The sequence below is a fragment of the Delphinus delphis genome, chromosome 1 (genome assembly GCF_949987515.2).
Source record: "Delphinus delphis chromosome 1, mDelDel1.2, whole genome shotgun sequence".
Lineage (NCBI taxonomy): Eukaryota > Metazoa > Chordata > Mammalia > Artiodactyla > Delphinidae > Delphinus > Delphinus delphis.
The window spans coordinates 73,632,553-73,776,731 of record NC_082683.1 but is presented as its reverse complement, the minus strand read 5'-3'; the positions used below and the strand labels follow the sequence as shown (position 1 = coordinate 73,776,731).

Sequence of the window (144,179 nt, the reverse complement as noted above, 5' to 3'; positions counted from 1 at the left end):
CTGGAAATATGGCTTTATTTCCAGTTCTGCAGAGCAGGCAGCACCCTGGGAAGGCATGTGGAGTGCATCAGTCCAGACTGTTCATTCTGCACGTGCTCCTCAATCCAGCCTGGCACGACAGCTCTTCTTCAGCAGACTTGCCAGGATGTGCTTGCCTTCTTTACATCATTTCTGCAATTCCTTCTGCCTTGAATCTTGCCTTTCCCCCTCTCTCACTCCTCTGCCCCGGTGAGTTTACGCTTATCTCTCAACCCCTGGCGGAGCCAATCCATCCTACCTGCTGTGGGATCTGTGCAGCGCTTGGAATAATCCAGTTACTGTCCTTAAGTGAAATATATTATTGGCTCACAGATCCCTCTTCTCCACTAAAAGGTGAGCTTCTCAAGGACCGAATGAAAAGCAACTGTTGCATCTGTGCCCTCTTCTGCCTCCTACTTCTATCCCAGTCTGGCAGAGGCACTGAGGAAATGTTTGTTGAACTAGTGAACATTGACAATGGCTCCAAACTAAGCTACCTCCTCCCTCAGACTGCAGGGTTCAGAGTAGATTCCAGAACATGTATATGTACGGCTGAGTCTTTTTGCTGTGCACCTGAAACTATCACAGCATTGTTAATCAGCTATACTCCAATAGAAAATAAAACGTTAAAAAAAAAAAAAAAGTGGACTCCAGAGTAGAACCAGCTGTGTGTGAATCTCGGCTCTGCTGGGTCCCAGCTGGGGCATCCCGGGAATACTATGTGACATCTCTGTGCGTTAGCTTCCTTCTCTGTGACATGAGTTCAATAACACCCACAGGGTTGTTGGGAGGATTAAACGACGGCACCTGTGAAGCATGTGGTACAGCACCCAGCACACACATGGAACTCAAACATCAGCTAGTATCATTTTGTGGGTGTCGCTCTCTTGCGTGCTCTTCACTTTCCCTTCTTTTCTCCTCTCTCTGTACTTTGCTTATCAGTAACATTTCGACACAACGAACATTTTCCGAGCCCCGGCACCGTGCCAGGACAAACACAGCCTTGGGGAGCTTGCTGGCTTTCAGGGAGGCAGACACAAACCATGAGCCCCAGCAAAGCATGGCACTTGAATGATGGGAGTTTTTCACCAGTTTCCATGGAAGTGCAGGGGAGAGAGGCAGTCACTGCTGTGGATAGGGGGTCGGGGTGGGGGGAGGACAAATGATTTACAGAGGGGGGTGGTGATTCTTGCAATGGCTTTCAAAAGAGGCGTGGGAGGAAGAGGAGACTTCTGGGCAGAGAGAATAGCGTGTGTAAAGGCAGGGAGATGTCCAACACACAGTGTGGCTTAGAGGACTACCAGTAAAACTAGACCAATGGTTCCCACACTTGAGCTTCCATCGGAATCCCCAGGAAGCCTGGATAATGTGCAGATTGCTGGGCTCCTCTCCCAGAGTTTCTGCTTCACTAAATCTGGGGTTGGGCCTGAGGTCTGGCATGTCTAACAAGTTCCCAGGCGGTATTCGCGTTGCTGGTCCAGGACCACACTCTGAGAGCACTGGGGGGCCAGAGCATGATGGGGGAGAGGGGAGCAGGGAATAGTGAAAAGGAGAGCTAGGCTTCACAAGCTAGCTCAGGCGTTTAGATTCTATAAACAATGACAACAATACTTAAAGAGAAGAGTACACAATCAGATCTATGTAGCCCGAGTGGATGTTAAGGGCCTACGACTTCAGAAGGGAAGACTCGTGCGGAATAGAATCCAGGTGAGCTGTGGGTAGTCTGAGTAGCTTGGCACAGAGCCCAGTCCCCAGCCGCTCAGCCCGAGCCTCTCTCCCTGGGCTGCTCCTTTCCCCTGAACACAGAGGAAGAGGTGCTTCTCTCATCTCCAGGGTTAGGGCTTCTGCTCCTGCCTTCCATGCCATCACCGTCTCCTCTGGACTCATCCTCTTCCAGATATCTTCAGCCCTTTTTTCTGCACACCTCTTCCTGATGGGCATAGTTTAAGCCAAACCTTCAACCATATAGCACTCCAGGAATCACACTACCCAGCTCCTTTTGGCTGCTACTATTAATACATTTTTTTTAAGCCAAAAACATCTCAATGAATGGTCATCACCTGCCCCATTTCCTCACAGCCGGTACCTACCCTCTGAGTCTCATTCTGCACCAGCCTAAGCAGTGAGATAGCAACTTGTTTTTCTGGTTTGCTTTACTTGCATCAGCCTTGCTTCTACCAAAAATTCTTAAGAGAACCCTACATCAAGAGCTCCAGTAAACATAGTTAATAAATGTTGAAAATGCCAAAACAGAATTGAATTTTTAAGTCTCCAAGACTTTATTAACCTTTCTACTTCAGGACAGCTTATAGGAAATCCATGTGACAGAATATATTATTATTTTCCTGTTAGGAACAACATAATCCAATTTGTCTAAACTGATGGAGTCAAAAAAAATTTGAGACGTATGTAAAGTATAATTCCATAGAGACATATGTCTTAAGATTTCCTGGTCTGTCTAGAGCTATGTTCCTTAGAAACAGGATTTATCCACCTTTGTATTAATTACTGTAAGAAGTGTCTATGAATTCTCCATCACTTGTTTCTACATTTTAAATTTTTTAAAGGCTTGAGATAGGGGAATTCCCTGGACGTCCAGTGGTTAGGACTCTGCACTTCCACTGCAGGGGGCACGGGTTCCATACCAGCGCATGGTCAAAAAAAAAAGAAAGAAAGAAAGAAAAAATAATAAATGTTTGAGATAAAAATGGGGCCTGTTGGGTATTGGGAGCATAAGCAAAGCCTATTCTTAAAGGTTCTTTATTCAAATGTTGTAAACAAACATGGAACAGCCATTGAACCCAGTTCAAGCCCTTGGATGTACAACAGGGATTGTTTTACTTCCTGAACAGGAAGTTTTCTGAGTGTTGCTTAGAGCCAGAGATCTCACACTTCTGTGTGAACTTTTCCCTCTCTTCTGGACCATTTATATATCTGCTGCAAATCCTTGATGTCAAATAGTCTTTTCACAGGTACCTTCCAACAGTGAGGGAATTGAAATATCTCCAAAATCAATTTCTAACTCAGGCAGAATGCCTTTTATAATGTCAATAGTCAGAAGAGCTAGGAAATTCTAGAAACAAACAGAGGCCCATTGCCTATCAATAAGTTTGCTCCTTTTTAAAAGTTTTTTCTCCACTTTATTCCTGCTGCGACTTTGCAAAAATACATAGCTTTCTCAGCTTCCCTGAGAGCGAAACTAACTTATTTTTCTAATCAGTGGGAACACCACCAATTCTTCCATGATTATCAGAATCTTCTGAGGTTAAGGGCTTCTCTATTTTTAAGGCAAACAACTTCTTCTTTTAAACATAGTTCCAGGTCCATTTACTTGATTTGATTAGGGGCACAGAGCAGAAAGCCTGTGATCTTAGCTCCCACGCTCCCCTTCCCCTGGACCCCCCGGAGACTAACCCCCAGTGTGCAGGTAGAGCCCAGCCTGTGCCGCATTCCTGAAGGAGCCCAAGATGCCCATTGAGATGGAGCTGGGGGAGGGGCAGGAAAAGGAGAGGAGGAGGCCTCTCTGTGCCCCCAACTCCAGCGATCATCCCCAAGACAAAAGAGAAAATTGGCTGTATTATTTTTACACTTGAGGCAATTCAGTGAAATCCAGGCCTTTACCTTACCGGTTTCATTGCTTTCTCAAGTGCAAAATCTTTAGTGGTCATTTAAAAGCCACCGGAATATTTTCTCCTTAACACTGGTTCCTGCCAACTTGAAACTGGCTTTCTCAGTTCTCTCTTTCTCATCTGGGAGGAACTCCGTCAGACTTCTGCCTACAGATGATAAAACCCTTCCCCATGTCCGCACCAGATCTGTCCTCCGAGTCCAGGTCGGGAGGCTGGCTGAAAGCAAGGGTGACCACGGGGACACGGGGATGATCCCAAAGAGCAATTAGGCTGCTGCCCAGGGCCTGGTGCTTCCTGAAGCTCATAGTTTTTCAGAACTGCAGTGGTAGGGAATTGGGGAGGCAACTATGGTAAGTGAAGATCTAAAATGACCTGAATGTCCTCAGGTATAACATGGAAATGTTCTCCAGCTCTCTGAGAGCTGTCCCAAGGTTAGCACATTAGGGCCTGGTACCAGACAGATACTGGATAAATACTTACAGGATGAATGAATAGACACACTGCTAGAATGAACTAAACACAAATACTAGGGATGTTCTTATATTTTCTTTCAAATGTTTTGATTTGAAGAATGTCTTAGCCATTTCCCCCATCTTGTTTCCAGATTCAATCTCCCCAAGTTCATGAACATGATGGTTACTAGCCCAAAGACCCCTTCATACCATTAAAGCTTCATACGCCTTCATACCATCAAATCTGACTGCTATGATGGCATCCCATCTCTCTGCCCCTGTTAACTTTGAGCACACCAGTGGGAGGGTTGGAAATATTTATGCCCCTGAAAATACGTCGAACACTATAATATTCTCAAGGCTCTCTACCTGCTGCTTGTGACCACCAAGAAAACAGTCTATGAACTGCAGAGGTGGGTGTGAGTGCTTCCCTGTACTTGCCGACCTTCCTCCCAGCTGTGAGATGGAGATCATCAGATGACAGGACCTTAGCCCTTGCCAACAGAAGGTTGTGAAGACCAGTGGGACTGGAACATGAATGGCTGCTCAGTCTACACTCCGGGGGTCCCAGGACGAGAGCTTCCCAGCACCTTCCCTGGACCAGCACCCCAGGGGGCATGGCACTCAGTGCCCACTCTCCTTAATCAGTGTTGTACTCATTTGATCAGTGGTTTTCAAACTCTGTCCTACACAATCTGAGATGTTCTGCCCAGGAACCATGGTGAGGGATGGTGTGTGAGCAAAAATTCAAGCATTCTCTCTTCTAAATTGAACAGCCCCACTTTTTGTTTTTTAATTGATTTTGTATGTTAGGTTTCTGCTCTTTTATGGGAAGGTAATGCTCCGTTCTTCAAACAACGATAGCTCACGAGGCCAAAGATTAGGGTTCTAATGGTTCTAACATGGGACTCTGCTCCCTATGGGCACTTAACACATGCTCATTCAATTGAAGAGGCACTGCCTTCTCTGAACTTCATTTCCAAATTGAAACATTTGGGACTGAGTTTCCATTCCTGTGACTCACTGTAGGAAAACTGAAAAGAACCTGAAGTCACCCATGTCTTTCTGCTGTTGTTTACCCAAATCAACACCTGTTGTTTACCAAACACCTAGCTTATAGTAAGCACTCAATGCATGCTGTTGAATGGATAAATGACTAAATGAATGATGTGTGGTCCTGCACAAGTTACTTGCCCTCAAATGTAAAATGAGCCTAAATCCACCTTTTTTGCAGTGTATGGTGAAGATATCATGAAAGAAGATGGGTAAATTGTTTATCACATAGTAGGATCAACGAATATTCACTTTATTCTCTTCCCCTTCATGTAAACAGTAGACCTTATTCTCTCTCTTTTTTTTTTTTTTTGTGGTACACAGATCTCTCACTGTTGTGGTCTCTCCCGTTGCGGAGCACAGGCTCCGGACGCGCAGGCCCAGCGGCCATGGCTCACGGGCCCAGCCGCTCCGTGGCATGCGGGATCCTCCCGGACCGGGGCACGAACCCGTGTCCCCTGCATCGGCAGGCGGACTCTCAACCACTGCGCCACTAGGGAAGCCCCGACCTTATTCTCTTTGACCCTCTTTTCCTGCAAGGAAATCACTTAATCTGATGGAAATAATTGATGGACCAATCACATATGATTTCCATAAACAGGGTAGGAGGTCTAGCCTTCATATTTCTGATCATACAGAACTTGGCCAGATGCCAATGTAACTAATAAATATACTGAAATACTGTACAAGTTTGGGATACATGAGAGCTTTGAGTGATTACTTTGATGATGGAAAGTTATCATGTGATACCACAGCAATAAAGCAATTTAATTACTTTTCTTCATTTAAAAAAATAGATGGTGGAAACCTTACAACATTTAGATGAGAATAACCACCATGGAATCCATAAAGATGTTGTACATAATTACCTAGAATTGGTACTTCTCACTCACAGATCTACCTGGGAGACCTTAGATAATATTTAGAAGCAATTTGGGGATAAGATTCAATATAGGTAAAACTAGATTAGGGTTATATCACTTGATCAGGGATTCTTGTAATGGACCATGATGAGATAAATTAACAGAATTCTACAGATGTGGAGGCATTGACAGCCGAGTGCACAGCTACTAGCAGGAATTTGGGACTCATTCAAAGCTTTGAAAGTTAAACTACATGGTGGTGAACTTAACAACATGGAAACAAGTTTGCTCTTCTCCATGACCTATGATCTTGTCAAGGCTGATGATCAACTGCTACACGTGGCCACAGTGGATAAATCCTAATTAGGCACCTTTTCAAAAAAGTATAGACTAACAGGGAAACTAATAGTTCCTTTAGCTTTGAAATGGTTTTTAAATGAGAGTTCAAAGCCAAGTGATCAAAATATGTTTTCTAGCTAACTCTTTAAAATCGTGCTCTATTCCAAAGGATACTACATCTTCATGAGGATAAGTTATGCTGTGCTTTGAATTTTGGAGGTATTGAGGTTGCAACGTTGGGAGAAGATTATTGTTTGAAAAATTTTATGAAGAACTAGGGAGAAGGGACAGTTATAGAGCTGTTCAGACCAACTGCAGCCAGTGGACCCTTGCTGGTTTTTTTTTTTTTTTTTTTGCTGTACGCGGGCCTCTCACTGTTGTGGCCTCTCCCGTTGCGGAGCACAGGCTCTGGACGTGCAGGCTCAGCGGCCATGGCTCACGGGCCTAGCCGCTCCGCGGCATGTGGGATCTTCCCAGACCGGGGTACGAACCCGTGTACCCTGCATCGGCAGGCGGACTCTCAACCACTGCGCCACCAGGGAAGCCCCCTTTGCTGGTTTTGAGTGATTAACTCTGAAATGCTCTGAAACCATCAGCTTCAAAATCTACCCCAGATTTTTTGTGAGGGATGGATGTTGTGCTTGATGAAATAAAATTCATATTTTAAAACAAGACAAGAGAAATCTAAACAGAAAATTTTTTCTCAGCCCATTTGGGCCTCCTTTCTTCCCTACAAGTGTGCACTGTTCATCTGCATTATTCATTAACCAGACTACCCCAATGGCAGAAATACCTGTTCCGCAACAAAGATCAATTTTCTCCTTTCTCCAGCCATGTAACTCCTTAGAAGATAACATTCCTTTCTCAATCCTGTAAGGGGTCACGATGACCCACCACTCACCTTGTGCATGCAGACTCTTTGGTGAACTTTATGTACAATGCCAACATCTCACTTCCCTTAAAGATAGTGATTGGTGCAGAACAGATGGGTCAGATGACCTGGGGAGACATGGGGCCACATCTTTTGGATGGTCTTAGCTTAAATACTTACTTATGACCTTATTGATGTCACTAGCTATATTACTTGTATTCTGCCTATTTTGCAAGATTATTGCTCCTTGCATTATCAGCTGTGTGACTGAACCACCGATAAAAAAAGTAATGACTAGAGGACTTGAAACAATTGACCAGATATAGAGTTCTATAAGAGCAATGATTTTAACAGTGTACCTCTAGTTATGGGAAGAAGCAACAAGAGGGAAACATTTCCTGGACCAAAACAGGCTAGGAAAACAGGCTGTCCAGGGGCTTTTAGTTACTGTTAATAGAGCCAAGTCCAGTAACAGTACATTGAATGACCTATCAATGAAATCCTCGCCTGACCTGGGAATAAGCATTCTTAGCACCGTGGGACAAACCTGTCATAAAATGTTTCCCAAACCTTGATTGAAATTAAGACCGAAAAGGAAGAAACTGTAACATAAAGACTATTGCCCACCATCCAGTTCTACAAGAATCAAGTCATTAGCCACTGCAGTCACTGACCTACAGTACACCCTGAAAGAGTTCAGAGCAAAGATCAGGATGAGGTAATTTGTGTTCTGGGAAAAACGGAAGAACTGGGCCTCACATAGATATATTCAGGAGAAAATTTTACGAACCCAGTTTCTTGCATCTTCCCATACTTAGAAAAGCACTAAAACCTTTAAAGAAGATATCTGTTCCTTGCGAATAGCAGTAACCTTCTACCAAGACGTGTGCTTGATCGTACATACCCCTTCTCTGAAATCACATATATACTGGCCTCCCCCTTTATGTCTTTGGAACAGTCCTCAGAGCTTTCTGAAAGATTGTCTCCTTGGTTATAATCCTCAGGTTGATGTGAATAAAATTTTCCATTTGTGTTTTAGGTTGACTGTTGATTAATTTTTCATTGATCTGTTAAATCTCCCAAACTCTATCTTTTATTACTGAAAAAATTTGTGGTATTTGCTGCCTGTGGCACAGCTTATGCTCCCGTGATTTCTTAAAAGCTCACCAACAGTGGTTCGTCATCCTTTACATAAGATCACTAACAATAGCTTAGCGCATATTGAGTTCTTAATATAAGCCGAGTACTGTTCTAAAAGCTTAATACACTATTAACATATTTAACCCTGTGAACTAGGTACTATTATTGTCCCCATTTTATAGATGAGTCACGTAGTGTATGAAGCACATAGTATATAAAACTTGCCCAAAGGCACACAGGTATCAATAATAAGTAAAGCAAATATTTGAACCCAGGCAATCTGGTGCTGGATCCTATAAGGTGAGCCTTTACACTACACTGTGTCTGTTCAGAAACCTGGGGCAATTGTTTGGCCCTTGACCTCTGTCATATCACCTCCTCCACTGTACCTGCTTGTCCAGCTTTCTTTCCCTCCACCTGAAGTTAGGTGTGAAGCCTTCCTGATGGATGTACCAGTGAATTTCCTTAGAAACATGTCCATTCAGTTGTCTTCTAAGACCCACCTTCTTGTCATTCGTGCTTTACCAAATGAGCCATCTGCAATTCAACCGAGTTCTTCTGGTTCTGACTGTACATTGCTAACTACCATGCAACAATAAAATAGTATCAGTTCATAGCCATCATTGTTAAGTATTCGTCAGAAAAGCTAGTGTTTCAATCAAATTATCTGTGTTATCTAGCTAAGAGTGACCATGAGTGAGCCACTCAAGGCCCTTCTTTCAACCACCCCACTCTCTCTTTGGTGGGAACTTGTGACTACCCCACTCATTTGGAAAGACTCCATTTCACACACTGGCTCTTGTAGGATACGGATCCTCTATGTTCAAGTATTGTAAGGTGACTTCATCCTGTCCTAACACTGTTCTTTGGGTGATTGGTATCATTGAGATAGCAATCATAGATTTTTAAAAGTGGTTGAGAGTCTTTGGAAATCCAGATGTAGAGTCCAGAACTTGCTTCATCTCCAGGGTCTTTACTCTGAGTTTCCAGAAACTGGAAGCTCACAGAATGATCTCTGTCCTACCAAATCTGTACAGTGCTCACCCAGTGTAGCCAAGGCACAGTCCCTGATGTCTAACTAATTTTGGAGTCTATCTTTAGCTGTCCATGCCAAGAAGATCAGAGAAAGCAGGGTTTAGCCTAACATACTCATTCAAAGACTCTCTTGTTTATAAATGCAAATTTCTACAGACATCAGACAAAAGCAGGGCATTTGAAGGCTTTAAGATGACTTGTATTGCATCTATCCATATTTCTGCAATTTGTTCTATGGCTGCTCTAAACGTTTCCTAATGTTCCAAGTTATATTTTTTCCTTATATGTGCATTGAAGGGGAAGGGTGGATGTGTGTGTGTACATACACACACACACACACACACACACACACACACACACACACACACACAAACACACACACACACACACACACTCACTCACTCACTTATAATTGCCACCTGGAGGTTTGGGGTTGGTCCTGGAGTAGGGCATCACTTGGTATTTGCTTCATGCCTCGTTGTGTCCCAAATACCTTTTTTATTCTTTCCTTCTCCAAAATCTAATGAAGCTCCTTCAGTGACCTAGAGACACCTGCTGGTAGATGCTGATACTATACAAATACTACTCAAGACAGATGACCCAAGACAAGTCATTCAAAATTAAGCCACAGAAGAGCTCTAGAAATGGGGGACTGAGAGGTGGGGTGCTGTACATAGGCTGTAGCTGTGGAGATAAAATAAAAACCCCTGACTTGAGAAAGATTTGAATTGCTAACCCATCTGTCAGTTCACACCCTAAACACTGACTTGGTTTCCTTCCCTTAGAATTAACTAACAACTAGTGTCATCAGCACAGGCAAAGCCATATTTAATGGAGTGCAGATTAGGGCTAGCCGGAAGCTTATGACATTTATTTTGGATAAACTCTGATCCACGTATTACTTATGGGTATTTGGGGGGCCTTTTTAGAGAATTCTAATGGGGGATAATAATAGCATTACCACAAAAGGTAGTTTTCCTTTTTTGTTTTTTTTTAATGACTAAATCAACAGTGCCTGGCACATCATAAGTGCTATTATGATTTTTATTGTCTGATGATGGGCTTGCTTTGCAGGTTTCCATGACTTTGCAGCTGTGGCCCTGAGTAAATGCTATGAGGATGATGTGGTCCTAGTTCTGAAGGTCAGGGGCAATGCTGGGCAGCTTACCAGCATCAAACTTATTCTGAAGTTCCTATTCAGGATTTCTTTCTTTCCTTCCTAATTCCTTCCTTCCTTCTTTCCTCCTTCCCTCCGTCCCTTCCTCCTCTTTCTTTCTTCTTTCTCTCTCTCTCTTTCTTTCTTTCTCTTCTTCTTCTTCCTTTCTTCTTTCTTTCTTTCTACTTCCTTTCTCTTTCCACATCTGCCTTTACTGTGAGCAGCAGGTGGGACACTTCCAGCAACAGTTAAAAAAAAATAATTTACAAAAACCAAGATTCAATGAATCTACCTGGTTGGATCCCTTAGGAGCTCACATGTAGATGCCAACCCAGAGTAACAGGAAGAGAACTCCAAAGTCAATGAATAGCAAGGCCACCAAGGAGATGAGAAGCCTTTTGTACATATCATGAGCGTGCCTGGTGGAGGTGGCTTCATAAACAAAGTACCAGCGAGTGAAGAAGCAGCCAATAGCTAGCAGCCCCATGGTCAAATAGGGGAAGACAGCAAGGTTCCCTGGGATGGTGTATCTGTTCGTGGCCTTGAGCTCCATTTTTCTGGACACAGAGTAATCCACCAGTTTTCCCCATCTGGGTTTGCACCTGCTGCTTTGGACCTTCCTGTTGGGGTTCAGGCAGAGGCTGTGATGGCATCAGGAAGACGGCCCAGAATGATCCTGTTAAAAAAAAACAGTGAGCTCTGAATGGGAAAGATGGTAGACAAGACAAAAGTTGTCTTTCAGCATACAGATGGCCAACAGGCACGTGAAAAGATACTGAACATCACTAATCATCAGAGAAATGCAAATCAAAATGATGATATCACCTCACACATGTCAGAATGGCCATCATCAAAAAGACCACAAATAACAAATGTTGGCAAGGAGGTAAAGAAAAGGGAACACTTGTACATTGTTGGAGGGAATGTAAATTGGTACAGCCACTATGGAAAACAGTATGGAGGTTCCTCAAACAACTAAATATAGACCTACCATATGATCCAGCAATTCCACTCTTGGGTATATATCTGGAGAAAACAAAAACACTAATTCCAAAAGGTATAGACACCCCAATGTTCACAGCAGCACTATTTACAATAGCCAAGATAGGGAAGCAACCCAAGTGTCCATCAACAGATGAATGGATAAAGAAGACATGGTACACACACACACACACACACACACACACACACACAATGGAATACTACTCTGCCATATAAAAGAATGAAATTTTGCCATTTGTAACAACATGGATGGACCTGGAAGGTATTATGCTAAATGAAATAAGTCAGACAGACTTATAACTAGTAACTCACTAGTGGTTACTAGTGAGAAGAGGCAAGGGGGAGGGGCAAGATAGGGGTAGAGGGTTAAGAGGTACAGCTAATATGTATAAAATAAATAAACTACAAGGATAATGTATAGCACAGGAAATACAGCCAATATTTTATAATAATTATAAATGAAGTATAATCTATAAAAATGCTGAATTACTATGTTGTATACCTAAAACTAATATAATGTTTTAAATCAACTATACCGCCAAAAAATGTTGTCTTTCAGTGAGTTGTTTTTAAAATCTATAAATGTATTTCTGGGAACTTTGAGTGGAGGATTTGCACAGCAATTTTTAAAAGTCTGAATAAATATATGAACACATAAATAACCTGGTGTATGAACTCGCTGCAGACCCAGGGAAAAGCATGGAAGCCACAGAAAAGCAGAAAAAAGTGATCTCCCTTCTCGGTAGAAGCTTCTGCTTGCTCCAGACCCAGCCATTCTTCATGCTTGACGATATGATTTCTACGTTTCAGGGTTTCCCCTGCAGCAAAGCTTACACCCCCTCGTCATATTCTAGGTCTCAGCAATGCGTGAACAGAGATATTCACGAGAAACACAGCATTTCTTTGCTACTGAATGTTGCCACTTTTAGACAGTGTTTTTTTTCCTCAGTTAAACTTAAAACACTGCTCTTGATCAGCAAAAGCTTCTTCCTCTCAGGGCTGCTTCCATCTGCCTTGGATGTGCATTTTAATGTTACTTCATGGTGAGGAGAATTGGGGGCATTTTCCTCCTTGCCCTAAATGATTTCCTAAGAGTGTTAAGATCATTGTGCTTTATGCATAGACTCTACATCTAATCTGGATGTAAAAATTGCTATTATCTATGCATCATGACAACAAGAGGGGTTTTATAATTTGAGAGGGCTAGATTAGCTTAAGCTACTGAGATAGAAGATGTTATGTATATTTGAGATACAATGTAGGGATCTCGTTGTTCAGTTTAAATTGGGTCAAAATGCCAGTGAAATGTAAATGATGTTCATATGATATTTTAACATGCCATCTTTTTTCTCTTTTGAAGATGACGTTGGCACACCATTGTAATCATGTCTGTCAACAAAATGACCTTGAACTCCATTAAAAAATGCAAATAACTTTGCGCATAGAATTTGATGCCAAGATAAACATGCAAACAAAGAATTTCAGGTTATTATTTCCTGTACCTCAGGATCAGTGATGCACTGATAAATGGTTCTCAAAAAATACATAAAACAAAACACGAAAACAATGCTGATTGATTTGCGATCTTCCATAATATAAATATTTCTGTTGTGGCCAATTTTGAGCTACCAACAGTTACTAGCTTACAAAATTCCTGAATACTTAACAGTTAGATCTGGTGAGCTGGCATGAGCTGCTTCCGGGGCACCACTGTATCTATTTCTCTTTCATGCTCTCTTACCTCTGGGCCTTTGCACCTGCTGTTCTTTTTGCCTGGAATGCTCCAGTGACCTCCTCACTTTGCAAGTTGGCTCTTCACTTAGCATCATTGAAATCCTTAAATGAATTAAAATTAAATGATGTCTGGCATACAGTGAACACTATTTAAGAGATGTTTATTAATATTCTTTTCCTTTACTGACAACCTAAGACTGAATTAGGTGTTCTTCTGTGTGCCCAGCCTGCTGTGCTTCTCCTGTGGTGTCTCCCTGACTCTGTTGTACTGGCTCCCTTTCCAGCCCTTGTTGGATCAACCTCCATAATAGATGGACTGGCTTTGTTTACTGTTACATCCCTGCCTAGCAGAGTGCCTGGAAAGTAGAAGACACTCAATATATATTTGTTAAATAATAACCTGATAGATCATTGAATCTGTTATGTACTACCAACTTGAATGAGGAATTAAGAAGGTCCATGTGGATATCAAGAAATGGTTATAAGAAACAGGTAGAGGGGAAGATTTGGTGATAGCTAAAGAAACTATATTTTCTGAGGATGTCTAGACTCTTATTTGTGCTGACAGAAAGGATGTTCTTTGTTTGGACTAACCAAAGTGGAGAACGTTTCAGTTAGGGTCTTCCGATGTTTCCATAGACAATCCCATTATCATGTGGGTGTGGGGACTTCTACACTGTGCCAACTGGTGACTTTCTCCAGCATTACAAGAACCCTTGTAATCTCAGGGGCTCTCTCCCTGTTTTTATTTTATTTTATTTATTATTATTATTTTTAACATCTTTATTGGAGTGTAATTGCTTTACAAGGGTGTGTTAGTTTCTGCTGTGTAACAAAGTGAATCAGCTATACATATACATATATCCCCATATACCCTCCCTCTTGTGCCTCCCTCCCACACTCCCTATCCCACCCCTCTAGGTGGTCACAAAGCACCAAGCTGATCTCCCTGTGCTATGCAGCTGCTTCCCACTAGCTATCTATTTTACATTTGGTAGTGTATGTATGTCAATGCTACTCTCTCACTTCGTCCCAGCTTATACTTCCCCCTCTCCCCATGTCCTCAAGTCCACTGTTTACGTCTGAGTCTTTATTCCTGTCCTGCCCCTAGGTTCATCAGAACTTTTTTTTTAAGATTCCATATATATGTGTTAGCATATGGTATTTGTTTTTCTCTTTCTGATTTACTTCACTCTGTATGACAGACTCTAGGTCCATCCACCTCACTACAAATAACTTAATTTCATTTCTTTTTATGGCTGAGTAATATTCCATTGTATATATGTGCCACATCTTTATCCATTCATCTGTCGATGGACACTTGGGTTGCTTCCATGTTCTGGCTATTGTAAATAGAGCTGCAATGAACATGACTCTTTTTGAATTATGGTTTTCTTAGGGTATATGCCCAGTAGTGGGATTGCTGGGTAGTATGGTAGTTCTATTTTTACTTTTTTAAGGAACCTGCATACTGTTCTCCATAGTGGCTGTATCAATTTACATTCCCACCAACAGTGCAAGAGGGTTCCCTTTTCTCCACACCCTCTCCAGCATTTATTGTTTGTAGATTTTTTGGTGATGGCCATTCTGACCGGTGTGAGGTGATACCTCATTGTAGTTCTGATATGCATTTCTCTAATGATTAGTAATGTTGAGCATCCTTTCATGTGTTTGTTGGCAATCTGTATATCTTCTTTGGAGAAATGTCTATTTAGGTCTTCCAAAGAGCTAACACCTATCCTTCTCAAACTCTTCTCCCTATTTTTTCAAGATCCTTATCTTACACTGGTAGGAGAGGGATGGTGCCGGTTGAGGGAGGTTATCTCTAAAACAGCTCTAGTGAAACCTTGCAAGCTGTTCAGCCAAGGCTCCAGATGACTTCATTATCCCATTTTTAAGATTTTACCATTCTTAAGTATGATTTGTTTACTGCTACAAAGTGACATAGAATCAAGTCGTAGAACATAGAATTAACAAAAATATCTGGTACTATGTGAGTGAATGAGATTCTCCCCCTCCTCCCTGAATACACAGTTGTACAGTATATGCTGTCTTCAGAAATTGGATTTATAGAAAACTTCTATTGTTCCTGACAGCATTCAAAATTATATTCTGTATGATTCTTTCTAATCAGTAGAATTAACTTCCAGAGAAAGGAAGCTTGATCGTATATTGTACTCATTGATATTGCTACTGTTTTTAAAAAGTCACACTTGTTATCTCTCAAGATGCTTATAACATTGTCATCTCCAAAATATCTTCAATGCAGCAATGTGTGTCTGCTGTAGTGATGCCCCCCAAAGGTTCTGATTCTGTCAAAGAGGTTATTTTTTATTTTGCTCTTAGAAAGTCATTCACATGGATATTTTGTTTCAAAATATTTCATTTTTTGCATGAAATATGCATCATTATATAAAACCTTAGTATTTCATTTCTTAAATCTCTACTTTTCTACAACATTTTTGGAAATTAATTCTCTCACTGTTCTTGTGAAACTTGGTAAGAGATTGAGAATGTTTTCATATTTAATTGCTAAAGTGCAAACATTCTGAAGAACATGTTTAATCCTAGTTGGTTGGCCTCTTTCTGCCTTCCAGAATCCTTCTGAGATAGAATCAGACAACCATGGGATGTTAGAACAAAAGAGACACTGGAAACTCTAAACTTAGTCCCTTATTTTAGGGATGAGATGACTTGGTTCCACTGGCATGGTTTATTTCCAGGGAATAGAAATCCATCAAACTATTCACATGGGCAAGAAAAAATTAGGAAAGGAAACCAGCTTTTAAAATGGACTGCAAACAAATGCAAACAAAAAAAACCCCACAAAAAATAAAAAAGATACAATGGACCTCAAAAATAGAGTAAATTTTTTTTTTGTTAGTCTCCTCTGCATCACCCCACCCTCCATCAGCAGAAACATAAGAAAGTTCAGAGAGTGATTATTTGCTAAAGCCTGTGTTGGGTGTGCAGTTCTTACAGATTACAAAATTGAAAAGACTGAATCTGACATAAAAGCTGGATATCAGGCCACTTTAAAACTTATGCAGTTGTCCACTTGCAAGGGTGGGACAACTGCACACAAGAATGATGATGATGAGTCCCAAAGTAGAGATGTTTAAGAGACCACCTCATAATAAAGGCAAGTTCCCTGAAAATAGCACTTAAATTTCCAGGAGTGGTCTTGAAACAGAGGAGACCTATGTGGAGGCCTTCCTGGTGCAGGTAAGTAGTACAGAGACAAAGATAGCACAGTCAGGCAGGGAAATAACCGTAGCTTAAACAAGTCATCCCCCAAGCACTCCCAGTTCTGTCTCAGGTAAAGGTAAAGTCTAATACACATTCCTCAGTTGTTTTGCAGAAACCATATCCTAACCAGATGAAGAATCGTGACCCTGAGCACGTACACCCCCCCAGATGACCTGGAGCCTGAAGATTGATAATGTTAACCCCTGTGGTCTCACCTGGTTACCTCACCACCCAATAATCAGAAAATTGTGCATGAGCTGATTACGTTCCCCACAAATGTCACTCCCCTCACTTTGTCTTTAAAAACCTATTCCTAAAAGTCATCAGGGAGTTTGGGTCTTTTGGGCATTAGCTACCTGTATTCTTCACTTGGTGCCCTGTAATAAACACTGTATTTTCCTTCACCACAACCTGATGTCAGTAGATTGGCTTTGCTGTGTGTTGGGTGAGCAGACCAATCTGGTTCAGTAACAGTCTCTCTGGCTGCCTGGGGATGCTATTTATGTAATCCTGGGCAATTATGTAATTGCTGTCAATGATGTAACCGGGGCAAATGAGCTCATCACTCTATGTTCTGTCCCTACCAACTTCAAAGAAATTCCATGAAGATGAATCAGACAAAATGCATGAGGACAGGAGTTTTAACCTGGGGTTCTTTGGAATTCACAAGTGAATTTCATGTAAGATTTGTGTGTATATGTGAACAGTGCATTTTTCTGGTTAGAAACTTTTATCAAATTCTTAAAGAAATCTGTAAACCTGAAGTGGTTACGAAGTATTTACAGTCACTTGATCCTTACTACTTGCGAATTCTGTATTTGTGAATTCACATACACACTAAAATGTGTTTGTTACACCAAAATCAGCACACCCAGTGCTTTCACAGTCATTCACAAACATGTGTGAAAAATTTGAGTTGCCTGATGTGCACATTCCCAGCTGAGGTCAAACAAGGTGATGCTCTCCTATCCTGTATCATTTCTCACACTGTATCCTTTCCATGGTCTATTTAGTACCACTTTTTTTGCACTTTTGTGCTGTATGTTGTTGATTTTGCTATTCAAAATGGACCAAATCATAGTGCTGAAGTGTCATCTAATGTTCCTGAACATAAGAAGGCTGTGAACTGCCTTACAGAGAAAATATGTGTGTAGATAAACTTCATTCTGGCCTGAGGTATAATGATATTGGCTATTATTTTAATGTTAACAAATCAACTGTATATTAAAAAAGGAGTCTAAACAGAAACACACATAAAACAAGGTTATATATTGATTTATTGAAGAAAATGTTGTGACCAGAGGCTTGCAGGAACTTAACCCTATATTTCCTCTAAGAGCAATGATTTACTATTTGCTAATTCAGTGTTTGTGGTGACTTTATAAAACAACTACCACAAATAAGGAGAAGCAACTGCACTTAGAAGAAGGGTGGGGAGAGAACATGGAATAATGCTTAAGAGCAGCACTTTGAGGTACATATAAACAATGATATTACTCAGCCATAAAAAAAGAATGAAATAATGTCATTTGCAGTGACATGGATGCAACTAGAGATTATCATACTTAGTGAAGTAAGTCAGAAAGAGAAAGACAAATACCATATGATATCACCTATATGTGGAATCTAAAATATGACACAAATGAACTTATCTATGAAACAGACACCCAGACATCAGAACAGACTTGTGGTTGCCAAGGGGAAGAAGGGGTTGGGGGATGGATGTATTGGGAGTTTGGGATTAGCAGATGCAAGCTATTATATAGAGAATGGATAAAACAACAAGGTGCTACTGTATAGCACAGGGAACTGTATTCAGTATCCTGTGATAAACCATAATGGAGAAATATATGAAAAATAATACATATGTGTGTGTATACGTAACTGAGCCACTTTGCTGTACAGCAGAAATTAACACAACATTGTAAATCAACTATACTTGAATAAAATAAATTTAAAAAAAAAGAGTAGCACTTTGAAATTGGAGATAATTAGCTTAGAGTTACTGAGAGTAGAGCAACTAACACCTGTTACCACCACCAGGGAGGAGGGCCCTGCATGCAAGATAGCAAAGAGATGACAGTGCCTCCCACCAGGAGCAGCTGTCCCAAGATGTCAACCCACTGCACCGTTTGCAGGTGTTGGGGTCACCACGAAAGACATGACTCACACAGACACTGGATGGAGCAATGCTTTGCTTCAATAGTGTCAGTTCCCCAAGGCCAGTGGGTCTTGCTGTGTAGCTGATGCTGGAATATGGTCTGCCAGCACCCCTCTGTGTTGCCAGTGAAGGACCCTGTTTCCTCCTCACCAAGACCAAACAGATAGAGCAATGTGTTTAGCCAGGTCCCGTGTGATGCATACACTTGAAGCAGAACAAAGAAGTACACTTTAAACTCAGAACAGGAACATTATATTCCCAAACAAGGTGATACACCCAACATAGGCTGTGAGGGCTCCTCATCTCCATGTAAGGAAATGTTCTAGGCCCAAGGCACACTTTGGCAGCTGTGCAAGCACCAACAAACTGCATAACTACCCTTCCCAACACTATCTATCTCTTGCTAGCTGTATCGGTTGAATTATTAAACCTTGCTGAGTTCAGTTTCCTCATCTGTAAAATAGGAGATAATAATAATGACAATAAGAATACCTACTTTGTAGGGTTTATAGATTAAATATGATAAAGAACATAAAGAAAAAAACCTTCCAGCTTTGTGCCTTGAATGTAAGAGCTCAGTAAATATTGTCAAAAAGTCAAGGATCCGATCTTCAACCTGTCCATGATGCCATGTTCCCCAGGTGGGAGGGAAGTAGAGACAGTCATTTATCCATTCCACAACTATGGAATGGATAGATGAGGAGGTGACAGATGAGCAGAGACCTGAAACAAGTGATGGAAAAAGCCACAAGAAGCTTGCATAAGAGTGTTCCAAGAAGAGGGAATAGCAATGCAGGGACCCTGAAGCAAGAACAAGGTTGAGGTAAAGACTAGAAAGAAGGCCACTGAATTAGCAAGCGAAGACTGAAGCTCAGTGACAGGCAGAAGGCAGAGACCTAGGGCCTCTAGAAGTAGATATTCAAATGGGGGCTACTATAGTGGACACACAAAAAGATGATAGTTATTTGGACTAAGGTATTGGTGGAGGAGGTGAGAAATGATTGGGAGGAGAGTTTATAGATGATGGGTTAGATATGGTATGAGAGAGAGAGAGAGAGAGAGAGAGAGAGAGAGAGAGAGAGAGAGACAGGGAGAGACAGAGAGGTCTTTGGCCTGAGTAATTTGGTGATTGGATAAGGGATTACTTACTAAGATGGGGAACACTGGAACAGGACCAGGTATGGGATGTAAATCAGGGGCTCTATTTCAACAGGGTGAGCTTGAGATACCTCTTGAACCCCCAGATGGAAATATGGAGTAGGCCATTAAATGTGCAAATTAAATGTGCTCAGGTGAGTTATGAGGGTGAAGATATAAAGTTAGGAATCATAAGCATATAGATTGTATTCAATGTCATGGGACTGGATAAAATCACTCAGAAAGCAAGTGTGGATTGAGAGGAAAAGAAGTCAAAGATTGAGCCCTGGGATACTGCAGCATCTAGAGGTCAGGAAGATGAGGGGGTCCAGCAAAGACGGTCCAAAACAAGTAGCCACTTCTGCATTTGACTGCAGTCCCAGGCATCCTATGAGCAGATGCTGAGCCCTAGGATGGGCTTTTCTTTAAAAAAAATTAATTAATTAATTAATTTACGGCTGTGTTGGGTCTTTGTTTCTGTGCGAGGGCTTTCTCTAGTTGTGGCAAGCGGGGGCCACTCTTCATCGCTGTGCGTGGGCCTCTCACTATCGCGGCCTCTCTTGTTGCAGAGCACAGGCTCCAGACGCGCAGGCTCAGTAGTTGTGGCTCACGGGCCTAGTTGCTCCGCGACATGTGGGATCTTCCCAGACCAGGGCTCAAACCCGTGCCCCCTGCATTGGCAGGCAGATTCTCAACCACTGCGCCACCAGGGAAGCCCTAGGATGGGCTTCTTCTGACCCCCAAGTCCCACAGCCCTGTTCCAGGCCTCAGCCCAATGCAGCCATTTCAATAACCAGAAAATAATTAGATTAATTAGATTAATATAGAATAAGCTTAGGACAATTGTAATATTCAATATATATTTACTAAATAGTATATACAAATGAATCAATAAATGAATATTGATGAATTTTATTTTTATTCCTCTTTAAGTTCTTACGTACAAATCATTATTTGTGTTTGATTTTTCCACCCAGAGGGACAATTGCATTTGCTTCATTTTAAGATCTATCAGAGGAAATTTTTTCTAGGCCAGAAATCTTTCCTATTAGCTCTGATGGCATCAATCTTCCAGAGTTTTATCAACTAATAATATTTTGTTCTTTAAAAAAAGGATATGCAAATTTTAAATCTTACAATTTCATTCAACAAGATTTTAGAGGTACCATATGTTAATAATATTAATTTATTCATTTAATTATGAAACCAAAACTTATGTAATATTTGTATGTACAAAAACACACTATTAGTTGTGTGTAGAATATAATACTCCACTAATGAAAATTACTATTACTATGTGTCAAGTAGTAAACAAAGTGTTTTACATGCACTTCCTTTCTTTCATGGGATTCTCATAGCGCCCTAGGAGAATAATGCTACTGTTGTCTGTTTCATAGAGGAGAAAAAAAAATTCAGAGAGTTAATTAAGAATCTCATGGTCAAATGATTAGAACTGGGCAGAACTGAGATTTGAACTCAGCTGTCTATTATTACAGAACTTGAGCTCTTACTTTGCTCTGCGGCCTGTTTATTAATCAACATCATCATCATCATAAATTTCAGTTTTACTTACAGCATAAAACTAAAACCAAGCTTGGCCGACATAAGCATGCATCTCCAAACATGACAATGACTGAAATTCAACTGAGGCTGGAGGAAAATCCCATCCAAGTCTCTATCGAAAATGTTAACATTTTCTGTGACATATTCTGGAAAGAGCAAGACAAAAACTGGGACATGGACCTCCAAACAAAGAGCAAACACAGCACAGGGGCAGCATAGGCAGTGCCCCAGTGAGGACCAGGGTTCAGCTTTCCCACAAGAAGACCCTCAGTAGCAAAGTCACAGCCGTGGCAGCCTCAGCATCTCCTCGGCTGCAGCAAGACGAAAAACACTCTTGGAATTAAACAGAAAGAAAGCAAAGCCCAACGAACAAATTATTTTGGGCAAAATAAGCAGTAGGTGGAAGTAAGAGCAGCAACAGCAGCGATGCACTCAAGGGGGCAAATACAGCCTCAGCAGCACTAAGCACAGAGCCAATTAAGCAAAACCATCCTTGGCAGCAGTGAGAGTGAGGGGGAAAAAGGGAATTCTTTGGCATCTTCGCAAAGGAAAGGGATTACAGTCGGTAGTAATCATGCCACCAGGTTTAAGGACTGGGCTTCCAAAATCTATTTGGAATATACTAGATAGATACTATGATCTGATTCTGTAATTATTCACTGGACATGTTTTAATGAGATAATATACAAATATATTATAAATATAGTATATATAATCTATTTATATTAAAGTGTTTTGTAAACAGGAACATGCAATTAAAAATAATTATTTATATTGTTGCTATTAATGATTATATCATTAATATCAACATGATCACAAATAATGTTATTAATAATTAAAAGTGTCATTTTAAAAAATCCATACTAAAGAGCCTTTTGGTCATTTGGCTATTATTCACTTTCTAGGTAATTTAAATGGGACCTGTTTCCGACCCTATAATTTTGTTAATAATCACCATTTGGTAAGGTAAACCTTATGAAGATGACCAATGGAACTTTATCAAATAAATCTGGGCTAAATTAGGCTAACCATTCTGTATATGATTCCATTGCTTTTTTCCCCCATTCCAATGCTTTTCAAATTGAGTCTGCCTGCTTTCAGAATTCTTCAAATGATCATTTTAATTGCTTCCCTTTACATCCTATTTTAGTTTTCGTTAGATGGCATTTAATGAAGCTTCACTTATCAACTGGAGACTATTTTAAAATTTTACTTGATTTGTGATGTCTTGGGCTCTGCTTCCCCACTTAAAATTACAGCAGTGTAGAGTTCTATTTTATGCAAAGATATCATACTTACTAGTTTATTTGCCTTAGTTTAAAGATTCTACCAGAAACCTACCAATTTAAATTCATATTGTCCCGCAAATATAAGACAGGTCTTATTCCTCCAGTAAATTCTAATTCTGAAAGGAACACATCTTTCATTGATGAAGAAAGCAAGCTCTGGCTAGGATCACCTAGGCAATAGAGATGGGATTTAAGGAAAGTAAACTAATGCCATTGCTGTCTAGTTCTTGTTCATGCCAGAACAACTTATGGTAATCTTTTGCACTGGAAAGGAACATGAGGGAGAAAAAAACCAAGCTATAAGCCAGGATTGGATAAATTACATTTAAAAAATTTTTAACATCTTTATTGGAGTATAATTGCTTTCCAATTTTGTGTTACTTTCTGCTTTATAACAAAGTGAATCAGTTACACATATACATATATCTCCACATCTCTTCCCTCCTGCAGCTCCCTCCCTCCCACCCTCCATATCCCACCCCTCTAGGTGGTCACAAAGCACCAAGCTGATCTCCCTGTGCTATGCGGCTGCTTCCCACTAGCTATCTATTTTACATTTGGTAGTGTATATGTGTCCATGCCACTCTCATTTTGTCCCAGCTTACCCTTTCCCCTCCCCGTGTCCTCAAGTCCATTCTCTAGTAGGTCTGCATCTTTATTCCCGTGTTGCCCCTAGGTTCTTCATGACCATTTTTTTTTTTTTTTTTAGATTCCATATATATGTGTTAGCATACAGTGTTTGTTTTTCTCTTTCTGACTTACTTCACTCTGACAGACTCTAGGTCCATCCACCTCACTACAAATAACTCAAAATCATTTCTTTTTATGGCTGAATAATACTTCATTGTATATATATGCCACATCTTCTTTATCCATTCCTCTGTTGATGGACACTTGGGTTGCTTCCATTTCCTGGCTATTGTAAATACAGCTGCAATGAACATTGTGGTACATGACTCTTTTTGAATTATGGTTTTCTCAGGGTATATGCCCAGTAGTGGGATTGCTGGGTCATATGGTAGTTCTATTTTTACTTTTTTAAGGAAACTCCATACTGTTCTCCAAAGTGGCTGTACCAATTTACATTCCCACCAACACCCTCTCCAGCATTTATTGTTTGTAGATTTTTTGATGATGGCCATTCTGACTGGTATGAGATGATATCTCATTGTAGTTTTGATTTGCATTTCTCTAATGATTAATGATGTTGAGTATTCTTTCATGTGTTTGTTGGCAATCTCTATATCTTCTTTGGAGAAATGTCTATTTAGGTCTTCTGCCCATTTTTGGATTGGGTTGTTTGTTTTTCTGATATTGAGCTGCATGAGCTGCTTGTAAATTTTGGAGATTAGCCCTTTGTCAGTTGCTTCATTTGCAAATATTTTCTCCCATTCTGAGGGTTGTCTTTTCATCTTTTTTATGATTTCCTTTGCTGTGCAAAAGCTTTTAAGTTTCATTAGGTCCCATTTGTTCATTTTTGGTTTTATTTCTTTAGGAGAAATAAAATGCTTTGATGTATGTCAGAGAGTGTTCTGCCTATGTTTTCCTCTAAGAGTTTTACAGTGTCTGGCCTTACATTTAGGTCTTTAATCCATTTTGAGTTTATTTTTTTGTATGGTGTTAAGGAGTGTTCTAATTTCATTGTTTTACATGTAGCTGTCCAGTTTTCCCAGCACCACTTATTGAAGAGGCTGTCTTTTCTCCATTGTATATTCTTGCTCCCTTTATCAAAGATAAGTTTACCATATGTGTGTGGGTTTACCTCTGGGCTTTCTATCCTGTTCCATTGATCTATATTTCTGTTTCTGTGCCAGTACCATATTGTCTTGATTACTGTAGCTTTGTAGTATAGTCTGAAGTCAGGGACTGTGATTCCTCCAGCTCTGTTTTTCTTCAAGATTGCTTTGGCTATTTGGGGTCTTTTGTGTTTCCATACAAATTGTGAAATTTTTTGTTCTAGTTCTGTGAAAAATGCCAGTGGTAGTTTAATAGGGATTGCACTAAATCCATAGATTGCTTTGGGTAAAATAGTCATTTTCACAATGCTGATTCTTCCAATCCAAGACCATGGTATATCTCTCCATCTATTTGTATCATCTTTAATTTCTTTTATCAGTGTCTTATAATTTTCTGCAAACAGGTCTTTTATCTCCTTAGGTAGGTTTATTCCTAGGCATTTTATTCTTTTTGTTGCAATGGTAAATGGGAATATTCTTAATTTCACTTTTGGATTTTTCATCATTAGTGTATAGGAATGCAAGAGATTTCTGGGCATTAATTTTGTATCCTGAAACTTTACCAAATTCATTGATTAGCTCTAGTAGTTTTCTGGTAGCTTCTTTAGCATTCTCTATGTATAGTATCATGTCATCTGCAAACAATGACAGCTTTACTTCTTCTTTTCTGATTTGGATTCCTTTTATTTCTTTTTTTTTTCTCTGATTGCTGTAGCTAAAACTTCCAAAACTATGTTGAAAAATAGTGGTGAGACTGGGCAACTTTGTCTTGTTCCTGGTCTTAGTGGAAAATGTTTCAGTTTTTCACCATTGAGGATGATGTTGGCTGTGGGTTTGTCATATATGGCCTTTATTATGTTGAGGTAAGTTCCATCTATGCCTAGTTTCTGGAGTGTTTTTATCATAAATCGGTGTTGAATTTTAGCAAAAGGTTTCTCTGCATCTATTGAGATGATCATATGGTTTCTCTCATTCAATTTGTTAATATGGTGTATCAGATTGATTGATTTCCGTATACTGAGGAATCCTTGCAATCCTAGGATAAACTGCAGTTGATCATGGTGTATGATCCTTTTAATGTGTTGTTGGATTCTGTATGCTAGTATTTTGTTCAGGATTTTTGCATCTATTTTCATCAGTGATATTGGCCTGTAGTTTTCTTTCTTTGTAACAGCTTTGTCTGGTTTTGGTAACAGGGTGATGGTGGCCTCATAGAATGAGTTTGGGAGTGTTCCTCCCTGTGCTATACAATGGAAGAATTTGAAAAGGATAGGTGTTAGCTCTTCTCTAAATGTTTAATTCGCCTGTGAAGCCATCTGGTCCTGGGCTTTGGTTTATTGGAAGATTTTAAATCACAGTTTCAATTTCATTACTTGTGATTGGTCTGTTCATATTTTCGATTTCTTCCTGGCTCAGTCTTGGAAGGTTGTGAATTTGTAAGAATTAGTCCATTTCTTCCAGGTTGTCCATTTTATTGGCATAGATTTGCTTGTAGTAATCTCTCATGATTCTTTGTATTTCTGCAGTGTCAGTTGTTACTTCTCCTTTTTCATTTCTAATTCTATTGATTTGAGTCTTCCCCCTTTTTTTCTTGATGAGTCTGGCTAATCAATTTTGTTTATCTTCTCAAAGAACAAGCTTTTAGTTTTATTGATCTTTGCTAGCGTTTCCTTCATTTCTTTTTCATTTATTTCTGATCTGATCTTTATGATTTCTTTCCTTCTGCTAACTTTGGGGGTTTTTTGTTCTTTCTCTAATTACTTTAGGTGTAAGGTTAGGTTGTTTATTTGAGATGTTTCTTGTTTCTTAAGGTAGGATTGTATTGCGATAAATTTCCCTCTTAGAACTGCTTTTGATTCATCCCACAGGTTTTGGGTTGTCATGTTTTCATTGTCATTTGTTTCTAGGTATTTTTTGATTTCCTCTTTGATTTCTTCAGTATTCTCTTAGTTATTAAGTAGTGTATTGTTTAGCCTCCATGTGTTTGTAGTTTTTACAGATTTTTTCCTGTATTTGATATCTAGTCTCATAGCATTGTGGTCAGAAAAGATATTTGATACAATTTCAGTTGTCTTAAATTTACCAAGGCTTCATTTGTGACACAAGATATGATCTATCCTGGGGAATATTCCATGAGTACTTGAGAAGAAAGTGTATTCTGTTGTTTTTGGATGGAATGTCCTATAAATATCAATTAAGTCCATCTTGTTTAATATATCATTTAAAGCTTGTGTTTCATTATTTATTTTCATTTTGGATGATCTGTCCATTGGTGAAAGTGGGGTGTTAAAGTCTCCTACTATGATTGTGTTACTGTTGATTTCCCCTTTTATGGCTGTTAGTATTTGCCTTATGTATTGAGGTGCTCCTGTGTTGGGTGCATAAATACTTACAATTGTTACATCTTCTTGTTGGATTGAGCCCTTGATCATTATGTAGTGTCCTTCTTTTTCTCTTGTAATAGTCTTTGTTTTAAAGTCTATTTTGTCTGATATGAGAATTGCTACTCCAGCTTCCTTTTGATTTCCATTTTCATGCAACGTCTTTTCCCATCCCCTCACTTTCAGTCTGTATGTGTCCCTAGGTCTGAAGTGCGTCTCTTATATACAGCATATATACGGGTCTTGTTTTTGTATCCATTCAGCTAGTCTATGTCTTTTGGTTGGAGCATTTAATCCATTTACATTTAAGGTAATTTTTGATATGTTTGTTCCTAATACCATTTTCTTAATTGTTTTCAGTTTGTTATTGTAGGTCTTTTCCTTCTCTTGTGTTTCCTGCTGACAGAAGTTCCTTTAGCATTTGTTGTAAAGGTGGTTTGGTGGTGCTGAATTCTCAGCTTTTGCTTGTCTGTAAAGGTTTTAATTTCTCCATCAAATCTGAATGAGATCCTTGCTGAGTAGAGTAATCTTGGTTGTAGGTTTTTCCCTTTCATCACTTTAAATATGTCCTGCCACTCCCTTCCGGCTTGCAGAGTTTCTGCTGAAAGATCAGCTGTTAACCTTATGGGGATTCCCTTGTATGTTATGTGTTGTTTTTCCCTTGCTGCTTTTAATATTTTTTCTTTGTATTTAATTTTTGATAGTTTAATATATGTCTTGGTGTGTTTCTCCTTGGATTTATCCTGTATGGCACTCTCTGTGCTTCCTGGACTTGATTAACTATTTCCTTTCCCATATTAGGGAAGTTTTCAACTATAATCTCTTCAAATATTTTCTCAGTTCCTTTCTCTTTCTCTTCTTCTTCTGGGACCCCTATAATTCGAATTTTGGTGCATTTAATGTTGTCCCAGAGGTCTCCGAGACTGTCCTAAATTCTTTTCATTCTTTTTTCTTTATTCTGCTCTCCAGTAGTTATTTCCACTATTTTCTCTTCCAGGTCACTTATCCATTCTTCTGCCTCAGTTATTCTGCTATTTATCCCTTCTAGAGAATTTTTAATTTCATTTATTGTGTTGTTCATCATTGTTTGTTTGCTCTTTAGTCCTAGGTCCTTGTTAAACGTTTCTTGTATTTTCTCCATTCTATTTCCAAGATTTTGGATCATGCTTACTATCATTATTCTGAATTCTTTTTCAGGTAGACTGCCTATTTCCTCTTCATTTGTTAGGTCTGGTGGGTTTTTACCTTTCTCCTTCATCTGCTGTGTGTTTCTCTGTCTTCTCATTTTGCTTAACTTACTGTGTTTGGGGGTCTCCTTTTCGCAGGCTGCAGGTTCATAGTTCCTGTTGTTTTTGGTGTCAGACCCCAGTGGCTAAGGTTGGTTCTGTGGGTTGTGTAGGCTTCCTGGTGGAGGGGACTAGTGCTTGTGTTCTGGTGGATGAGGCTGGATCTTGTCTTTCTGGTGGGCAGGTCCACGTCTGTTGGTGTGTTTTGGGGTGTCTGTGACCTTATTATAATTTTAGGCAACCTGTCTGCTAAAGGGTGGGGTTGTGTTCCTGTGTTGCTAGTTGTTTGGCATAGGGTGTCCAGCACTGTAGCGTGCTGGTTGCTGAGTGGAGCTGGGTCTTGGCGTTGAGATAGAGATCTCTGGGAGATTTTCGCTGCTTGATATTATGTGGAGCTGGGAGGTCTCTGGTGGACCAATGTGTTGAACTTGGCTCTCCCACCTCAGAGGCACATGCCTGACCCCTGGCTGGAGTACCAAGAGCCTGTCATCCACACGGCTCAGAATAAAAGGGAGAAAGAAAGAAAGAAAGAAAAAGATAAAATAAAATGAAATAAAGTTATTAAAATAAAAAATAATTATTAAAAAAATTAAATTTTTTTTTAAAAGAAAGAAGAGATCAACCACACAAAAAAACAAATCCACCAATGTTAACAAGTGCTAAAAACTATACTAAAAACAAACAAACAAACAAACAAACAAAAACGGACAGACAAAACCCTAAGGCAAATGGTAAAAGCAAAGCTATACAGGCAAAATCACACACGGAAGCATACACATACACACTCACAGAAAGAGAAAAAGGGAAAAATGTATATATATCATTGCTCCCAAAGTCCACCTCTTCAATTTGGGATGACTCGTTGTCTCTCATGTATTCCACAGATGCAGGGTACATCAAGTTGATTGTGAAGGTTTAGTCCACTGCTCCTGAGGCTGCTGGGAGAAATTTCCCTTTCTCTTCTTTGTTTGCACAGCTCCTGGGGTTTAGCTTTGGATTTGGCCCCGCCTCTGCATGTAGGTCACCTGAGGGCATCTGTTCTTCGCGCAGACAGGGTGGGGTTAAAGGAGCAGCTGATTTGGGGGCTCTGGCTCACTCAGGCCAGGGGGAGGGAGGGGCATGGATGCAGGGCGAGCCTGAGGCGGCAGAGGCCGGCGTGACGTTGCAGCAGCCTGAGGCGTGCCGTGCGTTCTCCCGGGGAAGTTGTCCCTGGATCCTGGGACCCTGGCAGTGCCGGGCTGCACAGGCTCCCGGGAGGGGAGGTGTGGAGAGTGACCTGTGCTTACACACAGGCTTCTTGGTGGCTGCAGCAGCAGCCTTAGCATCTCATGCCCGTCTCTGGGGTCCACGCTCATAGCCGTGGCTCACGCCTGTCTCTGGAGCTCCTTTAAGCGGCACTCTTAATCCCCTCTCCTCGCGCACCAGGAAACAAAGAGACAAGGAAAAGTCTCTTGCCTCTTCGGCAGCTCCAGACTTTCTCCCGGACTCCCTCCTGGGTAGCTGTGGCGCACTAGCCCCCTTCAGGCTTGTTCATGCCGCCCGTCCTCTCCCTAGGATCCGACCTCCGAAGCCCGAGCCTCAGCTCCCAGCCCCCACCCACCCCGGCGGGGGAGAAGACAAGCCTCTCGGGCTGGTGAGTGCTGGTCGGCACCAATCCTCTGTGCGGGAATCTCTCCGCTTTGCCCTCTGCATCCCTGTTGCTGCGCTCTCCTCCGTGGCTTCAAAACTCCCCCCCCCCTCCGCCACCCACAGTCTCCACCTGTGAAGGGGCTTCCTAGTGTGTGGAAACCTTTCCTCCTTCACAGCTCCCTCTCACTGGTGCAGGTCCCGTCCCTATTCTTTTGTCTCTGTTTTTACTTTTTTCTTTTGCCCTACCCAGGTACGTGGGGAGTTTCTTGCCTTTTGGGAGGTCTGAGGTCTTCTGTTAGCGTTCAGTAGCTGTTCTGTAGGAGCTGTTCCACATGTAGATGTGTTTCTGATGTATTTGTGGGGAGGAAGGTGATCTCCATGTCTTACTCTTCTGCCTTCTTGAAGTCTTCCCCTGGGTAAATTACTTTATTCCCAAATTTCAAGTACTAAAAATAACTTTAGCAAAATCAGTATGATATAACATTATAAAATATTTTTATCACCTAGTAAAGGCCAACCATAAATTATAAGGTGTTTTCTTAAGTTGGATCTTACATCAGGTAAAAGCCCAATTATTTTCAAGGAGTGTGTCTTCATTCAAAATAAGGGAAAACACACTCAAAACTTTAAAAGCAACCACCTCCCCCACATGTACACATAAACTGCATCAGAGACATATTTGCAGATCATTAGAGGCACTTCTGTAAATTCTATGAAAAGATTTTGTGTCCTATTTTCTTCTTGAAATTTATTCTGGTTGCTTCAGTATTCAAAAATTAAAGCTCTGGAAAGCAAGGAGAGTGGCAAAAGCAGTAGTTGCAACAGGAGCTAAAGCATCAGTAGCCACAGGGATGCCTCAAGCTCTGACAGGAGCAGCAGTGGCCATGCCATCAACATCCCTCTCCTGCAGTCAGACACAGGAGCCCACCACAGTAGCAGCCACGCCTCAGCAACAGTGAAAGTTAATTCTTCAGGGGCAGCAAAGTAGTGGGGAGCTCAAGCTGTAGCTTTGTCCAACAAAGGTAGGGAGGTAGCATTTGAGTAAAAGACGACTGAACAAAATCAAGAGTTAAAAAGGTGGTTTGTCAAATTTACATTCCCACCAACATAAGGGTACAAACTTGTAACAAGTAGTAAATAAGTTATAGAGATCTAATGGAGAGGATAATGAATATAGACAACAATATTGTACTGTTAGGATGTAATATAAATACTGCTTCAATGGCAATCATATTATAATATATATGTATCAAGATAACATGATCACACATTAAATTTATAAAATGTAACATGTCAAATGTACTTTAAAAGTAAAAGGTGGTTTGTCAATGTTAACAGGATGCCCAGTTGCCCTACAGACTTCAAAAGCACTGAAAGCATTTTTTACTATCTAATATTTCTTAACATAATAAAGACATAATAGGGAATATTACAATCCAAATTTTCTACTTGAACTATTTTTCTTCTTCATTATAGAGCCTAATGTACTGGTTGAGCCTATGAAAAATGGTCTCACACTAACAGTCCATGATTATGTCATTGAGCTTTTTCATTGTGGAAAAACATGCCAAGTCTATTACTGTTACCATTATGATTAAATCTTATCATTATTGCAATTGCTTATTAAAAATACAGAATCATATTCTTTCCTGTTGTCCTTTATTAAAAACAAAGATCCAACTTTCTTTTTGGATTACTGGAAAAAATCCATGGTTTGTGGAAACTCTGATTCTGAAAAGAAAATCACATTCCAAAAGGCCAATAGCTAAGGATGCAGGGAGTTCTGCTCAGTCATGAATGTTAGCAAGTAGTTCTGTAATTCAGGTACAAAGGGAAATGTACCTCTTTCCTCACCCTTGAGTTGCCAATATTCCCCAAATCTACTTTTATACTAAGAGCAAATTAACTTTCTTGAGTAGCATTAGTTTAGCTAATATAACAGGGTCCTTTACTAGTTTATCACTATGAACTCATGCAACTTGTCTCACATGCTGATAGGATGTTTCCAGCATAATTCAGTTGAAAAAGGGGCACCACCAGTTTACAGAAAACACACACTGAGAGAGAGAGTGAACATCCTTGTGGTGAGATGGGTGCAGTAGGCTGCCTCAAGTCTTGTGATCTTTAAAAATCTCCCTGGAGACTTGGGGTCAGTATCAGCAAGGACGTCCTGCTTCTTCTCGGGCAGAGGCAGAGGGGGCAGGCAAGTGGCTACTGCCCCAGACCTGGCCTTGGCCTTGCTGATGCCTCAGCTTGGCTTCCTCAGTTACCCCAGCTTCAAAGGGATTGACCCCTGCAAACCAAATCCAGGGATGACTGAGGCATAATCTAAAATGCCACTTTCTTTCTCTTTGTCCACCTTCCACTAACCAGTGAAGATAAGTGAAGCCTCTAGGGCTACATAACTGGTAAAGATGGCCAGCACTGACACCAATGGCATCATAGTGATGATCAGGTTCAATATGCTAAGGACCAGAATTGTAGTCAGAAGGACACATTAGCTCCCTACAAAACGAAGCATTGTTTATCTGGCCCTGACTTATGGGAATACATGTTTCCACTGAAGAAACATGTGGAGCATGTTGAAGCATGACAGATTTCGGGGCCACCATTATACTATTTCATGCACAGTACTGAAATGCAATTGTTCTTAGCAAAATTGTCACCACCATTACCATCGCCACCATGGTCACCATCACCATTAACGTCACCATGATTATAGTCTATACGACCTTTAAAACAGATTTCTTTTTTTTATTATTAGTCATCAATTTTATACACATCACTGTATACATGTCAATCCCAATCTCTCAAATCATCATACCCCCACCCCCCACCACTTGGTATCCATACATATGTTCTCTACATCTGTGTCTCAATTTCTGCTCTGCAAAGCAGTTCATCTGTACCATTTTTCTAGGTTGCATATACATGCGTTAATATATTTGTTTTTCTCTTTCTGACTTACTTCACTCTGTGTGACAGTCTCTAGATCCATCCACGTCTCAACAAAAGACCCAAGTTCGTTCCCTTTTATGGCTGAGTAACATTCCATTGTATAAATGTACCACACCTTCTTTATCCATTCTTCTGTCGATGGGCATTTAGGTGCTTCCACATCTTGGCTACTGTAAACAGTGCTGCAATGAACATTGGGGTGCATGTGTCTTTTTGAATTATGGTTTTCTCTGGGTATATGCCCAGTAGTGAGATTGCTGGATCATATGGTAATTCTATTTTTAGTTTTTTAAGGAACTTCCATACTGTTCTCTATAGTGGCTGTATCAATTTACATTCCCACAAACAGTGCAAGAGGGTTCCCCTATCTCCACACCCTCTCCAGCATCTGTTGTTTGTAGATTTTCTTTTTCTTTGTTTTTTTTTCACATCTTTATTGGAGTATAATTGCTTTACAATGGTGTGTTAGTTTCTGCTTTATAGCAAAGTGAATCAGTTATACATATACATACGTTCCCATATCTCTTCCCTCTTGCGTCTCCCTCCCTCCCACCCTCCCTATCCCACGCCTCCAGGCGATCACAAAGCACCGAGCTGATCTCCCTGTGCTATGCGGCTGCTTCCCACTAGCTATCTACCTTACCTTTGGTAGTGTATATATGTCCATGCCTCTCTCATGCTTTGTCACAGCTTACCCTTCCCCCTCCCCATATCCTCAAGCCCATTCTCTAGAAGGTCTGTGTCTTTATTCCTGTCTTACCCCTAGGTTCTTCATGACTTTTTTTTTCTTAAATTCCATATATATGTGTTAGCATATGGTATTTGTCTTTCTCTTTCTGACTTACTTCACTCTGTATGACAGATTCTTACAAATAGCTCAATTTCGTTTCTTTTTATGGCTGAGTAATATTCCATTGTATATATGTGCCACATCTTTATCCATTCATCCGATGATGGACACTTAGGTTGTTTCCATCTCTGGGCTATTGTAAATAGAGCTGCAATGAACATTTTGGTACATGACTCTTTTTGAATTACAGTTTTCTCAGGGTATATGCCCAGTAGTGGGATTGCTGGGTCATATGGTAATTCTATTTGTAGTTTTTTAAGGAACCTCCATACTGTTCTCCACAGTGGCTGTATCAATTTACATTCCCACCAACAGTGCAAGAGGGTTCCCTTTTCTCCACACCCTCTCCAGCATTTATTGTTTGTAGATTTTTTGATGATGGCCATTCTGACTGGTATGAGATGATATCTCATTGTAGTTTTGATTTGCATTTCTCTAATGATTCATGATGTTGAGCATTCTTTCATGTGTTTGTTGGCAGTCTGTATATCTTCTTTGGAAAAATGTCTATTTAGGTCTTCTGCCCATTTTTGGATTGGGTTACTTGTTTTTTTGTTATTGAGCTGCATGAGCTGCTTATAAATTTTGGAGATTAATCCTTTGTCAGTTGCTTCATTTGCAAATATTTTCTCCCATTCTGAGGGTTGTCTTTTCAACTTTTTTATGGTTTCCTTTGCTGTGCAAAAGATTTTAAGTTTCATTAGGTCCCATTTGTTTATTTTTATTTTTATTTTCATTTCTCTAGGAGGTGGGTCAAAAAGGATCTTGCTGTGATGTATGTCATAGAGTGTTCTGCCTATGTTTTCCTCTAAAAGTTTTATAGTGTCCGGCCTTACATTTAGGTCTTTAATCCATTTTGAGCTTATTTTTGTGTATGGTGTTAGGAAGTGATATAATCTCATACTTTTACATGTACGTGTCCAGTTTTCCCAGCACCACTTATTGAAGAGGCTGTCCTTTCTCCACTGTACATTCCTGCCTCCTTTATCAAAGATAAGGGGACCATATGTGTGTGGGTTTACCTCTGGGCTTTCTATCCCATTCCATTGAGCTATATTTCTGTTTTTGTGCCAGTACCATACTGTCTTGATTACTGTAGATTTGTAGTATAGTCTGAAGTCAGGGAGCCTGATTCCTCCAGCTCCGTTTTTCTTCCTCAAGATTGCTTTGGCTATTTGGGGTCTTTTGTGTTTCCATACAAATTGTGAAATTTTTTGTTCTAGTTCTGTGAAAAATGCCAGTGGTATTTTGATAGGGATTGCATTGAATCTGTAGATTGCTTTGGGTAGTAGAGTCATTTTCACAATATTGATTCTTCCAATCCAAGAACATGGTATATCTTTCCATCTATTTATATCATCTTTAATTTCTTTCATCAGTGTCTTATAATTTTCTGCATACAGGTCTTTTGTCTCCTTAGGTAGGTTTATTCCTAGATATTTTATTCTTTTTGTTGCAATGGTAAATGGGAGTGTTTCCTTAATTTCTCTTTCAGATTTTTCATCATTAGTGTATAGGAATGCAAGAGATTCCTGTGCATTAATTTTGTATCCTGCAACTTTATCAGATTCGTTGATTAGCTCTAGTAGTTTTGTGTAGGGACAGGTGGTATATGGAACTCTGTATTTTCTGCTCAATTTTTCTGCAAACATAAAAGTAGTCTAAAAATGTTACGTTCATTAAGTATTTTGTATTTTGCTTTTACATTTTAATATAAAATGTTGACTATTTTAGAATAAAAATAACTTTTTAGAAGCATAAAATAATTTAAATTTTTGTTTAACATTGACTTTAATCTACTTTTTAAATATATATATTAAAATTTCATGTGTTCTGAATACAACTTACTACACTTATTTTGAATCTTTAAGATCATTACTCTCAACAGACCAGAAATTATGTGAAAATCTTGATTATAACAGCATGATTTTGCTGAAATAGAGACAAGATAAACAAATTTAATGGAATAATAAAAAACACAAAAAATCCAAACAAATAATTAATATCTTTGTAATAATAAGTGTAATCATCTTAATAGTTCATTGATATTCAGTTATAAAAACTATGGCCTCGGACTTCCCTGGTTGCCAATGTAGGGGACCTGGTCTGGGAAGATCTCGCTGCGGAGCAGCTGGGCCTGTGTGCCGCAACTGCTGAGCCTGTGCGCCTAGAGCCCGTGCTCCGCAACAAGAGAAGCCACTGCAATGAGAACCCGGAGCACCGCAACAAAGAGTAGACCCCTCTCGCTGCAACGGGAGAAAGCCACACTCAGCAACAAAGACCCAACGCAGCCAAAATAAATAAATAAATAAGTAAATTAAAAAAAACTCAAAACTATAGCCTTACACACACAGATAAATTTATCTATTTAGTCACTATGAAGTATATTTTTCAAGATAGAGAAGAGTCTGTTGGCTTGGCTATAACTGAAATGTTTAGACTTGGAGGAGGGTGAGGTCTGGGATCCCTGGTCTAGGGTCCTGGTTAGGAGTGTTCAGGCCTGGTTTCTGGGGTCTGGGTTTTCCAGAAGGAAGGTGGCCCAGGGACTAGGCTAGGAGTTGGTATGCCACTCTGGGGTCTTGAAAATGCCACCAACAACTTTACCCCTGCTAAGGGACTTCTCACTGCATTTCTAAGCTGCTTTTCCAGAGCTTCTCCCCTGAGGATCTTCTTCTGCTCACGTGGGAGGTGGGAGCCCAGTGGAACCAAAGCGGGTTCCAGTAACCCAGCTTCTAAAGCCCTGGTGTCGCAGACGCTTGTGCTAGGGAGCGTTTGGTGGTTTATAAATGACTTACGAGTGCTTTCAAAATCTCGTGTGTGCTGTGCAACAGCCCTGTGAAGTATTCAGAACAGGTATTAAGTCCGTTTAGAGACCTTCCATCACCTTTGGCCAAGAGGGCTTAATGGACTTGCCCAAGGTCACATGGCTGACTTGTGATAGAGCTGCAACTACAAGGGCCATCCTTTGATACTTAGTTTTATACTTTGGGCCATTCGGAAAAAGTAGGTTAGGGTCAGATTGCTGAAAATGGCAGATTTAGGACTGTTCGGAAGTAAAACCGGCCACTAGTTCTCCATCCCCCGACCCTCTTCCTTTAACAAAGAGGTGTGCCCATCATTAAAGGAAAAAGGAAAAGACCCATTCATCCATTTCATAAACTGCAGGAATCGCAATGCCTGAGGGTTGAGGCAGGTAGAGTTAATGTGGTGTAAGACGTTCAGGGTGGTAAGGAACGGAAAATCATAGAGCGTGTGTAGAGAGTAGCTGATTCTCAAATCCAGCCTGCTTTCCCCCCGTATGAATACAGGCCCACTGTGGCCAAAGGTTCCATTTCTTGAGAGAAGCCAGAAATCTGGATTTTTTTTTATAATACGGCATGTCCCAAATTTCTAAAGTGTAGGCCAAATAAATTTGCTTGTGGGACTCCAGTATGCACCTTCTAAGAAAGTAGATGATGTGGTTCTATCCCCACCCCTATTCCTTTATCCAGCTTTTAATGAAATGCGGGCAGAAACATTAGAAAATGTGCTTAGGCAAAAGACTTTGGGCTTAAAATCTTCCATTTTTCTTCTTCCTGTCTGCTATTTCAAGAGAAGCTATTTCTGTCAACACTAAAACAGTGCTCTGGGTTTGGGCATTTTTGTTGCATAACCCACTTAAGCTAAAATTCTTTGTCCAGAGACCTGATCTTTAAAGCACATTCCAGCTCAGTGGAAGTCAGATTATATGTCAGATCATTGATATAGTGTGACAGCTGGGGATTTCCATGTAGAAATAAGTGGACCATTCTCCTTACTGTGGGGATTCACTGTGGAGTCTCATTTTTACAATATTTGAATTGTATTTTTTCAAGCTAAATAACTGAGAAATTTAGTCATTTCATACAATTCAATAACACTGCAATAACCCTAACATACAAACTTCGGGCCTAATACATCTTCACCTCATAACAACACAAGAATAAATGAAGTCTCTCGTGATCAGTTTGGGAGCCAATTTACCGCAATTGCTGTGGGTTAAAAAAAAAATCACTTCTGTGTACCCAAATAACCTGACGTGATATGGAAGTTGTTAATTAGTTGAAAGCATAGGCCCCCTCTCAAAAATTATGTGTAACACTAAGCAATGTGTTCTCTAATTTTTCACCAGCACATAATAAAAATTTGAATATTGTTTGATCTTCTCAGAATGTTAACTCAACAATATTCTATGACAAACATGTTACTGATAAGAATGCAAAAACATTGCATTACTAATAACGAGAATGCCAAGCATTTACAAACACTACCAAAAGATGTTGATATTAACTGTCAGACTGTATCCTCCCAGCAACTTCGTGAGTTAAAACTTAGTGTCCTTAAACCGATTTGTAGGCAGAAAATGAGATACTAATCAGTGGAAAACTATATCGAGACTTATAGTCTCAGTTTTGCACTCATTTCACTTTGGCTTCCTGTTGAAAAATAAAATCTCTAGGAAAAAAAAAAAATTTACTTCAGGTGTGTGGACTTCCATTTGTGCCCTTGCCCTGGGGCCTGCAAATGTTAGGGGAGGCCCTGGAGATGTCAGGAAGCCTGTGATGTTGGAAACCATCTTTGCACCATAAGGAGAAAATCTACCCGATAACAGAGCCAACTCAGACAAAAGCAGAGCCAAGAAATGGAGAATGAGACTGAGAACTAGTGATATGATTAACGTCTCCGGGTCCTGAAGATCTACCCATGAAAGTTCAGTTCCTTAAGGTAATAAATTCCCACTTTTTTTTGCTCGAGTTTTCTGTCATTCGTATCAAGTGTCATCCTGATTTGGTTCAGGAAAATTCGATACTTTTATATGCAGAGTTAGCAGCAGGAGTGATAAGATAGCAGTAGGTAAGGAGAATGGGAAGGAGCTGAACTGAGGAGGTTTTGAAAAATGGGGCATGAGTGAATTGTGGCAGTAAAAGAAATGTGAATGCCACTCCAGGAATGTAAATGTAAAACATCACTTCTTAGCCTTATACCTAAGAGCACCCTAGTGGTCCACAGATAAACTAAAAACTGGTTCACAAAATTTGTATGAATATGTATATGCTGTTTTCTGGAGAGAGAGTTCATAGCTATTCACAGGTCCTCAAAAACAAAACAAAACAAAACTGTGAGCTCCCATAATAAGAAATACTGCCCTACTAAATGGGGAAGGCTTCTGAAATAGTGGTGAGATGTAAAATCAAAAAGCTGTACTTTGGAGAGGTTATAAAATCACTAATTATGGCAGTGACTCTCAGATTATATACCACAACCACCTGCATCACAGTCATTGGGGGCTCTTGTTTCAAATTCACATTCACAGCCCCCATCTAGACTTAGTGAACCAGAATCTCTGGGGGAAGGGCCTAGACACTCCATTTGGAGTATATGATAGGTCAATATTTTGAAATTTTACATGACTTTCCCATTTGATTGATAATTCTGCAGAATTTTATGTGGAAAGCATATTCTTTCAGAATTTCAAACACATTGTTTCATTGTCTTTGAGCTTTAGATGTTGCTGTTGAGAAATCTGATGACATTCTGATTCTTGATACTTGGTGATTTTTTTTCTCTCTGGAAGCTCTTAGGATCTATTCTTTGCTCTTTCCTTCTGAAAACTCCTGTCCTTCATTCCTGGAATTTTTCTTGAATTACTTAATTGATGATTTCTTCCCATCTGGACTGCTCTTCCAATTTTCTTTCTTTTTGAAGAGTATTTCTGTGTTACTTTGCTCAAATCTTCTGTGATTTTTCCCTCATTTCTGTGATCTTCTTTCTAATTTCCAAGAACTCTTTCTAGTCCCACCCTGCTTTTTAAAAAAATTTCATCCTGTTGTGGCTTCATCTTCTCTTGCCTTTCTGGGGATATTACTGAGAGTTTTTTTTTTTTTTTTAATGTCCTCCCTACAATGTTTGTTTCCTCCATATTCCTTTTTCTGTTGTTCCTTTTATATTATTCAATTGCCTTGTTTGTTGTCCATGATTAAAAGTAAGAGATAAAAAGTAAAGAGGGAGCTCTGAGTGGGTGCCTGGTGTTTCTGACTTTAAATTTTGCTACAGGATGATCTGCGGGCATGTTGTCAATATCTGTGGTCAGGCACAAAGTCAGTTATATCCTATTTTAGGTATGGTACCCGAGCAAGTACCAGAGAATTCACCCTCCCCAGAGCATTAAACCTCCAAACTTCAACCTGGGTGGGAGAGGGGCAGCTGCCCAGAGACATAAGGTTGGAGAAAGGATCTAGAGATTTCACTGCTCCTCAAGCAGCTTTCACCTATTCCCCTTTATTTTCGGACATTCTAACCTCCATCTCCCCTTCACCCCTAATTCCTGAGGCATCTCTTGTAGTTCCGGAACCTTTTGAAGATTCTGGTTTAAATTGCGTTGTTTCTCAAGTTTCCGCACTGTTGGGGCCTGGGACACTTACCCCTCATACTTGTGCTTTCAAGCTTCCAAAATGTTGCTGTCATCTCCCTTCCCTTGTGGGTTGAGGTTTTCACTGGAGTTTAAGCACGGGAGGAGGCGAAATTAGAGGCCGTATTCGAACTGCTGTCTTAATTCAACAGATATCTGTAACTTCAAAATCTTTGGGCCATTCCAACCATGTAGCACAGTCATCCCTTCCAAGGCATCCTACTTCTCTCCATTTTGAGGACTCCCTCCAGTTTCAGACTCCACAAGGAAGGCACAAACAACTATGACACAGAGCCAAAGAGAGGCACATAGATGGTAGGCAATATACACTTGAGTCAACTGTCTGCCGGGCACCGAGGCCCTGGCTCCCTGGGCTCGACGTGCTAGGGGCACCGCAGCCTCGGCCTCTGTCCTTCTCTCCCGCAGCCCCAGATCCCCCGGACTTGGCGACCGCCCAGCTCCTCCCCTGCCCAGCCGGGGAGCTCGGCCCGGCCCCTCCCCTCCCATCCATAAAGCAGGCGCCGCCAGGGAATCCGGGACAGCTTTGCTGACTGGTGAGCCGTTGGCATGGCCTGGCCGCAGCTCCGGTGCTGGCGCCTCGTTCCCTCGCTGCACGGGACCCTGGGGCTGGCTCCTCTGCTGCTGCCACTGCTCCTGGCGCTGCGCGTCGGGCTCGGGGCCGACTGCCAGTGCCAGGCCCCAGCGCTGTGCCGTCCCATCACCCATCGTTCATCGCCCCGACTTCGAGGTCAGTGGCCTCCCTCCCCTGACGCTCCAGATCTGGTCCTCAAGGCCCTAAGAGGAGTTACAGTAGAATAACCGAGCCCGAGAAAGAGGTGTTGGGGGCGCAAAACCAGCTTTGATCGCTCGCGGAGGGGCCTTTCTGTCCACAGATTTCCTTCAGCCTTAAAGATTAGGAAATTTTGGCTCAGAGAGGTTGAGTAACTCCTCCCAGGTCTCACAGTAAGTATTCCAACCCAGATCTGACTCTAAGTGCAAGTTCCTTGCATTGCCCTGCTGTGCCTCTCCCCAGGCAGTCTGGCCAGATAAGCAAGATGGTAAGGAGATACTTCCTAAGTAGCAACACCCATTGGTTTCCAAGAGAATTGAGGATCAGTTTGAAAGAATCTCAGCACTCCCACGGTCCAGTGGAAGAATGAAAGTTCTGCTTACTTTGCTTTTCTATACCTGCCACACAAGAAGGGGGATAAAAATAGGTCTTTAAGTAAAAATTCCATCTACCCACCTAAGAATTTATAAGGCCTTGGGCGGCTTTAAGCAAACACCCTTTCGGAGGTAATGTGAAGACCACTTGTCTGCCTAGAGTTTGATGACTGCACCAGGAACTGGACACATCAGGCAGGTGGAAAAGTTCAGTCCAAAAGAGCAATTCTTGTGTAAACATAGCGACAATTGCCAGTTCTTAATCTAGCAGATTACATTTGAGGCAGGGACATTTAAATGTCAGTTAAAAAAAGTAATATAATTGCTTAGAAGAAGTAAAAACGGTGGAAGTGTTTATGGAGAACCTGCCTAGTGTGTAAGCCTAACATCTGAAAGACTTTCTGTAGCATCCAATACCTCTTAGTCGGTTAGGCGGCATCTGTGGGCATTTAGAAAACCAATTATGCAAAGAAGCCGAATTTTGTTCATTTGTATGCTGGTGGTTAATGGTCTTTTCTCTCTACTGACCTATATTTTTCAAAGACAAAGACTAGACTGCATTACTTTTTCCCTTATATATTCAATTGGTTCATCAAGCTATTTTTTAGTATTTCTATTATATCACAAGCTCTCTGTATATTTTTAACATATTCAATCTTAGTTATCAGAATTGAAATAGGGGTAAGGTTTGTGACATAAATATGATTCTAAGAGTCTAAAAACAATGGGCAGTTCAGTTTCACATTTTGTAATTTTTATTATTTCAGTGGGTAACTGCCTAGTAGAAAAATGGGTTATGCACAGTTAATTCTGAAAAATAAACAAAAAACCAAAAAGGAGACAGAAAATTAGGAAAAGCCTGGTTTAATTTTTATAGCTAGCTCTCCCCACCCTCACCCATCCATTCTCCTCACAGTGGCCCAGTGATCATAGATATCGTTCTCCCTTTCTCTCTCCCCCTCTCCCTGTGTGTCTGTCTGTCTCTCTCATTTTTTAATGCAAATCTTATGATCCTCTGCTTAAAATACTTTAATGCTTCCCATTCATCTCAGGAGAAAATAGCAACTCCTCAGTGGTCTACAAAGCCCTACTTGATCCTGCTACTACCTACCTCAGTAGTTTCATCAGTTTCATCTGTTTCCATGTACTTTCAGGAGTTCTGTGCTCCAGCCTCACTGACCTTCTTTTGGTTCCAGAAATTCAGAATTCTCCTGAGGTATTGAGACCTTTGCCCTTTTTTGTTCACTCTTCTGAGAATGCTCTTTTTTGTGCATTGGTACCCCTCCTCTGTCCCCTGTCTAGGTCATTGCCCAGATTTCTGGCCTCCCCTAAAGAGTGTAGTCCTCAGGGAAGTTTTCCTGCCCTACCAGGGTCGCAGGTCCCCTTTATATGCTGTCATGGCACCCTGCATTTCCATGTAGCCCTTAAATCTACTGCATTAAATAACCAATGGACCTGGTCTGTGTCACTAATGCCTAACAATATACCCTGCCTATACCTTACTGGGAATTCAATAAATATTTGCTAAATCAATGAATTAACACATTATTTGGGATAAAGTAAAAATGATCAGTGCTTCTAATATTATCTGTGGAGAAAAAAATACAGGAGAAACATAACATCAACCATCTTAGTATTTAACTTGAGTACTAGTCTAAGAAGTAAGGTTCACCAGAAATCATTCATAGTAAATGCAGTATCTATGAGTCCATCTGCAGTGGCCAGAAACTTGAGTATTTTCAACCTCCTCCCTTTCTCTTACCTTACTCATTCAGTGGATCAGAGTCCTGTTAATTCTGCCTTCTTAGGATCTTCGAGATTTATTCATTTATCTCATAGTCTCCACTGCTCCACAACTTTAGTTGAGGTCACCATCATCTCTGGCCTGCATTCTTCCAAAGCTTTCCTATTAGATATTCTGCCTCCAGTTTTGCCTCTTTAAACCAGTTTCCACTTCAGCTGAAGGGATTTTTCTAAAATGCATACCTAAAATATGTATATTCTCTTTTTAAAACCCTTTCCCTTGGGATAATTTCTCAAGAGGGCTTCAAGGTCTTTCATGATTTAACCCTGCCTACCACCCTCAGGTTCTTCACTGTTGTCGCCCTCCAAATTTTAGGCATCAGCAAACCTCCATACTCTGCCTCCAGGCCTTGACACTTGCCCCTATTTCTTCCTAGCCTACCGTCTCCTACTTTCCAGGCCCCACTAATTTCCTCTGCCACCAATTAATTGGGACCCCTATGTCTTATTCACTGTTGTACTCTCAGTGCCTGGCATATGATCAATGTTTAATTGTTACTTTGGGTGCATGATGACCCTTAGCTAGCCATAGTCCATGATTTCTTCTTTTAATTTGATAATATTACTATTTATTCATAATGGTTATTTCGAAGATTAATGACTAATGATTTTCTGTGATCTTGATATATTATTTCTTCATTTGGAAAACTTAAATTTGGGGCTTAGTATTCCAAAATTATGAGGTGTTTTAAAGACATTTGGATCTCTTTGGAATGAGTTTGTGAAGTAAATTTTATTAAACTGTGAAAAGCATATATGTACAAAAGATGTATATTTCTTCCATAGGAGATGTATCCATAAGGGATATCATTAATTCTACTTTAAGAGCATCCTGGTTAGCTCAACAAGTTAAGCTGGCCAAAACACAATATATGGATGGAATTAATCTAGACAAGAAGTTGCTCGTTCATCACATGAATATTATGCGTTAACTGCTTTAGTCAAAGAAACTGCAGACTCTTTCCATCATGAAATTGAGGGATCACAGGTAAAAATTCATTTGGTGTTTTTTGGAAACCCCTTATCTTTCCTATCAAAATGTGTTCATGAAGGTATGGCAAATAGAATCTCAGTTTTATTGAGTAGGAAGAGTTTCAGTACATCCTAAAAAATTTTCTGGAACTTTTGAGTTCTTAACTAGATAAGTTTTATAAAATTTTAAGGTGCCAAATCTGTTCTTTATTCACATCAGGATACAATACTGGAATTGCCCCACCTACCTGCCTTGCAGCAGAGTTAGAAATATTAGATAGGCAATGGGAATCAGGAAGGATTTAGCTGCCCACGCTCTGCTTTCATCAGTGCAGGACAGAAACAGCTCTTGCCTAAGAGTAGAGGTAGTTCTGGGGAAGTGTCTCACTTGCTCCATAGACTCTGAATTACTTTGCAAAGCACCCAAGGCCCAGTAAGGCTCAAAGCCTAATTCCATAGAGCTTGTCAGTGCTGTGACGAAAGGCAGTATTTCCCTACTACCATAATGAGCATGATGAGAGAGAAGATCACAACATAAGGCATCTTGCCAGGAAATGTGTGAGTAACAGAAGGACAGTGTGGCCCCAGATCAGTGATTCTCAAAACTGGTCATACACCAAGATAACCAGGAATCTTAAAAAAATTAAACACACACACGTACACTGGGTCCGACTCCCAGAGATTCTTATTCAGAGAAATGCAAACCAAAACTACAATGAGGTGTCACCTCACACCAGTCAGAATGGCCATCATTAAAAACTCTACAGGGCTTCCCTGGTGGCGCAGTGGTTGAGAATCTGCCTGCTAACGCAGGGGACACGGGTTCGAGCCCTGGTCTTGAAGGATCCCACACGCCGCGGAGCAACTAGGCCCGTGAGCCACAACTACTGAGCCTGTGCGTCTGGAGCCTGTGCTCCGCAACAAGAGAGGCCATGATATTGAGAGGCCTGAGCACCGCGATGAAGAGTGGTCCCCGCTTGCCACAACCAGAGAAAGCCCTCGCACAGAAACGAAGACCCAACACAGCAAAAATAAATAAATAATTAATAAACTCCTACCCCCAACATCTTCTTTAAAAAAAAAAAAAAAGTCTACAAATAATAAATGCTGGAGAGGGAGTGGAGAAAAAGGAACCCTCCTACACTGCTGATGGGAATGTAAATTGGTGCAGTCACTATGGAGAACAGTATGGAGATTCCTTAAAAAACTAAAAATAGAGTTGCCATATGATCCTGCAGTCCCGCTCCTGGGCATATACCCAGACAAAACTATAATTCGAAAAGATATATTCACCTCAGTGTTCATAGTAGCACTATTTACAATAGCCAACACATGGAAGCAACCTAAATGTCTGCTGACAGGTGACTGGATAAAGAAGATGTGGTATATATACACAATGGAATATTACTCAGCCATAAAAAATGAAATAGTGCCATTTGCAGCAACATGGATGGACCTAGAGATAATCATATTAAATGAAGTCAGACAGAGACAAATATCGTATGTTATCACTTATATGTGGAATCTAAAAAGTGATACAAATAAACTTATTTATAAAACAGAAATAGACTCACAGACAAAGAAAACAAACTTATGATTACCAAAGGGGATAGTGGTGGGGGGGCGGTAGGGGGGAGATAAATTAGTATTTTGGGATTAACATATACACACTACTATATACAAAACAGATAAACAAAAAGGACCTACTGTATAGCACAGGGAACTATATTCAATATCTTGTAATAACCTATAATGGAAAAGAATCTGAAAAAGAATAGGTATATATATATGTACAACTGAATTACTTCGCTATACACCTGAAACTAACACAACACTTTAAATTAACTATACGTCAATAAAAAAGTATATTACAGAAATTATAAAGGAACACATTAGGATGTTTCCTTCTTAAAAAAAACTATACAATAATTTGTTAGTGGACACATAAAAAATGATGTAAATTTTGACATCCAAAACATAAAATGTCGGGTGGTGGAGTATAAAAATGTAGAGCTTTTTTTTTTATATAGTTTTTTTTTTTTTTTTTTTAGATGTTGGGGGTAGGAGTTTATTAATTAATTTATTTATTTTTGCTGCGTTGGGTCTTCGTTTCTGTGCGAAGGCTTTCTCTAGTTGTGGCAGGCGGGGGCCACTCTTCATCGCGGTGCGCGGGCCTCTCACTACAGCGGCCTCTCCCATTGCGGAGCACAGGCTCCAGACACGCAGGCTCAGCAGTTGTGGCTCACGGGCCCAGTTGCTCCGCAGCATATGGGATCCTCCCAGACCAGGGCTCGAACCCGTGTCCCCTGCATTAGCAGGCAGATTCTCAACCACCGTGCCACCAGGGAAGCCCTAAAAATGTAGAGCTTTTGTATGTGTTCTAAGTTGTTAACAGTTTAAAATAGACTGTTGTAACTATAAGATGTTTTAAAAAATTATTTTTTCAGGTGTACAACATAATGATTTGATATTTGTATATATTGCAAAATGATCACCACAATAAGTCTAGTTAACTTCCATCACCATACATAGTTACAAAATTTTTTTTAATATAAGCCACATGATAACCACAAAGCAAAAACCTACATTAGATATACAAAAGAAAATCAGAAAGGAATCAAGCATGCCACTACAGGGAATCACAAATCACAAAGAAAGAGAGCAAGAAAAGAAGAAAGGAAAAAAGGAATTAGAAAAGAGCCAGAAAACAATTAACAAAATGGCAATATTACGTAGAAACCTATCAGTAATTACTTTAAATGGAAATGGACTAAATTCTTGAATCAAAAGACACAGAGTGGCTGAATGGATTAAAAAAAACAAGATCCAACTATATGCCGCCTATAAGAGACTCACTTCAGCTTTAAGGACACACATAGACTAAAAATGAAAGGATTGAAAAACTAGTTCCAGGCAAATGGAAACCAAAAGTGAGCAGGGGTAGCTATATTTATATCAGACAAAATAGACTTTAAGCCAAAAATGGTAACAAGAGACAAAGTTCATTATATAATTATAAAAGGGTCAGTTCATCAAGAAGATATAACAATTTCAAATATTTATTGTGGGTGCTCCACATCAGAGCACCCAAATGTATTAAATAAACACTAAGATATCTGAAGGGAGAAACAGACAGCAATATAGTAGTAGAGGACTTTAGTACTCCACTTTCAGCAATGGACAGCTTATTCAGACAGATAATCAATAGGGAAACGTCAATAAGGAAACTGTAGTTAGATACAGTTAGGCTGGTAAAAGGTATAAACTTTGTTGTAAGATGAATAAGGTCTGAGGATTTAGTGCATAACATGATGACTATAGTTGATCGTACTGTATTGTATAATTTGAAATTTGCTGAGAGTAGAATTTTAGTGTTATCACCAAAATAAATAAGGCGATGGCTATGTTAATTAACTTGATGGGAATACTTTTGCATATATATGCATATCATCATATTGTACACTTAAAATATATTACAATTTTACTTGTCTATTATACCTTAGTAAAGCTGAGAAAAAACTGCTAGGCTAGACAGTGAGTTTTTTGAAGGCAGGGACCAGTTCCTTGATGTCTAACACAATGTTTAAAAAATACTTATTGAATATATGAATGATACCTGCCTTTCAAAATTTTAAGTCTAGTTAAGTAGGATATATATAGTATAAACTAATAACTCTAAATCTATCTCAGAATCACCTGGGAGTGCTTGTTAAAAATATGCCCAGAAGTTGACTCTGGCATAGATTCTAGGAACTGTATTTTTACCAAGTGTGATAGGTGATTCTGGTGTAGTTGGTCAACATGAATTTGAGAGTCACTGGAAAAATAATAGATGATGTAACGATCAACAACTCTGTGGCTTTATACAAGTATGGAAGGTTTGTCAGTGTGGAATTCAGCTTTTCAGATGAGTACAATTTAGATCAAGAATAGCAAATACCTGGTATGCAAGCCACCGTACTCCTCTCCTCACACATTTTGGTCTCAGAAACTTTTCCCTCATTCTCTAGATTGCTGTTGTTAATAGGGTAGAATTAATATATGGGAACTTATTTGCTAGTCCTGATTAAGCTATAGTGAAAGAGCAAGGGGGAAGAGACTGAGCAAAGATTTTGCAGTAGGAATGTCTATTTCCATGTTTGAGGGGCAAGTAGAGCCATTTGGGCTGCTATGTCAAGTTCATGTTAGTTAAGTTAGTGGGAAGTAGAGTTGCCAAGATGAACCAGATTGTGGAAGATCCAGGATGTGACACTGAAGAGTATGCATTTTATTCTGTATGTAATGGGTAATGTGTATAGAAAGTATTTGGGGAAGATTATTTATGGTAGTACGTAAAAAAGTCTAGAGGAGAAAGAGAGACCTGTAAGGACTAACCCAGTAATCCAATAACTTGGTATTTATGGTTTGAACTGGGATGATGGCATAACCCTAACACTCAGCAAGTGTTCAATATTCATTGAATTAATTAATTAATGGAAAGGAATGGGCAGAAAAACTGTGAGAGGCCACTCAAAGGAAAATGTGAGATTAGTTATGGGGTGTGAGGGAAGAAGAGTCACAAAATGGCCCAAAGGTTCTTAAACTGGTGACCAGAAAAAAATGACTAATATAGAGCCCCAGCAAGGAGAAATGAGTTTTTGGGAAAAGATGATAATTTAGGATTATAGAATTTGTGATCACAGAATTAAAGAGCTAGAAGTGCTCTTGAAGAATTCTTTCTACACCTTCATTGTTACATGTGGGAAAACAGATCAGATATTTAAAATGAAATAACCCAGTTATAAGAGAGCCAAGAAAAGAACCAAAGTCTTTTGATTTCTTTTCTAATTTCTTTTCTAATAATGCTGCCTTCTCAAAAATATGAGATTATCCATGACAGGAAACCCAGGTGAAAATATTCTCACTGCTCAGGAGAGAGGTAAGGACTTACAAAATGGATTTGAAATTTACCTGCTTAGAGGTAATCACTTTCTCTATTACCTTATTATACTTCCATTTTGTAAGAGGGGACAGTGATAAAATGAAGTCCAATACGTAAAAATTTCACTTTATAACCTATTTTGCTGGAGAGCTTTGGGGAAAGCCTAGACTTACAAAGCAGAGCTTCCTTTAGTGTTAATAATGAAAGAATTACAGAGAGAATTTTGAGAAAGTCCTAAAAAGAGTTATAGTAGAATAAATTAGCCAAAGTGTAAAAATTTAACTAAAATACCTCAATTTTTTGTAATATTAATCAATACATTTATTGAGAGCCTAATTAAGAAGAAAACTTTTAATGAAGCTTTAGAATGTTTGCAGACCTATATTAATAAAATAAAGCTAATTAATATTCAGTTAAGGCAATAAATCTTTTTTTTTTTTACATTAGGTCTCGGAACTTATTTATTTTGTAACTGAAAGTTTGACCGTTTGACCAACATCTTAAGGCAATAAATCTTTTTTTTTTTTTTTTTTTTGCGGTACGCAGGCCTCTCACTGTTGCGGCCTCTCCCGTTACGAAGCATAGGCTTCGGATGCGCAGGCCCAGCTGCCATGGCTCACGGGCCCAGCCGCTCCGCGGCACGTGGGATCTTCCCGGACCGGGGCACGAACCCATGTCCCCTGCATCGGCAGGCGGACTCTTAACCACTGCGCCACCAGGGAATCCCGGCAATAAATTTTTGAAAGAGATTCATCCTTATTGAGGACTGGCTCACTATTCAAAAATGAAAGATAATTTAACACTCAAGTTTTATTTGAATATTTCCATAAAATAAGACCATTTAAGTGATTTGTTTAACATTTTGAGTTGATTAATTTATACTTGTAGCCATAAAACACCACTACTCTTTAACTATAATGTTGGACTAAACTTACCATGTAAAGTAATTGTAAATCAAGGGCTCAAGCTGCCAACACAGTCCAGTAAGCTTGTGCCAAGAGATGACCTATTTAGCTTGCATGATATTTTTAAGAACTTTCGTATCTGAATTCTTTTAGTGTGCTTTTACTCTCTAGTTGCGTATGGGTCCTACCATACCCTACTGTGATTACACCAGTTTCCTTCAGTCAGTCGAGTTGCTAGTCTGTCCTCTGGAGGCATGTGACTTTAAACTCCTCTTCTACACAGTGCCTGCTCCTGGTCATTGTATATGTCCAAATATGCCTGTGTCCAAATATATGTCCATTATCTAAATATATGTCCAAAACATTGTCCAAAATATATGTCTGGGTCAGTCCGTGTAGGCAAAAAATATATTTCTTAGAATTGTTCTAGTTCCATACATGTCAAACCTTAAGTCAGACACGTAAGTGGTTCTTTTTGAGGGGGGGAGTAATATGAGGCAAGAGAATATATAATCAACAAAACATCTGCCATAATATGCATATTTGATCATGTTACATAAAATGGTTTTCCCACAGGTAACATTTGATGTATCTTGGTCTCCAAACTGCTTAGGTAGGAGGTGCTATAATTATACTGGAATTGCAGATGCTTGTGACTTTCTCTTTGTGATGTCTTATGGTGAACGAAGTCTGGTCTGGTCACAATGTATTGCAGGAGCCAATTCTCCCTATACTAAGACATTAACTGGTAAGAATTCACAAAACAATCATTTATCAGCGATATTAATTCTATAACTTCAAGCATTAAGATATATTTTAGTATTTCTAAGTCATTTGTATACCTTTTCCATTTGTAACGCTTTCTTGAAACATATAAAAACCTCTTAATTTGAGAGCTTTAAAGTTTACAAAAAGTTTTAAAGTTCTGAAGTTTTCAATTACCTCTAAAAAGTCTTGGGAGGTAGGTGTATTATATTAACCCTCTATTATAGATAAGATGAAGGGTGTTAATTTCTCATGATTGCACAGCTATTAAGTATTATATGGTTAGAACTCAAGCAGGTGTTCTAACTTCAAGTCAACACTCTTGTCAGAAAGTTACACGAAGAAGATATTTGCTTACTTAGAATTTGATAGAATATTTTTGTTGAAATAACCAATGTTAAATAATTTAATAGCAAAGGTAGCTATAATGTGAGTAACTATTATACATGATTGATAGGACTGGCTTTATCTTATTTGGCATTTACTATTAGTACCCATGCTACATTAAAAATTATATTCCTATTAGAATTAAGAGTACTTCTGGGGCTTCCCTGGTGGCGCAGTGGTTGAGAGCCCACCTGCCGATGCAGGGCACACGGGTTCGTACCCCGGTCCGGGAAGATCCCACATACCGCGGAGCGGCTGGGCCCGTGGGCCATGGCCGCTGAGCCTGCGCGTCTGGAGCCTGTGCTCCGCAACGGGAGAGGCCACAACAGTGAGAGGCCCGCGTACCGCAAGAAAAAAAAAAGGAGTACTTCTGATCTGTCATTCATATGATGTGGGCTTTGCATTATCCTTTCCAAAGTTTGGATTGGTTTATATCCCATCAACCAATTGAATTAAAGATTGCTTGCTAGCTTTTGGACTTAAGTGAGATCTTCTGGGATAGTTAGCATAGATTTAAGTGTTGAGTAATAAATAAAAATTATTTTATTTTTCATATAGAGGTAAAATCATAGACCCTGGCCTCATTTTATCACGTCCTAATTGTCTGGATAGAATAGTCTGATCATAAGCATATACTATTTAAAATTTGAAAAATAATTTGTGTTATAATACAAAATAATTATTTAACCCAATGTTTGCCAACTGTGTTTATGAAAGAGATGATAATTATGTATATCAATAAAAAGTTCATTATCAAATATGTTTGGGAAATGATGCATACTCCACCCCTCTCTTGGATATTTAACAGTACACAATAACTTTAAAGCCTCTGAAAAACAGCAAATTTACTCAACATTCTAGCTGATCTTGGAACATATCTTGGTGGGAAAACATAATTTGCAGCATGGGCAAGAAAGGGATTGATAGTACCAGGAATTTGTTCATTTTTCTCTTTGTTTCCTATAACTACAGATTATCTGCTACAGAGTAAGATGGGGTCATTCCTTATCCCAAGCTGTAATCCATGCTTATAGGATATTGATAAAATGTGGAACACTTGTGTGTTCTGTAAGTAATTGTGAGACCACACCTGCCAGAAAGTTTAAGACTTATAGAACTTTTTTTAAAGTTTTAGAATCTAGAATATCAAATCCATGCCTTAGCAGTTAATAGACACAATTAGCATGCTTTCCTAAAATGTGTCATTGTTACTAAAATGTGTCATTGTTCCTAAAATTAAATTTTGTGAATTTTTTGCTTCAATTTGATCTAAATTGTTTTGAATATTTTCTATTATTCAAAAAGAAATTGTTTAGAAAGTGATACCAAATTTATAGTTCTTAAGAGATGACTTTTATAATATATTTGAGAAACACCATATTAATATTTTACATAAATGTACCTGTTGTTACAAACTTGGATTCTGAGTGGTTGCATAGCTTGTATGAACACATTAGTAGACATATGAAGAGAAAAAAATATGCTTTTTCTGTTCCTATTTGGTTAGGATATGATGACTACATCAAGATAGGCATTAACCCTAAGAAACTTGTAATGGGTATTCCCTGGTATGGTTATGATTATACCTGCCAAAATCTATCAGTGGTAAGAACAGATCATTTCTTATGTAATTTTTTTCTCTTTCTATTATATTTTTTAGAGTCTGTTTTGTTTCCTCTATATAAACTTCATTTTATTTATAATTTAGAAATTTCTCTCTATATAGAATATATACACTTTATTGAGAATTTATTTAATATAGTTTGATACTAAAATGTAGACAGTTTATTTTAAATAATTAAATCCCATACAAGTTTCTGAATATTATATTTCTATTTAGTAATGAAATTTAACTTTTATTCCATATAGTCAGGTTATCTATCTATAGTATATATTTTATGTCTAATAAATAATTTTATTATATTTTTGGATTTGCTTAATTGCTTAAGATTTGCTTAATTGATAATCTATAACATGAACATTTTTGCATTTCTAGAATCATGTTTGTACCACTGCAAAATACCCTTGTAAAGATGCTGTATACCGTCAGGTGGCCTATCAAATGATCATGAAGCAAGTAAATAGTTCTACTTCTGGAAGACTGTGGGATAAAATTCAGCAGTCTCCTTATTATCACTATCAAGTAAGACTTTTCACAAGTTATCAATCTTTAGTTTTCATAATTGTGTATTTTCATAATTACATATTTGAAAGTAAGATTTTCTATAAGTTTTCTTATAGGGTACAACATACAGACTGCTGTTTAGACTTGTCTTGAATCTGTGTAATTGAGTAGACTTGTCTTTGAATCTGTGTAACTTGAGTAGACTTGTCTTTGAATCCGTGTAATCAGGAACTTTACTTCCCTTGTGAGCAATTCAAGTTATGCTAATAGTGGAACTGCTCTGCATGGGCCACTTGTCATTTTAGATGATATAATAAAAACATGTGTGTCACAAACAGGATTTCCTTAAGAGTTGTCAATTATAAATGATGTCTGTGGCTTTTGAAAGAGCTTTGGGCCAAAATGGGTTACTTGCTCTGAAAACCTCTATTTCAAAGTAGCCTCAAAATTCTGATGAGGCTCTTATATAGGGAGGAATGAGGCTGAGAACAGGAGATGTGTCATCAGGGACTTCACAATGGAAAATGGTATCATTTCAAATTTATTCCACAATTCAAACTATGTGATATTCAACAAAATTAAAAATTAGAGACAAAAATATTACAAACAGAAACTTGAGGAAACAGAGTAAATGACTAGCAATTCTCTCAGGTAGTGTTTGATAAATAGGAATTGCCATACCAAAGGGACAAAGAAAAGTTATCTTTTCCATAGTTTACCTTTAGCATAATAAAAACTTTTTCACACCTCAAAAATCTAAGTACAAACCATCTTTAATTTACCTTGAATTATGTTACTACAAAAGGAACCCTAAAATGATATGATGAACGTTAATTCCAGCAACAATTTATATTTCTTTCTAATGGTCTGGTACCCATTTACAAAAGGATGACTGCAAATATACAAATTTAATAAATTATAATTGATATACATGTACATGCCTGTATATCAATTATGTAGAAGGCTTTAGTGTAGAGCTTTTTAAACTTTAGGATCTTAAGTATAAACATTAAACTAGGGTACACTGTGATCCTGTCTTTACCAAAAAGTATTTATAGAACTCTGTTCTGGGAACTGTTAATAACACATAGACACACACACACCCACACACACTAGTGGTTACCAGTGGGAAGAGTAGGGGCGATGGGCAAGACAGGGGTGGGGGAGGGGGAGGTACAAACTGTTGGGTTTAAGATAGGCTCAAGGATGTATTGTACAACACAAGGAATATAGCCAGCATTTTGTAATAACTGTAAATGGAAAGTAACCTTTAAAATTGTATATATTTTTTTCATTTTAAAGATTAAACATAAAAAGAATATACTAAAAAAACACAAACACACAAATACGCATGCATGTGCCATGGCCAAATATATTTGGAAAACACTACAAACTGTAAGTCTCTCTTGGAGATTTATAATATATAACATTATATTCAAGGATTTAAGATGTACTACAGTACATAAAGCCATTTAATTGCTTAACATAGAACCCTGTTTCCTAGCACTCTTAGAAACATGCAGGGGAACAGTGTTTCATGGATATCAGTTTGGTAAAGGGTTTGTTTAACCAATTATACATAGTTTGGAAATATGTAATTTAGAATAAATACTTTACCCTATGATGTACTGTTTTTTGTAATTCCTGACTTATTTTTTCCTTAATGCATAAGAAGACACATTCTTTAAGATTTTAGAACTCAGAAAACATTTTGATGAGCCTTGAAAACCATTCATTTAATGGCACTTCAGACAACCATCTATTTATAACCAATTTGTTCTTCTTCATTCATTGTAAAATTCCACAGCAACCCAAATCAAGTTTTTGTTTTAACTGAAGAGAATCATTCTGCTTTCTTATGCTGTCTCAGCAATAGCAGCTTCATCTTGCACTCAATATTCTTGGAGGCATACATTCCTTAACCAGACATCTGTCAAACTTACATATACTCAGTTTTTTATCCTTTGATCCTTCACTATTTGAGGCATTTGAAATTTCTTAACATATCAAAAAGGCTCAAAGTACTAGCTAGAATGATGGCAAAATTCAAAGGTGCATGTCTTTGGGTTTGCCCCTGACTCTACAAAAATAAATCTTTCTATATTTAGGTACAGGTTTTGCAAGTTGCCTTTTAATATTGAATCACAATTGGAACTAGAGCATGTATAGCTTTTTCTAGTTCTAAAGATTTTAAAGAACGGAATATAAGATATAGTATGAGATATGCTTGTATGTAATGAATCTACTATACTTAAATATGCCATAGCTTATTCATTTACCAAGTGACTATTGTCCTTTAAAGCAGTCATCTTAGGAGATGATTCTAATTCTCGTGGTGCTACCATAAATAGAAATATTACTGGTATTCATTGAGAACTGTCTTTAAAGAGTTCCCCACACGTATATAAAAATCAGTAAATTATTTTAAATCACAGATCATTCTATTTTTACTTCCTATCTTTTTCTCTTCCTTTACCCTTTTGCCTAATTCTGCTCCTTTCCTCTTTCTTTTATCCTTTATCCATAGCTTACATACCTTCTAAAAGAGACTGCGTTTAGCACTAGATAGAGGCAAGTGATGCTGGGGAGAAGGACTTTACAGGGTGGAAGGTGAGCATAAGACTAGTTTCTAGTTTGTGGTTCTTAGGTGGGTGCCTAAGTCACCCATGGGGTCCAGACCCAACAGGCTCTTAGACTCAGTTCTGTAAGACCTAGAAAAGGAGATGTTTTCTTTGTCCACTGACATTCACCATAAACAAAATCACCTGTTGAGCTCCTAACTAGGCACATTTCCAGGAACTGTAAGGAAATCCCAAAAAGTATATAAGCTGGTTTTAGAGGACAAAAGCAGTGATTCTCCTTAACCTTGGCTACATATCAGAATCACCTAATGGAACATTAAAACATAACATAAAGAAACAAATAAATATATGTTATAGCACTAGCCCTGGAAGATTTTGATTCAATAGGTTTCATGTGGTGTGGGTCCCAAGAATCTGTTTTTAAAAGCCCTCACAAGTGATTCAAATGTGTACAGTACATCTTGGTTGATAATCATCAGATCAGAGCAAGGAAAGAATCTTAGGGCATGAGAAGGATTTTAAATAGGATATACTGGGAGGCTCATTTGTGTAATCTCTATTGTTGTAAAAGTGCCATAAGCAATGATATCTAGAAAGTATTACATATAGAACCATGGAAAGTATTATGTATGCCCTAAAACTTTTATTATTTCATTGATTCCTTCTTGAATCACTGGATTTAAGAAACACCTTTCCCTCTTATTGCACTGAATACTTTAAAGTTACATTTTAATTTATTTGTATAGGATCAGGCTGGCCATTTTCATCAAGTGTGGTATGATGACCCTCAGAGCATTTCTCTAAAGGCAGCATATGTACAAAACCGTGGCTTACTCGGCATTGGCATGTGGCATGCAAACTGTCTTGACTACTCTGGAGATGCTATAGACAAACAGCAAACTGAAGAAATGTGGAAAGCTTTAAAACCAAAGCTGTGACAGAGATGAACATCTTTTGTTAAACTATTAAGGTTTAGAAAAATGATCTGTTTAAACAGATCTAGTTTCTTGAAGAGATTAAAAAATATATACCTTTTTTCAGATTGCTACGTATTTTAGTTATTAGTGTACTCAAAAACAGATAAAGAATAAAGAAATGCTTTGACTGTTTGAATTTGAAAAATACATACCTATTTATATCTTCAGTGTACAACAACATAAAGGTAAGAAACAAGTCAACCTACCATATCAAATATTCCTCTGTATGATGTTTAATATTATAGTTGGGAACAACTGCTTTCACAATTTTATTATGCTAAAATTTCTTCCATATTAAAATATATGCTTACCAATCAATGCTAATTTCTAAAATATGTATAATTTGAAGTAGAAATTTTTTGCTTAGAAATATATTTTTAAAAATTCAGTCTTTGGGAATCAGTTTGCTCTATATTTTTTATTCAATAAATCTAAATTTAAAACCTGCAATTTTGTGTCTTTAGGTTCATTTGATGCAAATCATTTTTCTCCTTCCTGATTCCATACAGCACTCATGTTCTCTGAGTCACCTGAATTAAACTCACTTATGCCTCCAGAGGGGGGGGAATAATGAATATAAAGGATCAAAATACTTAGAAAATACAAGATAACTTAGTACTAATATTTTGAATTAGTAGGTTAGAGCCACCTAATATTTTCCAACTAAATTATTTTTTTGAGGTTATATCTGAAATGTTTATGAAAAACCTGGTGTTGAACCCGATTCTATTCATTGGCATTTACCCTTCCAATTATTAATATTCCTTCATTTATGGACATCTATAATATATTTCTTGGTTAGTTTTGTTTCCATGGTTAAATTTTTTTCATTTTCTATATCTGCATTTTACTTTTAATTATCTAAAGACATTGGTTTCTCAACTGTTTTTTTCTTTCTAAAAGAGACATTTTGTGCAAAGAAATGTACAGAGGTCTCAGTTTCCTTTCTCAAGGCAATTAAGAAGAATATTGTGTAGAACTTATATTAGTTCCTATAAATACTTAGATTAGAAATCTGCATCCTTAAACTCTGGATTTACATAAATCCTGCCTTCCCTGTACATTTTTCTCTCTCCAAATTTGAATAAATGACAATTCAGTCATCTGTTATGAGAATATTTCATTTCCTACTTGCACAATTATTTACGGCAAAGTAAAACCAACCATTTTCCATAGTACTTGCTGAATTACTGCTGTCTCTGTATTTTTAAAATAAATTTTAAAAATTTAAATTCTTAGTACTAATCTCTACATAGCTGTAGATGCAAGTTAGATTCATATTTATTAAAATATATGATTTTTCATATTACAGTCATTCTAGGTATTACATTTTAAGACTATTAAAAAATGAAAATAATGAAATATAGTACTGTAAAATAATATGTTACACATCTGAAACCTTCAAAAACAGTCAGACACCATTTTGCTTTTTTACATCTAATATTTCCTGAAACACTGTATAATAAGCACATGAAAAAGGAAAAGATGTAAAACTTATAATTTATATGAAAACAAGGAGAACAACGGTTAAACAAATCTGTTCAAGTAAGCTTTTTAACAAACAAAAATTTTAAGTTAACATACCTTATTGAGATTGAAAAGATGTAATAAATTTCTTCTGTGCCAGTTCAGCTTTCAATGTGCGTAAATCTGAAACTGCTTGTTTTCTCATCTATAAAAGAACAATTGACTTTCAAAAATGAACTTTCATCTTACCTTTCTAAAATTATATAATCATCATATAAATAAGGGCTTTTATGACAGCTTTCATGTCTTCTCTCATTTGCCTTCAATGCCTTCACTTGCACTGGATTACTATGGTAAATGTGTAGTTCATAAGTCCCTTTGAATACGCATGCTAGATATGCTACCAAATAATTTCATTTATTAGTACATAGGCATGATAAAATTAAACGGTTCTAAAAAACTAGAGTGAGAAAGAATTTTATCTTTTGCTTATTTCAAAATCTGTTCTCATTGTGCAAAGAAAGTAGTAAAAACAAAAAACCTCTGCCTCCTAAAAAAAATTCCCCAAAACCTTAATTCCCAGCCCTTAGAAACTGAATAAGTACTTAAGAAATATAAGTGTGGCAAGTGCTCTTCTAAGTGTACTATGATACTTTCAAATTTTTAATTGAAGCAGATACTGTTATTTCTCCCCATTTTACAGTTGAGGAAACTGAGATGCCTAGAAGTTAAGTAACTTGCTCAAGGCATAAAACTAGTAAGTGGCACAGCCAGGATTCAAACTTAAACCATCTGGTACCAGAGCTTTTGCTATTCCAAGTATTGTCTGTGGATAAGCATCACCTGGGAGTTTGTTAGTACTGAAGACTTTCAGGCCTCCCCTCAGACCTACTGAGTCAGATCCTGCTAATTTTAACAGGATCCCCAGGTGACATTACATTGAACTTTGAGAAGCACTGATACTGCTATATTATCTTGAACATGGTTGCAACAGTCAAGCTAGGTTTTCTGCCCCTTAGTTCTGTATCTTATGGGTAGTTTGGGGTAAATCATTCAGAAATCAATAAAAAATTCTTATAATGTTTACTATGTGACAATTAGGCACTATGGTTAAATGTAGGATTTTTTTCCCCCAGTGCATAAGCTGAAAACTTGGATTTCTTTTTTTCCATTTGTGTTTCCTGTTTTTTCACTAATAATTCTAATTTGGGTTCAAAACATTTATATGTAATATTTATAAAATTAAAATATACAAAAATGGTAAGAACTAATTTGTATGCTTTCCAGAAGAAAAGAGCATTGAGAGAGTCATAAATGAAGGCACTGGAGGTATTTTTATTACTCCCTTCTACCCACCCAACTATCCTTAAGAGGACAAGTTTCCACATTTGATTTCTCTCCTGTTTTTTGAAGGCACAGGAGTTTTAATTCACTGAACGAACTATTTTTTTGAGTGCAGACTGTATAAGAATTTTAAATAACTCCTTTTTTTGGTTTAAAATTGTCCTTTGCCTTTTTCCTTTTCTGTAGTTTAAGTTTTAAGCTTCTCAGCGCTGAGCCAGGATTTAGCCGTGAGTATGAAGCTAGTGAAAATAATCTAGAAGTGCGCTGTCCAGTAGAGTATCAACTTGCCACATGTAACTATTTAAATTGAAATTAACTAAAATTAAATCTAAAATTAAATTCCTCAGGCACACAACAATCTACATCCTTACGTGGCTAGTGGCTACCTTATCAGATAGTGCAGGTATGAAACAATTCCACCATCACAGAGAGTTGTATTGGACAGTGCTAATTCTACATAGGGGTCATTATTCTGGGTCATAAAGCTACTTCTGATAAAGAGGTGAATCGAGAGCATTCATATAACATTTTATATATATATATATATATATATATATATGAAAATAACCAGAGAGAATGAGATAATTACCCAAGAGAGGACAAAAAAATAAAATTAAATGGAAGCTCAGAGAGCTCAGTGGTTTGTCAGACTTATTTATGAACAACTCTAATGTAGGAATATTACTTCTTTCAAAATATTTTACGGAGACTCTATACTGATTCACAAGGTTCTTTTACTTTATTTCTTAATGAAATTTTATTCAATTTTACTTTGGCCTTGTTAGGAATCTTTTCACAGAATTTATTATTGTATTTTTTTCATTCATGCTTTCTATTTTTTTATTTTTTTTGAATTTTATTAAAAATTTTTTTTATAGAGCAGGTTCTTATTAGTTATCCATTTTATACATATTAGTGTATATATGACAATCCCAATCTCCCAATTCATCCCACCAACCCCCACCACCACTTCCCCCTTGATGTCCATACGTTTGTTCTCTACACCTGTGTCTCAATTTCTGCGCTGCAAACCAGTTCACCTGTACCATTTTTCTAGGTTGCACATATATGCGTTCATATACGATATCTGTTTTTCTCTTTCTGACTTACTTCACTCTGTAAGACAGTCTCTAGATCCACCAACGTCTCTACAAATGACCCAATTTTATTCCTTTTCATGGCTGAGTAATATTCAATTGTATACATGTACCACAACTTCTTTATCCATTCATCTCTCGATGGCATTTAGGTTGCTTCCATGTCCTGACTATTGTAAATAGGGCTGCAATGAACATTGGGGTGCATGTGTCTTTCTGAATTATGGTTTTCTCTGGGTATTTGTCCAGTAGTGGGATTGCTGGGTCATATGGCAATTCTATTTTTAGTTTTCTAAGGAACCTCCATACTGTTCTCCATAGTGGCTGTATCAATTTACATTCCCACCAACAGTGCAAGAGGGTTCCCTTTTCTCCACACCCTCTGCAGCATTTGCTGTTTGTAGATTTTCTGATGATGCCCATTCTAACTGGTGTGAGGTGATACCTCATTGTAGTTTTGATTTGCATTTCTCTAATAATTAGTGATGTTGAGCTGCTTTTCATGTGCTTCTTGGCCATCTGTATGTCTTCTTTGGAGAAATGTCTATTTAGGTCTTCTGCCCATTTCCGGATTGGGTTCTTTGTTTTTTCGATATTGAGCTGCTTGTAAATTTTGGAGATTAATCCTTTGTCAGTTGCTTCATTTCCAAATATTTTCTCCCATTCTGAGGGTTGTCTTTTTGTCTTGCTTATGGTTTCCTTTGCTGAGCAAAACTTTGAAGTTTCATTAGGTCCCATTTGTTTATTTTTATTTCCATTTCCCTAGGAGGTGGGTCAAACAGGATCTTGCTGTGATTTATGTCATAGAGTGTTCTACTTATCTTTTCCTCTAAGAGTTTTATAGTGTCTGGCATTACATCAAGCCCTTTAATCCATTCATTTTGAGTTTATTTTTGTATATGCTGTTGGGGAGTATTCTAATTTCATTCTTTTACATGTAGCTGTCCAGTTATCCCAGCACCACTTATTGAAGAGGCTGTCTTTTCTCTATTGTATATTCTTGCCTCCTTTGTCAAAAATAAGGTGACCACAGGTGCATAGGTTTCCCTCTGGGCTTTCTATCCTATTCCATTGATCTATATTTCTGTTTTTGTGCCAGTACCATACTGTCTTGATTACTGTAGCTTCGTAGTATAGTCTGAAGTCAGGGAGTCTGATTCCTCCAGCTCCGTTTTTTATCCCTCAAAAATGCTTTGGCTATTTGGGGTCTTTTGTGTCTCCATATGAATTTTAAGATTTTTTTGTTCTAGTTCTGTAAAAAATGCCATTGGTGACTTGATCGGGATTGCACTGAATCTGTAGATTGCTTTGGGTAGTATAGTCATTTTTACAATATTGATTCTTCCAATCCAAGAACATGGTATATCTCTCCATCTGTTTGTATCATTTTTAATTTCTTTCATTACTGTCTTATAGTTTTCTGCATAAAGGTCTTTTGTCTCCCTGGGTAGGTTTATTCCTAGGTATTTTATTCTTTTCGTTGCAATAGTAAATGGGAGTGTTTCCTTAATTTCTCTTTCAGATTTTTCATCATTAGTGTAGAGGAATGCAAGAAATTTCTGTGCATTAATTTTGTATGCTGCAGATTTAACAAATTCATTGATTAACTCTAGTAGTTTTCTGGTGGCATCTTTAGGATTCTCTATGTATAGTATCATGTCATCTGCAAACAGTGACAGTTTTACTTCTTCTCTTCCAGTCTGTATTCCTTTTATTTCTTTTTCTTCTCTGATTGCCGTGGTAGGACTTCCAAAACTATGTTGAATAATAGTGGCCAGACTGGATATCCTTGTCTTCTTCCTGATCTTAGAGGAAATGCACTCAGTTTTTCACCATTGAGGATGATGTTTGCTGTGTGTTTGTTATATATGGCCTTTATTATGTTGAGGAAGGTTCCCTCTGTGCCCACTTTCTGGAGTGCTTTTTAATCAAAAATGGGTGCTGAATTTTGTCAAAAGCTTTTTCTGCATCTATTGAGAGGATCATATGTTTTTTCTTCTTCAATTTGTTAATATGGTGTATCACATTGATTGATTTGCATATATTGAAGAATCCTTGCATCCCTGGGATAAATCCTACTTGATCATGGTGTATGATCCTTTTAATGTGCTGTTGGATTCTGTTTGCTAGTATTTTGTTGAGGATTTTTGCATCTATATTCATCAGTGATATTGGTCTCTAATTTTCTTTTTTTGTAGTACCTTTGTCTGGTTTTGGTATCAGGGTGATGGTGGCCTCATAGAATGAGTTCGGGAGTGTTCCTTCCTCTGCAACTTTTTGGAAGAGTTTGAGAAGGATGGGTGTTGGCTTGTCTCCATATGTTTAATAGAATTCACCTGTGAAGCCATCTGGTCCTGGACTTTTGTTTTTTGGAAGATTTTTAATCACAGTTTCAAGTTCATTACTTGTGATTGGTCTGTTCATATTTTCTATTTCTTCCTGGCTCAGTCTTGGAAGGTTATACCTTTCTAGGAATTTGTCCATTTCTTCCAGGTTGTCCATTTTGTTGGCATACAGTTGCTTGTAGTAGTCTCTTAGGATGCTTTGTATTTCTGCGGTGTCTGTTGTAACCTCTCCTTTTTCATTTCTAGTTTTATTGAATTGAGTCCTCTCCCTCTTTTCCTTGATGAGTCTGGCTAATGGTTTATCAATTTTCTTTGTCCTCTCAAACAACCAGCTTTTAGTTTTATTGGTCTTTGGCATTGTTTTCTTTGTTTCTATTTCATTTATTTCTGCTCTGATCTTTATGATTTCTTTCCTTGTACTAACTTTGGGTTTTGTTTGTTCTTCTTTCTCTAAGTTCCCTTAGGTGTAAGGTTAGATTGTTTATTTGAGATTTTTCTTGTTTCCTGAGGTAGACTTGTATAGCTATAAACTTCCCTCTTAGAACTGCTTTTGCTTCGTCCCATAGGTTTTGGATCATCGTGTTTTCATTGTCATTTGTCTCTAGATATTTTTTGATTTCCTCTGTTTTCTTCAGTGATGTCTTGGTTATTTAATAATGTATTGTTTAGCCTCCATGTGTTTGTGTTTTTTATAATTTTTTCCCTGTAATTGATTTCTAATCTCATAGCGTTGTGGTCAGAAAAAATGCTTGATATCATTTCAATTTTCTCAAATTTACTGAGGCTAGATTTGTGACTCAAGATATGATCTATCCTGGAGAATGTTCCGTGTGCACTTGAGAAGAAAGTATAATCTGCTGTTTTTGGTTGGAATGTCCTATAAATATCAATTAAATCTATCTGGTCTATTGTGTCATTTAAAGCTTGTGTTTCCTTATTAATTTTCTTTTTGGATGATCTGTCTGTTGGTGTAAGTTAGGTGTTAAAATTCCCCACTATTATTGTGTTACTGTCGATTTCCTCTTTTACAGGTGTTAGCAGTTGCCTTATGTATTGATGTGCTTCTATGCTGGGTGCATACATATTTATAATTGTTATATCTTCTTCTTGGATTGATCCTTTGATTAGTATATAGTGTCCTTCTTTGTCTCTTGTAATAGTCTTTATTTTGAAGTCTGTTTTGTGTGATATGAGTATTGCTAATCCAGCTTTCTTTTGATTTCCAGTTGCATGGAATATCTTTATCCATCCCCTCACTTTGAGTCTGTATGTGTCCCTAGGTCTGAAGTGGGTCTCTTGTAGACAGCATATATATGGGTCTTGCTTTTGTATCCATTCAGCAAGCCTGTGTCTTTTGGTTGGAGCATTTATTCCATTCACGTTTAAGGTAATTATCGATATGTATGCTCCTATTACCATTTTCTTAATTGTTTTGTGTCTGTTTTTGTAGGTCCTTTTCTTCTCTTGTGTTTCCCACTTAGAGAAGATCCTTTAGCATTTGTTGTAGAGTTGGTTCGTTGGTGCTGAATTCTCTTAGCTTTTGCTTGTCTGGAAAGCTTTTGATTTCTCCATTGAATCTGAATGAGATCCTTGCCGGGTAGAGTAATCTTGGTTGTAGTTTCTTCCCTTTCATCACTTTAAATATGTCATGCCACTCGCTTCTGGCTTGTAGAGTTTCTGCTGAGAAATCAGCTGTTAACCTTATGGGAATTCCCTTGTATGTTATTTGTCATTTTTCCCTTGCTGCTTTCAATATTTTTTCTTTGTCTTTAATTTTTGCCAATTTGATTACTAGGTGTCTTGGCATGTTTCTCCTTGGATTTATCCTGTATAGGACTCTCTGTGCTTTCTGGACTTGGGTGGCTATTTCCTTTCCCATGCTAGGGAAGTTTTCAACTATAATCTCCTCAAATATTTTCTTGGGTCCTTGCTGTCTCTCTTCTCCTTCCGGGACCCCTATAATGCGAATGTTAATACGTTTAATGTTGTCCCAGAGGTCTCTTAGGCTGTCTTCATTTCTTTTCATTCTTTTTTCTTTATTCTGTTTTATGACAGTGAATTCCACCATTCTATCTTCCAGGTCACTTATCCGTTCTTCTGCCTCAGTTATTCTGCTATTGATTCCTTCTAGTGTATTTTTCATTTCAGTTATTGTATTGTTCATCTCTGTTTGTTTGTTCTTTAATTCTTCTATGTCTCTGTTAAACATTTCTTACATCCTCTTTATCTTTGCCTCCATTCTTTTTCTGAGGTCCTGGATCACCTTCACTATCATTATTCTGAATTCTTTTTCTGGAAGGTTGCCTATCTCCACTTCATTTAGTTGTTTTTCTGGGGTTTTATCTTGTTCCTTCATCTGGTACATAGCTCTCTGCCTTTTCATCTTGGCTATCTTTCTGCGGATGTGGTTTTTGTTCCACAGGCTGCAGGATTGTAGTTCTTCTTGCTTCTGCTTTCTGCCCTCTGGTGGATAAGGTTATCTAAGAGGCTTGTGCAAGTTTCCTGATGGGAGGGACTGGTGGTGGGTAGAGCTGGCTGTTGCTCTGGTGGGCAGAGCTCAGTAAAACTTTAATCTACTTGTCTGCTGATGGGTGGGGCTGGGTTCCTTCCCTGTTGGTTGTATGGCCTGAGGGGACCCAACACTGGAGCTTACCCAGGCTCTGTGGCGGGGTTAATGGCGGACTCTGGAAGGGCTCACGCCAAGGAGTACTTCCCAGAACTTCTGCTTCCAGTGTCCTTGTCCTCATGGTGAGACACAGACACTAGCAGATAGGTCTGGTTCAGTCTCCTGTGGGGTCACCGCTCCTTCCCCTGGGTCCCGATGTGCACACCTCTTTGTGTGTGCCCTCCAAGAGTGCAGTTTCTGTTTCTCCCAGTCCTGTTGAAATCCTGCAATGAAATCCCTCTAGCCTTCAAAGTCTGTTTCTCTAGGAATTCCTCCTCCTGTTGCCGGAACCCCAAGTTGGGAAGCCTGACCTGGGGCTCAGAACCTTCACTCCAGTGGGTGGACTTCTGTGGTATAAGTGTTCTCCAGTTTGTGAGTCATGCACCCAGCAGTTATGGGATTTGATTTTATTGTGATTGCGCCCCTCCCACCTTCTCATTGTGGCTTGTCCTTTTTCTCTGGATGTGGGGTATCTTTTTTGGTGAGTTACAGTGTCTTCCTGTCAATGACTGTCCAGCAGTTAGTTGTGATTCTCATGCTCTTGCAAAGGGGAATGAGAGTACATCCTTCTAGTCCACCATCTTGAACCCATCTTCCATTCATGCTCTTGTTTTTGTTAAGGTAACAATTTTAAGACAGTCAGTCCTTACTACCCTTATGCTACTGACAGCCAAAGTTAAAACACCAAAATATTTTATTTCAAGATAAATGTTATAATCTGATTAGGGGAAATGCAAAATACCTTAATTTCTGTTATCCGTTTCATTTTGTCAGTATCCAATTTTCTAAGTTGGTCAATAGCATGCTGTACTTCAGTGATCTGAATAATAAGGTAATTCTGTATGAGATATATAAAGACATCTTTGTTTAGTATAACATCTATTCATTTTTAATTTTAATTGCCTGCCAATACAAACTACAAAGTGTTATCAAATATCAAAAAAGGAAATCATGAAAATAACCTATTCCATAAAATAAACTTTTTGCTTTGGAGTAAATTACTATTGAACTGTTGATTTCTTATGTTTTAGGGACCACTTTCCTTTCTGTTTTACTACCATTTTCATGTATTATAAAAATAAATACGTATTTGTAAAAGTTACCATTAAATTAGCACCATGAAAACCAACAACTATTACTATAAGAGGAATACATTAGATTAAGATACTTAGCAAGGCTTTAGAAATTGGCATAATGGTTTATCAGTGGAATCATATTAGAATTACTTAAAAATATTTAATAATGAAATACTGTATTTTATAAGAAAATCTGTTTAATGTGAGAAAACCTATTCTAGAAGCCTTTTGGTTACTTTTGTTCAGAAAAGTTTATGAGCTGTAATAGTCAACAAAGAAATTATTTAAGCTGCTTTTGTGAAAAAAAATTATCATATATTGAACTTGAGAAAACAGTAAGATAAAAAGTTTCAATAATGCTTAAAAAAAAGTATCAGCTAATAAGAAGAAACTTTTACTTGAACTTATTTGGATTTTATATTAAATAGATCTAAAATAGTAAACTTTTACTCATAGAAAGAGAAGAGGTTGGTGGCTCTGGCAGAAGCAGGAGGTGGGGATTAGGGGAAATGGGTGATGGTGGTCAAATGCATAAACTTGTAGATACAAGATAAGTAAGTTCTAGGGATGTAATATACAGCATGGCAATTATAGTTAACAATGCTATACTGTATATTTGAAAGTTGCTAAGAGAGTAGATCTTAAAAGTTCTGATCACACACAAAAATAACTATGTGAGGTGATGGATGTTAACTAAACTTATTGTGGTGTCCATTTTACAACATAAACATATGTCTTAACATTATGTTTCTACTTTAAACTAATACAATGTTATATGTCAATTATATCTCAATAAAACTGGGAAAAAAGTAAACTTAATATTTCATCATGTCTAAAATTAAATCTATACTCAATCATAATTAACATATTATAAAATCTTTTTTGGATAAGTGGTATCAACAAACAAAAATTAAACTGATAAATGGCCTCTGGAATTTGTTGTTTAATTATATGGTAGAATTACTCAACTAAAAAATAAACTTCATGTCTCTCATCTGTCAAGATTTAAGACTATCTCAAGAAAATGAATTGATCACAATTTAATATAATTTATAATTTATTTAGAATATCACTACCTATAGATTCTGTGGTTATCAAACTGTCCTTCCCACCACCAACTGAAAGAAAAGAAATGTATAAATCACTATTACTCCCTTGCCATACTTCATTAGGTATTTCTCTCTTACCCACAGAATCTTGACCCTTTCCCCTGGTACAGAGGTAGATCCTAATTAGGCTAAGTCAGGATATAGCATTCGCTGGTAACTATGATCAATCCAGGGTAGGCTTGGTTGATCCCCAATCAGGCCAAAGGGAAAGTTTTATATAGTCCATGCGTCTAGAAGAGGTTGTCTCTTGTTTTGGAGGCATATATCTCTACTTGCCATTGGTAACTCTGTTGCTACCCTGAGGAAAAACAGTCTTAGAATGAAGCCAACACCGAAAATAATAGGGAGGAAATATCAGAAGTACCTAGGCCCTTAAAGACATCATTAAGCAGCTGATTTTATCTCCTCAGCACGCATTACACGAGATCATGAATTTACTGATTGTCTAAGCCAGTTTAAGCCAAGGTTTTGTTACCTGTAGCCCAAAACATCCTAGATATGATCATACTAGCACATTACATTGCTAGTATGTACATTAAATACATTACAACATCCTAGATATGATCATACTAGCACATTACATTGCTAGTATGTACATTAAATACATTAAATACATTACAAAGCATGTATTTTAAATAGAACTTCTCTAACAGAATGTGAACATATTTAGTAGTACCTTAGAGTCTGTGATGGTTGCCAGATTCTTTGGTCTCATCTTGATCACCCTGGCTTCAAGCTGAATGAGCAATTTTTTATAGTAAAGTTCCAAATCTTCTCGAAGTTTTGTTAAAATCTCCTCCAATGATGCTGTAACTTTCTTTGTTTCAAAGTACTTTTTCTTCCAAACATCATAGGCTATTTAAAAAAAAAAAAAGCAAAGGCTATAGTTTGTTTAAACTTTTCAACCTGCAAAGTTAATTTAAACCATTCCTCTCTCCTCTCCTTCCTCTCTTATATTCTGAGGAAATTAGAGTTAAGAGTAAAATGTTTATTGGATAATAAAAGGACTTGCTTATAAATATAGTAAAATACTGATAAATCCAGGAACCAAAATCAAGTTCTTCTTTAATCTTGTAATTTGTTTAGAAAATCTTTCTTCAAAATACTACCTATAGCAGGAAGTGTATACTTTTTTATTTTTATTTTTTTGCGGTATGCGGGACTCTTACTGTTGTGGCCTCTCCCATTGAGGAACACAGGCTCCGGACGCGCAGGCTCAGTGGCCATGGCTCACGGGCCCAGCTGCTCAGAGGCATGTGGGATCTTCCCAGACCGGGGCACAAACCCGTGTCCCCTGCATCGGCAGGTGGACTCTCAACCACTGCGCTACCAGGGAAGCGCAAGAAGTGTATACTTTTTATTTCAATTACTTTTATCTATAATCTGATTTGAATTCACTATTTATATAATTAAAGCTATGAAAGAAAAGGCAAAATATATCTTTTCAGATTTTCCTTATTTTTCAGCCCCAAAATGACTTGTTTTGTGTAATCAGCTGATTCTGATTCATCATTTATCAACATTATTCCAGGTATATCCCCAAACTTCTGTAGGGCAGAATTTCTTAAACCTGAGACTTCTGGTTTAGAAAATTAGAAATTAAACTCTGCCAGTTTAGGGAATCACTTTGACACCAATGAGATTCTAAATATAAACTTAATTGGAACACAAACTGCATGCTAGTATACCAGAATACGCTTATGTTTCTTTTTTTCAGATTATCGAAGAAACGAAAACACCAAATTTTAAAATTCTATATTATAAATTGATTTAATTAAAAATATAAAACTATGGGGCTTCCCTGGTGGCGCAGTGGTTGAGAGTCTGCCTGCTGATGCAGGGGACACAGGTTCGTGCCCCGGTCCGGGAAGATCCCACATGCCATGGAGCAGCTGGGCCCGTGAGCCATGGCCGCTGAGCCTGTGCGTCCGGAGCCTGTGCTCCGCAACGGGAGAGGCCACAACAGTGAGAGGCCCTCGTATCGCAAATATAAATAAATAAATATATATAACTATATGGAACTTTTAACTCAAGCCCTATATCCAATATATATAAGCCCTATATAACTCAGCCCTATATCCAATCCCTCTGCAAGGATTACTGCCAAAATACTTCGAGCATCTGGCACATTATCCGTTCTTCAATGCTACATTCCTAGGCAATCCACTATCATCTTTTGAAAGCTGTATTATTTTTCTAACAGTCTCTCTGCTTCCATACTTGCCCCTCTACAGGCTATTCCATACCGCAGTCATCCTGATCTTTTTAAGATATTTTAAAAATCACATAAATCCTTAGTTTAAAAATCCTCTTATGTCTTCCCATATTACTTGTATTGATAATAAAATCCAAACTCCTTGAATTGGCCTATCTGTTCCTTGCTGATCTTTTGATTTTCTCCCTCTACATTCCTCCTTATTTATCACACTCCAGCTGTACTGGTCTTAGTTCAGGTCCTTAATTCTGCAAGCTTATTTCTATCTCTGTACCTTGATTTTTAGTGTTCCTCCTGTTTGGACTCTTTTTACCCTGTCTCTTCACATGCTTACCATTTTATTAATCAAATCTTAGTTATATCTGCTCAAAGAAGCCTTCCTTGAAAGCCCTAGCTAAACCATCTCTCCTGCCCCACGATTCTTTACTGCACTCTTTTAATTGACTTTTCAGCTCTAATCAGTAGCTGACATTGTCTTACTTATTTATTGTCGGTCTCCTCCCATTAGAGGCAAGCTCCTTAATGGCAGGGCTATGTTTGTCTTGTTTACTGCTGTATCCTCAGCATTTAAAACAATGCTGAGAACTGAGGTATATAGTAGGCTCAATAAATATTTGATGGCTGATATATACCTTTTATCTTGAAACATTCCTGTTGAAATAGAAAGTGACCAATGATTCTCATTTTATAAATAGAAGGAGTGCGGCACAAAGAGGAGAATAACTTGCCTAAGTATAAGATTATTCTAGTATTAGAATCACTGTCCTGTGATTTCTAATCCATTGCTCAATACTGTCTGATAAAATTCCTCTTTTAACAGCACAACAAGGCCAAATCACTGCCACCACTTCTGGGACACACTTTAATATTATGAGGTAGAACATTAAGAAATACCTCCTGACATTGTCTATAACCTCTAGTCAGATCTAGTACTGAAGCAATAATTTTGCTGTAAATTGAGAATCCTAAAGGCAATTAATTAATCAATAATCAATATATTGATTATTGATTATAATCAATATAATCAATAATTGATATAATCAATATAATTGATATAATCAATATAATAATTGATTATAATCAATATAATCAATATAATTGATATAATCAATAAGGTCTGGTAGGCTGATGCACTCTTTTTTACCTAGCTGTAAGCAAACATGATAATCAGTAAGATCTGGTAGGGTTACGCATTGTTTTTCACCTATTTGTAAACATCTGGTAATGCACAACAGTAATGCATTTTTTTACTTGTATGGTGATGAACTCCCAAATCTGTCTTTATAACTATAAACTCTCTCTTGTGCTCTAGCTTCTCCATTCCACTGGACATTACTTGGACATTATACCACAGGAGCTTCAAACTTAAAATTCAAAAAGAAGAAAAAAAAAGAATCCATATTCCTTTCTAAACATGATTTCCTTCCAAGATTTCTGATTTCAGTTACTTGTTATGGCAACTTTTAAATGTTTCTAAGATGGCTATTGAATTTTTTTCATTTTGAGCCAATTTTGATCATGTATATTTGCTTAGAAAATTCGAGATCCTAGCACATTTTCAAATTTTAGCATACATTTTATTCTCATAAATTTTATCACCTCTGTATTTGTGTTATATTGCCTTCATCTCACCTAATTTTTGTGTTTCTACTCTTTTTTTGATAAACTACCTCAAGCCTTACCAATGTTAATGTTTCTGCCACTACCACTTTATAGACCTTGAGTTGTTTTCAATTCTGCCAGGCTTTTAACTTTTGTAACTTATTAGCTTCTACTTTTATCTTCATTAATCCCTTACCCCTACTTTGTTTGTTTTATTATTCTTTTTCTATTTTATTGCATTGACCTTAAATTACAAGGTCAGGTTCCCACAGGATAATGGCAGCCACTAAAATCTCTCCACGCATGCTCTCAACTACTATAAAAAGAAAGCAAATACAATCACCCATAATTTATATCTGTAGAATAACGAGGACACAGAATCCTCTAATTTACATATACTTTAATTTACATGTAAGTGGGGAAATAAACACCCTAGACCAGCAAAGTGTGCTTAGGAGCTCACACCTGAGCAGAGTCTGATGGGAACTATGCATTAAAGAGCACAATACACAGATAACACAGTAAACATCAACCACAATTTAGTCTTAAAGGAGAAGGTCCTGCATGTGGTGGAAGAATACTGAGTAAGGGTACCAAATGGTAAATCAAAGCTCTTTCTATGAGGAATCTAAAAGAAAGGGGCTTTTAAAATGTAGGTGGTCAGAGGTGGTAATTATGGGAAAACACAGCTACTGGGTGAGAGGAAAATTCTTTGGAAGCAAGAGATGTTCGTCAGGGCTAGGTGGTAAGAGAAAAGAAGGTGGTCAAGTTAAGAGTTCTGCTGAATTAAATTAGCAGGAAAGAATACAAAGAAAAAAGACCACTTCCCTTAAGGCCCCATTTATTTAAAAATACATAAATAAATAACTGCATTTCACTAAAACAACAGGAGAGAGCTTTCTTAATCTATTGATACAAGCTAAAATAAACCACCAGAACACCTGTTTCTCTATAAGAACACCTGTTACTGATTCAGAAAAATCCAACACAAATAAACATAGACAAAATCTACAACATAATATAGCATCCATACAAAGTTACTTTTTGAAAACCCTCAAAACTGAGAACTAAAACAAAACAAAACCAGCAGCCAGGAAGCAGAGAAAAAATTAACAATATTCCCAACATAGATTAAATTAAATTAAATCAAATCATTTTAGGTATTAATGAACACCACAAATCACATATTTAGAAACTCAGAATAAAAATGGAAAAATAACAGGAAGATGTAAAATGGAAATTGACCAAACTGAAGAAAGAAATTAAAGAAAAAACAAAACTGTCACAGAAATGAATAACAGGTATCCAAAAAGGAACAGATATGACCAAAAATACAGTAAGCATAATAGAGAACAGAAATAAAAGGAATAAAGAAAATTAAACATAAAGAAAATAGTAAACTAGATCATAGAGAAAGTAGTAGAGATAAAAGGTAAAGAAGAACTAGGATAAGACCAACTGAGGTCTCTGAAAAAAAAAACAACAAAAAAAAACAAAAAACCATGGAATGGATCTGCTATTTATATTGTTTTCTAGAGTTATAATTTCTTGAAATAAAAGAAGTCCTGATTTTCATACTGAAAGGGCCCACTGGGTACCCATAAAAACCAGACCTAGAACTCTCAACTGAAATATAGCCTGATAAAACTACTACACATTAAAGGGATCCTCTGGCCTTCCAGACAAAAATAACCAAGCCAATTTACAAAGAAAAGAAAATCAGTTTGGCATCATACTTCTTAACAGTAACATATAAAACATCAGTAGAGCAACATTTTAATAAACTCAAGGAAAAATTGTGTAAGCCAAGGATGTTGCAGCCAATCAAGCTATCCTTCAAGTACCAAGGCTCTAAAGCAGGGATGAGCAAACTTCTTCTGTAAAAGGCCTCAGAGTAAATAATTTAGGTTTTGTGGGCCACATATGGTATTTGTCATAATTCTTATTTTTTTCAACTTTTTAAAAATGTAAAAAACATTTTTAGGTCCCATGCTTCACAAAACAAGCTGTGGGCCTTGTCTGCCTATTCCTGCTCTAGACAAAATTTTAAATATGTAAGAAGTAAAGGAATATCGTACCTGGGAGCTTTTTTTTTTAATAAGTAGAGCTTTACCCAATGAAGAAATGATTGAAAAATCTTGTGTAAAAGAACTGGCAGTAAGTGTTGAACATATTTAATTACAGATCTAAGACTAAAACAAAGGTGAGGAGGATAAGACAAGAAGCACAGCCCATAAATGTTCTGTTCTTTTACAAAGTAGAAATAACACAACTAAAAGTACATGAGAGGAGAAAGGAGGGGGAAAGATGACTTTTTAATTGCCTTGAATTTAAAGATAGGAGTCAGAGGATAATTTTAGAGGTAACAAATCAAAATCAGAAGCATAAATTTTAAGAAAAGGAAAAAGGAGGGTTAGGAATACTAGCACAAATTTGTATCAGAATAAAGGTAAACACTAGAATGAGATTCAGATTTCCTAAATACCAGGAGTGGGAGGGAGTGCAAATAAACCACATAGTAACACATAGTAACTATAACATAAAGTAAAATGAGAAATCTGAGGTCAAATATATCAGTCCTATCAAAAACATAAATGGACATAACTCATCTACTAAATGAAAACGACTTTCAGACTGGCTTACAAAGGGAAACCCAACTCTAGCGTGTCTGTTAAAGACATACCTAAAACAAAGCAATTCAGAAAAGTTGGGGAAAAAAGTAGGGGAGGAATATAGGGGTATACCAAATAAATGTAAACAAAAAGAAAGGAGAGGTTAGTATCTTGATATGCAGTAAGGGAGAATTCAGGTCAAAAAAGCATTTAATGAGTCAAAGAAGGGCACTTCATAATGCAAAAGTGATGATATTACTATTTGCATGAGAACAACTTTGTGCCAAATAATACATAGAAATCTAAATAAATCAAAAACCACAGGAGATGTAAGGATAAACAGTAAAATACTAATAACAGAAGATTCTAATACATCTATTCTCAGTCCAAGACATAGAAAGAAAAAGTTAGGAAAAAAAAAAGGATATGGAACACTTAAACAACATATTAAACAATGTAGATTATAGACAAGGCACAGAGTAGGGGAAGATATTCGCAATGCACATAAGCATCAAAGGACTACCCTCCAAAGTATATTAAAAACTCCTACTAATCAGAAATATATGGCAGACAACACAATAGAAATACTTGAAAAGGTAGTTCTCCAAAAAAGTTATCAAAATGGAGTCTATAAAATATAAAAATATGATCAACTGTATGGGTAATCTGGGAAATGAAAATTCAAACCACAGTGAAATAGCATTAAGCACCCACCAGCTGGAAAAATTTTAAAGTGTGAAGACAGCATATTTTATTAATATCTAGCAACAATAAAACAATTATTTGCTGAATATGGCATGCCTCTGCTCCAAAACTCAAAGGCTCTGAGCTGTGATTCTCCTCTCAGGGCTTGTCTCAGACTCCATTTAGCATTCCAACCAACAAATCATATATAACCAACAACCAACAACCAACATATGTATTCTAACATATCAAGCATCACTGGACCAGATGGATATTAGCACACAACTGGCAGCCCAGCTTGCTGTGCCTCTTGGATCACCTTGTGAGCCTTCTCTTGCTCTGGGCCCACTCAAAGTTGGCAGTCTTTTAGATTACTTGATTAAAAAAAAAAAAGAAAAAGATTGGAGCCATGCATCCGAATGCAGTATATCTCCAAATTCCAAACAGGTCCATCAAGTGACTCATTCTTCATGGTAGCTGGGGCAAGATACAAAAACCTGGTTTTTACTTTAAAGGGCATACATCAACATGTCCCAGATCATGAAACTCCCAGAAATTTCACTGAATTGGCAGGCTCCTGAATTTTGAGGTTTATCTCCCCTTCTCTAACATTTAAGGTTAGAAAATTTAAGACATTTTAATCTGCAGTTCCATTTCAATTTCAGTATAAATATTATGGTGCAATACCACATCTAAAAAAATGCAGCACTATTTACAATAGCCAGGTCATGGAAGCAACCTAAATGCCCATCAACAGAGGAATGGATAAAGAAGATAAAACAAATATGGATAAAACAAATATCATATATTAATGCATATATGTGGAATCTAGAAAAATGGTACAGATGAACTGGTTTGTAAGGCAGAAATAGAGACACAGATGTAGAGAACAAATGTATGGACACAAAGGGGGGAAAGCGGCGGGGGGTAGTGGTGGTGGTGGGATGAATTGGGAGATTGGGATTGACATATATACACTAATATGTATAAAATAGCTAACTAATAAGAACCTGCTGTATAAAAAAATAAATAAATTTTTTTAAATTTAAAAATCATACCTGATTGTCCTCTCTTCTAAAGATATTAGTTCTATCATCTTCATTTTTCCAAAGAAACTGACTTAAAGGGGAATGACAGATTTGTAAGTCATATTAAAAAATGATTCCATGAATATTAACTTTTCATGTTTTTTATTTAATATTCTATAAACACAAATATAACATTAAAAATTTTTAAAGTCTGCTTGAAACCATTATATTATCTTTCAAACTCATTAATTATCAATATAAACTACATTTAGCATGAGTTATACAATAATATTTCATTATATTATAGCTAAATTCAAATCATAGTCCAATGTCTATAGCAAGGTAAAATAACTGGAAATTTTGTAAACATACTTTGCTTATAGTTCTTTTGTGAATAATTGTTTATAAAATTCCTTATCTTAATTTCAGAAGACTATATGCAAAACTGTTGTCTAAGTACTATAATTTTGAATGAAATGATACCAATGTGAAACTCAAACATGATTAGTTTACTCAAAACCAGGAAAATAAAAGAGGCAGAAAAATTAATTCTAAGAAAGGCAAATGAAGACAGAAATTTTTCTGTCATTAGGTTGCCCCTGATGACAAAAGGATTACAACAGAATAAATTTAAGCAATAAATTATCCCTCATTATGTTGGAAGGGAATATTAGTATCTAACAGTAAACATCAGAATCAAGGTAATTTTAATTAAAAATGTCACTAACTTCACTCATATCTTTGTTCTAATTAGAAGTCTTTATACCAGTACCCTGGATATCTCACTCTTTTTCTTATAGTCTAGATTATGACATATAGAATCAACATCCATATTAATTACCTCTTTTTGCCGCTAAAATAATCATTATCTGAATCTTCCTGTGAGCCTGGCAATTCAGAATTTCCAATTTGATTATTTCCATTCTGATTTTCATTTGGAGTGGCTTTTCCCCCAGCTGATGATGATGCCCATTCATAGCAAAGAAAGTTCATAATATTAAGAAAATACTAAAATAAAATTTTGGGTTTTTATGTACATACTATATACTCTTGTCCCATGTTTCAGAATCTCTATGAACTTTACTCTCCCAAACTGAATTTCATGAAACTTTAGTTTATGCAAAAGGAGAATTCTTTGGTAAATTCAGTTTGGGAAAAATTGGATTAAGCAATCCTAACAGAACACAAATCCACCCCCCCCACACACACCCCTATGGCAGGATTTCTCTGTTTTTATGTACAATATGAATCTGCAAGAGGGGGTAAGTTGGGTTTTATTCAAACTTTGTTGTCTTCAAAAAGCTTTTGCCAAAAGCATCTTTTAAAAGAGTATTCTGAGGATCCTTCTCTGGAAAGTGCTGGGTATAAATACAGAGCATATAATGCCATTTGTTATTTCACATATATTTTCATTTATAAAATCTCTCTTCATTTTAACAGAATTTCTCCATATAAGAAAACCACACAATGTCTTTAAAACATTAGCACTAATGTTCCACATGATCTACATGAACAAGAGATCCGTGAACCTGGTAGTGTTAATACAGATTTTTTTCCCTTGGGGAAATCAATTTTTTTTAATTTAGAAAAAATTGGAGTCATATTAGTGTTTGAAAAGTCATTTTACAAGAGTTGCCACAGTATTTTGCAACCTGAAGCCCATATTGGTTTAGTTTTAGTCAGGTTGCTACCACTTATTTCCTATCTGGCACTGGACTTAGTCATTTAAAGAAAACAAATAGGGATTTTCTAAAAAGATATATTCAAGGCAAAGGAACAAAAAATAGATATATCAGCTGTTTAAAACTGATAGTAAAATACCACTCCCCCCATCTGCCCCCCAAAACAAACAACAATGGAAAACTCAGTAGATTCTGAGTGACATTTTGATAGGAATATATGACATGTATCTCTTATTCCTAATAACTGTTTAGAGAATGATGCAATGCACCATTCGATACCTATGCAACTTAATAAGAAAGCAGGTCTATTTACTTTTGAAAAAATATAGTGTTTTGAGAGCTAGAGTAGATGTACATATAAAATGTTATAGATTCACAGAAAAAGGAGTGTCTTATTTTGGGGGAGAATTCATTTAATTCATAAATGTTTAGTATATTTGCTTTTCCATCACAATTTATTTGCTGTATGCAGTAAGTAAAAAAATTCAACTGACTTTTTTTCAATCGATTCTTAGAGTGTAGTTCCAGCTTTATTTATATGTTTATAAGTTTAATTTTGATTTCTTTAATTACCTACAACTTTTTAAGAACTGAATTATCAGTAAATTGGTGGGTGTAACCATATAAAAAATTTTAAAGTCTTTGAAATACAAATGTCTCCCAACATTAAAGTTGTTTTGCTTTGGTTTGATACTGTTTTCCTGGCTAAGATATTTCTGAACTATAATAATAATATCAAGATTTTATGAAACAATAACTTCTTTTCTCCTTTAGTCTTAACTTTATCTGAAACTATTATAAAAGGTAGTAGACTTTACGTAAGTGCTGTAAGTATTTTGACTTTATTTGATTTTTAAATTTTATTTATTTTTTTTTGCAGGCTCTAGAGCACAGGGTCAGTAGTTGTGGCACATGGGCTTAGTTGCTCCGCGGCATGTGGGATCTTCCCAGAACAGGGCTTGAACCCATGTCCCCTGCATTGGCAAGCAGATTCTTAACCACTGTGCCACCAGGGAAGCCCTGATTTTATTTTTATTTTCGAACAGTACTTAAATTGTCTTTTTTTCCTCCCAACTGGTGAAACTAGTTTTTAAAATCCCCATATTGAATTGTAGCTTTCCTTTTATACTGCCTATATTCGTAAGGCTAGATTTGCCCAGAATTTGCCCAGACCTGACTGTTAAAATGTACTATAACAACCTCTTTGTCTTTCCCATTCCAGTTGAAATCACCTTCTTCCTGATTCTTGTTAAGAAGCTTTTTCAAAGTGTTTTCTAAACAACTGGGATCTGTTCCAGGTTCTTCCTTTGACAAAGTTACACTAAGTGGTCTGTGTATTATTCCGTCAGCCTCAGCAACACCATTATTAGTCTGCTGCACATCTAAAGAAACTGCTGATGATGCTGAATAAATATTTCCTAAATGATACATTATAGGAAGCAAATATAATTCTGATTGAAGAGCCTAAAACATAGAGGAAATTAAAAAAAATTAGTTTACACTTTAAAAAATAAGTTAAAAAATTAGTATAAGTTTAAAGTGTCACATTACATACATATGGAGGAGCAAATGATTTGAGTTTCAGTTCTGATTCTTGCTTTGCCTTCACCTGGAAATAAATGAGGAAATAATTAAAGCTTCTGTAACGTTTTTCAATTACTTTTACCCTCACTTTTTTGCAGACGGCATATTTCTGTGACATAAAAATCAAATCAAAAAGCTAGTAACTAAGGCTATATTCTAGAAAACGTAGAATATAATCTTATTTCTATTCACTGGACTAAACATGATAGAAATTCTATGTCATTTAATAATAATAATTATGGCTATCACTTGCATGGACTTACTATGTGCCAGGCATTATTCTAAATGCTTTACATATAAAGCTCAGTTAATCCTCACAATTCCATGTGATAGGCACACATATTGTCTGTAGTTCACAGACAAGAATGAGGCAAAGAGAGGTTAAGCATCTTGCCCAAGATTTTATAAATAGGAAGTTTTCAAGTTGGGATTCAAAACCAGGTAATCTGGTTCTAGAATCCAACTTTGTAAACTTTATTTCCTAAATATTCATCCCATAGAGTTAATTTGTTATTCGTTCATTCTCTCAACAAATATTGAGGTATACTATGTGTTAGGTAGTGTTCTACGTGGTGGGGATACAACTGTAAACAATGCAAAGTCCCTGCCCTCATGTAGCTTATATTCTACTTGGGAGAGCAGATGTTAAATAAATGTGATTTAAGATAGTGATATGTGATTTATGAAAATAAAACAGAGTGATGTAATAGAGAGGAATTCAGAGAAAGAATATCTGAAAACTAGGTGGTCAGAGAAGGCCATTTTTGAAAGATAATAATTGAGCTGAGAACTGAATTATGAAAACAAGAAGCAAGCTATTTGAAAATCGGGGGAAGTGATTTCCAGGCAAGTACAAAGATGATAAAATAGAAATGAGTTTGCTGTATGTGAGGACCAAAGGAAGATTTTTGTGGCTAAAGTGTAGAACCAAGGAGAAAATAGTAGTAGATCAAATCTGAGAGGCAGCCTGTTCCTGAGACTCTCCTTATCTCTTGCCTAACCACTGCAAAAGTCTCCTGGTTACAATTCCTGTCTCTAGTTTCTTAAGTCTCTCATCATGTCATCTTTTGCTCAAAAACTCCAAAGCTTCAGGAAAAAAAAAAAATCCAAATTCATTAATCTGGCATTCAAGACCTTCAATAAACAACTTTTACAACTTGTTGTCTACTATTCCCTTTCACACAGTCAATGCTCTAGTAAAAACCAAACCACTCACTTTTCCCTAGAGTTGCCTCCTTTGCCACTTCTGTGCTCTTTCTATTTTCTCTGCTCAGAAAGCTTCTCCCACCCAACATCTTTGCAAGATCAAATATTTTTCTGTCAAAATCTAAACTGATGATCACTTTTTCCTTAAAGTTCTCCATCTCCCCTCTTGTCCTGCTGGAAGCAGTCTCCTTTTCTTCTAAATATACAGAATATGCTATTTTAATTATTTATGTATTTTATCTTCACCACTACACTGAATATTCTTTAAGAGCAGGATCCATAGTCAATTCTTTTTTCTCATTTTGTATACAGAAAAACATCAATAAATATTTGTTGAAAATATTATAATAAAATATTGATATTAGAAGCATTTTAGAAGTTGGCTTAAATTGCCATTAGGTTCCTTCTAATCTAGAATTCTGTGATTGGTATTTTGCAATTTTACTTATCATGAAAAAGAACAAAAAGTTATGAGGGTTGTTCCTTTCCTTCCCTGATTAAGGAAAACTAACTTAATGATCAGTAAATTAATATTCTGCTATACTAAACAGAACTCTAATGACAAAAACTTTAAATCTACCTACTGAGCCAAAGAATTCCACATAGAAAATTTCTTTATAGTTTTACTTTGGGGGAAAATTTTTTTTTCCCATTATCATTCATTATTTAATTTTTTCAATAAACATTTAAATGCCTCTAAGTGCTAAACACCTTGTTAGGCACTGGTTGTAAATACAGTAGTGAATAACATAAAGTCCCTGCTCACAGGGAGCTACAGTCTAATGGCAGTTATGTTAAACAAATAATCGCATAAGCAAATACATAATAATGATACGTTAACTAGCATAGAATAGGAATATATTGCATTTTAAAGGGTTTAAATATGAAAAATCTTGATTAAAGAAAGAAACCTTATATAAATACGAGAAACCAGAAGTGAGCATATATGTGTATATATACACGTGTGTGTGTGTGTGTGTGTGTGTGTGTGTATTCTGTTTCTATTTTTAAATAGTTTCTATTTTTAAAAAGTAATTGTAGATATACTGGTTTAATCGCTATTCACAGCTCTTCAACAGGTTTCTAATTTCAGATAATTTCTCTCTTAATTCTCTTTGGGTATAGCCATAGTAATACACAGGTTATACTCTGTTTTCTAGGTGGCAGTACTATGGCTAAGTGACATCTGTTCCTATAGTACTTTTTAACTGTTATATAGCACTACCTATTGATAGTATTCATTAAGTCAGGGACTGGATCCATCACATGAATAAAATATTTTTCACTTAGAATTTTTGAATTTCCAGAAAGCATTTTTCTCTGCAGAAAAAAAAAAGATTGCTTTTTCAGGCACACTGTAACATGACTACAAAATACTTGCCTTATAAATCCAGCTAAAATTAATTTGTTAACAACTTCTATTGAAATGGTATTTAACTGATAGTTCCAAGATCCTTCAGGGACATAAAAAACATGAAGTTCCACCAAGTGAATAAATTGAGAATAAAATCAGTTAAAATATTTTTAAAGTGAAAAAAATCAACTGATGTCCTCTAGAATTTTAAGTTTAAAAAACATAATTGAAATAAACATGGAATACATGTATCCTCTGAACAAACACAAAAAAACAAAATGAAGAGCCAAAAATTTGTTAGCTTGGCTACTTGGCACTTGGAGCACATTTTCCCTTGGAAACAATGTCATAGCTGTGGTCCTAGAGTTCCTTAACATACCGACATACAATGCTTGTTTTGTGGCTTGCAGTAAGGATACCAGATTGCCAAGATCAGTTTTCTTATTACCAACCTTTCCACCTTCCCTGACCTCCACCTACACAGTTTCATTGGTGTTACCTTGTAGAATCCTTATCCTTTACATATTGTCTCCCTAACACAGCTGTGATGAGTGCTAGTTCTCAGCACCTGCTAAAGTGTGAATACTAGGGCTTGGGGAATATCTCTGTTTCCCAGAATTCAAGGAAGAACATATTCCTGACCAGTGATGGGGAAAGGAATGGTTGTTTTCACATAGGGCATGTCTGTAAGCTTAGCTTGTCTGTGCTTATATGTACTATCTTTTTTCCTATTAGTGTTTTATTACCTCAATTAGAATTTATCTATGGGGAAGAATATTTAGATTACTACAACAGAACAATTACAGCAAATAAAGGCTTATCTTTTAGTCTAATGAAAGTTTGCTATTCATGTATATTAAAAGTCAAAGCATTGAAATGATTATACTTTATGATATTAAGTGAGAAACATTTTTTAAATTTTAAGTAAATATGACCTTATATTAATATTAGTAATTTTTATAGGAAATGAAAATGGCTCTTAACATCTTTTTATTTATTTATTTATTTTTTTGCAGTACGTGGACCTCTCACTGTTGTGGTCTCTCCCGTTGCGGAGCACAGGCTTTGGACGCGCAGGCTCAGCGGCCATGGCTCACGAGTGCAGCCGCTCCGCAGCACGTGGGATCTTCCCAGACTGGGGCACGAACCCGTGTCCACTGCATCGGCAGGCGGACTCTCAACCACTGCCCCACCAGAGAAGCCCGACAATGGCTCTTGAACTGAGTATTTTGCTCGAGTTGTTTTTATAGACCAAGCAGATTACTTGTACAGTTCTGATGTCAGAATATTAACCAACAGTTTAAGATGTTTGAATAGATAGATGGAATAGTGAAGTTTCCTATATGCTGTATTTTGAATATCAGGGCATTTAAAAGATTATTCTCTAACTATACCATCCTATTAACAGCTAAAGCTATACTATATATTAATACTATAATATTAAATATTAAAGCTATACTATTAAATATTTGTAAAACCTTCAGAAATCTGAAGTAAATATGGCCTTGCCCATTATATAAATGTATTAATATTTTACAGGAGAAAAAAATATTTCTTTAACTAAATGTTTTACTCTGCTTTCATAGATGAAGTAATTACTTCTATATATTTTATAACAATTCATGAATTATAATTCAAAGTATATAGACTTTCATTCTATAATTGAAAGAGGAAGCAATACAAAGAAAATATAGTTGACAAAACATTTCCTGACCTTTGAAACATTTTGTGAGGTAAATTAATTTATTGGGAATTTGGATTTATTCATTCATTCAACAAATATGCCTACTATGTGCCAGCACTGTTCTAGGTACTATAAATATGTAGTGAATAAAACAAAGATCCTTGCCTGCATGCAGCTGAGATTCTAATGAGGTATCAGGACAAGAAGAAGGGTGAGGGAAGTGAAGCACTCACCTCAGGTACAAAATTTAAAGGGGTACCAAAACCTCAGTAATCAAGATAAATAATATTTTAAAAAATCTATTCAGGGACTTCCCTGGTGGCACAGCAGCTGGGAATCTGCCTGCTAACACTGGGGACACGGGTTCGAGTCCTGGCCCGGGAAGATCCCACATGCCATGGAGCAGATGGGCCCGCGTGCCACGACTACTAAGTCTGCGCTCTGGAGCCCGCAAGCCACAACTACTGAGCTCGTGTGCCGCGACTGCTGAAGCCCGCATGCCTGGAGCCTGTGCTCCACAGAGGGAGGGGCCAGTGCAATAAGAAGCCCGCACACCACAAAGGAGAGTAGCAGAGTAGCTCCTGCTCACCGCAACTGGGGAGGGCCCATGCGCAGCAACGAAGACCCAACACAGCCAAAAATAAAATAAATAAATAAATCTATTCAATGCAAAAAATTCATGATGAATAAAATATCATAAATTTAAAGACAGAATGGTACTATTAGAGCCTGAGTAGAAAGGAAAAATATGAACTGCTATATACATTTTTTTTTAAAAAATACATTTCTTAATGGTTAACTTTTTCCAGAACAACATAGTTGAAAAAATATTGAAAATTTTGAAAGCCTGTATTAAAACTCACAACATCATTTTAAGGTTAAACATTCTATTTATATCAAAACCCAACTTTATCCTGGCTTTAATGGAAGTAAATCCATCAATAATATTCTTATTAAAACTATTATTTTAAAAATACATTAAATAGGACAGGGAACTATAGTCAATATTATGTAATAACCTATAAGAGAAAAGAATCTGAAAAAGAATATATATATATATTCATATATATATATATCTGAATCGCTGTGCTGTATACCTGAAACTTACATGATATTTTAAATTAACTATGCTTTGATTAAAAAAATTTTTTTAAATAAGTAAAAATAAAAATAACTATTTTACAATAAATAATAAAAATACATTAAAAGGTATACAGATGGGCACATATTTTGCCTTTTGCCTCAGGCTCCAAAATGGCTAGGCATAGCATTATTAGATCCTGTTTCTACTTAAAATGTTGATATCTTGTTTGTCACAGGTTTTTGCATTAGTTTTTCATTTTAAAAATCTTTTATTAAAATATTTATCTTAATTACTTAATTTTTTGATGCCTGCTTAAGTTTTGCACCAAAGGCAAGTGACTCATTTTCCTCAGACTAGTCTCAGTCCTGTGAGGGACATAGACAATAAACATTAAATATAAAACACTGGTAAGTGATATAGCAAATCAGAAAGTGGGCAGTACTGGGAAAAGAGAATAAGTAGAGCAGGGCAAGGAAATTGGGAAGATAAAAGAGGGAGTAGTTTTCAGTTTTAAATAGAATAGTCCAGATACAAATCTAAGAAAATTAACAATTGCTTAATGTCAACTAATATCTAGTCCATATACAAATTTCGCCAACTGTCCAACTGTCCTCAGAATGTTTTTTCAATCTAGAATTCAATCAAGGATAACATATTGCATTTGGTTGTTACGTCTTTTCTTTTTTTTAATTGAAGTATAGTTGATTTACAATTTGTTAGTTTCAGGTATACAGCAAAATGATTCAGTTATTTTCTTTCAGATTATATTCCATTATAGTTTATTATAAGACATTGAATATAATTCCCTGTGCTATACAGTAATCCTTGTTGCTTATTTATCTTATGTATACTAGTGTGTATCTATTAATCCCGTACTCCTAATTTGTCCTTCCCTCTCTCCTTCTCCCCTTTGTCACAACTTTTAAAAAGCTTAATTTGGAAGAGTTTTCCAGACGTGCTTTTTTTTTTTCTCTTCATGGCACTTTTTAAAGAGACTGGACCAATTGTTTAACAGGCTGTTCTGCATTCTGAATTTACCTTATTAACTCCTAAGGTGTCATTTAACTTATTTCTCCAATCCTTCTCTCTCCTGTAAACAGTTGACTTTATAGCCCTCAATTGACACGTGTTAATCAACTGGGGTAAGAACACTTCATAATACCCTGTATTACATATTACTTCACATTTGGGCATACATAATGCTCTACTCCCAAATATTTGTATATTTGATAATTATTAAAGGGATAATAGAACAGACTATAAGGGACAAGAAAATGGAACCTGTTATAGAGTTATTTCAATAATTAAAGTGTGAGGTGATAGTGGCTCAGACTAACATGCTAGCAATATAGGTGATGGGAAGTGGTCAGATTTTGTATATAATTTGAAGCTAAAGTCCAAGAAGTGAAGTTTGAGTAAGGTGTGATGTATGACTCCAAGGTGTTTGGCCTCAGATATCGAAAGGATGGATTTGCCATCAACTGAGATGGGTAAGGTCATGGTTAGTACAGGTTTGGGCTGGGGGGAGAACTGTAGTTCAGTTTCAGACATACTGAGTTTCAGCTGTCTATTGGTTATCCAAGCGCAGATTTCAAGTAGGCAGCTGAAAATATCAATCTGGAGTTTGGGAAAGAGGGCTGGGATGGGATATAAATTTGAGAATACTTAGCATAAAGTTGGTATTTAAAGCTACTAGACTGGAGATTAGAGAGGATAACACTCGGGGAATGGAAGAGTAGTTCTCTATTCTAGTGAGAGAAACTAGAACTAAAGGTACGAAGACGCGGAGATCACCTTCCTCCCCACAGATACACCAGAAATACATCTACACGTGGAACAACTCCTACAGAACACCTACTGAACGCTGGCAGAAGACCTCAGACCTCCCAAAAGGCAAGAAACCCCCCACGTAACTGGGTAGGGCAAAAGAAAAAAGAATAAACAGAGACGGAAGGATAGGGACGGGTCCTGCACCAGTGGGAGGGAGCTGTGAAGGAGGAAACGTTACCACACACTAGGAAGCCCCTTCGCGGGCGGAGACTGCGGGTGGCGGAGCGGGGTAGCTTCGGGGCCGCGGAGGAGAGCACAGCAACAGGGGTGCAGCAGGCAAAGCGGAGAGATTCCAGCACAGAGGATCAGGGCCGACCGGCACTCACCAGCCGAGAGGCTTGTCTGCTCACCTGCCGGGGCGGAGCTGAGGCTCGGGCTTCAGTCGGAGCACCGGGGGAGGACTGGGGTTGGCAGCCTGAACACAGCCTGCAGGGCGTTAGTGTGCTGCGGCTAGCCGGGAAGGAGTCTGGGGAAAAGTCTGGACCTGCCGGGGGAAAAGTCTGGACCTGCCGAAGAGGCAAGAGACTTTTTCTTCCCTCTTTATTTCCTGGTGCGCGACGAGAGGGGATTAAGAACACTGCTTGAAGGAGCTCCAGAGACGGGTGCGAGCCGCACCTAAAAGTGCGGACCCCAGAGACAGACATGAGACGCTAAGGCCGCTGCTACCACCAACAAGAAGCCTGTGTGCGAACACAGGTCACTATCCACATCCCCTTCCGGGGAGCCTGTGCAGCCCGCCACTGCCAGGGTCCCGGAATCCAGGGACAACTCCCCCGGGAAAACGCAAGGCGCGCCTCGGGCTGGCGCAACGTCATGCTGGCCTCTGCCGCCGCAGGCCCGCCCCGCACTCCGTGCCCCTCCCTCCCCACAGCGGATTAAAGCTCCACAATCAACTTGATGTACCCTGCATCTGTGGAACACATGAATAGGCAATGAATAATCCCAAATTAAGGAGGTGGTCTTTGAGAGCAAGATTTATTATTCTTTCCCCTTTTCCTTTTTTTGTGTGTATGTTTATGCTTCTGTGTGAGATTTTGTCTGTATAGCTTTGCTTTCACCATTTGTTCTGGGTTCTATGCATCCGTTGTTTTTGGGTTTTTTTCCTCTTAATAATTATTTTTTTATTTTAATAACTTCGTTATATTTTATCTTACTTTATTTTATTTTACTTTGTCTTCTTTCTTGTTTTCCTTCTTTCCCTCCTTCCTTCTTGCTCCCTCCTTTCTTTCTTTCTTTCTACTTCTACTAATTCTTTCTTTCTACTTTTTCTTCTGAGCCGTGTGGATGAAAGGCTCTTGGTGCTGCAGCCAGGAGTTAGTGCTGTGCCTCTGAGGTGGGAGAGCCAACTTCAGGACACTGTTCCACAAGAGGCCTCCCAGCTGCACATAATATCAAATGGCGAAAATCTCCCAGAGATCTCCATCTCAACGCTAGCACCCAGCTTCACTCAATGACCAGCAAGCTACAGTGCTGGACATCCTATGCCAAACAACTAGCAAGACAGGAACACAACCCCACCCATTAGCAGAGAGGCTGCCCAAAATCATAATAAGTCTACAGACACCCCAAAACACACCACCAGACGTGGACCTGCCCACCAGAAAGACAAGATCCAGCCTCATCCACCAGAACACAGGCACTAGTCCCCTCCACCAGGAAGCCTGCACAACCCACTGAACCAACCAGAGGCACTGGGGACAGACAACAAAAACAACAGGAACTACGAACCTTCAGCCCGCAAAAAGGAGACCCCAAACACAGTAAGATAAGCAAAATGAAAACACAGAAAAACACACAGCAGATGAAGGAGCAAGATAAAAACCCACCAGACCTAACAAATGAAGAGGAAATACCCAGTCTACCTGAAAAAGAATTCAGAATAATGATAGTAAAGATGATCCAAAATCTTGGAAATAGAATAGACAAAATGCAAGAAACATTTAACAAGGAACTAGAAGAACTAAAGATGAAACAAACAATGATGAACAACACAATAAATGAAATTAAAAATACTCTAGATGGGATTAATAGCAGAATAACTGAGGCAGAAGAACAGATAAGTGACCTGGAAGATAAAATAGTGGAAATAACTACTGCAGAGCAGAATAAAGAAAAAAGAATGAAAAGAACTGAGGACAGTCTCAGAGACCTCTGGGACAACATTAAACGCACCAACATTCGAATTATAGGGGTTCCAGAAGAAGAAGAGAAAAAGAAAGGGACTGAGAAAATATTTGAAGAGATTATAGTTGAAAACTTCCCTAATATGGGAAAGGAAATAGTTAATCAAGTCCAGGAAGCACAGAGAGTGCCATACAGGATAAATCCAAAGAGAAATACGCCAAGACACATATTAATCAAACTGTCAAAAATTAAATACAAAGAAAACATATTAAAATCAGCAAGGGAAAAACAACAAATAACACACAAGGGAATCCCCATAAGGTTAACAGCTGATCTTTCAGCAGAAACTCTGCAAGCCAGAAGGGAGTGGCAGGACATATTGAAAGTGATGAAGGAGAAAAACCTGCAACCAAGATTACTCTACCCGGCAAGGATCTCATTCAGATTTGATGGAGAAATTAAAACCTTTACAGACAAGCAAAAGCTGAGAGAGTTCAGCACCACCAAACCAGCTCTACAACAAATGCTAAAGGAACTTCTCTAGGCAAGAAACACAAGAGAAGGAAAACACCTACAATAACGAACCCAAAACAATTAAGAAAATGGGAATGGGAACATACATATCAATAATTACCTTAAATGTAAATGGACTAAATGCTCCCACCAAAAGACACAGATTGGCTGAATGGATACAAAAACAAGACGCATATATTTGCTGTCTACAAGAGACCCACTTCAGACCTAGAGACACATACAGACTGAAAGTAAGGGGATGGAAAAAGGTATTTCATGCAAATGGAAACAAAAAGATAGCTGGAGTAGTAATTCTCGTATCAGACAAAATAGACTTGAAAATAAAGACTATTAGAAGAGACAAAGAAGGACACTACATAATGATCAAGGGATCGATCCAAGAAGATACAACAATTGTAAATATTTATGCACCCAACATAGGAGCACCTCAATACATAAGGCAAATACTAACAGCCATAAAAGGGGAAATCGACAGTAACACATTCTTAGTAGGGTACTTTAACACCCCACTTTCACCAATGGACAGATCATCCAAAATGAAAATAAATAGGGAAACACAAGCTTTAAATGATACATTAAACAAGATGGACTTAATTAATATTTATAGGACATTCCATCCAAAAACAACAGAATACACATTTTTCTCAAGTGCTCATGGAACATTCTCCAGGATAGGTCATATCTTGGGTCACAAATCAAGCCTTGGTAAATTTAAGAAATTTAAGCCTTGGTAAATTTAAGAAAACTGAAATTGTATCAAGTATCTTTTCTGACCACAACGCCATGAGACTAGATATCAATTACAGGAAAAGATCTGTAAAAAATACAAACACATGGAGGCTAAACAATACACTACTTAATAACGAAGTGATCACTGAAGAAATCAAAGAGGAAATCAAAAAATACCTAGAAACAAATGACAATGGAGACACGACAACTCAAAATCTATGGGATGCAGCAAAAGCAGTTCTAAGAGGGAAGTTTATAGCAATACAATCCTACCTTAAGAAACAGGAAACATCTCGAATAAGCAACCTAACCTTGCACCTAAAGCAATTAGAGAAAGAAGAACAAAAAAACCCCAAAGTGAGCAGAAGGAAAGAAATCATAAAAATCAGATCAGAAATAAATGAAAAAGAAGTGAAGGAAACGATAGCAAAGATCAATAAAACTAAAAGCTGGTTTTTTGAAAGGATAAACAAAATTGATAAACCATTAGCCAGACTCATCAAGAAAAAAAGGGAGATGACTGAAATCAATAGAATTAGAAATGAAAAAGGAGAAGTAACAACTGACACTGCAGAAATACAAAAGATCATGAGAGATTACTACAAGCAACTCTATGCCAATAAAATGGACAACCTGGAAGAAACGGACAAATTCTTAGAAAGGCACAACCTGCCAAGGCTGAATCAGGAAGAAATAGAAAATATGAACAGACCAATCACAAGCACTGAAATTGAAACTGTGATTAAAAATCTTCCAACAAACAAAAGCCCAGGACCAGATGGCTTCACAGGCGAATTCTGTCAAACGTTTAGAGAAGAGCTATGACCTATCCTTCTCAAACTTTTCCAAAATATAGCAGAGGGAGGAACACTCCCCAACTCATTCTACGAGGCCACCATCACCCTGATACCAAAACCAGACAAGGATGTCACAAAGAAAGAAAACTACAGGCCAATATCACTGATGAACATAGATGCAAAAGTCCTCAACAAAATACTAGCAAACAGAATCCAACAGCACATTAAACGGATCATACACCATGATCAAGTGGGGTTTATTCCAGGAATGCAAGCATTCTTCAATATACGCAAATCAATCACCATATTAACAAATTGAAGGAGATACACCATATGATCATCTCAATAGATGCAGAGAAAGCTTTCGACAAAATTCAACACCCATTTATGATAAAAACCCTGCAGAAAGTAGGCATAGAGGGAACTTTCCTCAACATAATAAAGGCCATATATGACAAACCCACAGCCAACATCGTCCTCAATGGTGAAAAACTGAAAGCATTTCCTCTAAGATCAGGAACAAGACAAGGTTGCCCACTCTCACCACTCTTATTCAACATAGTTTTGGAAGTTTTAGCCACAGCAATCAGAGAAGAAAAGGAAATAAAAGGAATCCCAATCAGAAAAGACGAAGTAAAGCTGTCACTATTTGCAGATGACATGATACTATACATAGAGAATCCTAAAGATGCTACCAGAAAACTACTAGAGCTAATCAATGAATTTGGTAAAGTAGCAGGATACAAAATTAATGCACAGAAATATCTGGCATTCTGATACACTAAGGATGAAAAATCTGAAAGTGAAATCAAGAAAACAGTCCCATTTATCATTGCAACAAAAAGAAAAAAATATCTAGGAATAAACCTACCTAAAGAGACAAAAGACCTGTATGTAGAAAATTATAAGACACAGATGAAAGAAATTAAAGATGATACAAATAGATGGAGAGATATACCATGTTCTTGGATTGGAAGGATCAACATTGTGAAAATGACTCTACTACCCAAAGCAACCTACAGATTCAATGCAATCCCTATCAAACTACCACTGGCATTTTTCACAGAACTAGAACAAAAAATTTCACATTTGTATGGAAACACAAAAGACCCCGAATAGACAAAGCAATCTTGAGAACGAAAAACAGAGCTGGAGGAATCAAGCTTCCTGACTTCAGACTATACTACAAAGCTACAGTAATCAAGACAGTATGGTACTGGCACAAAAACAGAAATATAGATCAATGGAACAGGATAGAAAGCCCAGAGATAAACCCACACACACATGGTCCCCTTATCTTTGATAAAGGAGGCAGGTATGTACAGTGGAGAAAGGACAGCCTCTTCAATAAGTGGTGCTGGGAAAACTGGACAGCTACATGTAGAAGTATGAGATTGGATCACTCCCTAACACCATGCACAAAGATAAGCTCAAGGTGGATTAAAGACCTAAATGTAAGGCCAGAAACTATCAAACTGTTAGAGGAAAACATCGGCAGAACACTCTATGACATAAATCACAGCAAAGTCCTTTTTGACCCACCTCCTAGAGAAATGGAAATAAAAACAAAAATAAACAAATGGGACCTAATGAAATTTCAAAGCTTTTGCGCAGCAAAGGAAACCATAAAGAAGACCAAAAGACAACCCTCAGAATGGGAGAAAATATTTGCAAATGAAGCAACTGACAAAGGATTAATCTCCAAAATTTATAAGCAGCTCATGCAGCTTAATAACAAAAATACAAACAACCCAATCCAAAAATGGGCAGAAGACCTAAATAGCCATTTCTCCAAAGAAGATATACAGACTGCCAACAAACACATGAAAGAATGCTCAACATCACTAATCATTAGAGAAATGCAAATCAAAACTACAATGAGATATCATCTCACACCAGTCAGAATGGCCATCATCAAAAAATCTACAAACAATAAATGCTGGAGAGCGTGTGGAGAAAAGGGAACCCTCTTACACTGTTGATGGGAATGTAAATTGATACAGCCACTGTGGAGAAGAGTATGGAGGTTCCTTAAAAAAACTACAAATAGAACTACCATATTACCCAGCAATCCCACTACTGGGCATATACCCTGAGAAAACCATAATTCAAAAAGAGTCATGTACCAAAATGTTCATTGCAGCTCTATTTACAATAGCCCGGAGATGGAAACAACCTGAGTGTCCATCATCGGATGAACAGATAAAGAAGATGTGGCACATATATACAATGGAATATTACTCAGCCATAAAAAGAAACGAAATTGAGCTATTTGTAATGAGGTGGATAGACCTTGAGTCTGTCATACAGAGTGAAGTAAGTCAGAAAGAGAGAGACAAATACCGTATGCTAACACATATATATGGAATTTAAGAAAAAAAATGTCATGAAGAACCTAGGGGTGAAACAGGAATAAAGACACAGACCTTCTAGAGAATGGACTTGAGGATATGGGGAGGGGGTAGGATAAACTGTGACAAAGTGAGAGAGAGGCATGGACATATATACACTACCAAATGTAAGGTAGATAGCTAGTGGGAAGCAGCCGCATAGCACAGGGAGATCAGCTCGGTGCTTTGTGACCGCCTGGAGGGGTGGGATAGGGAGGGTGGGAGGGAGGGAGACGCAAGTGGGAAGAGATATGGGAACATATGTATATATATAACTGACTCATTTTGTTGTGAATCTGAAACTAACATACCATTGTAAAGCAATTATACTCCAATAAAGATGTTAAAATGAAAAAAAAAAAGAACTAAAGGTACAATAAAGTGAAATAATCCCCCCCCCCAAAAAAAGCTACTAGACTGGATGAGATCACAATGAGTGCAAACAGAGAAGAGAGCAAAGAGCTGACCCCTGAAATTCCCCAATATCAAGAGAACAGGAAGAAGAAAAAGACACAAAAAAGAAGACTGAAAATGAATAACAAGGAATGTAGAAGAAAAACCAAGATAATGTGTATGCTAAAAGCTAAGTGAAGGAATTATGTCAAGGAAGACAGAGTGATCAACAGTGTCAACTACTGTGCACACACAGATCAAGCATATATGGAATAAGAATTAAGCAATAGATTTAGTAATGTAAAGGTGAATTTAACAGCAGTTTTAGTGGAATAGTAGAGTGAAAGCTTGACTGGAGTTGATTTAAAGTGAAAATGAGAAGAAGGTATTGGGGGTTTGAGAAGGTATGAAATAGTTATCTAGAATAGTGGAAGAGTGAATGAGTGAGTGGGAGATAGTCTTATTGCCTACTAGCAAAAAGTTCCACTTGAGATTCATGGTCATTAATTTAAAATGAGAATAGTCCTATGCTGGTATATTTTCCTCCAGCCATGTTCCACTGTAGGTATATATGAAGAATAGGTGAAGAAGATTAAGCAGGGTTTTTGTTTTGTCAAGGACTACAGTGAAATGAGAGAGGGCAAGGAGTCAAAAGTATGTGCAAGAGAGTGATCAAGAATGCTCCATGGGGCTTCCCTGGTGGCGCAGTGGTTGAGAGTCCGCCTGCCAATGCAGGGGACACGGGTTCGTGCCCCGTTCCGGGAGGATCCCACATGCCGCGGAGCGGCTGGGCTCGTGAGCCATGGCCGCTGAGCCTGCGCGTCCAGAGCCTGTGCTCCGCAATGGGGGAGGCCACAACAGTGAGAGGCTCGCGTACCGCAAAAAAAAAAAAAAAAAAAAAAAAAAAAAGAATGCTCCATGAATTTGCAGGGCAGAAATAGAGACAAAGATGTAGAGAACAAACGTATGGACACCAAAGGGGGAAAGTGGCGGGGGGTGGAGGTGGGGGTGGGATGAACTGGGAGATTGGGATTGACATGTATACACTAATATGTATAAAATAGATAACTAATAAGAACCTGCTGTATAAAAAAAATAAAATAAAATTCAAAAATTCCAAAAAAACCCCAAAAGAGTGCTCCGTGATATTTAAGCCAGCCATGGAAGGCATCCTGAGAAGAGGAATAAACAAACAAACAAACAAACAAAGGTGATAGGATCAATGCATTGGAGGTCCCAGTATAATTGGGGTCCTTAGAGATACAGGAACTGTAATCAAGTACTGGGATACACAAAGTTGGGTTCACAGTGGTGTTGGTATCTAATACTTTATATAATCCATATTTTTGCTTTATCAAAACTTTTCAAAACCAATGATAAGCAGGTTTTTCTTATATTTTAGTGTAAAAAAGATTTTCTTACCTCTGATGAGGAAGGTCGACTTGGACTGAGGGACATATTCACCAACGTCTGAATGGGGTAATTATCAGTTGGAATTTTGTAGGGTTTTTTAAATCTTTCTTCATTGAAGTAGTATTTAATAAAGGTTATAACAGATTTTTGGCTTGTTTAAGATAGCATTCCACTCATTTCTGTCTCTGATTCATTCAAAAAATAAACAGAAAAACACAAAAGGCTTTAGACTCAAAATGAAAACTTGATAAGTATACAATCTTATTATAATAATTCAAAAAGATATACTACTAGTAAGTAGGGCTGGTAACTGCAATGAAATGAACATACATCCCGTACAACTAAGTAAAGTGGTAAATTATAATAGACTTGTGACTAGAACATTTTTTACTATTCTAAACAATTCATTTTCTCTTGGTCAAAAATTAAGGTTAAATACATAGTGTTTTACACAAAGTAGAAATATACTTTTGGAAGTAGAAAGATTAAACTTATACAAATGCTGTAAAATGATGAAAATTGTTTTACCCTTTACATTTCTTCCTGGCCTTGGATACCTCAATAATAATAAATGTGAACAATTATTCCAGATGAAAATATCAGTCTTTAAGTATATCAGGTTTGTGTACCTATGTTTGTGTATTATTTCTTGTGTTTTCCCTCAGAAAATGTATGACAGTTTACAAGAATACACAACAAAATTTAAAGTATATAAATATATAATAAAAGTTAAAAAATAAGGTAGCAGAATTATTACTCTAAAAAAGAATTATCAAAGTGGGACAATCCTTAGGGATATACTATAATACCAATAGTAGAGAAGTTTTTTCAAGATTCCAAAGCTTTGCTTTATATTAAGATAGTGATTTAAATCTGACAAAACTTAAAATTCAAGCTGAGGGTGGCTGCAGGATAGGAATGGAATGGAGAAAAAAAAGAAAATTGTGTGGCTACCTTTAAATATGAGATCACATGAGGCTGTAGGCAAGCCTCCTCCGATCAAAGGCCTGACTGAGGGCTATAATTAAAAAAATTCTTAAACCTAGGGAGGATTCCCAAAAGTGTTGTAACTAGCGTACCAAAATGGGAAGCCACTGGTCTAAGCTAACCGTACCTCACAGAAATTTTGGGGGAGGCGTTCTCCCCTAAGCTAAATAAGGAAAGTAAAACATTCCAACATAGGTTAATAGGTATATCGGTCTTTCAGTATCATTGAGGTAGCCACCCAATTATTTAAAAAAAGAAAAAAAAAAAACCAAAACTATCCTTGTTTTACAAATCTGGTCTCTACAGAATCAGAGGTATGGCTCCAAAAATAATCCAAAGCCCACCAATCCTTTTATCACTCCCAAAAGCTTCCCTATTTATCTTAACAGACTTGTAAGTATTAAAGGGGAAACAGTCATCCTAGGAGGAACTTGCCTGTGCCTTTGAGATGCAAATATCTGACCTGGTTTTCTCCAGGAACCCTAATCTCTGCCATCTTTTTAAAATGCAGATTTTGAAAAAGGGGGTAAATTGGAACTTTTCAAGGACAAATAAAAATCTTAAGCATCTTTTCCACAAATATTATTAACAAGGGTTTAGCCATCTAGACAAGTGAGCTTGATTTATTACATCTGCCAGAAACCCAATTTTAATCCAACCTCTTTTGCAGACTGATGGGTTTTACATTGCTGTACCTGGCTCATGGCTGAAATTCTGGAATGGGAACAATGAGGTCTCTGTGTTTGTGTGTTCGTACGTATCTATGTGTGTCTTAGATGTATGGTATTGCCAAAAAGTAATTAGTAAAAGAGCTCCATTTCACTGACTTAAAGGAAATTAGCGCAGAAATAGAAAATAATCTGGCCAGAATGAATTTTACCTGGTGGCGCAGTGGTTATGAATCCGTCAGCCAATGCAGGGAACACAAGTTTGAGCCCTGGTCTGTGAAGATCCTACATGCCGAGGAGCAACTAAGCCCGTGCGCCTCAACTACTGAAGCCGGCGTGCCTCAACTACTGAAGCCCGCGTGCCTAGAGCCCATGCTCTGCAACAAGAAAAGCCACCGCAATGAGAAGCCCACGCACTGCAACAAAGAGTAGCCCCAGTAGTACTGGAAAATATTCAGTACTAAACTGATATCTGGTATTGAAGGTGGCTTAAGCTTGTTGGCTTCATTAATATAGACACGTCTTTAGAGTCATCAATGTTAAGTATAATATTGTACAATATTTCTGTTGTACTTAGGTTTACTAGACTTTATTATATCTATTGCAAATTTGTCAGTAAGAAAAGTAACCCAATGTGGAAAGATTTTTAAGCAAAGTTAGATATGTGTCTTCAGTAAAAGAAGGCGTGAGGGGGCTTCCCTGGTGGCACAGTGGTTGAGAATCTGCCTGCTAATGCAGGGGACACGGGTTCGAGCCCTGGTCTGGGAGGATCCCACATGCCGCAGAGCAACTAGGCCCGAGAGCCACAACTAATGAGCCTGCGCGTCTGGAGCCTGTGCTCCGCAACAAGAGAGGCCGCGATAGTGAGAGGCCCGCACACCGCGGTGAAGAGTGGCCCCCGCTTGCCACAACTAGAGAAAGCCCTCGCACAGAAACGAAGACCCAACACAGCAAAAATAAATAAAATAAATTAAAAAAAAAAAAGAAGGCGTGAGGATGAAAAAATACTGAAGAGTTACGCATGATCAGGATTTTCTAAGATTGGATTGAATTTAGGTGGGTAAATGGATTTTGTTGGGAGTAAGCTAAGTCTTGGATTTGGTTTCTCTTTCCGTTAAGAGAACAAGGTTTTCCTTTTTTTTAAAAAAAAAAAGTTATTTATTTACTTATTTATTTATTTTGGGTTGCATTGGGTCTTCATTGCTGCACGTGGGCTTTCTCTAGTTGCATTGAGCCGCGGCTACTTTTTGTTGTGGTGCACGGGCTTCGCTTGCTGCAGAGCATGGGCTCTAGGTACACAGGCTCAGTAGTTGTGGCTTAGTTGCTCCGTGGCACATGGGATCTTCCCAGACCAGGGAATTAGACCCATGTCCCCTGCGTTGGCAGGAGGATTCTCAACCACTGAGCCACCAGGGAAGTCCCAAGAACAAGGTTTTCTTGGAATACTGTTTCTTTTAATAAATTTATTTATTTTATGTACTTATTTTCGGCTGCATCGGGTCTTCGTTGCTGCCTGCGGGCTTTCTCTAGTTGCAGCGAGCAGGGTCTAGTCTTTGTTGCGGTGTGCGGGCTTCTCATTGCGGTGGCTTCTCTTGTTGCGGAGCACGGGCTCTGGGCACGTGGGCTTTAGTAGTTGTGGTGTGTGGACTCAGTAGTTGTGGCTCGTGGGCTCTAGAGCACAGGCTCAGTAGCTGTGGTGCATGAGCTTAGTTGCTCCGCGGCATGTGGGATCTTCCCGGACCAGGGCTCAAATTCGTGTCCCCTGCATTGGCAGACGGATTCTTAACCACTGTGCCACCAGGGAAGTCCCTGGAATGCCGTTTCTGATAACATATTGTGTGAGTTTCTTTGCCTTTAAGTGATCTGTATTTGCTTTTGAGATCTCTTGTAACTTTGGTTAACAAATAAGTATTGTCTCACAGTGACCAATGACCTTATTTGATCAAGTGTTGAAACTTTTTGAGAAACTTCCCAAATATCAAATTTTAATCAAAGTTCTTTTGACTTTCAGTTAACTTTGGGATGTTTTGGAGGGCCCCTGAGGCATCTCAGAGAGAAATATTTAACCAGTATTATTTGGTATGTTAAATTACATAGAGAGCATTATCACACGAGCGATTAACCTACTTAAGATATACTGTATAGATGAATGATATTAACACAGACATTCTAAAAATTATATAGTTTCTGGAATTTGGATATGTCCTGGTCTAATGCTATAGTTCTAGCTGTCATCTTAAAATGTTGTCTGTCACTTCTTTATGGATTACACTGTAATAAGATGTTTAACCATGCCTTTTAAGTCTTGTCATTTATAGACAGTTATCCTTGTACTCTGATGCTGTTACAAAAGTGCTTCCTCTTCAAGAAGATTGGGTCGGGCTTCCCTGGTGGCGCAGTGGTTGAGAGTCCACCTGCCAATGCAGGGGACACGGGTTCGTGCCCCGGTCCGGGAAGATCCCACATGCCGCGGAGTGGCTGGGCCCGTGAGCCATGGCCGCTGAGCTTGCGTGTCCAGAGCCTGTGCTCCGCAACGGGAGAGGCCACAACAGTGAGAGGCCCGCGTACCGCAAAAAAAAAAGAAAAAAAAAAAAAAAAAGAAGAAGATTGGGTCATTTGTAGAGACGTGGATGAATCTAGAGACTGTCATACAGAGTGAAGTAAGTCAGAAGGAGAAAAACAAATACTGTGTATTAACGCATATATGTGGAACCTAGAAAAACGGTACAGAGGAACCGGTTTGCAGGGCAGAAATTGAGACACAGATGTAGAGAACAAACGTATGGACACCAAAGGGGGAAAGCGGCAGAGGGTGCGGGGGTGTGATGAATTGGGAGATTGGGATTGACATATATACACTGATGTGTATAAAATGGATGACTAATAAGAACCTGCTGTATGAAAAAATAAAATAAAATTCAAAAACAAAAGAAAATTCACAGGAAGGCTACAGAAGTAGTTACAATAGTCCCACATAAGATGACTATGCAAGGATTCCAGTCCACACCAACTCAAAACAAGAAGCTGTCCTGCCCCCTGGGGTCTCTAGATCAGGCATCCAGAGATTTTTACTCCCTGACAGGCAGGGTTGACACCTCTACTCAGCCCTGAAGCAGTTACAGAAAGACCATCACCCCTCTGCTTCCCATAAGATTATGGGAGTGAAATCTCTGAGCGGGGAATGAGACAGGAAGGGGGCAGGGCACAACGTTTAAAAAGAATGACATAGCTGGAGGATACAACATAAACTCATTAGAACCAAATAGGTCCAAGATGGTGGATGAGTTGACTTCCACTGTAACACATCAGGAAGCTAAATGACACACCCACAGGCGCCATGACAGTTCCTAGGCTGACCATAAAGGTCAAAAAGTGGGCCAGGGCTTCCCTGGTGGTGCAGTGGTTGAGAGTCCGCCTGCCGATGCAGGGGACACGGGTTCGTGCCCCAGTCCGGGAAGATCCCACATGCCGCGGAGTGGCTGGGCCCGTGCGCCATGGCCACTGAGCTTGCGTGTCCAGAGCCTGTGCTCCGCAACGGGAGAGGCCACAACAGTGAGAGGCCCGCGTACCGCAAAAAAAAAAGAAAAAAAAAAAAAAAAAGAAGAAGATTGGGTCATTTGTAGAGACGTGGATGAATCTAGAGACTGTCATACAGAGTGAAGTAAGTCAGAAGGAGAAAAACAAATACTGTGTATTAACGCATATATGTGGAACCTAGAAAAACGGTACAGAGGAACCGGTTTGCAGGGCAGAAATTGAGACACAGATGTAGAGAACAAACGTATGGACACCAAAGGGGGAAAGCGGCAGAGGGTGCGGGGGTGTGATGAATTGGGAGATTGGGATTGACATATATACACTGATGTGTATAAAATGGATGACTAATAAGAACCTGCTGTATGAAAAAATAAAATAAAATTCAAAAACAAAAGAAAATTCACAGGAAGGCTACAGAAGTAGTTACAATAGTCCCACATAAGATGACTATGCAAGGATTCCAGTCCACACCAACTCAAAACAAGAAGCTGTCCTGCCCCCTGGGGTCTCTAGATCAGGCATCCAGAGATTTTTACTCCCTGACAGGCAGGGTTGACACCTCTACTCAGCCCTGAAGCAGTTACAGAAAGACCATCACCCCTCTGCTTCCCATAAGATTATGGGAGTGAAATCTCTGAGCGGGGAATGAGACAGGAAGGGGGCAGGGCACAACGTTTAAAAAGAATGACATAGCTGGAGGATACAACATAAACTCATTAGAACCAAATAGGTCCAAGATGGTGGATGAGTTGACTTCCACTGTAACACATCAGGAAGCTAAATGACACACCCACAGGCGCCATGACAGTTCCTAGGCTGACCATAAAGGTCAAAAAGTGGGCCAGGGCTTCCCTGGTGGTGCAGTGGTTGAGAGTCCGCCTGCCGATGCAGGGGACACGGGTTCGTGCCCCAGTCCGGGAAGATCCCACATGCCGCGGAGTGGCTGGGCCCGTGCGCCATGGCCACTGAGCCTGTGCATCCGGAGCCTGTGCTCCACAATGGGAGAGGCCACAACAGTGAGAGGCCCGCGTACCGCAAAAAAAAAAAAAAAAAAAAAAGTGGGCCGTGGCTCAATTCCTGGAAATCCTCACCCCTCCCCCAAAACAGCTAGAATACTCCTCCCACTCATTAGCCTACGAAATTACCCACCCCTATAAAAACTGACAACCCCCATACCCTGGTGCCTTTCACCTTCTGAGATGGCCCACACTGTCTATGGAGTGTGCTTCTTTCTCTTAAAAAAAAAAAAAAAAATTCCAAAGCTTTGCTTTATGTTAAGATAGTGATTTAAATCTGACAGAACTTAAAATTCCTGTGATCTAGTACTGATTATGTCTCTATGAAATCCTATCAGACTCCACTAATTGTTCTAATGGTATCAAAATTAAAAGATTATATTCTGGGACACACAATCTTTCAAATCAAATTATTTCCACATATTACTTCCTATATAAATTTTTTACAACAATTAAAACAAAATGTGATTTGTCATTTTAACCATCTCAAACGCTATTTTAAATACATTAGTACTTTAAGGAAACATTAAATATTTCTATTTCTGTATCTATCCAAAGGCTCTTTCTGACATTGTACTACTATTAGTCTCAATTATGAACCTAACAAAGCACAACTCAACTTCTTTATTAGATAAGAATTAATGGTAATAATCTATATTAAATACAGCATACTGGCATTCATTAACTAGTATGCCAACTGGGAGACTGCAACTTTCAATTTTTCTGGATGCATTAAAAACTTGATATTCTAACTCAGAACAAATTTTTCATTAAGTGAACTCAAGATAGAGCAATCAAGACCTGCTTTACTATTATCCTAAATTAAACTGCCCCCCTATAGTATTCCTTCTAAAGGAACAGCAAACAAGCCGTGTTTTGAGCTACAATTCCCTTTGTTATTACTGACTGTATCAATACTAAAGACCAAATCCTGGCTGGCCAGAGACAAAGTGGCCTGGCATGTATAGATGAGCCCTTAGGAATTAAAATTGGGAGAAGAACTCAAGATTCAAGTATGTAGTTAGCAGATACTGAAGCAAAATGAATGTATAAAGGGAAGTCATGAAGCAGTATCATATCCATGAAGCAAGCCCATGTCATGAGAAAGCTGTAATTATTTGTAAACCACAACAGAAAAAGAGATAAAGACTAGAGAGAATGACTGATTGAACCAGTAGTGAGATGCCGGCTGAGGAGATACATAGGTAATTCATGTTTATAGCTAAGCACTAAAGAGAAGAGTCATTTTTTTTTTTTGCTGTTGAGGTCCCTAACCTTGCATCTACTCCTATTGGGGTCCGACGATGGGGAAGCGGGCTGCGGATGGGCCGCCCGTTGGACAAACTTGGGTCACTCAGGGATGCGTCTCTAAGGGGACAGGGTGCCAGTGACTCAAGCCCGTATTTCTAGCTCTTACGCCTCGGTAAGGCTCTCCCCTTCCCTTCCCTCAACCTCTGCCGCCAACTCCGTCAGGAAAACAGGAACCGCCTCGTCGTCCCGCCACCAGGCCTTTTACAAAGTCCCTCAATATCTGACTTCTCTCACCGGTCCCCTCGGGTCTTGGAGGATAACGACAAGCTCTTTCCTTACCTCTCCCAAATCATCCTCTCCAGAGAGGGAGAGCGGAGAGGATGGGTGTCTGGTCGCGTTAGCATCCCGCAGCTGCCGCGCCCACCATCCGCTCCGCCCCTTCTCGCTCCCAGCTCTCCCCTCACCCCCCTGAGGCTCGGGCTCCCGTCCGAGTGAGGAGCCGAAACAGAAGGCGGAGAAGGGCGCGCATGCGCGCCGCGGGTGGAGCCACGGGGCAAAGAACCGGAAACTTAGAGACAAAGTTCCGAGCCCCGCCCCCCGCTCAGCAGACCCGCCGCCACGCCGTCCCGCCGTCTGGCCCTGCGGACCCACCACCGATACACCGACGGATTGCCGATCTGCCCAGCTATCGCGTGCGCCATGTCTGGTTCCTCCAGCGTCGCCGCTATGAAGAAAGTGGTTCAACAACTCCGGCTGGAGGCCGGGCTCAACCGCGTGAAGGTGAGCGGGGGCGGGCGGCTGAGGGGGAGGGGAGGGCGGGGGAGGTGGCGGGGGGAATCCGGCAGGCGAGCTGGCGCGGCGGGCGAGGCTCGCGTCCGGCTCTCGCCACCCCTAGGGAGGACGCGCTCTCGGCGGCGGCGATCTCGGCGGCCAGCTTTAGAAAAGTAGCGGCGCGGGTCGGCGCTGTGGTTTGGGGGGCAGGTTAGTGTGCCCTTCCGCCCCAAGACTTTCCAAGGCGAGCTGGCCCTGGCTTGAACAGCGGCTTTCCGCATTCCGGCCCTCCTCTCCGTCTCCCTCCCTCCGTAGTGACTCCGCGGCCGTGCTCGCCAACAGCTGTTCCTCCGCGCGCAGTCCGCACCCTTCCCGGCCCTCTCGACCAGCTCCTCTGTTTTTTGTCACCCGACGGGGTTTTATCCGACTTTTGATTTAGAAGTATTTTTTCTTTGCATTTCAGAACTTTCCCAAATCCACTCCCTTTAGTAGTAGAGTCTTACTTCCAGCTCCTCTCATTCACCGAACACACACTTGAAAACGAATTCTTGCATAACTTTAAAGAAGCCTGTTCTGGAAACGTTCGCAATGTCTAAGGTTACCACTGGTGCCCTGTACAGCCTCGTACAAAGCGTGCATTTCGTATCTGTTTGGCACCGTTTGCTGTGTTGTGACTTTGGGTATATCTACTGGTCCGCGCGTACCCGAAAAAGTAATTAGGGTGGACCAGTTTTATTTATTTTGGCATCTGTTTAGCATTGATCTTGTCCTGGGGTATTTACTTTGGGGAAAAAGCCTTTTGTGTCTGGTGATATGACAACCTGATGTTCGAAGTGCTATTTCGAGTTTCCTGATTTTTTAAATCCTGCGTGGATTGGCTTCTTTCTGGTGCGGGTCAGTTTACGTGTGAAACACTTGTAATTAAAAAAGAAACAGAAGAGTATAAAGCATGCACTCTGTTGAAAGAAAAAGCCAGTTTCCAAGATGATTTGATTCTGTACTCATTAGGCTAGTTTTTACTTCCCCGTGAAATGTTTTGTGGAGTAAGATGGTCTCCTATTTACCCATTTCCTTAAGTAGAAATGTCAGGGACCTAGTTTACTCAGTTGTGGTCATCTCGGGAGGGAAGGGAAATTCCCATCAGTCTTGGGGTGGGATTCTCCTCTCTTCCTGTCCTGTAAGTGTTGTAAACTCCATTGCTGTCTCGAATCCATTTCTCTAATCTCCAGATACTTAACTCATTCCAGTGATTTATGGTTAGTCTTGGCTGGATTTAACTTTGAAATCACTATCTTATTTCAGGCGTGTCTTTATCATAGATTGGAGTGGCCCGGGAAAGAAAAAAATGGGGGGAGGGGAAAAATGCTGGTTGAAAGCAGAAAGTGTTAAGTAGGGGTATTTAGCCCTAATCTCCAAAGAAAATGAGTTGAAGTCCTCAGGCTCACGCTTTACCATGAAAACTCTACCCCTCCAGTAACTCCCCAGCATGATGCCTTCCTCCTATTCTTAGGAGGGTTTTCGTCGGAATCATTAAAGGCACCACAAGTGATTTGGTTTTATTTAGAAATCTGTTTGTCTGATGCCAGGGCTGTGTGTAGCAAGGAGAGGAGGCATTACACCATGGGACTTTAAATGAGCTTTTCATTAGACATGTTGCAAAATGTGGTTAGTTCAATTTCATTTTTGCTTCTGTTTTACCTATGACTCTATGCTAGATGCTTTTGTAGTGATATTTTACTTTCGAATTACCACAGCTTTACTTTTTAAACCTTTATGTTTGAGTAGTTGATAGAAACTATCACAAATGCTTGACAGACTCTCCCACTGTTGAGTAACCATACACTTAACCCAGGGCACTTTTGAAAGAGGGCACTGATTATTATGCCAGGATTATAGGGTTTCAGCCTCCTGGATGGTGATTATTACAGTGCCATAGGGGCTAGAAGCTTGTTAGAGTTTTAAGCCTTTGTGTCCATTTTCCCACTGATTGGAATTGTCACTGATCATTTTCTCACTGATGGTCACTTGGCTGATCTCTTGTCACTGAGATCTCAATTTAAATGTCACCTCCTCAAAGACACTTTCTCTTAGGTCCTGATCTAAAAAAACACTTGTTTTTCTGCAGAGCACCTTGTCTCTTTTCATCTGAACTGTTAGCTCCATAACAGCAGGGATCTGGCTGTTCTTACATATTCTCAGTCCCTAAAATTATATTTGGCACATAGAGGTGATGAGAAGTTTGTGAAAGGGAGTTAAGCTGGCGCCTACCTACACTTTAGGCAGATAATTAACACATTCTTTACTGCTGGTTAATGTGAATGAATGAAACCATGTTATACAACAGTGAAAAATTATACCACCATTCCCCCACTGTAGCTACACCTTTTAGGGGAGCAGGGTACCCATTTGTTATAGTACTTGGTACCAGGAATTTATAAACTGTTTACTCACACAGTTGCTAAATAAATTCATGGAACTCATTACCCTGGATTGGTATATAAGCCAAACATATAAATTAGATTCCAAGAAGAGTTTAGATTCATCTCATGATGATGGATCCTTTTATCAGGTTAATGTCTGGGGTACAGCTGTCATGTGCAGAAGTTCTTTGTAGAGAGCATTTGTGATGCCCTAAGCTCCCTTTCAAAGGCTAAATATTACCCAGCCAGACTGGACACCTGTTCTCACCCTCCTTAAGGGAAGTTAAAACAATAAAATAAATGATTATCTTCTCCATCTTCTTAAACCTCAATTCAAGAGTTAGGATATTGTATGTATTTGAGGCATCCTTTAGTCATTCATGTTATATATCTGAACTATTCAGTTTATTGTTTTGGTGTCCTGTATCACACCTTACCAGAATATATACAAATAGTAGATGTTTAAGTGATACATGATATAAAGTTATTTTAACTATGAAGCCACAGAAGTTCCTAAGTCCTGTTTAAATGGCTTTGCATACATATATGAAAATTATTAAATCACATTTAAGGCATACACAGTTTCATAAAGGCAGGCTGCTTGGTAAAGTTGTTAAACTGAAGTTTGCTAATCAGCCTTTCAGTCACATGACCCTGAGCAGAAACTGTCACTGTCCAGTTTTGTAGCATTAAACAGCTGATGGTACATATACCAAAACAATAAACTGAATGGTTCAGATTTTGAACATGATCTTCACTCAGAGTAGCATTTTCCCATTTCCCATACTGCTTTCAAGACAGAGTGATAGTTTACTAGCATTTTAACACTTTTTAACCTATAATATCCTGTGTACTGCTTTTAATAAAAGACAAGATGTTGAGTACCCTCAAGGTTACACTAGAACAACCTATTTATTAATAAACTAGCAGGATGTGCTGTGCTTTACAAATAAATAGAATTGTACTGTTCGTACTTATTTACATGCAGTGTTTTAAGTATAAAAGCTCAGTATATGACTGTTGAGCTTCAATTAGTATATTTCTTTTTTGAGTTAAGAGAAGTGTTTATTGGCAGGTATTTTTGAAGATTTGAGAAAAACTTCATTAAAACATTGTCAACACCTTCCACCCACTTCCCCCACCCTTTGTTATATACAGGTTTCGCAGGCAGCTGCAGATTTGAAACAATTCTGTCTGCAGAATGCTCAACATGACCCCCTGCTGACTGGAGTATCTTCAAGTACAAATCCCTTCAGACCTCAGAAAGTCTGTTCCTTTTTGTAGTAAAATGAATCTTTGCAAGGTAAGTTTCCTTAAATTAAAACAACAAAGCCCCACACAGTAGGGATAACTAGTCAGGTCTCTTTCTTTGCAGCACTTATAAGTTGAGCAAAATCATCCCATACACTTTTGTTTGGCACTTAGAGTTTCCAGTCTTTGTTTTGTGAGGATTGATGAAATTTGCTGATTTAGTAGTCATAAAGACTAATTGTTTCTATTTTACCATAAAGGATTAAGTAGAGGATTTAATAACCATAAAGAGGATATAGGAGTTACTAGAAAATTTCACTGCTGTGACAAGTCATGTTACCTTTTATAGCATTGGCCTAATGGTGTATTCTGGTGCCCCCAAATACTAGTTTAGTTTGATTTTTGTGTATCTAGCAGATATTTAGACATTGGACTACCCTGGCTGGTCCAGTGGTTAAGACTCCGTGCTTCCAATGCACGGGTTTGATCCCTGGTCTGGAAACTAAGATCCCACATGCTGTGCGGCCAAAAAAAAAAAGAGGATAAATCAGTAAATAACAGCACATTATTAAAAAAAAAAAAATTAGACATTAAAAAAAAATCTGCAGTGTTCATGGTGGTGGCTTTTGAAGTACTATCAACTGATTTGGATTAATGATTATCTAATAGAACAGCATAGCAAATAATTGGGAGTTGTGAATGCAAGAGAAACTGAAGAGATAGCCGAATAAGCTGACATGGTGTTGGCATTTGGACTGGGGAACAACAGGTTTTAATTTTATTGTTGTTAGGTAAAGATAAAATGAGAGAAATGAAGTATATATGTTCATGGTGGCAGACAGTGGATTGGTTTTCAGAGGATTAAGAAACTAAATTTTGGGCTGGTTTAAAGCATACTTTTATATGTTAACGTGTAACTTGCAGAACAAATGTCAGTGTATGCAAAAACATATATCAATCCAAAAGAGATGTGACAAGAAAACATGATGTGGATAATTGAAAATGTAATCCAAGGGTACTACCTTCATAAATCCATAGGACTTTTGTCAGAGCATTTACTCATATTGACCTACGAGAAGCAAACTTAAATAGTGCTTCAAAAAAAAAAGACTGTGTATGGCACACACCATCTACAGACATTCTGACTCCTCCAAGTGCAGGAAGCTGCTTCCTAAAATACCATGTTACACAGTTGTGCCCTCCCTAATTAAACTTTGTAGACTTGGGAGTGTCCAGGAAGTTTGCATAAGTACATGTTTCCAGTAAATACAATGATTGGTTGAATTGGTTAAGATTTTCGAAACACAGGGAAAAAAAAAAAAACCCCGCCTTTGAGTTTAAGGGAAGTAATTCTTTTTAAGTCTAGCACCTTCATATTTAACAGGTTAAAAGTCGTTTGCTCCTGGCAGTATTAATTCTTCATGGCAGTTTTGGGAAATTTCATATTTTTACGGTTCCTCTTGTATTCTCTTCACAAAGTGTTTATTTTCATTTAAAATACTGTTAAGCCCGGCTTCTTAATTGGCTGTTAATAGTTTCATTTCATAGGAGTCTGCAGATAAGTGTTTAATGAGTTGCTCAAGGTTAAAATATGGTTGGGATAAGAATCTAGATTTCAAAGTAAAATAATGGCTGTTAATTTTGGCAGTATAATAAGCCCTTAGCTTTGTGGATATTATGATTTGAAACACTTTTGGCTAGGAAAAGAATATTTGGATGTAAAAGCATTTCTTCTCAAACTTGAAAGTAGGTCTGGGATGTTATGCTGATGTTGGTTGTCCTAGGCACACTGAGTGGCATGGATGCAAAGAGTCTGTATTTAAGTCTTATATTTAAGTCTATATATTTATATAACTTTTTTAAAAGCATAGATAATTTAGCAACAGATAGTACAAGTTATTAAAATAGAAGTTATCATGATCCACATACCTAGAAATAACCACTGTTAACAGATACTTCCTTTTAAGAGAAAAAAACAATCATTGAAAAATAGTGATCATAGTATGCACAGTTTTTTTCTACACTTGAATTTTCTTATTTCATTTAATAGTCTTTGTAAGTTCCCTGGTGGTCTAGAGGTTAGGATTTGGTGCTCTCATTTAATAGTCCTTGTAAATGTGGTTGTACTATAAGTTAAATTATACTTCATCGAATATTGAGGTTTCCAAATCTGAGGATACACTGAGGTGAAGATCTTGGTACCCATTGTATACTTTACCCATTTCTTTAAGATAAATTCCCAGAAGTAACAATAAGGAATGACATTTAAAATGTAATAACCTTGAAAACTGCCAAATTAAACTTTGCTATTCCACCTGGAGCTTAAGGGTACTTTTTTGCTGAGCCCTTGCCAAACAGATCTCAGATTCTTTGCTACTTTCTTCTGCCTATCTCATTTTTGTAATTTGCATTGATTAACTGAGGCTACACATTGTTTTTTTCAACACTGATTTTGTTTATGCTTCTTGAACATTTTTGTAATGAAGTAACAGAAATTTTTAACTAAGTATAAAAAACCAGGTGTCTACTCTCCTGAATTAAATGGTTTACCTTTTTTTTTTTTTTTTTTGGTTGCTTTGTGTGGCTTGTGGGATCTCAGTTCCCAGATCAGGGATTGAACCCTGGCCCTTGGCAGTGAAAGCCCCAAGTCCTAACCACTGGACTGCTAGGGTTCCCAACTTTCAAGAAATAAAAGATACTTTTCCTACCTTTCCATATAGATGACTAAACCTGAAGTTGTTATGCCCCTGTTTTTACTTTTTATATATATTTATTGTTTTATAGTTTTAAAACATAGGTATTATTTTTAAGGAACAGCTATTACTGCATTACTTTTGAGATTTGTGTTAATCCATAGATTGTTTTGTCGTTTTAATTGCTGTATAGTATTCTGTCATGTGTATGAACCTTAGTTTATTTATCCATTGGCTTATTGAGTTGCATTTAGGCTACTTCCAGTCCTCTGCTGTTAAACCATTACTATAGTCAATATCCATGTACACATTTCTCTTTGTATATAGGTTTATGTGGGTAAATAGAAGGGATTGCATCTTGCTCTCCTCGATACTATTGCTCATTTCCTAGAGGTGTTCAGATATTTCTCAACTTCAGAGATTTTTATATTAACCTCTTTAAAAATTCGGATCCAGAGTGTATTTTGGCAATGATATTGGCAAGTCAAACTTTAAGTCTGTTTATTTCTAAACCCTAAGTTACATATACTTGAGAGTGGTTATAAATCATAAGTTATATATATATACTTGAGAGTGGTTAAGAGAAAGTTACATTTTACACCACAGGCATTTTCTATCCTGTTTCTCATTTTTTTCCCTAGAAACCCTGTGATGTCTGTTTGTTTGTTTTTTTCTTTTTTAAACAGGCTTAGTTTAATTGAAAGCATTTTATAAGCTGACATTCAGATGAATACCTTAAATGTAATGTAAGATGTACTGCTATTCAGAAAAAAAGCTATTGTTCTTATGATACTTTACCCTAATTCACTGGGTTTTTTTGTTTTTTCATTTCAGGTTTTTAAACCACTTTTCATAAACCGGTGAATATTCAAAGGAAAGCTAAATCTGAAGCCTGTACAAAAGCCTGTCTCTATAACATGTGCCATACTATACAAACTTCTACTTTTGTCAGTCTACCTCTCTGAATATTCATGAATTTCTGTTTCACAAGGGTAATTATTTTATATACACTGGTGGCAGCATACAATAAAATACTTAGTATAAAAGTTTTTGGATTAATTACTGGTATTAAATATACTATGTATAATATTCATTTGTTTTGAACACCTAAGAACAAAATGACAATTTCCCCATCATCTTTAAGGGGTTAAAATTTTTAGTGTTTGTTCCAGCCGCTCATCTCACATAACTTTATGCCATACATTTGCAAGACTGTTAGAGAATTAAAGGTAAGTTGCAAATTTGTTCTTTTAAGGTCAGGAGGAGGCTGCTAATAATACTAGTTTCTATTGATGAGTTATTTACAGGGTTAACTTTGTTTTCTAATGAACTACTTTGTGGGGTATTACCATTACACCTAGAAGTTATTTACTTCATAACACATGGCTCTCCTAGTAAGGATAGTAAAGACTAGATATATAAGAATTCCATTACAAGATGGAAGAGAAAAATTTCAGAGCCCGAGGTACACTACAGTACAATGTAATGAGGTAAAGAAGTACCAAGGAAAAGGGAACCAAAGATTAGCATCAATAATTTGCAACTTTTGCTTTTAGTCCTTGGCAAAACACTTTGCTTTAAAAATTTCTACCCTTCTTGAAAGGCTTAAGGAAATGTTAAAACAGCCTAGAAACCTCACCCCCAAATATATGTATTTTCGGGAAACAGAATTAAAACTATGAAGATCAGTCTGATAGAAAACAGTGGGCTACACAGTATTTACCAAGCACTGTATTTCTCTCCAGCCCACATGTTCCATGAAAGTACAAACAGGAATGTTAGTTTGACTACTGATCCCAATTTCAACTATTAACAATTACCTAAAAATAAGAGAATTAAGCTTTAGGAAACTTGAATTTATAAACTCTTACCAAAATGACCTTTTATTTGCTACATAAATAGTGAGTGGCAATTCATGGCACTTGGTACTTTATCCAGACATGACAGAAGGCTTATGAAATCAGTAAATGCCATTTTGAAAAGGTTCTTCTTTCATAAATTCAAGATAGGCCTGTTCAGCACAATCCAATACTATCCCCTCAGTACTTTATAAATGGAATTTTCTTCTACTTGTATCCATTTCCCGGGGCTGAAAATTAGAAAAAACAACAACAACAAAAGTAAACAATCTGTAACAGTGCTATAAAAAAAGGACCTCTAGGTTTGTCTCTGAGACAGTTTAAGTCTTTAGCTCTAATATAAAAAGTATTGGAAATTACTGCTCCAATATGTGTGTGTATAATAGATATAAAATTTTAGTCATACTTAGGTGAAATATTTCTTATTAGGTTGAAAAATTATGTGTTTTAAAGTATTAAAGTTTTCATTTATAATTTAAAATGATCTCCAAACCTCTATAAAACCTTCTATAAAATAATTTTAACTTTAATGTAACCTCTATAAAACCTTCTATAAAATAATTTTAACTTTAATGTAACTTCTATATAACTTTTATAAAATAATTTTCAAGCATGCTGCAGAATCATTATAACACAGGCTCATAAACAGACTGCTGGCCCACTCCCTAAGTTACTGATTCAGCAGGTCTGTAGCCCAACAGTCTGCCTTCGTAACAGGTTCTTAGGTGATGCTACTGGTCCCACTTTGGGAACCACTGATCTTTAGGGATATTTCAGATGAACCAGAGTTAATCTCTAGACCAGAACACTGTATCAGAGATTGATTATTGCTAGCTCCTGGGAAGAAATTCAGAAGCCTAACTTAAGGTATAAACACCCAAAGCTTAAACTACGTCGTTTTATTCTCATTCCATCCTTTTAAAATTATCTAAATGGCTTTTCATAGAGTAAGCACATACCTTATGTACCCATTCATATTCTCCATATTTAGAATCAAAGGTTCCTTTCTGAAGAGATCTTAATTTTAAGGTAAAACGTGGTCCAAGTTCCTGAATTCCCACTTTCTTTTCACTCTTGAATATGTATCTTCAAAGATAAAATAGAGTTAAGGAAATTAGTGTGAATGAACCCAAACTGTTATTTCTTTAATATGACAGTTTGAAAGATAATTTCTCATCTACAATACTTGTCAGAATACATTAGAAAACAGGTTTGTGTGTAAAATGTATTTCATCATTGAAGTCCAAGGAGTTTCTCACCTGTGAAATCTGAAGAAGATATAATCCCGTTGATTGTGGAATGTGGCAACCTGCCTTCCAATGAATTGAGGATTATGGGGAAAGAGAGATGCAAACATACGTCCAACAGAATGACCCAGCCGTGTTGTAAAATTGTTTAAAATTATTTCAGGTATGTGTTCTGTGGGGTCCTTGCCTCTTCTCTAGAAAAATGATGAAAAGTCACAATAACGATCTCACTGCAATTTCAGGTTTTCGAATTTACATGACATTGAAACATTTTAGTTATCTTAATAGCTTAATCAAACCCATGAAATAAGATTTATCTAAAATTATTTAATATGCAGTGAATGCACCAAAAGAAAGTTCTACTAAAAAGTGACATGTTTCATAGTAACGAAGGCTATTGCTTGTCTGCCATAACTCAATTATAATCTCACAAGAAAACGGTCAGTACACAAAAGTATCCCTTTAACCAGAAGAGCAAATACCATTATTAAAATCAGTTAGATCTATATAGGTTATAGTATTTACTGATCAAATACTGTTAGAAGACCAATGCCAATCAAGGAATGCATAAAACTTACCTTAATTTCTTTACGCAGACGAACACTGCTCATTTTAAAATGAGCAGTTGGGCCATTTGGCAAGTGACTCAGAATTAATCCATCTGTTCACAAAGCTAAGAACACATTTAGATTACATTCTGTAATCTAAGTTTTAAATTGTTTAAATAACTAGTTCTTTGTATGCCCAAAGCCTCCTAAAATCTGTAGCTAGGTAAATAGGTGGGTGCATGTATTTCTCTGGCTTAACAGATTTTCTTACCATACCCAAAACTCAAGACAGAGAAGTCAACCTAAATCTTTCAGAAAAATAAACTAACCTATAGCAGTCCTACTTTTTCTCTTCACAGTATGGTAAATAGCTATAGGGTATGTTCAGCATTCAACTGAAGTAGGTGAAAAGAGCTAAAATCCACTACTATAATACTCTAAAAGGATGAGATTCTAGCATAATTGTAGCATTGCAAATGGAATATAAGTTTACCTCTATGTTCAGAGGCTTTATAACCCTTAAAAGGCACACTCTCATACATATATATGTATGTCTTACACATTTGTTAAGGTCAGGATATGCAGTTTTGAATATCATCCTACAAGACCAGAGACAAACTCTCTTCTGGAAATCAAGGTTATTAGTGTTCTCAAGAGACATGGTCTTAATTCTTGGGATTACTGTACCACAATTTAAAATCAACCTATTAATTAAACACTTACCCTACCACAAACAGAATTAGGCTAGACACTCTAAACTACACATGAAGTATAAGACAACTACCTACAATCAGCAGGATTAGCAGCCCAAGGGCTTTAAAAGTTTGGAATGCGGCTAACTACACAACATACCCCAAGTCTTTGTAGCACAACTTGATTCTTTCAAATACTTAACCTTAAAAGGAGGTCAGAATTCAACTGTTTTTCTGCACACAATATGAGTTTTATAAAACAGATGTTGCCGTATTTAAAAGCCATCAACATGATGAATTGGGAGACTGGGACTGACATGTATACACTGATGTGTATAAAATGGATGACTAATAAGAACCTGCTGTATAAAAAAATAAAAATTCAAGATTAAAAAAAAAAGCCATCGACGTTCTCCCATTCATCTACTGAAAAACTATGGTGGTTATTATCATCACCCTCCTCCTCCCATCAAATCCTATCTACTGCTTTTACCTTCCTAAATTCCTCACTTCTATAGCTTCCTCTTTACCCCAATTGTTACTGTCTTAATTGAGGTCCTTGAGATTTTCCACCCAGATTAGGAAAACAGTATTTTGCTTGGTTTGACCTCTCTCACCATTTCAAGTACATCTTCTAATATAGACTAAATCAAGTTGGATTCAGGCCTTGGTTCTACAGTTACTAAAGCTATGGGACTCGGCTTTGTCACTGTATCTGTACCATAGCTCCTCGTGTGCTATGTGAAAAACTGGATACTGTGAGAGTTTGACAGCTGTAGCTAATTTCAAACTACTCTCACCACAGACTCATCTATAGATTTAAGACATCGTCATAGCAGTCATACTGTGGCTCCAAACTACCTTTCTAACCTGTTGTCTCCCCATATTGCTTCCAAGCTGGTAGACACTGACACAGTCTCTCACACACCACACACATTAATCCTATCATGTGATTTTTGCTCATTGTATTTCAAATATCTACAATATTTTACTCATCCATTAAGACCCACTTCAAATGCCACCTCTTTACAGTCAAAATTAAGCTCTAAATAGTCTCGATCTCACTGTTACTTACTACAGCACTTGTCATTTGAGTTACAGTCATGTAAAATGCCTTTCTTCCCAACAAATCTATTAACTAATTTCTGACAGATACTAGTGCCTACTACATAGCAGATTATCAGTAAATGTTTGAATTCTTTCCTTCCCTTCAAGGACTCACCAAAAGTTCAACCTCATGAGGTACTGGCAAAAGTATTTCTGTATCATTTGCACATTGAAAAATCATAAAATCTTGAGGGGGTAAAGAGAGGTAGAAGTCATTAGTTTCAACCTAAATCAAGGCTTGAATCCTTTCCAGAACATTCCCACTAAATTGTGGTTTGTGTCAAAAGAAACTACAGAATCCAGACGTATCAATTCCTAAGTACCTGCATTGTACAAAAGGCTTTATGTTATTGCTAATCTCTAACCCAAACCATGTAAAATAGGAGTCATACTGATTTTAGCAATGAGGAAGAGTCTGAGAAGGGTCAGGTAGATTCGACCCAAGTTTCAGTGCTACATGGCAGTAGATCACAACTGGGGTGGGGTTACACCTGAGCCCAAACTCTTGACTGGTAATTTCCATTTAGAAATGTATAGAGGCATTTTGTTACGATTGATACAAAGGCTAGGAATGTAAAACACCCTATAAGCTGCCAAAAGCAGAAAGACTTATCCTACCTCAAATTTCCATTTAGAAATAATGAATAGAGGAAGTCTGTCTCTCTCCAGAAAAAGCCTTCATGCTTCCCACTGCACCACAATTAATAAAATGCCTAGTACAGGCCAGGCACTATGCCTCTGAAACATAATACATTTAATGTGATCCTTGTGGGAACCCCAAAGACAGGTATTATTTCCTACATTTAAAATATGAGGAAACTAAGAAACTTGACTAAATTCACAAAAATAGCAAGTAGTGAACTCTGAATTTGATATCACATCTGCCTGACCCAAAGCCACAAGGCTACTGGTAGGATAACAAAGTTCTTTTCTAGAATAAGTCAAAAATGTATACCACTATAAATTTCCACCATATGGCACACAGTAGCCCTTCCTACTGTCAATATATTTTTAGACAGCTGTCATGTTCCCACTTTCTTATTTCCAGGCTAGATATCTTCAATTCTTTCAACTTTTCTCCAAGTGCCATCATTAGGAGTCATGATTTGTTATTTGTGAGCCCACATCAAGTCTCTAGGAATCACCATTTCTATTAGGTGCTTACAAATTATTCTCCCTTTAATTCTACATTTTGGGGGGGGGATCATGGCAAAGATTAGCCACTGTCCTTCCTCCATTTACCTGTCTCATATCTTCCTTAGAGCAACAGTCTCATTTACAAGTTTCTGCAGATATTCCTTGCCTTATCTTACAATCTCTTATCCAAGATGGACTTCCAGTCCGGCTTACCAACGTGCATTAGTCTGAAGATCATTCTATGTGATCAAGCAAATCAAGAGATTTGTTTTCCTAGTGTCTTTCACTGATACTCTGACATCAGCTGCATTACTAGATGTTAATCAGAAAAGAAAATGAAACATCTTTGAAATTATAAAAATTAACATCCAGGCAGGATTATACTTATAAAACTTCCAATCATGAGGACTTTTAGAAACTGCTGCATGATTCTGTACCCAAAAATTAAGTCTTGGGTAATTTTCCCTCAGTATCTGTGGGGGACTGGTTCTGGGACCCACCATGGAGGGCAGATCCAAAGATGCTCAAGTCCCTTATATAAATTGGCATAGTAGAGTAAGCCCTCCAACTTTCAATACAGTTGGTTGAATCCGCAGATGCAGAACCCGTGGACAGGGAGGGCAGACTGTATATATATATATATATATATATATACATATATATATATATATGTTTATATGAATAGGAGTAAGCAGTTTCACATTTGGATTACTTAAGTAGCCTAATTATTTCCTTAAATCAGGTCTGTGTACTGATGGTACCTTAATTACCTGACGGTTAACTTACCCTCTAGGGTGTCCAATATGGTGAACAGAAAAATATTAATACATTTTGGGTAAAAAGACAACACAGTATTATAAAGTAAAGAGAATATAAGCTTTCTAAAGGCAAGAGATGGATAGAATGTTTATTGAATTGATAAATGCTTGCTTCTTAGCAAAGAGTTACTAGCAGGCTTGCTAGTAATGAAATGATGATGGGTTTTTAACTGCCAAAAATAGAGGAACACAGACCTTGCCACCTTATGTTGGGAGGGTAGTTTTAAAAAGGCAACAACTACCTTAAAACAAATCTCTTCTGGAATAGTTAAGTATTCAAGAGATTTTTGTTACTTTGTTACAGTAACTCCCGATCCGGCCAAATTATAAAATGACCAACAATATACCACAATACAAAGCTAGTTTTAGTCTTAAAAGTCTCTGAAAAGCAACCTGTACAAGTGGGTAAAGTCTTTAACTTACATTGAAAACAATAAAACCATAAAAATTATTTAGATTAAAAAAAACAGCTTGTAAACCATTATTTTTTAAAGTGTTCATTGATTTAAGAAAAAAAATGTTAACCTGGCAGCAGAGAAGTACTGTCCCTATTGTTTAACTCCTTAATTTTGACTCATTCAACTGGCCATCATTAAAGTTACTGAGTTCACAGGCCGCCAGGAGATGAGTAAGTAAAACAACAGCAATGACAAAAAATCTAGGCATCCTTTATATGATCTCTTACCTCACAACAGGAAGAAACACCTAGGGTTTAGGGAACACATTCACCTCAGATCTGTGATTCATGGTAAAAGGATAGATTATTCTTGGCATCTGATATACTAGTTAATACATAATATGGGCCCAAATACCTACTTGAAAAATGCAATCCTGTGAAACCACCTCTGGCACCATAAAATCTAGTCATATCAAATGACAGTTGCAGATCCCCAACTGCATCAGCACCTTCACGCCTCTATCTTTCCAAATGGTTATTTCTGCAGTGGGTACTCTTCCTCTTCCTTACCTCATTCACCCATATCCACCTAGATGGGGTTTAAGCACTTTTTTCTATCAAGTACTTCCTCCCTGATATCCCCAGGGCAGATTTTTACCAGAGTTTGCACTGTATCCTGTATTTCTCTCTTAATTGTACTATCCACACTATATTTTTGTTTGTTTACATGTTTCTTTTCTCCTACTAGATTATGAATTCCCTGAAGCTGTCTCTTGTTTAGACAGGAAAACTTCCGTAAAAAAACAAAGGATACTTGGTATTTTACGATCTTCATTAATAACAATCAGGTCTGTGAAATCTCTTGAGATGCACTGTGGAATAATTTTTTTCAGAGCCAGTCCTCTTCTGTAATAAACATGTGAGTTTGGTATAACTGTGGAGAGCTGTTCACAGAGTCGTACTGTTCTCTATAAAACAAAATAACAAAAATCCTCAAAAGTGAAAAAAGAATACAAATCTGTGTAGCACATATATATAAGCAAAGAAGTAATTATTATAAGATAGTGTTATTAAAAGAGAGCAAGGCTAGGGAAAGAGTGAAACCTAAACAATGTTTCATCCATCAAAGGCTGATCAGCCTAAAGCAGTGGTTCTCAACTAGGGACAATTTTGCCATCAAGAGATGTTTGGCAACATCTGGAAGCATTTCTGGTGGTTATGACTGGTGGTAGTATGGGGTTTGGCTGCTACGGATATCTAGTGCATAGAGGCCAGAGATGCTGCTAAACATCCTATAATGAACAGGACAATCTGCACAATAAAAAAATTATCCAGCCTAAAATACTAACAGTGCTGAGGCTGAGAAAGCCTATCCTGAAGAATCATGCTTAGTGAGCCTATATCACATCAGCATTACATTTTATTTAGCTTATTTACAGGCATAATCTAAGGCAATTACTAATAATTTAACTCCTCTGAACAGAGTTCTCTTAAATAATCTAAGTAATGCAAGAAAATTAAGAATTCAAGAGCTATACTAATTGATATGTTTACCCCATGAGGTCTATCTGATGTAGTGATGAGAATCTTGGGAGAAGTTTGTCTGTTGAAGTAAGAAGCAAATTCATCCGTAGCTTCATCATAAGCAACCTGAAAACAGAAAGAGAGATAATTTTACATCAAACATTCTACTGGGCCAGCATTTTAAAAGTAGTTACAGTAGGGATTCTATAACACTGACTACCTAGCTGACTGGTGATTTAAAGAGGGCCCAGGAGGGACTTAGGTTAATGGCAACGTGAAGAGGTTGGGTAATTTTCTATCTGAAGAATACTAATATAAAACTGGAAAAAAAACTGTCAAAAACAATTTCAAGACACACACTGAGATGCGTTTATTCTTGAAAAATGGATACATCTGTGGGCAAGAACATCAAGAATCTTGCCTAGAGCTATTCCATTTCCTCTATCAACCTTGTTGGTGAAAACAGTAACTTTACCAACTTCAGGACTGATAGTACGCGACAACCAGCAATCCTGAATCCAGAGGTGGTGGACCAGATTCAAGGAGGGGCAGGTGTGAAGACGCTAGCTTTGCCAATCCAAGGTTACAGGCCCAGCTCAGGGTAGATGTGGGCCAGCCAAAATTTTAATGAGAGCTCTGGAAGTAAAAATCATAGAGGGACTGGCATAATCTCTCCCAAAATCCCTGACTGACAGCTAAACTACACATGAGAGAGACCTGAGAATCCAGTGCACCTAAAAGGCAAGGGAGACTTGAAAAATGGCTGCAACTCTGAATGCATTCCTCAATCCACACACAGCTCAGCTGGCAGAGGGTATGTATGTCGTAGGGGTTCATGGTGTCGCACCACAACCTCTACCCAAATCACTGGCTGACCATTAATCCACGCAAACACTGGGACAGTCCCTAGGGAGGCATGTTAAAAATAACAAACTGAGTAGTAACATAATGCTACTGTCAGACAGATTCCAGTTTAAGTCCAGACAAGTTACTAAAACAAAAAGAATCAATAACCCTTAAAAAAACAAAAACAATCCAGTTATTGCAATGTTTTCTAAAATGTCCAATTTTCAACCAAAATATTAGATATACAAAGAAACAGAAAAGTATAACTTATAATCAGGAAAAGAGAAGTCAATAAAAACTGACTGAGTGGGCCCAGATGTTGAATTTAGTGAAAATTTCAAAGCAGCTATAACAGATATATTCAAGGAATTAAGGAAAAATACAGGCTTAATAGCAGATCTAAGATACAGAATAATCAATAAACTTGAAAATAGATTAATAAGTATCCAATCCGAAGAATGGAGAACACAATCATAGCAAAAGGAGCAAAGCTGCAGAAACTTTTAGAACACTCATAACCATTTCAACAGTGTGTGTGAAAAGGAAGTCCCCAAAGGAAAGATGAGGGCAGAAAAAAATTTTCAAAGAAATAAAGGATGAAAAACTCTAATTTAAGGTCCAAACTCAGAAAACCTTAAGTAGAATAAAAAGAACAACACCTAAACACATCAGTGTCAAACTGGTAAAAGCCAAAAAACAAAATTTTGAAAGAAGAAAAAAATAAATCACATACATGGGAACAATGATTATTAATGGCTGCTTTCTCAAGAGAAATAATGAATGTCAAAATGCAATGGAACAAGTTCAAAGTACCAGAAGAAAAAAAAAGTCAACCAAGGATTCTATATCCCACAAAATTCTTTCAAAAATGAAGGCAAAATAAGCACACTTTCAGATAAACAAAAGCTGAGATAATTAGCTATCAGACCTGCTATAAAAACAAAGGCTTAAGAAAGTCCTAGAAGCTGAAAGAGAATGATACCAGATGGTAACTCTGATCCACAAGCAGGAAAGAAGAGTACTGTAAATAGGTAACGATGAAGGTAAACATAAAAGACTCTGTGGGTGTGTTGTGTGTGTATGTTCTTAATTTCTTTAAAAAAAACAGGATGTTTAAAGCAGTAATTACAACACTGGGTTTATAACATAGACAGATGTAATATATAACAACGTGTGCTGACAATAATAGCATGAGTAAGAGTGGAGGGTCATGAAGCTATACTGGTGCAAACTTGCTGTATTTTACCAGAATCGTGTCAGTATTTATTTGAAGTAGATTGTGATAAATCATTCTTCAGAATAGATCTTATTTATGCTAGGACATAAATGCTAGGAATTTCTTTAATTGAAAAGGACTGAAATCAAACAAAATATGTCCCAAACCACAATAAAATTGAATTAGAAATCAACAGCAGAAAGGAATCTGGGAAATCCTCAAATATTTGGAAATTAAACAGGACACTTTTTGAAAATCATAAGCCAAAGAAGAAATCACAAGAGAAATTAGAAAATATCTTGAACAGAATGAAAATGAAAACACAACAAGCATACCAAAATGTATGGGATGTGGCTAAAGCAGTGCTTAGGGGAAAACCAGAGCTTTATATGCTTATACTAGGAAAAAAGTATAAAATCAATAATCTAAGCTTCCATCTTAGGAAGCTAGAAAAAGAAGAGCAAATGGAAGAGCTTTCATTTGCTCTTCCAGGTAAGCAGAAGGAAAGAAATAACAAGGATCAGGGGAAAACTAATGAAATAAAAAAATATAGCAAACAAGAAGAAATCATCTTTCATTAAAAGAGGTACTCAGATTTAAACAATAATGAAAGAAATGCATCTTAAAACTTGGGGGCTATAGCAAAAGTGAATTTTATGACCTTAGTTGCTCATAATAAAAAAGATGAAAATAAGCTAATCAAAAAAATAAAAACAGTAAATTCATAGTGTAAAAGAAATAAAGGTATGAGGAGATATAAATGAATTAGAAAACAAAGATTCAATAGAGAAGATTAAAGAAAACAGTAGTTTGAAAAGAAAAACAAAACATACACCTCTGGTGAAAAGCCCAAATAAATAAAATTAGGAATGAAAATAGGACATTACTGTAGTCTCACTCATGAACACACATGTACATGTTCTAAACAAAGTATTAAAAAACCAAAACAGTATGTTAAGAAGATAAAACATCTTTTTTTTAAACATCTTTATTGGAGTATAATTGCTTCACAATGGTGTGTTAGTTTCTGCTTTATATCAAAGTGAATCAGTTATACATATACATATGTCCCCATATCTCTTCCCTCCCTCCCACCCTCCCTATCCCACTCCTCTAGGTGGTCACAAAGCACCGAGCTGATCTCCCTGTGCTATGCGGCTGCTTCCCACTAGCTATCTATTTTATGTTTGGTTGTGTATACATGTCCATGCCACTCTCTCACTTTGTCCCAGCTTACCCTTCCCCCTCCCCGTATCCTCAAGTCCATTCTCTAGGCCTGTGTCATCTTAACTAAATTGTATTTATCCCATGAATACAAGAGGTTTAAGATTAGAAAATCTATTTCGTTTACTACATTAGTGCAATAAAGGAGAAAACTGCACATTCATCTCAGTATCTGCAGAAAAAGTGCATAAATTATCTTAATATTTGCAGGAAAAGCATCTAACTTTCTACATTCCTTCATTAAACAAAAAATCCAGCAAAAAAAGAATGGAATTTCCATAACTCATAAGGAGAATCTACCATTAATGACACAAACATTAATAATGATACACGAAGTATTCTCTTTAAAATCAGTAACATGGCACAGATGCTAATATTGCTTTTTCTATTTATTTGACATGCTGGAGGTTCTAAGTAAGAACGAAAGAAACTGTTAATGGATTGAAAGTAATTAACAAAAACTTATTTGCAGAAAGGATTAAACATGAAATGAAAACAACATTCAAACAAATTATTAGAAATGAATTTAGGTAAACTACTGGTTAGAAGATCATGATCCAAAAATCAATTGCAGGGACTTCCCTGGGCGCAGTGGTTAAGAATCCGCCTGCTAATGCAGGGGACATAGGTTCGATCCCTGGTCCAGGAAGATCCCGCATGCCGTGGAGCAACTAAACTCGTGCGCCACAACTACTGAGCCTGCACTCTGGAGCCTGCAAGCCACAACTACTGAGCCTGCGTGCCACAACTACTGAAGCCTGCAGGCCTAGAACCTGTGTTCCGCAGAAAGAGAAGCCACCGCGATGAGAAGCCTGTGCACCACAACCAAGAGTAGCCTCTGCTTGCAGCAACTAGAGAAAGCCCACGCGCAGCAACTAGAGAAAGCCCATACACAGCAACGAAGACCCAACGGAGCCAAATATAGATAGATAGATGTTTTAAAAAATGTATTAAAAAAATCAACTGCATTTTTGTAAATCAGCAATTTAAACAGTTTTCAAAGAGATGTGCTTTACACTAATAAGAAAAAATGTAAGATACCCAGGAATAGCTCTAACAAGATTCATGTGTACAACTTGTATTAAGAAAACAATGAAATTCACTGAAATACATTTTCAGTATTTAAATAAGACCTAATTAAGCAATATATATATATATCCTCAAACTGATCTGATTTAGTACAATTTATAATTTTATATGGAAGACCAAAGGTCCAGGAAGAGAACACTCCTGAACAGAGGGATTTGAGGATGGTAATGGGGAGGGGCATCTTGCCCTAACAGGTATCAAAACTTATCATGAAGCTAAATAATTAAGAAACAAACTAGCAACAAACTACCAAAAAAATAGCCCAGAAAAAGACTAAGCATATACGGATACCTAATATATGACACAGCATTACAATTTACTATGGGAAAAGGTTGTACTGCTCCAAAAATGGTGCTGGGGAAACTGGTTACGTATGAGGGGGAAGGAGGGAGCAGTGGAAGAGAGAAACTGGTTTCCTTTCTCACACCAAACAGAGAAATTCATTCCTGATAATTAAGTACATAAATGTGAAAAGTAGCTCTCCAGTTCTTTTAGGAAAAAAAATATGATATCATATGATTACAGGATAGAGACAGATTTCTTAAACATGACAAAACAGCATTCACCACAAAAACAAAAAAAATTAAACCCAACTATATTAAGGACTTTTGTTCATCAGAAGACACCAAAGAAGAAAGTAAAAAGAGAATCCACAAATTGGAAGATACTTGTAATACATGTAAAGGATTAGTAAAAATTAGAGAAATTCTACAAATCAGTAAAATACACTACAGGATAGAAAATAGGGCAAAAGACATGAGCTGGCATATCTCTACCAAAACCACAGTACATGCACAAAAAGATGCTCAACCACTTTAGGAATCAGGGAAGAGCAAACTCAAGCCACAATGAGATAGCCCTTGATCACTAACCTGAATATACCAAGCAATGGTCAGAACGTGGATGACCAGGAATATTGCTCTTACACCATGGGAGTGCAAAATGATACAACCACTACTTTGGAAAACATTTTGGCACTTTCATGTAAAGTTGAACATTTATACACCCCATGACCTAACAAATTCTCCCCTATGTAAATATTTAGGGAAACTTTTACATTACATGTTTTTGATCCCCAATTTATCTCCAGCCAAGGCCTGTTCTCCATACCTTGTCAATGATAATTCCATCATTCTATCCTTCTAATTGCTCAGGCTAAAAACCTCAATGCCATCTTTGAATCCTCTTTCTCTAACACCTCATATCAAGAAATTCTTAGTGGCTCTAATATCAAAATACACCAAGGCCAAAAACTCAAACCTCAGAATCAGACTGATTCTCAACATTCACTGTAACCACTGTGGTCCCAATCATCATCATCATCACCACCACGTCCATCATTATCATCATCTCTTTCCTGGATTAGCTTCCTAACTAGTCTGTTTACCTCTCTGACTGCTATCTCAGTAAAGCAACCAATTACTTAAAAAAATTAAACACAATCACATCATTCCCCTGTTCAAAACCATCCAATGGCTCCTCATTTCACTAAGTATAAAAGCCAAAGTCCTCACAATGGCCAGCAAAGTCACTGATCTGGCCTCTTCCCTTCCCCGTATTTTCCTGGCACCTCTTCTACCACCCTCCCTCTTGCTCACTTAATTTCAGCATACTCGCTTCCTTACTGATTCTCAAAAATAAACTAAGCATGTTCCTGCCTTAGAGCTTCTGCGCTGGCCATGTCCCCTTATCCTGGATTACTTTCTGCCCAAAGATGGCTGATTTCTTCACATCCTTCAAGTCTTTGCTAAAAGGTCATCTCCTCAATGAAGCCTACCCTAACCATTGTATAAAAATTGCAACCCTAACCAACAGAAAAATGGGCAAGAGACATGAGCAAACAATTGATTAGAAAGAAAGGAAGAAAACATGAAACGATGTCCAACCTCATTCATAACAAAAGAACAGCAAATTAAAACTACATGGAGGGCTTCCCTGGTGGCGCAGTGGTTGAGAGTCTGCCTGCCGATGCAGCGGACACGGGTTCGTGCCCCGGTCCGGGAAGATCCCACATGCCGCGGAGCGGCTGGGCCCATGGGCCATGGCCGCTGAGCCTGCGTGTCCGGAGCCTGTGCTCCACAATGGGAGAGGCCACAACAGTGAGAGGTCCACTTCAAATTAAAAAAAAAAAAAAAAACTACATGGAAATACAATTTCTCACCTATCAGACTGGAAAAAATTATTTGTAATTGTAAAATCTTGAGTGAGAGTTTAAAGAGTAACATATATTTATTTATATAATCTCAAAGTATCTCCCTCCCAAAATATTTATTAAATTCAAAGGGGAAAATAGTACTTATAGTGGAGAAACCCGACAGACACCACTTTAATCATGTGATGAAAGTTAATATAACCAGTAATGGGAAAATCAACAATATGTGACTCCTGCTAAGAGCACTGAAAAGAACGTAACGTCACAACTGTGGTACTCCTGTCAAAAGTACATAAGCTGAATATAATCATGAGCAAACACCAAACTCATATTAAGTGGCATTCTACAAGTATACCTGGTCTGTACTCTTCAAAAATGTCAATGTCATTAAAAGCAAATTCTGCGGAACTCTTCCAAACTAAAGGAGGTTAGAGTCATTGTAATGGGATGAAATGCAAGAACTGGGATTTTTCTTTTATGAAAAATGACATCATTGTGACATCTGAGTAAGCTGTACAGATCAGATAATAATGTATATCAATGTTAATTGTCTAATTTTGGAAACTGTACACTGTGCTTATTAAAAAAAAGTTTATAGGTAAAACACACTAAGCATGTATGAGTAAAGGGGCTTATATCTGCCACTTACTCTCAAGCATTTCAGAGAGAACATAAATGAAAATGAAGTGTGATACAATTTAACATTTAGGAAATCCAGGTGAAGTGTATACATGAATTCTTACTTTTCTATTAAGTCTGAAATTATGTCGCAATAAATAAAATACAGGCACACACACACAGATACTCTCTCTCATGCACCCCCCTTTTTGTAAAATTGCAAACTTGCTCTACACCAACTTGTCCTGAATCTCCTTTACCCTATTTAATTTTAGTAACCTACCATCTGCTAACCTATGGTAATTTATTTTATTATGTTCATTGTTTGTCTCTCTTCCTAGAAAGTAAGCTCTGGGTGGGCAGAAATTTTGTGTGTATATGTGTATTTTGTGCACTGATGAATCCCATGTCCCTAAAACAGATCTCCATACATAGCAGGCAATCAAGAAGCATTTGCTGGAAAACTGACTGACAAACTGAATGAATGAATGGCTATACCAGGAAATATGTGAAAGAATGTTGGTAACAGCATTGTTTGAAAACAAATAAATATAACAAAAACAAGTTTCCCGTACACAAATCAAAGAATACATATATATACAAAGTTTTAAAACCTTGATTTTCTCACTGTACTGTTGCAAACTATTTAAAGGGAAAATGTGAAAAGTGGAAGGTTATCTTGAAACCAAGAGTTTTATGAGGACACAAAAATACCATCAAATGTTATCCTTAGGTGTCAAAATGTATAACAAATACTACAAAAATCTATAGTATGAGGAATGCTTTTCAAATGACATTAAAAAACACTGGAACTATTAAAGAGATTAAATGACAAATAAGTTTACCTAGGCATAAAACACAATACCTTTCTAGAAAATAAATAATTACTCCCTTTTTCTACAGCATTGTTGGGAAACTCAATTATGAAATAATCTACAATAAATAATGATAATATGCCAACATTACAGTTGAATCAGTCCATTATACATCTTCACCAGTTAGTACTTTAATTTAAACATTGACATACGAATAGACAATTTATCAAGTGTGGTCATCCAAATTCATTTAAGACTTCTAACATTACCTCTTCATCATTAGGGTCTACTGTGGTTTCATCATACACTCGCTGGTTGTCAATGGTCTTCGGTATAGGCTTTGGTGGAGCCTAAATAAAAGAAAAAGGGTTAAGTCTTAGGAGCATTTTACATTAATAATTTTGCATTATGATTGGGGAAGAATAACAGAAATCTGCAAATAATACAAAAACTCAATCTGTTCCTCATTTCAACCCACTGCTACATCAATCCTAATAACAATATTGAGTAAGAGGCTTTTTAATTCTCTGAGCAGACACATGCACATACCGGAAGAACTGCTGACACTAAATAAAATGGCTTAAAACCAGGCAGAAGTAGCAGAGAGAAGAAACTGGAATCAAAATAATTATTCATGAAGAAGAAAAATATCAAATAGGAAAACATTACAAAGGTACATATATATGTAGCTTTGTTTCAATACTTTCAGAAAGCTATTCAGAAATATATAAGAAAAGCTATAAATCTGTTTCCATCTACTGAACTAGTAATTCTAGTTTGGGGGATTTATGGTAAGGAATGAAAAGGGGGAGCAATTTATACAAAGAAATATGTATTATCACTAGGGTTAGTGGAAATGAACAGTAAATAGGGCAGATGTCCAACAACAGGATAATGACTACAGCATTTCCAGCATAATGGAATACCATGAGAATCAGCAATCATGCACAATATTGTTTGCTTAGACCAAAATATTGTGTAAATGAAATTTTAAGGAGCAAGAACACAGAACTGTAACCATATACTGACTAAAACTAATCCAAAATATATGTACACTAACAGAGATGAATATGAACTGACAAACTAGAATTTTTTTATTATTCTATGAAATGAATATTAAATTTGAAGCAATTTTTTTAAAAGAGGCAGTTCTAGGAAGTCATCTTTCAATCCAAAAACAAGAAAGGTGATATTTTCAAATGGTGATCAGCATATTAATTTGCTATAACTGACTGATTATTGAGAGTTTAAAAAAGACTAACATTGCTTGATAGGATTTCGCAGGTCAAAACAGTCTAACATTGGCAACTTCCTGTGATTTAACCTAATACTATAAATAGAATTCATGAAGAAGAAGCGTTTAGTGTGTGTGTGTGTGTGTGTGTGTGTGTGTGTGTGTGTATATATATATATATATATATAGTCTATTATTTTTCACTTTCTCAAAAATGCTTATCATTTCTTGGTCCCTCATCTTAAGAGATGGGAGGGGGGAAAAGTCGAACATTTTTTAAATTTTGCAAGTATAAATTGTAACCTAGAACTAACTATAAATAAAATGAAACTAAAATGAAAATAACTTAGCTGTACAATAATGCAGAAGTATTTAGTAGTTCTTTTAAAATTTTTCAGTAGAAAGATTTCACTTTTTGTTAATATCACAAAAATAGCTAAATCCTTTCTTGATGCATTATCTCTTCTCTCTTCTTTGCCATAATCCACTCAGGTATCTCACCTTCCTCCCACTCCCCATTCTCACTCTTCGCAGGTTCCTAACCTCAGAGTCAGCTCTCATTCTTACACGCCCCAACCCTCCAACAGAAGAGGCTGTGCCCAGCCATTCCCCAGCCTTGCATAACAAAGTGCATCAAGTCAGAAGAGCTCCAGTTACAGGCCTAAACCGGGGATCTTCCCCATTCCCAGTCAGGGAGATGTGTCTCTGCCTCTCAAACACATAAAGTTAAGTAAAGTAAGCAAGTTGAAGTAGACACACCATTTTGAAATTTTGAAAACATGCAAAACACCACTACTGGGTTTACTGTTTAGGGACACAAACATAGTAAAGGTAATAAAGGAAGTGCATGGGAACAATAAAGAGCAATTTCATGAGTGCTTATCTTTTTTTTTTTTTGGCCATGCTACATGTCAAGAGGGATCTAAGTTTGAAATCGGTGCCCCCTGCAGTGGAAGCGCCGTGTCTTAACCCTCTTAACCACTGGACCACCAGGGAAGTCCCAATGAGTGTTTCTTTGGAGGGGAAAGCAATCAGAAAAAAGTACACAAGAACTTGAACACTATCTACTAATGCATAATTTCTTAAGCTGAGTAAAGGATAGAAAAGGGTATGCTGCCTTATTTTTATATCATTTTATATATCCAAAATATTTCATAATAAATTTTAAAAGAAAGTGATTCAATGTAAGTATCAGGGAGCACTTCTTAATACCAGACAGAAAGCAGAGGACTAAAAGTTTCATTTACCTTATCACCAAGAGCCTCTCTCTCTTTTTTAAGTTTTTTCTTAGCTGCCAACTTTTCCTAAAGGATTTGAAAAAGAAAAGAACAATATTGAGAAACCACCAGTTATATCACAAACACATACTGAAGTTGCAAATTACTAATGCTATGAATATTTAAACTGAGCAATCTTAGAAATGTATTAAAAGAAACATCCTGACTTAGATTTCCGTAGCTGTTATTGTAAACCAAATGAGCTAGCCAATCAATAAGATTTCTCAAAGATTCTGCTCCTTCAAAACACTAATCTAAATTGACAAGTTTAAATGTTTAAAATTTCACTAGCTTTATCTTTTACTATAAAACCTCAAATTAAGTGAAAGTGCAAAATGTACATCTAAACAAGTTAAATAGTTTTTGTTGTTTTGTTTTGCATTCCTTTGCAAGTTGCATCCTAAAGAAAACCGTGGCTATGCTGGTTGCTTGTCTTGAAAAGTACCAAAAATAAACGGTAATGAGAGAGGAGTTTTCAGGTTGTTTCCAATAAAAACATCACTAGTTACTCAAATATTTTATAAACAAAACATGCTTTTAAAATGATCAAGAACCGGCAAGATGTACCGTAAATCTGTAACTTCTGTCGACTTCTGAACAGAATGTTTGACACACAATATAAAATAGTTTCCCCCCCCCCCCCCGCCCCAGCGCCTGTTGACCCTCAATCCATCAGATCTCGGATTAGAAATTATAGTCCCAATAAGTCTTCTTGGACACCCTTCCCCCATACGTGCACACCAGAATGGGTTAGATGCCCCTTCTACATCCCCTCCATCCCCCAACTTCCACCCCAGGGGAGCGAAAGGGAAAACGCGCACGCGCTCTGGAGCCTCCGCGCCTCATACCTTCCGCCGCTGCTGTTTCCACCGCGTGAACATTAAGTGTCGCCGCTGTTTGTTCTTAATCTCCGAAACGCTGAAGCCTGGAGGAAAGGCAGCCGCCTTCGAGGGTTGGACCCCACTTTCCGTCGTCCCATCCTCAGCGACTGCAGCCTCCTGAGGTTCTTCAGTAGCAGCTTTGCGTTTCAAGCCTTTGTTTCCGCTGCCGCCGCTCTTTTCCCCGGCCTTCGCCATGGTATTTTTGCTCCTTGTGGTCTGTACGGAAACGGAAGTAGCTTTCTCCTCCGACCCCCGTCTTTAAGCTATTACTTCCGGTGTCGGAAAGGTCTTAAAGGAAAATGTATAGTTTTGTGAGATCTAGCGGTTTAAGAAGGTGCTGAAATTTAGGCTTAAGGCGAGTTTAGGGAGCTTGCCCAGCCGTGTGAACAATGAAATGATGAGTTGGTGGAATCCGTTATTGAGCGTTTTCCGTGTGCCGACCCCCTAAAACCTAAGAACAGAACAATCTTTGAAGTATAGAGAGTTTACATTCTACTAGAGACAAAAATGAGCTCCCAAATAATTAGTGTGGTAAGCTATTAATATTAAGTAGTGCACGGTGTGGAAAGAATAGAACAGTATAAAAGAAGATGAGGGGTTAAGGGGCAGATTACAACTCTTATATAGGCTTCTCAGAGTGGGCTTCATTATTGAGCAGAGATTTGAAGGAGGTAATGGGGCATACTATGCAGTTAACTGGGGGAAGACCTGTTAATCTGAGAAAAGCTGTCCAGGCAAAGGAAACTTACAGCTCCAAGGCTCCTGGTCAGTAGCAAGCCTAGCTTGTTCAGGAAACACCGTGGAAGCCAGGAGTCAAATGAGAAAGGAGGAGAGTAAGTGCTGGCGGGAGTGGGGTGGGCGTTAGGGTGCCAGATTGTGTAGGGTTTTGTAAGGACTTTGGCTTTTATGTGACGTGAAGATTTCTTGGAGGATATTGAGAAAAGGAATGGCGTGACCTGACACATTTTAAAAGCATCACTCAGACTCTTCTCTTGAGAAAGGACTGTAGGGGAGGGAAAGTGACAGGAGGGGCGAAATGAATGTCATGAACCAGGGTGGTTCTAGTGGAGGTGGTAAGAAGTGATCAGATTCTTCCTACGATTGAATAAAAGGCATGAGAGAAAGAGAAGAATCTTGGATGACTCCAAGATTTTTTAACCGGGTGACTGGAAGGATGGAGTTACCATCAATTGAGATGGGAGAGACTTCATGTGGAGCAAGTTTGAAGGGTAAGATCAAGACTTCAGTAACGGAATGTTAAGCTTGAGATGCTTACTCGTCATCATGTTGTCAGGTAGTCAGTTGGGGTGTGTGATTCTGCAGCAGGAGAGAGAGCTGTGGGCTAGAGAGCAAAACTAGGGAGTCATCAGCAAACGGATAGTATTTCAAACCATTATAATGAGTGTAGATAAAGAACTGAAAAATAGAAGAGGATGAAGGACTGAATCCTTGAGCAGTCCCACATGAAGAGCTGTAGAGAAAAGGAGGACCTAGTAAAGGAGAATGAGAAGGGAAAAACAGGAGAGTAGAGTGTCATGGAAGCCAAGTGAAGAAAGTGTTTCCCCAGTGGTTAAATTTTGCTGTATTTCTCATTTTAATTTTTTATGAAAATGCCCTCCAAACAGAATTCCTTTTGGTTTAGAGTTAGCACTTGATTTTCCAGAAATTGTCTTAATTTCAAGTTATATATTTCAATATTGACATTGGGTGTTTTGATAATCCAACATTTTGGTGTCTATACTGCGTTTTTCACCTTTTTAAGTTCTTTTAAACAGGACATTAAAAACATCAAAACTGTCTTTTAGAATAAGAGTCCCACCAAAACTTACTACCAAGCCACAACTGCAAAATTGTGATTAGAAGACAAACCTATCATGTTTAGATCCAAAACTGGATTTGAATTGTACAATACAATAGAAAGGAACAAATAGTGTTGAGCTAAAAAATCACTGACATACAGGTTTGGCTGCAATAATTTATAAAATATTATGCAGTTTATTTAAAGAGGAAAAATCAGATCAAAAGCGAGGAGTTGGAGGAGGAGGAGGAGGAGGAGGGGCAGCAGGAGGAGACAAACCAACCTTTATCTAAAAAACATAGACTGAAAAAAATATTTTGGAAGTCTCTTCTAGCCTTAATATTTTATCTCCCTACATATAATACATTCTTTCCTTATAAGAATACAAAATAATCCTGAACTAGATAACTGTCTTTAATTTATTCAGTGGTGCCCTACAAATGAGACCAAAAGCTGTTTATGGGCTTCCCTGGTGGCGCAGTGGTTGAGAGTCCGCCTGCCGATGCAGAGGACACGGGTTTGTGCCCCGGTCAGATCCCACGTGCCGCGGAGCGGCTGGGCCCATGAGCCATGGCTGCTGAGCCTGCACGTCTGGAGCCTGTGCTCTGCAACAGGAGAGGCCACAACAGTGAGAGGCCCGCGTACAGCAAAAAAAAAAAAAAAGGCTGCTTATAGAGACTGCCTTCATGACTTACTGGTAATAATAGTTGTGTGGGTTGAATAAGACGATTTCTATGATCAGAATAAAATTCTTATCCGGAAGAAATCATAAAAGCATTGATCAATTCAGCAAATGTGTATTTAATGCTACTCAATAAATGAATAGGGTGAGTAAGTATGATGGAAACAGTGGGCTCTATATTCAGATCTGTGTTCAGATTTTGACTCAGATGCTATAAAATCTCAGTTAAATCACATAATCTCTGTGAGCCTCATTTTCTTCATCTGTAAACTGGGCTAATTATATTACCACATAGGTTGTTGAGATAATGTACATTAAAGAAATACACACACCCAATAAATGCTAACTAGCTATTTTTATTATGTCTAGATCTAGAGACTAAGCTAAACATTGTTGAGAAAGAAAGACATCATGTTTGCCCTCAAGTACCTTACAGTTCAGAAGAAGATAAAACACAATTCTAGTGTAAGTATTCAGTAGTGGTCAGTGTAGAGTGCTGCTTAATATGAGGTCCATTTCTTCCATTTGTTTTTTCTCAGTAACTGCTTCATTGTTCATTATTTTCAGGGCCCACTTCTAATAGAGTATACATTATTTTAAAATAAAACACTTATTTTTGATATTTAATAAATATCTTTTACTTGTTTTAGTTCTGACATTTGGGAGACCATGGAATACAACACTTGGACACCAGATGAGTTCAGTGATCTAAATAAATATATGACCTAAGATTCTGTTGAGAAAATTTGATCTGTATTTTACAATATGACTTAAGCTCTTTATATCACAGAAACCATTCCAAAAGTTCAAAATATTAATCCATTGCATGAGAAAAAGGAATATCAGTTTTAGGGATGGAAGATTTTTTATTTGCAATGTGGTATAACCCTTGGACCAACACAAAGAAATAAATTAACGCTTTCTGAGCTTGAATTATGCCATTCAGTTTGTTGCTCAGAATTGTTAAAAGAAAAACCAAAACAGAGGCCACATTTTGAATATACTTTTTGACCAAACACTCATAGTTAAATAACCAAAACTTAAACTATCCTGATTTCCCCAAAGTACTGACTCTGACCTAAAACAATCCTGATTTCCCCAAAGTACTGCCTCTGACCTAAAACACAAAAGCTTTCTTCTGGTCAGTGTACACAGTGCTACTCCCATAAAAAGACGTTAAGTTTCTAGTAACCAATCACAAAAAAAAAGAAAATGTACTCCCTCATCCATGCTTTATAAATTCAGCTGTAACTGCTGAATGCTGAGCTTCTATCCACCTTTCAGCTCAAATCGCCCTGTTTGTGAGTAGTGTTTCTTGCTTGATAAAATGTTTATATCAAGTAAAGCTCTCCAAATTTTCTTTTGACAGAACAATAGAACTATTACAAAGCTAGCGTCTCATCTATGAATGTTTCCTTGGTACCCAAGACCTGTTTTGGGCACTTAAACTACTTATCTAATGGAAGTTTGAGAGTTCTCTTTTTCGTTTACAGTGTTCTATACCTTAAGTTACCTTAGTGACTAATGAGGTTTGTTTCCCAGACTGTACTGACACAGGAAGTTGGTTGAGAAGTTATTACAAGGATTCCAAGTGTCGATAGGACTCTCACAATGTCAGCTCTCCTTTGAAAGAAATTAAAGTCCACACGAGTAGAATGAATACAATTTTGTGAGGAGATATTAGAACCACACCCTCTCCTATCTAAAACTGAATTAGAATGACTCAAATACAGGGACTTCTCAGATACTGAAAACCTGGAGAGTAATTGTGTGGTGAATACTATCATCCCTATATACTCCACACTGTGAAATAGACAATGCATTTCCTGGCCTTTCCAGAAACCAAAAATATATTAGGAAACCAAAAGTTTTCCTCCAGAAATAAGTCTTTAGATTGTATCTTTGGAATAATTTCGGATCATTTCCTTGAGACCTTTAACTTTTTTTCGGTAGACTCTAAACTTGGCCATGATGGTGTAGGATGCAAGGACAGTGCTCTCTTTATTTTCCAAGTAGCTTGATCCTTAGCAATAAGGTGAGATGTTTGAATAAACAGGGTTTTTTTCTGCCTGTTAATATTTCCAGAGCACGTAGAGGTTCACCATATCAGAAATGGTGATACATATTTCTGATCCTTACCTGACCAGGGAAAGCAGCACCACAATTAAAATGCAGTTTCAGGGACTTGCATGGTGGCGCAGTGGATAAGACTCTGTGCTCCTAATGCAGGGGTCCCAGGGTCGATCCCTGGTCAGGGAACTAGATCCCACATGCATGCCACAGCTAAGAGTTTGCATGCCACAACTAAGGAGCCCGCCTGCTGCAACTAAGACCCAGTGCAACCAAATAAAAATAAATAATACATTTTTTAAAAAATGCAGTTTCACTAAAATATCATCTCTTAAAGTGATTTCTTATTGTTTGAGTTCATCAAAGAAACTTTTATTTATTTCTTTGTAAGGTATACTGTGCCTCTGAGTGGTGTTTCTGACTATGGAGCAACCATAAATATAATTTAAATATCAGCCTGGAATGGCTTTTGTATATCTAAGTATCTAGTGTTGTTTTGATTCATTCATTAAACAAATATTTATTAAGTCATACTTTATGCCGGATCCTCTGGCTATAGAATTATAAAACAAACAAACCTATCTCCCTGCCTTCAAAGAACTCCAGTGGGGAGAGCCCAAGTAAGAAAGCAAATCCCAAAAGTATGAGAGGTTCTATAACCACTACCTTGTTTTATAATGAAGGCCAAGTTTCTTCTCATGTCTTCTTTCAAAGAGCCAGATTAGGTGTGTTTGTAAGTCCCTTGTTGGTAGCTCAGGATGTATTTCCCATCGATATTAACCTGCATGTAGTGATTAGATCACTCAGACCAGAGACACAGATACTCATTCATTTATTTGTTTTCAACCGATGCTGTTTATTTTCCCCATATTTGTCTTAATTTTCCATAATCATAGAAAGAATTACTATGTGAAATAAAATATTCTCTACCATATCATTTCATGAACATAAAATATAGCAAACATTCTATACAATTATCAGAGACATAATATTAAAAATGAAAGCTAATGAAGCATAGTCCTTAGCTTAGGCTAGCAGTTTTCAAACTTTTTGTTTTAGAACTTTTTGTCCTTAAAAATTATTGGGGACCCCAAAGAACTTTCATTTATGTGGTTTCTATCTATCAATATTTACCATGTAGAAATTAAAACTGAGAAAAAATATATTTTACTTAAAAATAATAATAAACCCATTATGTGATAACATACACACGTTATGAAAATGACTGTATTTTTCCAAACAAAAAAGCTAATGAGTAGAGTGCCATTATTTTACATGCTTTGCAAATCTCTTTTATGTCTGGCTTAATAGGAGGTAGCTGGATTTATATCTACTTCTGTGTTTAACCTGTTGTGACATACCATTTTGGTTGAAGTATATAAAGAAAAACCTGGCCTCAAACAGGTATGTGGTTGGAAAAGAGGAGTATTTAAGAACTTCTTCAGATAGCCATGGAGGTTCGTCTTTGATATTACATTAAAATTTGACTAGTTGTAAGTTTTTTAAAGATTAGTTGCAATGTACAATCTGAAATCATATTAATCAGCTCTTTATGCTCTGTTACATTAAAATCTAATAGTCCATTTTTCATTTTTAATGGATCTTTTACCCATGCATGATTTCGTAATATCATGCATTCACTGGTCATCTGGAAAATATTGGTTCACTGAGTTATGCATTTCTTCTAAAAGTTGACACACTATATTTTACAATATCAAAAAATCACGTTTGTTAAAATCACTACTAGTCTCATCAGAAAAGTCTTCAGGTACTAGTAGGCTGCCAAGCTTACCATGGGGGATAGAGGTTTTCTGAAATTCTGATTTTCTTGAATAGGGGCTTCCTTTGGCTCCAGGTCACTGATGGTAGTACCTATAATGCAATGCAGGGGATGGAAGCAGGGAATTAGGAGATTTGTGAGTGGTGAGGGCCTCTTGTTGATATATACTTCCAATGGCTATTTCTCAGGCTAGGCCATCTCACTGTTACCTTTTTCATCTATGGACCCCTGAAAATTGCCTGACTTTTCCATTGCCACCATTAGTTAGCTAGAGCCACCTTATCATTAACTTGAAAATATTTTGGGAGTCTACCGATAGAGATAGTCTGAGGGGTGCTTTGTGGGGGTCCTTCTACCCTGTTCATTTGTGCAAGATACACATCACCATCCCACCCTATGATGGATCATTAGGCAGCATCTTGGGAGAGCCAAAGTTTATACTATTAGCTGTTTCTGACTAAGGTTTTTCTTCTTTTCCAACCCACGATGGAAAAGAATGCATTCTCATAGCCACCCTTCTTCTTGAGGCAATCAACAAACCTTTTCAATTTTTCTGAAGTTTCCTTTTTTTTTCTTATAGCAACCAGTCGAAATAGAGATAAAAGACTCCTTATCCTTTATCCCTTTACACTCTAATAGGGATGATAAGGTCTTACATAATGTTGGCCTTTGGCTCCACAAAAATTGAAAGAAAGCTAAGCTTCATTTAGGGGAAATAACAAAAGTCGGTAGCTTTCCTGGAATTTCCATCATACGAGCCAGTAGGACCTCTGGGACAGAGAGGTAAGGAGATGGAAGAACAGTCTGAGGAACTGAAGACGTGTTCATGAGATCAGCATTCACAGCAGTGATGTGGACAGAAACTGCAGAACTGGATTATACTCTTCTCTATTTTTTCTCTAGGTCACTCCTACTTACTAGATTAACTAGGGTAAAAAAGTGGAGATTAGAGATAAAGGACCCCTCAGTAAGTGACCAGGTTCCAAAAGTTTCCACCATGTACCAGTACCCTCCAGGAAGATTTTGTTGATTTAGTTTCCCTACAATTATCCCTTCTTTATTCTAAAGTCTAGAGTTCAGAGGCAGATTAGTATATTCCAAAATTTGCCTTAGTCCAAGGCACTATTCCTATGACAGAGACATGCTAGGAAGTTCCAGGGTTCTCCAGGGAGCACTAGATGCTAGAACATCTTGTATTTGCTAAAACCTTCAGAAGGCATAATAGAGCTAACTTGAAGTATGATCCATGGCCCAGCAGCAGTGGCATCATCTGGAAGCTTGACAGAAATGCAGAATCTCGGGGTCCATACCCAGGCCAACCGAGAGATCCCCAGGTGATCCGTAAACACATTAAAGTCTGAGAAACACTGCTGAAGATGTGCGTTACATCCCCCACCCATATTAATTTCCACTGATCAGTCAGAGGCCTTGTTTCAGGCCAAAAATTTATTGTTGGTTTATAATATTATTGTTAAAAACAGTATTATTTTTTAAATCATTACATTGCTTGAAGGGAAGACAGACTGGTGGAACTACTGCAGAAAGCTAATATATTTGTTTTATTTTTCTAACTTCGTCATTGCACAGACATGAAATGAGATTTAACAGACCCCTTATCTGACTGGTAGGCAACAGATAAATCCAGGGACCTATGATTATACCTTGTCAGAACAAAATAGCTTTATTTTTCTTTCATGCAACTATCAACAAAAGTGATTCCCAAAGTTTAGTACCAGGAGCAGCAGCATCACATCACCTGGGAACTTGTTAGAAGTGCAAATGCCTGGGCTAGCCAAGACCCTCTGAGTCAGGCTCTGGGGATGGAACTCAGAAATCTGTATTTTAATAAGCCCTCTAGGTGATCCTGGTGCATGCCCAAACTGGAGACCCACTGGTCTTGATCCATAATTATCTTCTGATACATATAAGCCGACCATCTAAGGTTTTTTTTTTTTCTCTAGTGTCTAAGGTAAGCTTCCTTAACTGGGAACCAAATCAGCCTCTTCCCATGTCTTCGTTTGGAAAATCTAGGTGCCTACACTAGGTGATACCAAAAGAATGATCACATCAAAATGTTCTCATGGATATACTAAAAAAAAAAAAAAAAAAAAAAGTCCCCAGATCAAAAAACAAACAAAAAAACCCCTCTAGAAATGATGATAGAGCTTGTATTGATACAATCGTCACCTTTAGGTAAATAAAAGAGATTGGGCTTCCCTGGTGGCGCAGTGGTTGAGAGTCCGCCTGCCGATCAGGGAACACGGGTTTGTGCCCCGGTCCGGGAAGATCCCACATGCAGCGGAGGGGCTGCACCCGTGAGCCATGGCCACTGAGCCTGCGCATCCGGGGCCTGTTGCTCCGCAACGGGAGAGGCCACAACAGTGAGAGGCCCGTGTACCGCAAAAAAATAAAATAAAATAAAAAAATAAAAGATTAATGACTGCCTACAAAACCGTATTTAACTTTTTCCAAAGTTAGTTAAGAATCTGATACTATGGTGTGCCCAGGTGGCCCTTGGACACTCAATTCATTTTTATTACTGCTCACATTAATATTTTGACTGATTAGCCTCATTGTCCAGAAACGACTGATTTTTTAAATAGCAGCAACAAGACGTTAGCCACTCCTGCTAAATGCAATGTGATATATGGATTGAATCCTGAAACAGAAAAAGACATTAGTGGAAAATGAATGAAATTAGAATAAATTCCAAAGTTTAATCAATAGTAATATACCAATGTTGGTTCTAAGTTTTGAAAAATGTACTATGGCAATGCAAAATATTAACATTAGGGGAAACTGGGTAAGGGTATATAGGAACCCTGTATTATTTTTGCAACATTTCTGTAAATCTAAAATTATTCCAAAACAAAAAGTTTCTTAAAAAAATCTCTCCCTGACCCTTCACTTAACAAAACTGTTGCAGTATTACCAGGTAAAACAAATTAAAGAACTGCTCTGCAGCAACCCAGGCTGCCCATTTGTAAGTCGACCAACATTGTTTAATTTGTTTTCTTGGGATGCCAGCAAAGCTACTAGCAGTCACAAAACACATTTACTAAATGTATAAGACAGGCAGTTAAAGCAGGAAAGGTGCTTCCTTTATTCTCCATTTCTTGAACTTTTATGTATACAGTTTCCACTTGAATACTTTGTACTTGGTGATATGTTGTGTTAATAATAATCCTTAAATCATTTCATGATGACTGTTCCCATCTACTGCCACCCTCCTCCAGAGCACTTAATGCAGTGTGCTGCAGGAAGTCGGCATTCAGAGCTCAGATTTCTCTGACTAACTGACTGACTCAATGTGCTACCTGTAATTATATTTTAAAATTTAATCAAGGCAGTTCTAGGAACTCAAGGGGATAAAGTCAAAATCAACTATTCAAGTTAGGTTTGTATTAATTGTCTAGAGTGAATAGACTTCATCAAAACTTGTCAAAATGCAGAATTCATCAGTGGAAACCAGAATATCAGAAATTTAAATCATCCCTATGAAATACAGTTAAGACTGAAGGTGAATAGTTCATGGTGAAGTTAACATTTCTAAAATAAATTTGAGCTGAATAGAAAGTTACCAGTCTTACTTCTTTCGTGCTTTTAAAAAATTGTATTTTAAAGTAATCAAGGACACAAATATTATTTTGCTCTGGTTGTTGATATGAGTTGAGAAATTCTGAAAAAGGCTTGTAATAGAAGGAACCATTTATCTCTCCAGTCTTCCTCAGTAGTATCTATGTAAAATAAAGCCAAAGCTACTTAAAAATACCAAGAATTATGATACAGCTAACCTTAGATATTCTCAAAGTGTTTCTGATATATCATCTCGGTCCTCCTAAAATTCCTATAAGTAGATGCAAGTCAGGAATTTCACCATTTTTCCAGTGGGAAAATGGAAATTCAAAGAGATTTAAAACAGCATCCAGATTAAACTACAAATTGTAGTTCTTAGGCCATTGCTGTTTTAACTTACAATGTGTCATGTCCTTAGGTCCATATTACTTAGAGTAAATGATTAAGTGAACACAACCTCATATAGCTGCATATAACTCATTTTCTTTTCTTGACTCTGCAGTGAATGTTCAGGAGCAAAGCACTTGATGAAGTAAGCTGTGGATCCTTTAAAGAGGCAGATGCATGAAGTTGGAAGCAGTGAATGTGAGAGCAGTATTTGTTTTTCATTTAATTATTTCAACCCATGTTTTCTATTGTGGAGATGATAAAGCTTCATACAATTTTGGCAAAATGAATTTAAGCAAAAATGTATATATTTGATGTATTGTTTCCTATATCTATGACTAACTAGGGAGATTTACCTCAGGGGTTCCCAGTTGTAGTAAGTGGGAAAGAATTATCTTTATGATTTCCTGACATGAGGTAATAAATTGAAAATTATTTGGTTGACACAATTACAAAACTGTTGGTCAGAAGCCAGGAAAATTATTGATTTCTCTTCCAGGTTTCTTTCTCAGTAACAAAATAGTTTTCAAATACCTGAATAAGATTTTACATTCACACCATTCATGGGGAGATTTAATATTTGAGCAGGTAAATGGAGGTTTACTATCTGAATGGTGCCTTCTAGCCTTATACAAAATGAAGATGAACCTAATATACTTTACATAGCTGATAAAAGGTATTTTCTATTTAATATTTTATCTCAAATGAACATAAACATTTCGGCAATTGTTTTGAAACTAACATTTAACAAAGTGGTCAGGTTTTGATGTTCTAGATAAGAAAATACGGTGTGTTAACTTTTCCAGAGGAACATTATATTGTCATATCAAACACTTAAATAGGAGTCATGGCATTGATCAATAGGCATCTTTATTAAAAATATGTCTCCCTAAACTTTGAATTGTGTTTAATGAACATAGCACATTTAGTCCACATAAACTATTAAGTAAGGTACTTCCAGTGCTCATTTATTCATTCATTCTATATAAATATTTCTCAGCCCTCACAACCAAGCATGGGCCATGTGAGGAAGCCAGAGAAGCAAAACACAATAAAAGGCCCCTCTCTGCCAGTAACTTAAAATTTAATGAAAAATCAAAACATACAAACATGAAGTCTTATATCTTAATCCAGGTGTTAAATAGCACTGGAAAAGAACAGTACTGTAAGGATTAGAAGATTATATCTCCAGATACAATCTTAAAAATTAAATGAGGGGAAAGACCTGTGTTTTGGAAACAATGTATTATAATGGTTAGGAACATAGGTTTCTAAAAAAATTTTTTTGGACAACATTATTACCTAAAATCATTCTACTGTACTTATATCTCTGAGACTTATTTACTACTCATTGTAAGTTTGTACCCTTGAACACCATCTCTCTTAACAGCACCTCATCCCCCCATGCCCTGGTAACCACCATTTTACTCTCTGTTTTTAATAGGTGTAACTTTTTTAGATTCCACAAACAAGTGGTACCGTACAGTACTTGTCTTTCTTTCTGACTTATCTCCCTTAGCATAATGTGCTCAAGGTCTATCCATGTTGTCATAAATGGGAGGATATCCTCCTTTCTCCTGGCTGAAAAATATTCCATTGTGTATATGTACCACATTTTTTTAACATCTTTATTGGAGTATAATTGCTTTACAATGGTGTGTTAGTTTCTGCTTTATAACAAAGTGAATCAGCTATACATATACATATATCCCCATATCTCTTCCCTCTTGCATCTCCCTCCCTCCCACCCTCCATATCCCACCCCTCTAGGTGGTCACAAAGCACTGAGCTGATCTCCCTGTGCTATGCGGCTGCTTTCCACTAGTTATCTATTTTATGTTTGGCAGTGTATATATGTACATGCTACTCTCTCACTTTCTCCCAGCTTACTCTTCCCCCTTCCCATATCCTCAAGTTCATTCTCTAGTATGTCTGTGTCTTTATTCCCGTCTTGCCCCTAGGTTCTTCATGACCATTTTTTCTTTTTTTTTCTTTTTTAGATTCCATATATATGTGTTAGCATACGGTATTTGTTTTTCTCTTTCTGACTTACTTCACTCTGTATGACAGACTCTACGTCCATCCACCTCACTACAAATAACTCAGTTTCGTTCCTTTTTATGGCTGAGTAATATTCCATTATATATATGTACCACATCTTCTTTATCCATTCACCTGTAGATGGACACTTAAGTTGCTTCCATGTCCTGGCTATTATAAATACAGCTGCAATGAACATTGTGGTACATGACTCTTTTTGAATTATGGTTTTCTCAGGGTTTATGCCCAGTAGTGGGATTGCTGGGTTGTATGGTAGTTCTATTTTTAGTTTTTTAACGAATCTCCATACTCTTCTCCATAGTGGCTGTATCAATTTACATTCCCACCAACAGTGCAAGAGGGTTCCCTTTTCTCCACACCCTCTCCAGCACTTATTGTTTATAGATTTTTCGATGATGGCCATTCTGACTGGTGTGAGATGATATCTCATTGTAGTTTTGATTTGCATTTCTCTAATGATTCATGATGTTGAACATTCTTTCATGTGTTTGTTGGCAATCTGTATATCTTCTTTGGAGAAATGTCTATTTATTCCTCTGCCCATTTTGGATTGGGTTGATTGTTTTTCTGATATTGAGCTGCATGAGATGCTTATAAATTTTGGAGATTAATCTTTTGTCAGTTGTTTCATTTACAAATATTTTCTCCCATTCTGAGGGTCGTCTTTTCATCTTGTTTGTGGTTTCCTTTGCTGTGCAAAAGCTTTTAAGTTTCATTACATCCCATTTGTTTATTTTTGTTTTTATTTCCATTTCTCTAGGAGGTGGGTCAAAAAGGATCTTGCTGTGATGTATGTCATAGAATGCTCTGCCTATGTTTACCTCTAAAAGTTTGATAGTGTGTGGCCTTACGTTTAGGTCTTTAATCCAATTTGAGTTTATTTTTGTGTATGGTGTTAGGGAGTGTTCTAATTTCATTCTTTAACATGTAGCTTCTGGTTTTCCCAGCACCACTTATTGAAGAGGCTGTCTTTTGTCCACTGTATATTCTTGCCTCCTTTATCAAAGATAAGGTGACCATATGTGCGTGGGTTTATCTCTGGGCTTTCTATCCTGTTCCATTGATCTATATTTCTGATTTTGTGCCAGTACAATACTGTCTTGATTACCGTAGCTTTGTAGTATAGTCTGAAGTTAGGGAACCTGATTCCTCCGGCTCCATTTTTTCTTTCTCAAGATTGCTTTGGCTATTCAGGGTCATTTGTGTTTCCATACAAATTGTGAAATTTTTTGTTCTAGTTCTGTGAAAAATGCCAGTGGTAGTTTGATAGAGATTGCATTAAATCTGTAGATTGCTTTGGGTAGTAGAGTCATTTTCCCAATGTCGATTCTTCCAAACCAAGAACATGGTATATCTCTGCATCTATTTGTATCATTTCTTTCATCAGTGTCTCATAATTTTCTGCATACAGGTATTTTGTCTCCTTAGGTAGGTTTATTCCTAGGTATTTTATTCTTTTTGTTGCAATGGTAAATGGTAGTGTTTCCTTAATTTCACTTTCAGATTTTTCATCATTGGTGTGTAGGAATGCAAGAGATTTCTGTGCATTAGTTTTGTATCCTGCTACTTTACCAAATTCATTGATTAGCTCTACTAGTTTTCTAGTAGCATCGTTAGAGTTCTCTATGTATAGTATCATGTCATCTGCAAACAGTGACAGCTTTACTTCTTCTTTTCCGATTTGGATTCCTTTTATTTCTTTTTCTTCTCTGATTGCTGTAGCTAAAACTTCCAGAACTATGTTGAATAATAGTGGTGAGAGTGGACAACCTTGTCTTGTTCCTGGTCTTAGTGGAAATTGTTTCAGTTTTTCACCACTGAGGACAATGATAGCTGTGGGTTTGTCATATATGGCCTTTATTATGTTGAGGTAAGTTCCCTCTATGCCTACTTTCTGGAGGGTTTTTATCATAAATAGGTGTTGAATTTTGTCAAAAGCTTTC

General features: G+C 37.7%; 4 protein-coding genes and 1 pseudogene across 4 annotated transcripts; 2 read left to right on the top strand and 3 right to left on the bottom strand.

Moving 5' to 3' along the window:
• Positions 1 to 10,296: 10,296 nt before the first annotated feature.
• LOC132433550 (transmembrane protein 258 pseudogene) lies at positions 10,297 to 11,582 on the bottom strand (annotated as a pseudogene).
• Positions 11,583 to 27,011: 15,429 nt separating this feature from the next.
• On the bottom strand, positions 27,012 to 102,556 carry SPATA1 (spermatogenesis associated 1). The gene is made up of 11 exons (XM_060005971.1): positions 102,406 to 102,556; positions 94,617 to 94,792; positions 79,041 to 79,094; positions 78,718 to 78,949; positions 76,645 to 76,759; positions 75,834 to 75,894; positions 71,022 to 71,025; positions 68,339 to 68,517; positions 66,220 to 66,315; positions 58,144 to 58,231; positions 27,012 to 28,592 (listed from the first exon to the last, which is right to left on the bottom strand). Exons 2-10 carry the CDS (start codon positions 94,650 to 94,652, stop codon positions 58,145 to 58,147), a joined length of 864 nt encoding a protein of 287 aa, XP_059861954.1. The 5' UTR covers positions 94,653 to 94,792; positions 102,406 to 102,556; the 3' UTR covers positions 27,012 to 28,592; position 58,144.
• CTBS (chitobiase) lies at positions 40,526 to 57,188 on the top strand. Its single transcript, XM_060006110.1, is given in 8 exon segments — positions 40,526 to 40,768; positions 42,175 to 42,338; positions 43,677 to 43,816; positions 43,819 to 43,913; positions 50,300 to 50,471; positions 52,383 to 52,480; positions 52,872 to 53,018; positions 56,329 to 57,188. Coding segments are annotated over 8 exon segments (1,251 nt in total). The 3' UTR covers positions 56,521 to 57,188.
• Positions 102,557 to 102,641: 85 nt separating the features above from the next.
• On the top strand, positions 102,642 to 110,238 carry GNG5 (G protein subunit gamma 5). The gene is made up of 3 exons (XM_060024437.1): positions 102,642 to 102,846; positions 106,416 to 106,560; positions 110,036 to 110,238. The coding sequence occupies exons 1-2, from the start codon at positions 102,766 to 102,768 to the stop codon at positions 106,539 to 106,541; spliced, it is 207 nt and encodes a 68-aa protein (XP_059880420.1). The 5' UTR covers positions 102,642 to 102,765; the 3' UTR covers positions 106,542 to 106,560; positions 110,036 to 110,238.
• A 261-nt stretch (positions 110,239 to 110,499) lies between these two features.
• RPF1 (ribosome production factor 1 homolog) lies at positions 110,500 to 130,106 on the bottom strand. Its single transcript, XM_060024423.1, has 9 exons — positions 129,850 to 130,106; positions 128,972 to 129,028; positions 126,760 to 126,840; positions 118,561 to 118,656; positions 117,821 to 117,974; positions 112,886 to 112,968; positions 112,320 to 112,501; positions 112,020 to 112,146; positions 110,500 to 111,290 (listed from the first exon to the last, which is right to left on the bottom strand). The coding sequence occupies exons 1-9, from the start codon at positions 130,075 to 130,077 to the stop codon at positions 111,249 to 111,251; spliced, it is 1,050 nt and encodes a 349-aa protein (XP_059880406.1). The 5' UTR covers positions 130,078 to 130,106; the 3' UTR covers positions 110,500 to 111,248.
• Between the last annotated feature and the right edge of the window lie 14,073 nt (positions 130,107 to 144,179).

Excerpts from the sequence above, each read along its gene's own strand:
- GNG5 (XM_060024437.1), top strand. The coding sequence starts at position 102,766 with ATGTCTGGTTCCTCCAGCGTCGCCGCTATGAAGAAAGTGGTTCAACAA. Across the intron at positions 102,847-106,415 it reads CCGGGCTCAACCGCGTGAAG|GTTTCGCAGGCAGCTGCAGA; the intron begins GTGAGCGGGGGC and ends TGTTATATACAG.
- SPATA1 (XM_060005971.1), bottom strand. The coding sequence starts at position 94,652 with ATGTCCCTCAGTCCAAGTCGACCTTCCTCATCAGAG. Across the intron at positions 78,950-79,040 it reads AATCATTTGCTCCTCCATAT|GCTCTTCAATCAGAATTATA; the intron begins GTATGTAATGTG and ends TCTATGTTTTAG. Across the intron at positions 75,895-76,644 it reads TATTTTAGCGGCAAAAAGAG|TCAGTTTCTTTGGAAAAATG; the intron begins GTAATTAATATG and ends TTCCCCTTTAAG.
- RPF1 (XM_060024423.1), bottom strand. The coding sequence starts at position 130,077 with ATGGCGAAGGCCGGGGAAAAGAGCGGCGGCAGCGGAAACAAAGGCTTG. Across the intron at positions 129,029-129,849 it reads GGAAACAGCAGCGGCGGAAG|GAAAAGTTGGCAGCTAAGAA; the intron begins GTATGAGGCGCG and ends CAAATCCTTTAG. Across the intron at positions 117,975-118,560 it reads CATCAGATAGACCTCATGGG|AGAACAGTACGACTCTGTGA; the intron begins GTAAACATATCA and ends TTTGTTTTATAG.